Raw genomic sequence first — 144,179 nt, 5'->3', positions numbered from 1 at the left:
TTTGTTGGGTCGTTGTGCTCGCGGGTTTGAACAAGTGAGGTGTGGGGATGAGGTCCCCCATTTGTGGCCTCACCGGTTCATAGTTGTTAGAGTATTCGGGTAACTCCCACAATAGCTCTAGGTCAAAAGTGTTTCATGTGGAGCCGGAGGGCATGTCATGCTAGCATCGCCGACCACGTTAATAAGTTTACTAGGCATTATCTAAAAAAAAAATTGAAAAATATTTAAACCATTTCTCTAATAAAACTTTATCATAATTTTCATAAATCCTTAATTCAAAAAATCTCTTTCAAAAATCAATAAAATATATAAATCATATCTCAAGAAAACTAAAAATTCATCTTTTTATTAGATGCAAGTTCAAAATTCATAAAATTGTCTTTCTATTTCATTTAAAATACTTGAGCCATCTTTCTAATACAAACCAATCATAGTTTCCATAAATCCCAAATACCAAGAATCACTTTCACAAATCAATAACATACATAAATACATATACAAATTCAACTAGTACCATTATTTTTTTGATCAATCAAGGGCAAGAGACAAATATATTAATATTAAAGTAAAAATATATATTACATAAAATCAAACAAGTCTGAGAAAGTCGGCGAGACTAGAAGGTGAATCATAAAGAGGCAAGAGACGAAGGATGACAAAAATTGCAGTCTTATGATAAGGATGACACGAGATGGCGTCCAAAGTTGAAAAGATCAAGGAGATGGAGCCGTACAAGTGTCATTGGAACATTGGAGGAGGAGGAGGAAAGCAAACCGAAATATGCCATTAATTCTTCCAGGTATGTCACCCAATAATCCAATTATTCAATAAGTTTTTCTTCTTTTATTTTTTAACTCAAATAATTGCTCTACGATCCTCTTGGAAAGCCCTTGGTTTCCTAGGCATAATGATCTTGGTCTAAAAAAAATGATCTTTGAGTTTTAACCTAACAATAGATAACATCAAAAAGTTTTTTAGTTTGGATTAGATTGCCAAAGTCGTCAATGAGACATTGTCAAATACTTTTTAGTTGTATATTATGACAAGTGTGGTCATGAAATTTAAGAAATATTTGTTGTTTGCAAGATTTAATATTCTTGTGGAGGATTCTACTTTCATAGATTACCTTATCATCCAAGTTGGGTAACTGGGCACAACAAATTTAATTGGAAATTTATTTATTTATTTTCTATTGTTGTTTTGAAGTAACCCATGGTGATGGTGATTGCCCAAGCAACAAGAATATATGTCCTATTTGGAAAATAAAGAGGTAAAGTACCATTTGTTGATGATGGTTGTAACATCATGATGCAAGAGATTCTCTCTTTTCAAACCTACATTGACATAAAATTTGATTATATCATTTAAGAGGGAAAATATGAGTGGTCCCAAAATGTTAACTCCCAATAGATCATGCCCAAAAAGATATATTTTAGTTTTGAACTAGAATATGCTAAATTCGAATTTAAACCACCTAGTCAAATTTTCCTCCAAAACTATGGCCACAAATATTTAAAAAAATATTGTCCTTTTATTACAAATTTATTCCCCCTACAACATTAAACAAAAAAACCTTAGGAAAGTAAAATTAAACATGTTTTTGGTTTGATGAGGATAGCTCCTAGACCAAAGATTCTCCTATTTCATACACCCAAAGTAATTTCAAATGTTTCATGGGAGGAGCTCATGAATAGTTGAAGACCCTATACCTATTCAAAATCCATTACTCTTTCTTATCTGCTTGAATATTTTCCCCCACGTTTCTTTGTATTTTGATGTCTCTTCCATCTTTCATTCATCTTCTCTTTCTCCCTCTTTTCACATAATCAACTCCAACCAATGTGCACTACAAAATTCAAGAAAATGTTAATCATCAATTTCCTCTCCTTCATAAAAATAATTAAATTCATGCATTACCTTACCTCTTTCTCCGCTGCTACTGCAGCAATTTGTTCATCATATTTCTTTGTTGCAACATTATGTTCTCCTTTCTCCATGTCTTCTAAAGGTTAATTTTAAGATGCCAAATCTTTCTCCTTTACATTTAAATAAACTCTAGAAAAAACAACATGAGATTCATCTTTCCCATCGTGCAACAAATTATCAGTCATAAGATCTTCATTTTCACTAATCTCTTTATCAAACATGAAACCATCAAACAATTCAAATTATGTTTGATCATCTACTTCCTCACTTTCAACTATATATTCATCTTCTAATGAATTCATTGCTACAATATCCTCATCTAAGCCAATATTGATCAAGTAAATCATCTTCAACAAAATTCTCACAAAATCAGATTTTACCTCTTCTTTCTCCATTGAAACGTTCACTCTACTCATCTTGAATGCAACTTGTATTAGTAAATCATTATCTTCATCCTCATCCTCTTTCACTAACTATTTAACTTCACTAACCAAACAATTTCCATTGTTATTACATATCTTTCCTTCTTTCTTACTCAAGGGCTTCAACTTGTGACAAACTCCATCATTTGTCGAGGTATATGTGTTTGCATACCCATATTGTATTGCACACCTATCAAACTGTGATGGTGTTCCCAATAAAATGTGACAAACATCCATAAACATATAACACATAAAACTTCATCATGATTATCTCCAATATTAAATTTAACCAAACATTGTTCATTTACTAAAACTTTACGATCAAGTTTCAACCAAGTAATCTTATATGGATGTGGGTGTTTTTTCCTTTCCACTTGCATCTTATTTACCATTTCTTCTGAAATAATATTATCTGTACTTCCACCATCAATAATAAAATTGCATACTTTACCTTCACACTTGCATACTATTTTAAATAAAATTTTCCTTTAAGTTGATTCTTTTTCCTCATTCATCACGGCTCTTCTTGTAACAAGTTCTTCTCCACTTTCTACATCTTTTGAATGTGAATACTTAGAACTCCATCAACATGTGCAATTCGATCATTTCCTTCTAGTATTCTATTTATTTCCTTTTTTGGACACTTATAAGCTCCATGTCCTTCTTCTCCACATCTGAAACAAGTGATTTTGTAATTTTTTCTTCTAGATCCTCTACCAAATCTCCCGCTTCCTCTAAAATTTTGATCATAAGGATGGTTAGAATCATCATTTTTTTTTTTTTTTGCTTCTACTAGAGTTCTCATTATTCTAATTATTCTAGGATCTTTATCTTTATTTTTCTCTCCATATGATCTACCTCTTCCCATTTGTTTGCTTTAAAATTTCTTATTCTAATTTTCTTCAACTTTAATGCAAATTGATATGCATCTTCCATTGTGTAAATTTTGGTCAAGCTCATTTTTTTCTTGAATACTTGGTCTTAATCAATTTATATATCATGCTTCCTTATCCTTACCATCCCTATAATGTCATGTTCAAATTAAAACTATGAAATTATTTAGTGTACTCCTTCACATGTTTTCTTCTTTGTTTTCCACTTTGCATTTTCTATAACAAATAAAATTCATAATCTACTAGGATGAGTTGTCTTTTCATACTCTCTACCATCCTATACCACTTGGTGATCTTTTCTTTTCCTCTCCTACCTCTTTCTAACTATATTTCTTTCCATAAAATTCTTGCATGTCCTTTCAACTTTTTCTTTGAAAATATTTATTCGAGTCTTCAACTTCGTCAAATTTGAAGTATTCTTCCATTTCATTTATCTACTCCATGAGTTTTTTTGGGATTTAAATTCTAAAAAATGTTGGGACTTCAATCTCGGGTCTCTTTCCAATCTTTGAAACTGCAACCAACAATGGGTCATTTGTACCTGCTATTGCTACATTTTGTCCACCACTTGGTTGAATAGAAGTGTCATAAGATTCATCTTCACTCTTAGGTTGTCTTCTTTGCTCAATATCTCTGTGTAGATCTTCTTGGAATGTCTCTACTTGCCTTCTAAGGGATTTGAAATAACCACCATAGAAAACATCATTTGGGTTTCCACCTCCACCCCTACCTCTTAGGGTTCTTCCTAGAGGTATTTTTCTCACTACCCACAATTCACAATCCTGGTACAAATTGCCTCTCTTTGGTGGTATGTTCACACACTCAAGATTACCTGCCCTAAGTACCACTGGTGCAAAGGTATTTTATCCCTTCAAACCTCCATTAATATGAATCACAAAACAAAATTTAATTACAAATATGCAAGACAAAACATATAATTCTAAATTTAAAAGAAAAACATACGTTGATTACAATATATGAGCCTATTGGCTTCACATATAATGCATGTAAATATGATTACAAAGTCATCAACACCTGCAAAAAGAAGCTACAATAGAAAATACTATCCAAAATCTGATTACCCCTTCCTTGCTTGCTTCTTCACCTTCAGGAACCCTCAAATCTCTAAGTCTGGAAATGAAAGTATGGGGTTTGAAGTAGCTAAAACTCCACATGAGTTGCCTCCCACTGTGGTTTGGTAACCCCAAGCTAAAAATCATGCCTAAAACATGAGGGAAGCTTATTTCCTATTTATAAGTTGCATTAAATGACAATGGATACATTTCCAACTCCACCTCCAAACCTGCTACTAATATCCATCAACTAGGTCACCCACTCCACTCAATAGGACCCCCAAATTAGAAACTAATCAATAACACCTTCTCATCCATTTTGAATAAATATCATTAAGAGGGGAAAGATGAGTGATCCCGAAATGGTAACTCCCAAGAAATCACGACCCAAAAGGTATATTTTAGGTTTGAACTAGAATATGCTAAATTCAAATTTGAACCACCTAACTTGCCTCCAAAACTATAGCCTCAAATATTTATTAAAATATTGATCTTTTTCTAGAAATTTATTTCTCCAACAACATTAAATAACAAAACCTTATAAAATTAAAATTAAACATGTTTTTGGTTTGATGAGAATAGCTCCTAGTTTATGGATGCTCTTGCATCACACCACCACTAAGGTTGTGTAGGTGAGATGTAGGGGGAGTGCTCTTGAAGTTCATAGAGTTGTGATGGAGACCCCTTCTATGTAGGTTCAAGGTTGGGCTTTGAGGTTAGGATTTGGTAAGATATGTTGTCTTATGGATCTTTCCCATTCTTCCAAAAAAGGAGATTTGAGTGGAAGGATATTAACATCAAGAAATGATGGTGGTGCTTAATTGAAGAAATTCAAAATAATTTGGTTTCAAACCACCTTGACTTTGGACTGGTCACTTGTTGAGTATTACTTTTCCTTTTTCTAGCTATTTTTAATTATCAAGTAAATATTTTATTACGCTGAGAGGCGTGTTAGGCTCACAGACATATGTAAGATTCTCCATCAATAAAAATGAAAGGCATTTAAGTTGACATGCATTTGATCATCAACCAATTTGTCAATTAAAAAAAGCATTATCTATATTATTTCAATTCAATTTTTTCTTTAAAATAGGTTTTAGAATATTAATAATCAAAATATAATATAAATTTTTTAAAAATAATTGAAAAAAAACTTTAAATACTTTTTAAATGGAATATTTATTTTAAAATTTTAAAATCAGTTTTAATAATTTTAAAATAGAAAGATTTTTTTTTTAAAAAAGCATAACCTATATTATTTAAATTCAAATTTTGCTTTAAATTGGTTTTACAATATTATCATATTAAAAAAATTCTAACCAAAATATAATATAAAATTAAAAATAATAATTAAAAAAAACTTGCAATTTCATAAAGATTGTAAGTTTTCCTTACTAACTTATAAATTTATTCTAAGTCCAGTTAATTTGCAAATATTTATTTTATGAAAATTGCAAGTTTTCCTTATTAGCATTATTCTTAATTGGAAAAGAAGTTTCATAATTTGCAAGTTTTCCTTATTTATAATCTAAGTTTTCTTTATTAATATTACTGTTAAGTAGAAGAGAAGCTACGTAATTTGCAAGTGCATTTGTTCGTCAACCAATTTGTCAATTAAAAACAAGCATTATCTATATTATTTAAATTATTTTATTTAAATTCAAATTTTGCTTTAACATAGGTTTTTCAATATTAATAATCAAAATATAATATAAAATTTTAAAAAATAATTGAATAAAATTTATAATACTTTTTCAATTGAATATTTATTTAAAAATTAAAAAATTAGACTTTATAATTTTAAAATGGAAAGAATTAAAAAAAAACATTACCTATATTATTTAAATTCAAATTTTATTTTTAGATTTAGTTTATCATATTAAAAAAAATTACTAACCAAAATATAGTATAAAATTAAAAATAATAATTAAAAAAACTTGCAATTTCATAAAGATTGTAAGTTTTCCTTACTAACTAATCAATTTATACTAAGTCCAGTTAATTTTCAAGTATTTATTTTATGAAAATTGCAAGTTTTCCTTATTAGCATTATTCTTAATTAGAAGAGAAGTTTCATAATTTGCAAGTTTTCCTTATTTATTATGTAAGTTTTTTCTTATTAATATTACTCCTAACTAGAAGAGAAGTTGCATAATTTGCAAGTTTTCCTTATTTATATGATAAAAATATCTTTCCTAAAAATCAACTTAACTAAACTAAGTTTTTAAATTCATATTTAAAAAATACTTCTGATTATTTTAAAATGAAAAAACATTTATTCCTTTCTTTAAAATTATATATATTCGATAAAAGTGGATTTACCAGTAAATTTAATTATTATTTTAATTTTTACATGGTGTCTAGTTCAATGAGCACTGTAATGAAAGAGCCAGTAAGAAAATCTTCCAGTATTGCTCAAAAAAACTTAAGGCCTACCAACTCACTACAAGAAGCCTCAAGGGTATATTCAAAAACCCCCCACCCACATTACATAGAAAGCCCATTGAGTACAAAGGGGCTGCCATAAATGGAATACAAAAAGAAACCAATTGTAAATATTTAATATATAATCATCCCTTCAGCTGACTGTGAGGAAACACCGCAAAAATGCAATAGAAGATCATCTACCGGTGAAAAATATTAATAATTTAAATTACAATATTATATTATTTGAGTAAAATAGTAGAAAATTAAATTATTAAATTATTTTATATTGTTAATTTTACGTCGAGGTGTAACACTTTCTTATGTCAAAAAAAAAAGAAAAAAAAAAGGTAAAGAATGGATAGTTTTCAAGTTTTTAATTTTTTGATCTTTAAAATAAGTTTCTATTTAATTGCACATGTTAGATCACTGCTAAACTTGTTTATTTTAAAATACAACGTGAGGGTTTATTTCCTTAGGAAGAACAAAAAGAAAAAAAAAAGATAAAGATAAAGAGTGGATAGTTTCCAAGTTTCTAATTTTTTTAATTTTTAAAGATAAGTTTCTATTTAATTACACATGTTAGATCATTGCTAAATTTGTTTATTTTAAAATACAACATGAGGGTTTATTGCCTTGGAAAGAAGAGAAGGTTGGTAAAGTGGGGTGTGAGCTTGATTTAACAATAGAGGAAGACATATGCATGGTAAAGTTTTGACTCAGGATAACTTGAGAAGAAGGGGCTTCCAATTACCGAATAGATGCATCCTCTATAATTCGGAGGAGGAATCTATTAACCATCTCTTTATCCACTGCCCCTTTGCTAGACACTTGTGGACCGTTGCCCTTGATAAATGCGGCCTCCAATGGGTGTTCCATGAAGACATATACCAATTTATGAATGATTGGTCGTCACCTTCCCATCACCCCCTAGTTATTCAACTATGGAAGCAAATCCCTCCTCATATATGTTGGAGTGTTTAGAATGAAAGAAATAACAGAATATTCAGGGATGCTCAAACCTCCCTGAATAATATTTTTGATAGTTGTTTCAAGATGATCATGGACAATATCTTAGTGACTAGATGGAAAACCCCCTCCAACCCCCCTAACCCATTTGATTGGAGAATTGTTGAAAATTGGAAACTTCCCTCAGAGTTTAAGTTGTTTAAGAACACTAAAAAGATCAACAAAAAAAGGACCAAATGGAAGCCCCAAGTTCCTCATGGCACAAATTAAACTTTGTCGAGGCAGCTCACAATAACAGGAAAGTGGGAGGTGGTGTTATACGAGATCATCAGGGTGGTTTTATTGCTTCCTTTGAAGGAAGCCTAAGGAATCATACTGTCAATCAAGTTGAGGGAATGACCATTTTATGGGGAATGAAGTTTTCCACTGCCATGGGTATCAGACAACTTGAAATTGAAGGGGATTCAAAAATAATTATTGAGGTTGTGAAGGGTAGAACTGCAGCGGGTTGGAAGGTGGATGCGATTCTGAGTGATACTAGAATTCTTCTAGCTAATCTTGACAACTTCACTATCCACCACATTTATAGAGAAGGAAATGCGGCTGCTGACTCAATGGCTATTGTCGACATGCTGCAAGAGGGCTTACAGTGTTGTAGGAGCACCGAACCACTGCCAGTTATCACCAAGGAGATCTTGGAGAAAGAAAAGACTAAGTCTCAATATTGATCCCCCTCCCTCCGCTTTTCCCTTTAATCAATTGTTATCTGATGAGGATCATAAATTACCAAATTTTGATTTGAAGTCAGATCTCGCCAATGGTGGGACAGATATGCCACGTAGCGGCATATGGCCTAGTCATCATTCCCAAAATGATTTAAGTGGATTAATTAATAATTTAATCTACTTGTGGAGTATCGATCGAAAAAGGCAATATTTTTTTAATCATCCAGACTAATGGTATTGGAAGTGATGAAGGCAACAATTTGTCTCGGCTAAGCTACATTGGGTGGATTGATGGTTAGCATGAGCGGAATAGATCTTGACCTTGGGAGATTTTCTCAAACACTACTTGTCATAATCACGACAATTATTACACTAGTTTATATCGAAATTTGTTGGGTCTGCTTCTTGACTCTTCTTTGGCTATTGAGAGACTCTATTTTCTCCTTGGCATGCTTCTCATTACTACTACTAAGATGGAGGAAACGATAATGGGGGCGGTGACAGACTGAGACTTGAACTAGATAAAATAGATGATTTCAAAGCTAGACCGACGATTTGGTTTGTGTGCATGGAAGGAGGTATTGATAAGTTCATGGAGAGCATGAAAGGAAATGATGAGAGACTGTCTAAACAATTTGTGGCTTCCTGGGAGGAAAAAAGGGTCACTATGGGTGGCATTTCTTTTGAAGTGAATGAGGAGGTTATAGCTTAGGCGACGAGCCTTTCCATGGAAGGCCGAAAATGGAAAAAGTAGAGTCGTATCTTGGACACCACTAGTTTGAACCAATTTTTCCGCGAAGGTGAGAACCCTATGAAGCGAGCTGGAGGATTCAATTGCGAGGAGCTTCCATCACCATGGGATGAGGTGTGCTACATCATTATGAAATATTTCACTCTCAAAGGGCGGTATGGGGTTTTCTATTACTACCACCTCCCTTTTCTTAATCATCTTAGGAATAGGGACCTTATTTCTATTCCTTTTTATCTATTGCATTCTTTGGCTGCTAATGTGAGTGATGTTGCTGAGGATAAGAAGAAAAACAAGGATTATACAATTCTCCACAAAGGCCATATCCTTCTCTTGTATAACTTCCATTTTGCCCTTTTCCCTCCCCGCATGATTTTGGTTCAAAATGTGCTGAAAAACCAGTCCCTACCCAAGACTGCTACAAACCCTAAAAAAAAGCCTACTCTCCTTCTTGAGCCTGGCTCCTCCAACAATAAATTCAAGAAGCATGCTTGCCACTCGGAGGATTCAAAACCCTTTGAATCCAAGAAAGTGAGAATCCAAAAAATTGACTTTGATGTGGAGATCACTGATGAAGCCAACACTCCCCGTCGCTCTGTGAGACCGATGTCCAAGCCCCATGTGAAAAAGAGAAATCCTTTAAGGACCCCTCCTTATCCCATGATACAGGGAATACCAACCCCTCTGATAATGTGGCCCTGTCTCACTCTACCTCAGCCCCCCATTTTGATATCTCTACGCATGTCTCCAAGAGCCCTAAAAACCCTGGGATCCCAGATGATGATCCCAAGTCTCGGGCCAATTCCCCTTCCCCTACCCTCAGGTTTGAGAAAATGGTGGTTATTGAGGAAGCTAGCAGCATCAAGGAGGAAGCAGATGACAAGCTGCTGGATCTAGTGAATATAGTGGACGTGTTGAATGAACAAGTGTAGGAAATTGCCAGCAGAGCAAATGTTGCCAAAAAAAGACTGCAGGAGGTCACCAGATTCATGCTAAATGTCATGCACAGTTCTACGACCACTCTGTGTCTTTTGCAAGAAAATACCCAGAAAGGTAAAAAGAAAGAGGAAGAGGACTACAAAGACCTCTTCAAATTTCTCACTAAGGAATGGGCTAGGAGGCTCCTACCCAAGATGAGTCATGTCAAAAGGAAGTAGATCAGCTACTTGGTGGTTTTTTGAGTTTTTGAATGGCCATACTGGTTATAGTTATGGTTGTACTGCTTGCTCGATAATCTTGGACTTGTTTATCTTTAGCCCTGTGTGGCATATTTTATTGTTTCCTATGACTCTTTTAAACTCTATTAATATGGGTAGAAATTTTAAAATTTTTGATAGAGGAAAGTTTTAGGAGGCTGTGATTTTGTTTTTTCTCTGCTAACAGTTGCTCATCTGTTGTTAATGTGACTGTATCTGGGTCAGCCCCCTTGTTCTGGCTACTTTTAATATAAAAAGCAATAGAGGGAGAGTATCATTTTGTTTGTTTGTTTTTTATCATTTTCTTTTTATTTTCATGCATTATGGATGGGGATGAGACAAAGGGAGATAACATCCGAGAGGACCAAGATAGCTATGACTTCGATCAATGTATTTATATGAATACTCCTATTATCTTTTTTATTATAATTACAAGTTACGAGTTTGATGAAAATGAGTTAGATTCACCTTCTTATAAGTGATAGGAATATTGAGAAAAGAGAGTTTCTATCTTAGATCTTTTATTATCTTTCAAAATTATATTTCCAAATATTTTGCAAATGGAGTTTCCTAAAGAAAGAGGTAAATTTCATTTGATTTTAATTTGTGTTATATTTTATCCTTTGATTAAGGTTTTAGGTAAATGCAATGCAATATAGACAAGGATGAGTTTTATTGATTGAGTTATTCAATCACAATCTTTAATCAAGTCTTTGTCTATGTATAGTTGTAGAAAATATCACCTTCTTAGCCAAAACTATAACTCTTAATTAAGTTGTATTCTACACATGATAATGAAAAGATTGAGAAACTTGGATGGAAATTCTAATTTGTAGATGCAATTGGTAATATTGATTTTGTAGATAGAATTGATGATAATGTTGATTTTGTAAATGTAATTGATAATGATCACCTTCATCTTCAATCAACAAACATATCAACATCTAGACAACAAGGAATACAACTTTTTGCACAAGTAAAACATTAAAAAATGTAATATTTTTTGATAAATTTATGCTAAAATATGATTCAGTAGAATATTAATGCTCCTTCCATTGATAGAAGTTGTGGAGTCTACATTTGAAAATTATCCGATGGGTTTTTTTGGGCTAATTGTCATATGGGCTCTATGCAAAACTGATATTATATGTGTTGTGACTACATTTTGTATGTGGTTTTGGGCGGGGTGTATAAATTGATCCATTAGATACTAGAGGTTTATTTTATGAGCTGTGACCAGAGGTTTTCTTCCCATGGTTCTTTCCTCTGGTATGCTCTTTGAATCCTGTGTAAAAAATAAAAAAAATATTAATAAAAAAGTTTAGTGGAATAATCCACTTTTATTGAAAAAAAAAAATATTAATGCTCCTATTAAAAAATTTCATTGGTTCTTTAAAAAAAATTAAAATTACTTTAATTGGAAAACTATTATTTTCGTACCAATGCTAAAAAAATAATAAAGGCTTTTCAATCCTCAATTCCATGATGTTTTTAAATTTTAAAACTTAAAAGAAATTAAGATTATGTCAAAAGTTTTTCATATTTATAAATATCAATATAGTATCAAACTTGTTATTTTTAAAATATCTATTTGTTTCCTTTACATTCAATTTTCAATTCCATAATGTTTTTATAATTTAATTATTTAAAATAAATTAAGATTTTATCAAAATTATCTTTTTACATTTATAAATAAAATTATTATTTTGAAAAAATCAAATATTTGAAGCAATTAACAGAGGCACTCTTGGTAAAGATATCAATCAAGGTCTTATTAAGTTGATCCCAAAAGAGGGGGACAAAACACTCATTAGAAACTAGATGCCAATTACCCTACTTAATGTTTCTTATAAGATCCTAGCCAAGGTGGTTACTGCCAGGTTGGAGAAGATCCTCCCCAAAATCATTAGTCCCACCCAAACTGGCTTTGTAAAGGGAAGGTACATTCTAGAAAACCTTATCACTTGTTGGGAGTCATTGAGTTGGGCAAATAATACAAGACAAAATGGAGCTATGCTACTGATTGATTTTGAGAAGGCTTATGATAGGATTGAATGGGGATTTATTCTTTAGATGCTTGACAGTTTGGGTTTCCTAGGTTCCTTTTGCAGGCTAGTTCAAACTCTATTATGTGATGCTAATGCTATGGTGGAAGTGAATGGTCTGAGGTCATATAGCTTTCCTGTCTCTAGATCCATAAGACAAGGTTGCCCCTTAGCCTTGACCTTGTTTGTTATTGTTGTTGATAAGGGTCAAAGGGATCTCTCTTCCTAATAAGGAAGAAACAGTTAATGCTCATTTTGTTGATGACACTACAATTATGATGGCTCTAGAGGAAGGTAACATGGTGGCCTTGTTAGAAAACATTGATTTATTTTGTAAGGCTTTTGGTAGTAAAGTGGCCCTTCATAAATCTTGTCTTCTTGGCTGGGAACATACCCCCCATCATGGCTTTCTATATTGTTAATGAGGTGGGGTGGGCCTAACCAGATTGTCAAATATTTGGGTATCCCTTTCTCATTTGCCCCTAACTTGAAAGAGATGTGGGAATGGATAAGGAACACAATTTACAAGAAGCTTTCCAAATGGAATAGAAACTTTCTTTCATTGACTGGTAGGTTTCAAGTTTGTCAAAAAGTGCTCTCCTCATATAATATTTACTTTTCTTCTGCTTAGTTGTTTCGCAAATACCAATTCAGTCACCTTCAAAAGCAAAATAGAGTTTTTTTGTGGTCTGATGGAAAGGGCAATAAAAAACACCATGCAGTCAGGTGGGACCGATGTGTCCTAAAAAAGGATATTGGAGAGATGGGACTTAAGGATCTCAAGACTCAGGGGATAGCCCTGGCCTCAAAATGGATCTTTAGGGATATTTGTGGAGATGAGCCTTGGAAGATTTTGATTAGACAAAATATCTTGATGTTTGTTCCTAAGAGGGCTAAAAAATGGAAGGGCCTCCCTTTCTATTATTTGATTGCAGACAAATTTGAAATCTCCCCCTTTGGATTTGATGTATTCAAATCTCTATGGAAAGCTTGGGAGGTTGTGAAACATTACATCGAAAACAATGAGTGCTTCAAGAATAATAATTGTTTCTCGGCTAATAGATCCATTTGGTGGAATATTGTTCATAAGGATAAGCCTCTTGTTAAATTATAGGGTTGTTCGGTTTTAAAATGGCATAACAGTGGCATAAGGACTTTTGAGGATATCTTCCATAATGGCTCTTTGATCACATGGGAAGCTTTGGCTTGCAAATTCAAGGTTCCCTCCTCTCAATATATGACCTATGTTGTCCTAAAAGGTGCTCTCTCCCCCTTCACCTCACACTGTCTTGTTACCTTCTCCCTAGCCAGCCCTTCCTCCTTTTGTTGGCATGATAGCTCCCCACTTCCTTGAATCAAAGCTAAAAATGTTTATGATACTCTTAAAGACTCATTGTCCACCTTAATTCTATCTGGAGTTTGGATTGGAATAAGGAACATTGGGTCAAATCTCTTAACAAAAGATGGGCTGGCCCTGCTGAACCTAAAAAGATTTTTTTTGTTTGGAGGTTGTTGTTGTATAAACTCCCCTCCAAGGATGTTGATAGAAATTTGTACCAGTGTAAATCTTGCCGCTTACCAGAAACTGTCCAACATGTATTCTTTGACTGTTACTTTGCCAATGAAATCTAGAAAATGTTTCATTTTGATTTTGAGGCTAAGAGTATTGTCTATATTGATGTTATCCTTGGCTACATTAAATGCTGCAAGAAATTAGCTAAATCATTTTGGTCTTGTCTTTCTTTGGAAATTTTATGGTTGATATGGAAGTTTTGCAATGATAAGGTTTTTAATGGTACGAGTAGAAATATTACTGAGTCTCTGAGGAGACTCATTTTGCATCTTATTGCCATGCAAGTTTCTATTGTTACTAGGTTGGATGAAGAGAAATTTGATCAATGGCTGGAGGATGGTACTATTCTTGTTTTCATCAAGGAGATCTCTCATGGATTTTCATGGAATCGGGGTGACCACAAGAAGACCTCATTTGAGTAGGTCTTGATGAACTTCATGTTAGGCCCAATATGGAAAGCTAATGTACTGAGAGGGGAGGGGTGAATCAGTACTCCAAAAATTTTCTTCAATAATAACTTTACTATTATTCATAAACCGAATAGTGCAAAAACATAATATAAAGCTAAAACAAATAGATAACAATCATACATGATTCACTCCATAACACATATATTTTGGTTACGCAGAAACTCTTGGTTAGAGAGAAAAACTGTGGTAGGGATTGTTAGGGTTTCAAGTAGATCTGAAGCAAATATGAACTAACAATTATATGCAGATTTAAATACAAAAGATAAAGAAATAAAATAGGACACAGATAACACAAAGATTTAACGTGGTTCGCCCAAAATGGGTTACGTCCACCATACACAGCTATCCAATCTTTCTTATTATCCAGCAAAAATAGTACATCAACATTACAATGCCTTAAGCATCCCAACCGCTTATAACATGCGTTTTTAGGGCAAAAACAAAGTCAGCCTTTTTAGGGTTTAATTACAATGTCGGTTTTCATCAAAAAAATACCCAATTTTTTTTTCTGATAGCTTACCCTGTTAGGAGTAACAAGATCTGTTAGATCTACCTTGCTAAAGGATTTCACAACACTTCATCTAAATGCTGCACCTGGTTAGAGGCTTTACAATTTATAGACTTGATTAGAGTCTTTTACCCTGTTAAAGGTTTCTCTTACAACTTCACAATATTACAATAAAATCATTACAAATATTTGCAACTTTACATCTGGAATGTTATAGCAGATTCTATGTGCTCAGAATAAGATTACCTTGCTTATAGCATACCTTAGGAACCCATATAGTAAATCAGTAAACCCTTCTGTTTACTCTATTCTTTGACTGTTCTCTGAAAACCTTCTCGGTGACCTCTGTGTCTCTGTAACAGTCTTCTTACACTCATGCACACACCTTTTAACTCTTAACTCATGATGTATAAATAGATCTCTTATGACAGTGATCCTTTCATTGCTTCGATCTTACAAACACAATTTATTGAATGAATAACCATGCAAACTATTTCATTGGTTAGATGACCTCAAAATCATACACAATCTTTAAGTGCAATTTCCAATGTGATAACGGTTAGATGTGCCTCGATCTTGTAACACGTTTTCATATGCATGTCTAGGTTCAATGAATCTGGTAACATGTTTCACTCGGTGTATATCAACTCGGTGTGTCATCTTTGCTGCTCGGTAGACATGTAAAGATACTCTGTAGACAACTCGGTGTATACTACGTTCTGTGACTGCTTTCTTTTGTAACCGACTAGACTGTGCATACCGACTGAATATCTCGGTAATAGATAACCGACTAGAGTATATAGTATAACTTTGACATAAAACTAATGGCAATCTGATAAGTAGTAACACTTCATGCATCATCTTGAGGAGAGGCAAGTTAGAGAAGACCTGATCAAGTAAGAAGAGAAGATTCAACAATGGGTAGTACACCTGCACAAGGAGTAGATTTTGAATGGGTTGCTTGGATACCCCCCTTGGGAAAAAACAGTCATCCTTTGAGAGAGAGAGATTTATGCTAAGTTTGTGTTGGGTTTTTTTTTTGTCTGTGATGTATTTTTCTATCTATTTTGAAGGATACTGATGTAAAACTGTATGTATCTGTTATCTTTGTATTGTGATATGACTCTCATATACAACTGATATCGGACTAGCAAGTCCTCCATGTGCGTAATCATGTAAAAACTCTGCTATTTTGGCTCTCTTATACTTAATAGAAAAAAATCAAATATTTCCTTTTGAAGTTCTATAAAAAAAGTAATGAATGAGAATAAACATGTTTTTATATTTTCAATTTTATGATGTTTCTAAAATTTAATTACTTAATAAATTAAAATTATGTCAAAGTATCTCTTCATATTTATAAATATCAATATAGTAATAATTTTTATTTTTTTTAAATTTCTATTTATTGCCTTTACATTCAATTCTCAATTCCATAACATTTTTTATAATTTAATTCCTTAAAATAATTTAAGATTATAAACCAAATAAAACCTTAAACCTAAACCAAATTGACCTCTATCCCTAACATTAAAATAAAATAAACCTTAACCATAAACTAAATTGAACTCTATGAATAAATAAAAAATTAATGAATAAGAATAAAGATGTTTCTATATTTTCAATTTCATGATATTTCTCAAATTTAAGTACTTAAATAAAATTAAGATTATGTCAAATGTATTTTTTAATATTTATAAATATCAATATAGTAACAAAATTGTTATTTTTAAATATTTGTTATTTTCCTTTACATTCAATTCTCAATTCCATTATGTTTCTATAATTTAATTACTAAAAATAAATTAAGATTATATTAGATTTTTTTTTTTGCATAAATCATTATTTTGAAAAAATCTATAAAATATTTCTTCCTATTATATACATAATCTTTTATGAGTTCTTTGAAGGTGAATCAATATGATTAGCAAAGAAAGTGGGCAAACAAATCTATATCTTTCCATGAACAATAAAAACAATTCAACATAAGGCATGTGATGATGGTGAAATTTCTTGATCTTCACATATACATAATATAGTCCATCATTAAAAAAATGGATCATGAAAATTATACAAATATTAATTCATAAACTATCATGTAATTAAAAAAAAATATTTCAAATTTAATTAGGAGATAATTTTTTGAATTAATGTTTTGAATCACTCTATAAACTATAAAAAAGAAAGAAAAATAGACTAAGAGGCCCATTGAAATATTACCCTAAACCAAATTTAACCCAAATTCTAAACTAAATAAAACTAAACTCTAACAATAAAAAAAATCAAACCCTAACCCTAAAACAAATCAAATTTAACCCCAACCTTAATCCTAATCCTAATAAGATCAAATTAAATTCTAACGCAAAACCACTTTTAACCTTAATCCTATACCAAATTGAACCCTAACCCTGACACTAAACTAGATTGAATCCTAGGACTAAACCAAATGGAACCTAAAGCCAAATTCTATTCAAAATCAAATTCAAACTTAACCTATACCAAATTGAGTCCAAACCCTAAATCAAATTAAACCCAAATCTTTAGGCCATGGAGAATCCTATTAAAGCTATAGAAATTATCTCCTTGAAAACCAAATCAAACATTGAACAAAATTGAACCCTAATCTTAACCCTAAACCAAATTACACATTAAACTAGATTGAACCCTAACCTTAACACTCAATCAAATTGAACTTTAACCCTAAACCTTGAATTGAGCCTTATGCAAACCCTATTTTAATGATTTTTTAATAAAATATCAACCCTAATTAGTGTCTTATCAAGTGATCTCATTTCTAATTGATATGTCCTCATTACATATTTTTAAACTAATAGATTCTAATCCATCATAAATATGAAACCAAATTAAACCTTAACCCGAATACTAGACAAAATTGAACCTTAATACTAAACCAAATTGAAGCCTAACTCTAAACCCAAATCTAAATTGCACTCTTACACTTATAAAACCTTAGCACAAATTAAACATTAACCTTAAACCTAAATGAGCATTAAATTAAACTATAACACTAAACCCTATAGCCATCATCATCAAGTTTATCTACTCTAAGGTTTAGAGCATTTGACTTTCCAAAATATATTAATGTGTTGGATGAATAATTTTTAGAGTCATTGTTAGGTTCAATTAAGTAATATTAAATAAAAAGTACAACCATGTTATAAATGAAATGATAGAATATTTAATTTTGTATTTGATATGATTGAATCATGAATTAAGATTGATTAATTGTCATTATCAAATCTATAATAGAATTAGAATAGTGATAAGGAAAGAGCATAAAGCATAGTCATTAATGGATTACAACTGATTAATTACTCATTTGAAAACAATATTAGATTGTATTGCTAAGTTGTAGTTTTTGTTACATTCAATTTCTTGCATTATTGTTGCAAATATGAGTTTGTGTTGTTATTGATGTCAAACTTGTTGATCCAGATATGTAACTTGTTGATATCTTTGGTCCATATGTGATCAGGAGTAGAGCAATAATAGTGGAATAGTTCCTTGGTCATGCAAATGGTTGAAGATTGATTGCAATAACTTCAGATGGTATATCAAGTTAATATATATTTTTTGAAGCTTTGGAGATGATCTTAGTCGTTCGTAGTTGGAGTTGGTTAAGCATGACTATTCTGGTGAACAATATGTCAGAATTTGTTCATATTTTAGTTTGCATTATGGCACATATGTTTAATTAGTTCTTGTAATTGGAGTACGATGTTGGTGGATGCAAATGCATGATATAGATTTTAGATTCTCATTTGGTCTATAGTTGGAGTTATGTCGATATGAGTTAAAGTTTGTACAATGATAGAGTGACAATGTACACGAATGTGTTGCATTACTTTGCCTTCGGGTATTTTGGTGATGTGGTTTGATAATTTGAATTTGTTTTAATATTAGGTGATTCTATGTTGAGTTCTGCAAGTGTTTTTGGTAGTCTATGTAGTGCCCCTCTCTTTTGGCTTGTCAGAATTTAGATTTATGAGTTTGTTGTGTGTGGTTTCGACCTTCTTGGTGTTGGTCAATTTTGGTTTTGATGTGATGCTTGACTATGCTTCCTAGTTTTCTATTTAACTTTGACACCTTATGTTATATGAAATGTTAGAATAGTGATGTTTTGATCATGTGATGTTAGATGATGTATCTATGCTATGAGTGTTAGATGTTTATAGAAGGATTATTTATGTAATGTTAGAATTTGATCTTGATGCTCTTAGATGTATATCTATTTTGATCTTACATTGTATATTATCTCTGATGTGTTTGGGGTGAAGGGGAAAAGTGTCACACTGCTATTTAAGGGTAAGCTACGTTGCTTCCATTCCCTTTTCACGTTGTGATGATATATGTTATATGCACATGTTCGACGTTTGCTTATGCAGCTGCAAGTACAAAGCATCAACTCCACCTGAATCTTCAGGTCTGAGCGTGCTCATCAACCTAATGGTAAAGTGGAACTAGAGATATCAGTCGGACCCTAGACATTACCCCTTTTGTCAGGTAACCTTGAGGTTGTGGTTAGCCTTGTGTTGTCAATTTTACCCTCGTGTATAGTAGACCATAGTTTCTCTCTGTGTTAGTTAGTGTAAAATTAATCTCACAAATTAAATGGATTTTTAATACTTTTCTTTATTCACTTAAGTTAATAAAAGAAAAATAGTTCTAGAGTGGATTAAATTAATTGGTTTCACAAGAATTTATTCTATATTAAATAGAACTTTATATCTTGGATTATTTATTTTAATATTTATAGTGCATGTTTTAAATTAAATTACTTAATTAAACTGGTAATTGTACTCAAGAAATTAAGGTTTAAAAATATTTACATAACGTAATTATTTATGTTGACTCTCATTTAATAATTCTTTTTCAAAAAAAAAAAAGAATAAATAAATAAACTTTAACCCCACTCTCTTATAAATGTAATCATAATAATAATACAAAAAAATTCTTTATGGGCAATTATTTGTCAATGTGCATGTTGGGAGTTAGGAAAATGAAATTAATGATTTCTTTTTTGGGGATTCATGCATGTTGGGGAAGATGATATTTTGGGGGGGTTGTTCAGGAAGATCTTCCCGTGAGAAATGTTTTGGAATTTTTGGGGAAGAATTTGGTTTTGAAAATATGTCTAGTCATTTTTTTGAGATTTCTTTGGATGTAAATGGTTGGTGAAATTGTAGAGGCTTTGGGGTTTACTCTATAATTTTTATTTAGTGGAGAAATTGTCAAAGTTAGATTTGGTTTGGCTGGCTCTCTGTTTTGGATCAAGGATCTTCAAAAATTTGAGTCTTTTTCAGTCTCCTAGAAAAAAATTTGAGGTAGGGATTCTACCCACATCTTGCATGTTTAAATTTCTTTGCACTTTGTAGAAATAATAGAGGATTTGATTTATGATTGTTATTTTTGAAAAAAAATAGGTTAAATGGGATCCTTAAATTTTAAATGGGAATTGGATTTCTTTTGTTTCTAGTAAATTTGTTATTAGGGTTTTATGGTACGAGAAAACTTAAGAAAAAGGAAAATCTGTGTATTAATTTTATGTTCGTGGGAATTCAAAATAAAAAAGAGAATTTTGGGTTAAAGGGGGTTGATTTGAAAAGATCTATTTGTGCAATGACGCTGGTTTTGTTGTGTTGAATTTAATTTTCAATATAAAGTGGGGATTTGTATTTGTTTTAATATGACGAAATTTTAATTTTGATCCGTAATAGTTATATTTTATTTATTTAAACTAAAACGTACATATGCATCAAACTTCCAAAAAGAAAAACCACTCCCTCAAACCACCCCCAACCACCATCCAGTCCTACTATCTAATACCATGGTATTCAAAGATGTTTACTGCTCAGACCCTACCCCACCCCCACATGATCTGAAACCGAAATCAAAATTACATCTTGCCAAAAGCTGGTCATTAAGTTTATCGTTTAACATAAAATAAAGTTTTAAGTTTATCAACTAAAAAGAAAATATCTAGATAAAAAGATGTGCCCAGAGGTACCCTGATTCAGTGAGATCATCTTCTTCCCGCTGAGGTGTGTAAATCTCCAGTTCTTCCTTCTGCATCCTCGGCCACTGACCCTCGTGTAACTAGTCTCTCTGTCTCACCCCCGCTTCCACCCACCACTCCACCCACTACCTCCTGTTTTGCCAATTCCACTGATAATTTTTGCATAATCGGCCTCCTGTATCTCAACTCCTCTGCCACTCTCTCCCCACCCTCATGCCAAATTTCATCTTCAATATCCATAATCTGGATGAACATTGTCATCCCTTCCCATCCTCGCTTCACATCATCTTTAAAGCGGACTTTGGCTTCCTCATGGCGGCAAAGGAATTGAATTCATGAGTGCCTCACCTGTAGCTCCTCATTCTCCTTAGGGATTCCTTTAGCAAGGTTAAAACCCCATCCTGGCACAACCCATTCTAGCAGGGACTCCAAATTTAACAAGTACTCTTTTGGAATGATTTTCTTCAGCACTTTTCTCACCTCCTCACAGGTGTATCCCAACTCCACTCCCCACAACATGATAAGCGAGTAAATATCTACTCTGCATCTATATTGGTGGTCAATAACTGCTATCTCTTCGCCCAAAACTAGTTGAATTGTCTTCAGAAATAATGGATCTTTTTCCAAGAACATCTTCTCAAGATTCTTTAGGGGGATGAGTCCTCGAAAAGCTGGCATAAGTTTGGAATACTGCAAGGTTAAATTGGCTTCCATTTTGGTGCTCACTGAAGAATTGCAAAGAATTCTGATGTAATCTATCAAAAATTGGCTTCACCAACTTACTGACTCTTCTCATTAAATGTGCGGGCACTTCAAAATTAGTATTCAATGCAAAACACTCCACCATCACCATCATTTTAGAAAGCATTTCACAATAAATGCTCATTAACTCGACCTTACATAGAAGAAAAGTCGGTTGTTTGACATGGAATTTGAATTTTTTGACATACCAACTTGGCAAGTAGTCTTAACTCCATCTAACTATTTCTTTTTTGCAATCACGCCACCTTAATTCCCCTAGAGCGAGCTCACACGCACCATTCAACATCCCATCCGCAATGACATTCCTTCTCTTTTCACATGTGAGATGCAATAAATTTGGAGAGATTTCAACTTTTCACTTATATTGTGTACATATTTATTCAATTTCCAGCACAGTGTGTTGCCTTTGATCAAGGCCTGGACTAAAATTTGGGAGTCACCCTCCAAGTGTAACTTCATCACCTTCATATTTGTTGCCAGTTCAACTCCTAGTAAGGTCACTTGAGCCTCTGCCTCATTATTAGTGTCATCTCATAGACTTCTTGGACCTGTAAAGAGGATCTTCCCTTCATCATCACAAGCCACACATCCTGTGCTTGAAATCCTTGGATTGCCTTTTGAAGCCCCATCAAAACTTATTTTCACCCACCCCTTCTCTGGTTTTGACCATTTCACCATCTCCCCATCCAAAGGGGCATTTAAAGGATTAACCCTAGGGAACCGATGAATGGGTCTGAGATTGATAAGATGCCACCTGGCAAGAATAAAACTATCCATCAAACTATACGGATGTTTCACATAATTATGATTAACTGTTACTGAAGAGACAATTTCAGAAATAGCCCGCTCCACTCTCCCACACACTCTATCAATCCCTTCCCACTTATCTTGAAAGATTCTCCTATTTCTCTCTTTCCACAGTTCCCAAACCATAGTGGAAGGCGAGATTGTCCATACACTTGAAAGAACAAATTTTCTCTTCTCCGTGAACCAACTCTTTAGGAGATTAGTGATATTGTCTAGCAGGGGTATTGACCATCCTAATTTACTCAAAACAAACCTCCACACTCCCTGAGTGAAATCACAATTTAAAAGAAAGTGATATAATTATTCCTCATGTTCTTTGCACATGACACATTGAAAAGGCCCATTGAAACCCAGACGCAACATCCTATCTCCTCTCAAAATCCTCCTCTTCAAAACCAGATAGGTAAACACTCCCATGTTTGGTAGACACTTAGAACTCCAACATAGTTGGGAAGGTCAATTAAGTTGGAGGTCTGCATTCTCAATAATATTATAACCAATTTTAACTAAGCATTCACCTGATTTTGACCCACACCATTTGATGATATCTTTCTTCATGTTAAGAGCTAGGGGTACTCATCCAGAATATTTTTAAAACATCTCTTTTGTTGTGGGGATAATGGCAACTTGTCCATGTTTTTCCATTGCCAAACCTCAAATCAATTGGAGCGCTCTGCATGTACATAATCCTTGATTTTTGTGCCCCAAATGTCCTTAGTAACTTGTTTAATAATGTCAATATTCTGTCTCAAATATAAAGTTGGTCTGCCATCCCAAGAGTCTGTCCAAAACTTGGTTTTCTCTCCATGCCCAACTTGTCAAGTAATGTGTTATGTAATCAGTTTCCTACAGGATAATAAAAAATTCCAAATTGCTAAACCTCGAGGAGGTTCTCGAACAGTAAAAATCCTCTCAACATCTAACAAATCCAGATACTTATGTTTTAGGATCTAAACCCACTTATGATTTGTCTTTACATACATCTTCCATATAAGTTTCGCGCCCATTGCTTCATTTAGAAAACACCACTTCCTCAGCCTAGCCCCTCCCACCTGACGAAGTTGACATACTTTATCCCATGCAACCAAGGGAATTTAATCTCATTCTCCCTTCCCACTCCAACATTTTTTTCCTCATAAACCGGTTGATGCTTCTAGAAATCTTGTCTAGAATTTTAAAGCACATCATGGAGTAGATGGGCATCGCCGACAAGATTGATTTCAATAATAACAACATACCCACAGAGGTGAGCCATTTGCATTTCCATCCCTCTAACTTATTCACACAACTGTCAAATAATCTCTGCCACAAATGAGTCCTATTGGGCCCCCCGAACAAAGGTGTTCCCAAAAATCTCCCAAGGAGGGTGCCAGATTTAACACCCAATATCCTGATAATTTCTCTTTTCTTTCTAGAGTCAGTATTAAAAAAGAAAATATTGAATTCCTTCTAATTTACCTGTAGCTCGGATGCCTCACAGAAAATGTCAAGGGTTCTTTATATAGTTTGAGATTCTTTTAAAGAAGAGTCCCCAAACAGTATTGTATCATCTGCAAACTGTTGATGTGTAATAGGATCCACACCATTGGCTACCTGGACACCCTTCCATCTATCCTCATTTTTTATTTTCTAGATGTATCTTCCCAAAACTTCCGCCAAAATAATGAAGAGAAAATGAGAAAGAGGATCCCCTTATCTTAGACCCCTAGAAGCTTGGAAAAAACCTTGAGGACTTCCATTGACTAGCACTGATAACCATGGTCCATTTATGCATGCTTTCACCCAGTTTATCCATTGAGTTGAGAAACCAAACTTTTCCAGGACATAGAACAAGAAATCTCGATCTACCATATCATATTCTTTCCTAATATCTAATTTGATAAGCATTCATTCCACCTGTGCTTTCCTGATAGAATGAATAGCTTCATGGGCTATTATAATTCCTTCCATAATTGATCTTCCTAGTACAAAACCACTTTGCTCCTCCGATATTATATATTTGAGTAAGGGTTTCAATCGGTTCATTATAACTTTGGTGATCACCTTATAGATCACATTACACAAAGCAATGGGCCTAAAATCTCCAAAAGAGGAAGGCTTCTGCACTTTAGGGACTAAAGTAAGGAAATTGCAATTTTGTTCTTTTCCACCTTTAGATTTTCTCTCACTTCTTCCACCACCTACCATAATTCATCACCCACAACTTCCCATAATTATTGATAGAAGAGAGCATGGAAACCATCTAGTCCTGAAGCCTTGTCGCCCACCATCAAAAAAACAACCTATTTCACTTCATCCATTGAAACAGGTTTACACAAAAAATGATTCTGATTCTTTGAAATTAATTTCGGAATATTACTCAGAATAATTTCCTAGTGTCGAGAGTCTAAGTTATGGTTCTTTGATAGCATCTCAGTAAATAATTCCACCACTTCTTTGTTGATCTCCTCTAAGTCATACAAAACATCATTATCCATGTTCTTGATATTCGTCACCTTATTCCAATATCTCCTAATTTTAACTGAATTATGAAAGAACTTCATGTTCTTATCACCTTCCTTTAGCCAGCCTTTCCTTGATTTTTGCTTCCAATAAACTTCTTCCCTAGCCAATAGTTCATTAAGTCTTGTTTTTAGAAGCTTCTCCTTGTTGAAAGAATCCAAAGTCATACCATGATTCAAAATAGAGAACTCCAAGTCCTTAAGCTCCACTTCAACCTTGCTTCTATTGTCAAAGATGTTTCCAAACTTAACCTTATTTCATTCCTTTAATAAGCCTTTGAGATATTGTAGTTTTTTGAAGAATATAAAAGCCCATGCACTAGTTCTTGCAAGGGCCTCCTTCCATGTCAAAGAGATAAACTCTTTTAAAGATGCGTCACGAAACCACATTTTCTCAAACTTAAAAGGACATTGGATCAGAGCACAATCTAGATAGATGAGGAGCTCAATAGGAAAATGATCAGAGGCTACCAAGGGTAGAACTCCGACTTCAAACAAGAGGGGTTTAGAATCCCAATTACCCCCCAGGAATAATCTATCCAACTTTTTAGCAATATGTTCCCTGCTAGCCCTCCGATTTGACCAAGTATAAGACCCTTTGTTGGTCTTAATTTCTCAGAGGCCATTATCAGAAAAGAAGTTCTAGAAACACAATTGGGATGCAGTATTACCAACTCTACCACCTTTCTTATCTCCAGAATCCAAGATGGCATTAAATTCTTCCCCAAGCACAACTAGGTCCTGAGTGAAATTACTTAGAATAGTCAAAATTTGATTCCAAGTATCCAACTGTAATTTACCTCTCATAGGTCCATAAACGTTGATCAGAAAAAATCACAATTAATACCAAAAGAGTGGACCTTACACACTTGCCATGCATGCGAGTTAATGATTTCTTCAACCTTGATGAGATTGGGGTTCCAAATTATCCGCAACCCACCCGATGAACCCTCTGCACTTGAAAAAACTCCTTCCCAAAACCTCCCAACACCCAGCCAAACTGCCACATCTTCCCTACTAAGCTTAGTTTATTGAAAACAAACAATGTCGGGTTTCACCTGGTCAAGCCCTCACTTGATAAGATGATGCTTGTCAGGAGCATTATAGCCCCTGACATTCCAACTAAGGTTTTTCATTATCCTTCAGGGAGGGGGACTATCTTCCCTACTAATATTTTAGACCGACCTTTGGCATTCCCTGCCATCGCAATCTGGATTCTATTAGGTTTACGACCCCTAGATTTCTTTTCTCCAATAGCAGCTTTGTCAGTTTGAGAATCCGATTACAAAATAGTTCATCATTCTAACATGTCCTCTTCATCAAAATCACCCCAATCTTCCTCTTCCATCTCCCAAGGACTATCACCATCCTCTTCTCCCAACCTAGCCTCTGCACTAGTATTCAAGTTAACACATTTTCTTGAGCATGAAACTCCTCTCTCTCTAAGGGGCGAACCCTTTGGGAGCCCCTAATACTTGCATCTATTACATTCATAGTATCCTTCATCTTATTGAGCACTTCCTCCACTAGATGTGTGGCATCTAAGTGGGAAGATGGATAAGTCCCTCTAGATTTATCATCCAGGTTTGGTTCCTCTACTGGAGTCCCATTGTTCACCAAATCTGGCATTGAAGGATGCAAATTTTTTGCCTTCTGAGAATTTGACTATCCATCCTCTCATTTTAACTCAACAAAATGTTCCACTCTATCTTCCAATGGGTCCTTAATTTGCTTTCCTTTAGGGTTGATCAAACAAACCTCTTTCAAATGACCATCCTTGTTGTAGACCGAACATTTCTCCAAAAGATCCTCAACTTCAACCTACTGCACCCAGCTCCCCACATTTGTGTTGATCTCTATCCATGCCGATAGATGGAAATTGGGTTTCCATATAACACAAATCCTTGCATAAGAGCTAAAATCTTCCTTTGAAATGACTTCATTCGATTTAATATAAAGCCCTAATTTGTTCCCAATCATCTGAAAGACATCCTCATTCCCGTATTCCTTGGGGAGGATGTATAAACCTAGCTAGACTAGAACCTCCTCCACAGAGGCTTTGATAGGGTTAAAATTTGATTACCAGTCTCTTATTGAAACTCCTCTTCCTCCCAAGAAAAAGGGCCCATTTTGTAGGACCTAATTCTTGTCTTTGTTGTTTTATGTTATGACAAGAAAATAATATTTGGCATATTCTTAATCTCAACCTTGAAGGGCCACGTTTCCTCACACCACTTTTTAACATGACAAAATGCTGACCAATCTCCAAAACGTTTTAGGAAAAAACCTCTATCATTGAAAAAAGCCACTGAATCGCTCTAAATTTTGCTCTCCAGAAAGAATGACAGCTTGTGATTGTCATCTAGTGTGGGTTTAGACTTCTCAGACGAACCAAATCTTGGGATCTTCTTAGGTCTCCATTCTTTTTCCTGCGCCCTTTGCTAGTATGTCTTGGCACCGACCATAAAGGTATTGCGATCACCAAGGTTAGGACGATGGTCCCCTCTAGGTCTAGAAAAATCTCTTGTCCAACGGTCCACATTCCTAGCATCTGGCCCAAAACCTACATATCTATTCTATTCCTCCCATGCCCACTCTGGTTCCAACCATGTTCTGAAGCTTGGATTCATGAAAAATTTTGGTCTATCATTTTGTCTGAAACCCCTTAACTTCCTGGGATGCAGACCTAGTCTCCTTCGCGACGCCATTTCCCCACAATATGACGAAATTGGGTTAAAATAGTGCTCTGTGTATTTTTTTTTATCAGTCTATATTGTGTGTTTTGTTTAAAAAAAAATCCAAAAATTGTTCTCCAATATATACATATATATGTATGTATATGTATGTATATGTATATATATGTATATATACATATACATATGTATATATATATACACATAAATATATACATATATATGTATATATATACACAACTTATTGTACACACACACACACACACACATATATATATATTAAATATTGTATTGGATTATAGATATTCACTTTGTTGGTTATCCGTCTGAGATTTATCTGCGACTGTCTTTCTTTGAGGTCTATGGGAGCTACCCACAGCCATGGTTAGACCCACGAATGTGGAAGGGCTCTCCCCACAGTCATGGGGCTTCCCACGACTTTGGATAGCTTCCCCCACAGTGGTGGGAGCACCCATGACTGTGGGGGCTTACCCATAGTCATGGGTGTAACCCACGGCTCCCCATCTCCACTTGTTTCTTGCCACTCTTAAAATATGAGCCTTGACTGAGTATTTTGCGCACTGTGTAATTTGTCATTTGTTTCAAAAGTGACCTTAGTTAATTATTAAATTATATATATATATATATATATATATATATATATATATATATATATATATATATATATATATATATATATATATATATACAATTATGCACAAAAATATATTAGCAATGGATGTGTCCATATGTAATGTATTGGGTTTTTCTGAAAATATATTTATCTGAGACACAAACAGTTTTGGAAGTTAATATTAGAATAATTAATCTTTTATGTATAACCTCAACTCAATTTGTATTAATATGGATTTTCTTCTTTTATTTATATAATAATTAGGTTTTGAAGTAAAATTATTAGAGGAAGCTTGCATTCTTAAATGTAGAAATATTAGAATAATAGTTCTTGTGTTGTTTAGGTATTAATAGTAATGAGATGTGATTTAATGAATGAAGTAGTGATATTGGAAAATAATGTCTAATTCATTTCCTTGGTATTAATTGAGACTAGAGTCCTTGATTTTGAATGGCGAGGACTCATGTCATTTATGGAGTAATGTTGATGTGTCTTTGAATGCTATTGGGGTCAACCCGTTGTTCTAAATGAATCCTTCCATCCTAATATTGTGGGATTGTAATTCTTATCTGATTCGTCTAACCTTGTGGGTAATGTCTAGTTTAAGTGGTCCTTGTTTTGGTTCTAGAGGCCTTGAGAGGGAATGTTGTGGAATATTTATTGTACTTCCTTGTTTCTATTCTTGGATTAAAGTTCCAGACCGTACTTATATTGGACACTAGATGGTGATTTCTAGCCTACTCTAAGTCCTCCCCAGGTAATACTTTATTCTAGAAAGAGGGTCATGTGTTGCTATGATGTTTAAGTGTTTTCCTAGTTAGACTGTGGTTTTATCCAGTTTCCTAGGTGCATCAATGGGAGAGTGGCTTTCATTGGGGGTCGGGACCCTAAGTGGTCACCAAGGTAACTCAATGGAAGTTTGTGATAAAGTGATACCATAACTTAATGGGGCTGGGTAGTTAGTTCACATTAAATAAGATAATTTATGGATGCCTCTCTTACACTGGAACACTCGTTCAGGTTCGAGGTAAGATGAGAAGGCTTGGAAAGGTGCCCACCAATCTTGTCTCCGTGAAAGGTTGGTGTGGTCCACTAGAGTTGTATGGGGGTTGGGGGTCGGGAGAGGTTATTGGGGTAACCCAGGATGGGGGTCAAGACCTAATGAAGACCTACCACGATAAATCATGACAACCTAGTGATGACACTCTTCCCAGTTGCATACCTAGTGGTTACTTGATTGTTTCTCTGTGATTGATTGGGCCTCTAGAATATTGATTGTTGTTTTGGTGAGTACTTTATTCTATCTTGTGAGCTCCTTGTAATTGTGATCTTTGAGTTCTTGATCTTGTATGTGTTTTATTGTGAGTATATTCATGTGATCCTTGAATTGTTATTGTTCCATTTGCACCATCCTCTTGTCTTGGGTTTGACTGATGCCTCCTAGCATGAGGAGTGGACCTAATGGTACCACATGGTTGGGTAGAGTGCTATTCGCACTCATTTGGTTTTGGTACGAGTTGCATCGTGATCGAGATGGTTCGAGATGAAGACTGAAGATCTACCTTGCACTTCAGTTATTAAGCTTTTGACATCTTTGTAATAGAATATTGTATCCATAAGGATACCTTGTAATGTAATTTATGATCACTTGTATATTCATGGCTATGTAATTTGAATCATGCTCCTTGAGAAGGACAATGCAATATTATTTGTAATAGTTCTCATTCCTTCATTTACATTTGATTATGTTATTTAAGTTATGTCGTTCTAAGGCCTTGAGGACACTTGGATGATTATATGTTCTTTTCATCTTATCTTGTATCTTCTTGTAGCATTGTAATTTTTTCTTCCTTTAAAAAAAAACTTTATTCACCTTTTATTGGTTTATTTTGTTTTGTCTCGTGGGTCTCATAGTGGGGGCATTACACTTGGCATCTGAGCCCATGTTCAAACACTAGGATTCTCTGGGTGTACTTGGGTTCTCTTTGTTATTGATTGTTAGTCTTTTGCATGCAATTTTAATACTCATCCTAAGCTTGTGCATTGCATGTTGTTGTGTAGTGCAGAAGGATGCCGAGAGCACGAGGAAGAGGTCATGGTAGAGGTTGAGGTAGGGGACATGGCAGAGGGGAGAAAGTGATAATACCCCCACACAGAGTTCCCATGAGGATTCTGGTAATCAGGAACGTGAGCAGTCTGCGACAGCAGGAAATCAGTTGCAACTATTGCTAGAGTAGTGTCTTGACCGCTTGGGTCCCCGCCAGGAAAATGGGGCTCATGATAGGTCACCAGTGAGGCCGGTTAATGATATGTCAGAATGGTAAGCTACATTCATGAGAGACTTGATGAGGACTCAACCTCCTAAATTTCATTGTACCGGAATTGGTTTAGAGGCTGAAAACTAGCTGATTAATTAGGCCGATGTTTTTCTATGCATCCCTTCAGTACTAATACTAAGGCTAGATGTGCAATCATGGATTTGAGGGATTTCACATCTACCTGGTAGCAATTAGAAGAGAATAAGCTCTGCCTTAACATCAATACTATCTCTTGTGAGTTATTTGTGGAACATTTTCGAGCACAGTTCCTTTCAAATCATTGGAGGCAACACAGATTAGATGAGTTCCATGACTTGCACCAGTTATCCATGTCAATTGAGCAGTATGAGCGTCATTTTTATGAGCTCAAGAGATATGTTGGTATCAAAGATGATGAGACCATGTTAGTGTAGCATTTTATCAGTGGTGATGTGCGGGTTTTTGAACCTAAGACCATGGAGGTTGCAATTGACAAAGCTCATTTAGTTGACAAGAAACTTACTAGGGCTCATGAGACTCACCCAAGAGGGCAGACTGGTAATACATCCATAGGAGGAAAGGGTTCTAGAGCGATGCATACTCAGGGTGCAGGATCTTTCCATGGTCAGCAACAACATTAGTCAAAGCGTAAGAATTCCTATTATCAACAGAATGAGGGTGCTCAATCAGGAAAGAACAAGAATTAGAAGAGGAACAAATGTGACCGCATTGACCAGCCTTCTCATAGTACTCAGATGATAGCTAGTAGAAGTGGTCATTAGCAGTCAAGTGCACCTACTAGAGGTGGCGGTGGATATGACTGGGGTACAATATGTTTCTTTTGTGGATAGAAGGAGCACATTGCTAGGTATTTCCCTTAGAAGGGTACACAAGGATCCAATTTCAGACTAGCTACTTCTGAGTCTACAGTTGGGGATGCTGGTAGGAGCCATAGGATACATGCAGCAATGGAGAATCGCCAGGTAGAACATCAGAGAACTGTAGTGGAGACTTCAGGTGTGTTACACGGTAATTTTGTTTGTACTTTGTTTAATTCCAGAGAAACTGATTCTTTTATATCTTCTCTTGTTAAGCAATGTGGAATAGCGGCATTAGAGCAAGGTGTTAGGTGGAAAGTTGAGTTAGCCTCTAGGGTTAAGGTTATAGTAGAAACCTTGGTTCATGGATGTGAATTATAGATTGGTAAACTTCATACCTCTATGGACTTGCATATCATGCCTTTGGGTTCCTATGATATTGTTTTGGGCATGGATTGGTTGTCAGCTAATCAAGCAGTCATAGATTGCTGAAATAAAACAGTGAAGTATTTGGACCGTTCTGGAAATTTGGTGGAAGTGATTGGCATTCAGAGACTTGTTTCTCTATGCCTTATTTCAACTATGTAGATCAAACATTGTATGCATTAGGGATGCCAGTTATTTGTTGTGTTAGTGAATGACTTAGAGATGGATGAAAGTAGGGAGGTGTCACTCGATGACCATCCCTTATTGAGAGAGTTTGTAGATGTCTTTTTGAGTGAGATTTTGGGTATGCCTCCTAAGAGGGACATTGATTTTAGGATTGATTTAGTGCCTAGAGTTGAACCTATCTCACACACTCCATATCGTATGACAACTTAAGATCTTGAGGAACTCCGATTTCAATTGGAGGGTTTGTTGATGAAAGGGTTTATCTGACCTAGAGTCTCTCTTTGGGGAGCACTTGCTATATTTGTGAAGAAGAAGGATGGGTCTCTTCGCTTATGCATTGATTACCGACAACTAAATAGGTTGACAGTGAAGAATTGTTACCCATTGTCAAGGATTGATGACTTATTTGACCAGACTAAGGGGGTGAAGGTGTTTTCTAAGATTGATCTGAAGTCGGGGTACCATCAGTTGAGGATCATGGAGGTGGATATTTGTAAGACAGCTTTTCGCACTCGCTATGGCCATTAAGAGTTCACCATCGTGCCTTTTGGGTTGACTAATGCACCATCCATTTTCATGAGCCTTATGAATGGCGTATTTAGAACATATCTGGATATATTCATCCTCGTGTTTCTCAATGACATACTAATTTATTCCAAAACCATGGAGTAACATAAGGAGAATCTGAAATAGGTATTACAATGTCTGAGGGAGAATTGGTTGTATGCGAATATGGCTAAATGTGAATTCTTTAAGACGGAGATCAAGTACCTTGGGCACATCATTTTATGAGAGGGTATTGCAGTGGATCCCTCAAAGATCCAAGCTATTCTTGAGTGGCATGCACCTACAAACATATCTGAGGTTTGTAGCTTTATGGGTTTGGTAGGTTATTATCAGAGGTTTGTTTAGGTGTTCTCTAGGGCTGCTCATCCCATCACTTCCTTATAGAGAAAAGGGATGAAATTTGTATGGTCAGAGAAGTGTGAGGAAGCCTTTCATATTCTTAAGGAGAAGTTGACTAGTGCACCTATTTTGGCTATTGCCAATCCCTCTAGTGAATTCATGGTTTGCATAGATGCATCTTTGGAAGGGTTAGATGCAGCGTTGACACAGGATGAGAGAGTAATTGCTTATGAGTCCTGTAAGATCAAGAACCATGAGCTTAACTACCCTACACATGGGCTAGAGATGACAGCTGTAGTACACGCTTTGGTCTATTGGAGGCACTTTTTCTCGGGGCATCAGTTCGAGTTGCATACAAAACATTGCAGCTTGCAGTACATATTTACACAGTCGAACCTTAATGTTAGATAGAGGAGGTGGATGGAATTCCTATGTGAGTACAACTTTGAGGTTAAGTGTATTCAAGGAAAGGAGAATGTAGTTGTAGATGGTCTTAGTCTTTGACAACATGAGATTGCAGCAGTGACTCTAGAGGTGGATTTGAGAGGTCATATTATGGTAGCACTCCCTACAGACACTTGGTATTAGGAAGTTTGTTTTGAGGTAGAGTCTGGTAGATCTTTGGAAGGTAGATTCATAGGATATTCTTTAGATTTTGATGGTCTTTTGCGACATTTGGGATGTATCTATGTGCCTTCTTCCGAGGATCTTCGCACTTTGATTCTTTCTAAGTCACATCGGGCACCATATTGTACTCATCCTGGTGTCAAGAAAATGCATGCAGATCTTCAGCAGCTATATTTTTGGCTAGGTATGAAGAGGGATATAGAAGATTTCATGGCTCGGTGCTTAGAATGCCAGAGAGTGAAGGCAGAGCATCGACATTCGGTAGGACTTTTGCAACAACATCTTGTTCTAGTATGGAAATGGGACATTGTTTTTATGGATTTTATTGTGTTTTTGCCTAAGACCCCGCATCGTCATAATGCTATCATGGTTACCGTTGACAGGTTGACCAAAGTTGCACATTTCTCACATGTCTGATCTTCTCATAATGCAACGACGGTGGCTATAATTTTCATGGAGGATATTGTCAAACTTCATGGCATTCCTCTAAAGATCATTTTTTATAGAGATCCCATATTCACGTCGGCCCTATGGAAGTCTCTTCAACAAATACTAGGTACTCAATTGAATTTCAGTTCAGCCTATCATCTTGAGACTGACGGACAGACCGAGAGGGTCAACCAAGTGCTAGAGGACATGCTTCAAATGTACATTATGGACCAGCAGACTCGTTGGGAGGATTACCTATACTTGGTGGAATTCACTTATAACAATGGATATCACAGTTCCATCGGTATGGCTCCTTTTCAGGAGTTATATGGTTGTCCTTGTTGAACTCCCTTGATTTGGGACCAGTTAGAGGATAGGGTGCATTTGGGTCCAGATATTCTTAGGGATATGGAGCAACAGGTGGAGAGGATTAGAGAGCAATTAGCAACAACGCAAGATCAGTAGAAGAAGTAAGCCGACACACATAGAGTGGGTTGCCAATTTTTTGTTGGGGATTGAGTGTTCCTACGTGTGCGACTGTGGAATATTACAATCTATTATGAGAAGGGCTCTAAGATAGCACCACCCTTTATGGGTCCATTTGAGATTTTGGAGAGGATTGGTCCAGTTCCTTATCGGCTTGCTCTGTCGCCTAGTCTCTCGCGTATTCATGAAGTTTTCCATGTTTCAATTCTTCGCCAGTATCATCTTGATATTTCTCACATTTTTGATTGGACTGCTCCACAAGTTGAGAACGGGCAGCTCGCTCTCAAGCCTGTGGGCATTTTGGAGCACAGGAATTTGAGCAGGTCAGGGTCCAGTGGGATCCTAATGATGAGTGTCTCAGTAATTGGGAGGAGGATCCTCGTATGCGTGAGCTATATCCATATCTTTTTGTAGGCTTCCAGGAGTAAGCCTGATTCTAGGGGGGAGGATGTAGTGCCCCCTCTCTTTTGGCTTGTCATACTTTAGATTTATGAGTTTTCTGTGTGTGGTTTCAACCTTCTTGGTGTTGGTCGATTTTGGTTTTGATGCTTAACTATGCTTCTTGGATTTCTATGTGACTTTGACACCTTATGTTATATGGAATGTTATAGTAATGATTTTTTGATCATGTGATGTTAGCTGATGTATTTATGCTCTGAGTGTTAAATGTTTATAGATGGATTATTTATGTAATGTTAGAATTTGATCTTGATGCTCTTAGATGTATATCTATTTTGATCTTACATTGCATATTGTCATTGATGTGTTTGGGGTGAAGGGGAAAAGCATCGCACTGCTCTTTAAGGGCAAGCTACGTTGCTTCCATTCCCTTTTCACGTTGTGATGCTATATGTTATATGCACATGTTCGACGATTTCTTATGTAGCTGCAGGTACAAAGCATCGACTCCACCTGAATCTTCAAGTCTAAGCGTTCTCATCAACCCAATGGTAAAGTGGAACAAAAGATATTAGTCAGACCCTACACATTACCCCTTTTGTTAGGTAACCTTGAGGTTGTGGTTAGCCTTGTGTTGTCAATTTTACCCTTGTGTAGTGTTGTAGACCATATTTGCTCTCTCTATGTCAGTTAGTGCAAAAGTAACCTCGCAAATTAAATGGCTTTTTCATACTTTTGTTTATTCACTTAAGTTAATAAAAGGAAAATAGTTCTAGAGTGGATTAAATTAATTGGTTTCACAAGAATTAATTCTATATTAAATAGCACTTTATATCTTTGATTATTTATTTTAATGTTTATAGTGCATGTTTTAAATTAAATTACTTAATTAAACTGGCAATTGTACTCAAGAAATTAAGGTTTAAAAATATTTATATAACGTAATTATTTATGTTGACTCTCATTTAATAATTCTTTTTCTATTAAGAAAAAAGAATAAATAAATAAATTTTAACCCCACTCTCTTTTAAATGTAATTATAATAATAAAAAATATGAATTCTTTATGGGTAATTATTTGTTGCGTGTTGGGAGTTAGGAAAATGAAATTAACTATGTATTTTTGGGGGATTCTTGCATGCTGGGGAAGAGGATATTTTGTGGGGGGTTGTACAGAAAGCTCTTCCCGTGAGAAATGTTTTGGAGTTTTTGAGGAAGAATTTGGTTTTGAAAGTTTATCTAATTATTTTTTTGAGATTTCTTTGGATGTAAATGGTTGGTGAAATTGTAGAGGCTTTGGGGTTTATTCTGCAATTTTTATTCGGTGGAGAAATTGTCAAAGTTGGATTTGGTTTGGCTGGCTCTTTGTTTTGGATCAAGGATCTTCATAAATTTGAGACTTTTTCATTCTCCTTCGAGAAAACATTTTGAGGTAGGGATTCTACCCACGTCTTGCATGTTTAAATTTCTTTGCAATTTGTAGAATTAATAGAGGATTTGATTTCTAATTGTTTTTTATTAATTTTTTTGGGTTAACTAGGATCCTTAAATTTTAAATGGGGATTGGATTTCTTCTGTTTCTCATAATTTTTTTATTGGGTTTTTTATGGTATGGGAAAACTTAAGAAAAAGGAAAATCTGTGTCTTAATTTTATGTTCCTAGGAATTCAAAAAAAAAAAAGAGAAAATTTTGGGTTAAAGGGGGTTGATTTGAAAAGATCTATTTGTGCAATGACATTGATTCTCTTGTGTTGAATTTGATTTTCAATTTAAAGTGGGTTTTGTATTTGTTTCAATATGGAGAAATTGGGTTAAAATAGTGCTCATGTATTTTTTTTTATCAGCCTATACTGTGTGTTTTGTTTTAAAAAAAATCTAGAAATTGTTCTCGTATATATATATATATACAATATCGTATTGGATTATGCATACTTACTTTGTTGGTTATTCGTCTGAGATTTCTCTGTGACTGTCTTTCTTTGAGGTCTGTGGGAGCTACCCACAGTCGTATATATATATATATCGTATTGGATTATGCATACTTACTTTGTTGGTTATTCGTCTGAGATTTCTCTGCGGCTATCTTTCTTTGAGGTCTGTGGGAGCTACCCACAGTCGTGGGGCTTTCCACAACTGTGGGTAGCTTCCCCCATAGCTGTGGGGCTTCCCAAGATTGTGGGGGCTTACCCACATCCGTGGGTGTAACGCACAACTCCCCACCTCCACTTGTTTCTTGCCACTATTAAAATATGAGCTTCAACTGAGTATTTTGCACACTGTATAATTTATCATTTGTTTCAGCAGTGATGTTAGTTAATGATTAAATTTTACACACACACACACACACATATATATATGCACATAAATATATTAGCAATGGATGTGTCCACATGTAATTAAATTAGTTTTTCAGAAAACATATTTATCTGAGACACAAACAGTTTTGGAAGTTAATATTGGAATTAATATTCTATGTATAACCTCAACTTAATTTGTATTAATATGGATGTTCTTCTTTTATCTATATAATAAACAAGTTTTGAAGTAAAATTATTAGAGGAAGCTTGCATTCTTAAATGTGGAAATATTAGAATAATAGTTCTTGTGTTGTTTTGGTATTAATGGTAATGAGATGTGATTTAATGAATGAAGTAGTGATATTGGAAAATAATGTCTAATTCATTTCCTTGGTATTAATTGAGATTGGAGTCCTTAATTTTGAATGGAAAGGAGTCATGTCATTTATGGAGTAATGATGATGTGCCTTTGAATGATATTGGGGTCAACCTATTGTTCTAAATCAATCCTTCCATCCTAATATTGTGGGATCGTAATTCTTCTCTGATTCATCTAACCTTGTGGGTAAAGTCCAATTTAAGTGGTCCTTGTTTTGGTTCCAAAGGCCTTGGGAGGGAATGTTGTCGAATATTTATTGTATTGCCTTGTTTTCTATTCTTGGATTCAAGTTCCAATTTGTATTTATATTGGAAGCTAGATGGTGATTCCTAGCCTAGTCTAAGTCCCCCCATGTAATACTTTATTTTGTTAAGAGGGTCATGCCTTGATATGGTGTTTAAGTGCTTTCCATCTTGTGTTTTCCTGGTTGGACTTTGGTTTTGTCCAGTTTCCTAGGTGCATGCATGGGAGAGTGGCTTTCATTGGGGGTCGGGACCCTAAGTGGTCACCAAGGTAACTCAATGGAAGTTTGTAATCAAGTGATAACATAACTTAATGAATTAGGGATGGGTAGTTAGTTCACATTAAATAAGATAATTTATGGATGCCTCTCTTACACTCAAACACTCATTCAAGTTCAGGGTAAGATGAGAAGGCCTGGAATGGCATCCACCAATCTTGTCTCCATGAAAGGTTGGTGTGGTCCACTAGAGTTGTAATGGGGTCAGGGTCAGGAGAGGTTACAAGGGTAACCCAGGATGGGGGCCAGGACCTAGTGAAGACCTACCAAGGTAACTCATGCCAACTTAGTGATGACACTCTTCCCAGTTGCATATCTAGTGGTTACTTGGTTGTTTCACAGTGATTACTTGGGCCTCTAAAATATTGATTCTTGTTTTGGTGAGTACTTTATTATGTCTTGTGAGTTCTTGATCTTGTATGTGTTTTATTGTGAGTATATTCATGTGAGCCTTGAATTGTTCTCGTTCCACTTGCACCTTCCTCTTGTCTTGGGTCTGACTGATACCTCCTAGTATGGGGGGTCGACCTGATGGTACCACATGGTTGGGTGGAGTGTTATTCGCACCCATTGGGTTTTGGTACGAGTTGCATCATGATCGAGATGGTTCGAGATGAAGACTGAAGATCTACCTTGCACTCCAGTTATTGAGCTTTTGACATCTTTGTAATAGAAGATTGTATCCATAAGGATACCTTGTAATGTAATTTATGATCATTTGTATATTCATGGCTATGTAATTTGAATCATGCTCCTTGAGCAGGACAATGCAATATTATTTGTAATAGTTCTCAATCCTTCATTTACATTTGGTCATGTTATTTAAGTTATGTTGTTGTAACACCTTGAGGATACTTGGATGATTATATGTTCTTTACATCTTATCTTGTAACTTCTTGTAGTGTTGTAAATATTTCTTCCTTTAAAAAAAAAAATTATTCGCATTTTATTGGTTTATATTGTTTTGTCCTCTGGGCCTCGTAGCGGGGGCATTACAGGACCTACATTATAATTTAAGTAAGTTGAGTTGATGTGCCTTAACTATTTTATCATTTGGTGTTGACCTATGATGTCTTGGTCCATGCAGTAGAGTACAAAATTATAAGTTTTTCTGGAATAATTTAGAAGGTGTGTTGACATGGTGTGTTGTCTCACATGTTTCATTTTTCCTTCCACATTTTCATGAAGATTGTTTTTGGGTCAATGATTTTGATCTTACATGTTACATTTGATCAGGGTGACCTAATTAATGATTATTTTGGTTGTGAATGGTATAAAAGATGAAATAATTTTGGAGATGTATTATGAGTGGTGTGTGTTGTGTGAAATGTATGTAAATTTGTGCAAAGGTTCACAAGTACAATAGAGTAGTAATGAAGGAAGTTTCAGATGTGTTTTAAGTGAGAACTGTAATCATCATATCAGTGGATGTGGTTGCCTATAGTTCAATATATTAATGTTTCTATTTGAAATATAATGTATCTTTCCCTAAAGAAGTGATCTTCAGAGTTCGCAAGTCCTTTTTGTATCTTGTCCTAAGGTTGTGTGCCTCAATCTTGCAAGTCCACATTAGGGGTAGTGATCTCCTTGGACTTGAGCCTAAAACATTGTAACCTATTTTCCATATTGTGGGTTAGTTCTCACTATTATTTTTTTGTCATTAGGTTTTCCATGTAAAATATTTATGTTCATGTGTAATTTCTATTGTGTTTTTCAGTTATTTACTTCTGCACATGTGGTAAATAGAATGAATAATAATTTATTTGTTAAATTGATTAAGTTTTTAACATATGTTGATTCATCCAATCTCTCAACATCTAGAATTGTACAACATGTATATCTATCTTTTAAATAAGGCTTCAATGTCTCATCAATTGATTAACACAATATGATCCTTATATCTATTTTAATTGTTTTAAATAGTAAATCTTGGCAGTTGTTTATATTTATGAATACTATTTTTTTTTTTTAAATTGATATCTCTCGGCCTATTTTGAATGTTTTATTATTAGTGTTTGGTGATTTCCCTTTGTTGTTTGTTTTCTTGAGATTTATTATCTTATCTTGCTTCTTGTACAAGAGTTTGATCCCTTTCAAAATCTCATTTTACCTTAATTATAAACAATGCTAATCCATTCATAATCATGAATTATCCAAACCCTTTCTCCCATTTTTCAAATTTCAGCACTCCATTTTCCAATTCAATAATGAACATCCTAGAGTTTACATTTTTAGTTTTAGATCATTAAAATTAGAATTCATATAATTTTAATTTCATTAAAACCAATCACTCACAATTACAATCTATTAAATGACTTCTTTTAATTTTTTTATGAACATGGAACTCAAGGTTTCATCTCTAAAATTTATTTTAAATTTCCTACATTCAAATATTAGAATTTCATATATATTTCAAAATCATTCCAAGAATCCAAATTCTTATAAATCAATTTTTATAATAAATTCTAAAATTTCTATTTTTCAGTTCTAATACTTCAATTGCATATAATCATAAATTTTCACATATAATTTACATGGTTAAAATTTGAAAACTAATTCTAGATTATTTTATTATTAAATTAAAAAAAATTCTAAAACCTTTAATGCATATGAATCCAACATATTCAAAAATTTCTAACTTAAAATTATTAGGAGTCTCAAGCAAAACTTTGTGAGTGTATATGCATAAAAGTAATGCACTTTAAGTGACTTATATCTTTTATAAAAGATCACTTTTCAAAAGTTTTCAAATGGGAAAATTAAAATTTTAAAAATAATAAATTAATTGTTAACTAAAACAATTATTTCTATCTGAGAATGGACAGCCTCATTTTTCAAATCTAAGGTTGATATCATCTCTAAGCCCATGCAACAACGTCCACCACCGTTGATCGTTTTATTACGATTTTTTATCTGCTTGCGTTTATGCCTTGCACTTCCCGTTTTGATGAAACCGGATCAGGGTCATCCGGGCTTGCCTCTACATGCTCCTCTGATGGCGGGGGAACTCAAACTGCTATATATGCATGTCCCAGAAACGGATTTGAGTCCAATTGGCTGGCTCAACAACTGGTATTTGTAGCAGAATATTTAAATCATTTTTTTGGCCGCCCGAGGAGAATTACGTCATTGTTTAGTGAGACTCTTTGAATTTTACTATTTATGCTGATTTCGTAGTAAAATATATTTTTATTTATTACCACTTGCATGTGGTACGTCAACACTGTCGACGTCTATTCACCACTATTCATTTAATCTAACGTTGGGAAGCAAACAAAACGCAAACAAATACATTTGTCCTTTGACTGATTCACACGGCACAAAAGTTAACAACAGAAAAATGTGGATGTGCTAAAAAGGAATAGCTTAAAAATGAAGGATATATGTTATTTCTTTTTAAAGTTTAGTTTTCTGTTTAAAATTAGTGCTTTGGTTTTCTTTAATTTAAAAAATAAAATTTATTTAAAATCAAAATTAGTTATGAGTAATAAATTAGGATTAAGATAAAGATTAAAGGTGAAAATAATTAAAACTTATTTATAATTATAATTAATTATAACTAAGAAATTGTCATAGTTATTATAAATATAATTATATATTATTAATTAAATTATGATTTAAATTATAATTAATTTGAGTATATTTAATTAATTTAAGTAAAATTTAATTTTCTATCGTCATTAGTTGAAGTTTCATTTAACAATTCAATGTTCTCATTATGATGTATTATAAATTCAATTTAGAATTTTACATTTACATTACATAATTATGCCAAGAGGCATCTACAATGACATCAAAATGTCCGTAAACAAAAATGCATTTTTGAAACAATTTGACATGCAAATGACGGGTAAATGCATGAAATATAGAGAAAAGCTAACTTTGTTTATACCTGAAAGACAGATATAGAGAATAACATACATGAGGAAATCACAGACACAAAGAGCTTGAGCTAACCCTAATAGTTACCAAAATAAATAGTCAAAGAAAACTTCAGAATGTCACGGTACATCCATTATGATGACTGAAAAATTGGTTCCTAAAACAACACAGATGAGAGCCAAGATATAAAATAGACTATCCATTATGAAGCCCAAAACCTGGCTTTCTAAAACTACGCAGAGGAGAGCTAAGGCACGAGACGTCTAGACACATAACATTGAATAGTCAAAAACAAATAGAAGGAGATGAGATAACCCTAGCAATAACTGAAAAACAGATAAAGGAGTATAACAGACATGATACAAAGAAAGCATAGACATAGAGCTTAACCTAACCCTAATAGCCAACAAAACAAATAATTCAAGAAATCAGTAGAATGTTAAGATATAAAACAACAATTTTACACATACTTAGCACAGTTCCCGTTAGGCACCACAACAATGTTAAGGGAGACCTTGCAGAGAGTTAAAGTGGTTGGACGACTTTCATATGATATTGGGAATGGAATCATAGTTATATTTAACGATTAGAACAACAATGAAAGTGGTTCCAACAAAGGCAAGAACCACTATCTTTTCAAAAAATAACATAGATGATAAGAGATGCAATTTATACTTTCTTTGTCTTCTCTCACATTCTATTGTGGGAATAAAAATCATAGACATTAACATACACAGTTCAACAATATCTCAGCCATATAATTTAGACGTGAATAAGTTTTCTCATCCCAACCATATTATAAATAGTATAATTGAAGAACAAATTGATAATTTGAAAAGAAAAACAAAATCAACTGCTTAGATGACTTTCTTTACCTTGAATCAAATTTCTCTCCACATGTTTCACGTTTGTGTCCACTAAATTTTGCCACAACCTGCACAAATAAAATACAAAAATAGTCTTTATTAGGAAGTCCGAAACAAGTCTTCCTACAAAGATCAGAAAAAAAAAAAACTATAATTACTTTGTTATTTTACACCAACTTTTTTGCGAGATGTCTCCTTCAAACTGTGCTACAAGGCTTGCATGCAATTAAATAAATAAATGTGGAAGCAAAGACGAGACACGTGAGCTGCATGCAAAGTGTATAAGCATTCTCAAAGCATGTAAGTTGGAATATTTAGTAAGAAACATTAAATTTTGGGCAAGAAATTTCATTGAACAATGAACTAATTGGTTTATATGACATGCTAAAAATTAAATACCTTATATGATGGGCAATATGAGCCGACCACGTCATCAGAGTACAGACCAAACTCTCAACAATGATAACTTTCTTGTGTTTCTCTAGGTTAGAAAATGTATGTTCTTTATTTATGATTTATTATAATTTTTTCAAAAAAATAATTATAGTCAATAAGATATTAAGCTTCTTTTATTTCCGTAGATCAATGAGATATGAAGAATTCTTTACCCCTATTTATTGATAATTTGAGCGCATGTTGAATGATTAAATCTAAATGACAATTAGCTAAGATATATATAAAATATTGATAGATGAATTTTTATATCTTTTTATTAATAATTTGATTGTATATATAATGATAAATCTAAGTGGCAATTAACTAAGATATGTATGTAATATTGATTTATTGTTGTGATTCAATGCTACTTTCAAATTTTTAGAATTTTTTTATATAAATTATGATGGGTGTAACCATTGCAACTTCTTTCAGTTCAAGTGTTAGTATAATTATTTACATACACAATGGTAAGGAATGTAAGCTCTATAGAAATAAAAATGTGATAATTATTATAATTGTATGCACATAATGGTGTATTAGATACCAAAAAGTATACGAAGATTAATTTACCTACATTTATACCTACCACAATGAACAAAACAAAGGTCTTAATATTCTTAAAAGTACTACAATTGTCAAACTTTTGGAGCAAGTAAATATACATCTAAATATAAGAATCACTATGTAGAACTCGTCATATGTGTTGGAAAAAGCAATATATCTCGATGTTGATCAACTAAATATTTCTAATTTTAATCAAGTGTAATAGATATATATACTACGTTTGAGGCTTTTTAAAAGTTGTACAATGTTTTAATTCCTTATATATTTCATTCTTAAAGTGGCCGAATATGAGTTTTTCACTGGATTTTTCAGTCTCAACAAAACTGGACACTCAAAGCTATTTTTTGAAAAAATTAAGTACAATGACCAGAGAAATAGAATATAGAATATATTTAATCAATACATCCCTATTTCTCTTTCCCTACCCCTCTCTATCTCTCTATATCTCCCTCTATCTCTCTATATCTCGCTCTATCTCTCCAAGTCTCTCTACCCATATCTCTCTTTAACTCTATATCCCTATCTTTTTTCCTATCTATCTCTCTATATTGCCTCTCTCTCTCTCTCTCTCTCTCTCTCTCTCTCTCTCTCTCTCCATATCCATATTTTCCCGATTCTCTTTCTATATCTTTATCTCTTTGCATATCCCTCTATATGGATCTCTATAATGTCCCCACTCTCTTTCTTTCCATATATCTCTATCTCTCCCTCTCTTTTTTTATCTCTATCTATCTCTCCCTCTTTATTTCTCCATCTCTCCATCCATATTTCTCCATCTCTCCATGTCTATGTTTGTCTATCACTTTGTCTATCTCTCTATCTCCCTCTACCCCTCTCTATATTTCCTTCTATCTCTATCTATCTATCACTCTATCTCACCATCTATATCTCTATCTTTTCATCTCTCTCTTTCTCTTTGTCTTTCTATCTCTTCCTATCTATCTCCCTATCTCTCTATCTGTATCTCTCCCTCTACCCCTCTCTATCTCTCTATCTATCTCTCTCCCTCTATCTTCCTCTCTCCCCCTATATCTCTAAACATGTGTCAGGTTCTCTCTATCCATCCATCTCTCTCTCTCTCTCTCTCTCTCTCTCTCTAAATAGCCTTGACCTCATGTACTACACAAGTATATACAAAAAATATTTTTTTCCTAATTGACCTTCCACACCTCATCGGTGTACTCATTGCACACTAAGGTGCAATTGCTAGTTATTATTTTTACCTCACATGTCTTTCATCCAAAAAAGTTAAAATAATAATAGAGCGCAGCAGCAGCGGAAGAAGGGAGGGTTTAAACATAGCTCTCTTTCACACAAGAACTACTTTCAGGGTAATGACAATACCGATAATGACATGTTCAGGATTTTCAGAAGCACGCCATTCGTCCAGCCGGCGAACAAATTAGGGGCAAGTAGACAGGGTTTTCAACGATGTTCATTCACAGAGAAGATGGTCCCCAATCGTGAAGATCAGTTTGCAGGAGCAAATGGACTAAATTACAAAAGCATTTTTGCAAGGCGATAGTATAGCCTGCTAAACCTTTTTTTATTAACCCTCACTTCACATTTGATAGAATCAGTCGCAGGGATCAGAATCACAAAGACATATTTTCAAGGGTTTAGCTCATTTGAGGTAGGGGAACCTTCAAATCGTGGGAATCTATCAGATCTTAGACAAGAATCGATCCAAAAAGTTAAATATAGCAATAGGCGGGAAAACCAAATCAAGGATAATTTCAAACAAAATCAAAGGGATAACGGGAATCGAGACAAGGAAATCAAGGTATCTCATCGTGTGCAGCCAGCCTTTGATATTTGTTACGGCACTCCCCCGGGCTCCCCTGTTCATATTAAAAATAATGGAGAAGTAGGCAACATTCCAGTCAAGGGTGACCTAAGGAGTAAGGAAGATTTTAGAGCTCCCCTCAAACCAAAACAACTTAAATTTGTTTGGCAAAAAAAGCAGATCCATGGGGAGAAACGACAGGTTCACATGGTGGCTTCACAGAAAGAGGAGACGGTTTCAATTACCCTGCCAGAATATTTTCTTGATTCACACATTGCGTACCTTCGCCAAACAGCTCTAATAGGTAAGTTTGTGAATGCTTCTCTCTCTCAGGAAGAAACTACAAGATGGGCAAAAGACAGTTGGTTCGGTTTAAAGGAAATTTTCTTTATTGACTCTGCCTCAATTTTTTTTATAGCACTTTTTGAGTCAAATCAATTTAGAGATAGAGTCCATAAGTTTAAAGGTTGGTTCTGTAAGGGCGTTGGTTTGTCTACCATGCACTGGAGGCCAAATCTTCCCATGTTGGCTTGCTTTCCCATCATTGCCATTGGAATACAGAGATCCTGAAATTGTTGAAATTATGGCAAATCAGTTGGGTATATTTGTTAGACATGATCTTTTGCCCTTTGAGAATCCTCACCGTGAGGTCAGAGTATGTGTTTTGAAGGAAGTATCTAAGCCCATTCCAAAGTCTCTAATTTTGAAATCGAAATGGGGCACTTGGACTCAACAGATTCTGATTTAGGAAGAAAGTATAGTTCACAAGTTTCAGCATCAGCTTGGTCACTTCACTTCTCATTGCCAGATGCAAGACACAAAGCAATTATTAGTCTGTAAGGATTATATTTTAGACCCTCATAGGTGTTCAACATGGCTTCAGAAAGTAGAGAAAAGTAATAATAATTTGCTATTGAATTGCCCAATTCATAGGGAACTTTCATTGACCAAGGTCTACAATTCCTACTATTATCTTGGAGTTATATCTGAATGCTTCAACATGTTCCATAAATTTTTTTGGGGCCTTCAGTATATCCTCTCTTGGGTATACCCAACTATGGTAATTAAGAATTCAGTCTATACAAGGTACATAACTTGTTCAGCAGCGGACACTAGTTTGGAGAGCAGAGAAAAATTAGTGCATGATCTCATTTTTCATGATAATCCATTTGATGGCTTGATTGGCAATACCTTGGGCAAAGGTCAAAAGGTACCGGAAGAAAAAACCAAAAAAATATCAAACAATTTACTTAACTCTCTTGCTATTACAATGATACAAGAAATGGTAGTTGAAGAAGGGGTCATCATGACTGAAGAAGAGTGTCCATTGAATAGTGGTGTGTGTTTATGCGCTTCAGTCCATGGGAAGTTGGTTTCACATAATACTATTGATGATCATAATTTCTGTCTTGCACAAGACCTGTTACGAGAAATTTCTCCTCCAACTTAACAGGAGGTAGTAATAGAAGAGAGGGATATTTTAAATTTGGAGGAATAAAATTTTGACTATCTTTCAGACACTGTTTTATTGCAACAAGATTCCTCAAATTTGCTAAAAAAGCAATCACAGTTAATTACAAGTAAGGGTGATCATGAGCTTGATGAAGAGATTTTTATTCAGCAAATTAACCATGAGGGGGGACTGCTACCACCAGAGCAGCATCCAGATTTGAGTGTCCCTTCTTGTAACTTGAATATGCAAAATTTTGAAAATTTAATGTCATTAGAAGAAGATGTGAAGGACCTGAAGCAAACACATTTGTTGGTAGATTCCTTTGACTATTCGCAGACTTTGTCAATTGAACAAACACCATTATCCAAGGTAGAAATGAAAACACCAAAACCAAGGGGTAGAAAGCCCAAAACTGCCAAGATTAAAGAGGAAATAGAAGTCGGGATTCAATCCACATTAGATGGTAAGCTCACCATCTCTAAGAGATCCATAAGGAGAACCGGTTCTCCTTGTCAGAAATGAAGATAGCCTCTTGGAATGTCAAAGGCTTAAATGCCTCTGACAAAAGATATAGAATCAAACAATATGTTGATTCTATAAAGGCAGATATATTTATAATTCAAGAATCCAAGCTGTCAAATGAAATGTATGCGAAAAAAATGTGTAAATGGACATCATGGAAGTCAGTTCACATGTAAGGTATTCGGGCGTCAGGAGGGTTCCTCACTCTCTGGGATCCTAGGACAGTTCAGTGTCAGCTTATTGGACAGGATCACAACTGGCAACTTCTGAAAATGGTGAAGTTTGATTTATCATTCATGCTTTTAAATGTTTATGGCTCATCTACCATCACGGACAAGAGGAATTTGTGGTCAAAACTGACACAAATTATTCAACAAGATGAGGATCAAAGAATCATAATTGGTGGGGATTTCAATGCAATTCTATCACATGCTGATAAGAAGGGAGGTATATGCCCTCATCCATGGATTATTCAAGATTTTTTGAATTTTGTAACAAACAATCATCTGATTGATATTATTCCACAAAATGGCTCATTTACATGGACAAATAGGAGAGTCGGTTTTTTGCAAATTGCTGAGAGGCTCAACAGATTCTTTATCCCCCAGAATTAGAAGCTTCTTCAAGTTACATTTCATTCTGAAATTCTGCCTGTGGCTGAATCAGATCATTTCCCACTACTTCTTAATGTTGAATGGGTTGCTTCTTCTCAGGCTCGTACATTTGGATCCTCATTTAAGTTTGAGAGCATGTGGTTCAGACATCCCCAATTTTATGCGTTATTGAAACAATGGTGGATATCAACTCCATTTTGTAGAGGAACTAAAAATGTTCCAATTTTCAAAGAAACTGAAATTCATCAAAATGCAAGTTAAGGAATGGAATGAGAAGGTATTTAAAAACATTTTTGAGCAAAAAGAAGAGATTAGCAAATCACTCGTTGAGATTAACTAGCATATCATTGATCACGGATTGGATGCAACCGCTTATGATAAGCAGAAAATGCTACAAGGGGAGTGGGAAGAGCTTTACAAATGGGAAGAAGTGTATTGGAGATAGAAGTCAAGAGAGTTGTGGTTAAGAGAAGGTGACAAAAATACAAAAAAAATTCATGCATCAACAAAACAAAAGAGAGCAGCCACAACCATATCTTCAATTAGAAATTTTGATATTGGATGCTTGATTAATGATGAGAAAGGTATTCAAAATGACGGGATTAGATTCTTCGAGAAATTGTTAGCCCCCCCACTCCACAATCACAAGTGGATAACTCAACCGACCAACTACTTAGCTGCATCCCAAGATTAATATCAGATGATGACAACAAGATCTTACTTGCACCTTTCACTCTTGAAGAGTTTCGTAAAGTGGTCTTTTCGTTTCCCCTGGACAAAGCTCCAGGGCCAGATGGATTCACAACTTTATTTTTCCAAAAATGTTGGGAAGTGTTTTGTACAGACCTCTTAGCAGCTATCGAGGAATCAAGAAGAAATGGGTCAATGCTCAAGAGCTTCAATACAACAAATATTGCCCTCATCCCAAAGGTGTCAGTTCCTAATACATTTGCAGATTTCAGACCTATATCTCTTTGCAATACGGTGTATAAGATTATAACCAAAGCAATTTATTTAAGATTACAACATCTCGTTCTACGAATTATATCTCAAGAACAAGGTGGCTTTGTACCGGGAAGAGAAACAATGGAGGGGGCTCTGGTGGCTCATGAAGCTCTTCATTCCATCCACTCTAATCAGCAATCTAATTTTGTTGTTAAACTGGACATGATGAAGGCATATGATAGGGTGTGCTGGGATTTTTTATTCAAAGTTCTATCTAAATTTGGATTTGCACATAAAGTGTGCAAATGGATTAAAGCTTGTGTTTCAGGAGTGTGGTTCTCAGTCCTCATTAATGGTCATCTGGCAGGGTTCTTCTCATCAACTCAAAGAGTAAGACAGGGGGACCCCTTTCACCAATCCTATTTATCATCATGGCTGATGCATTCAATAGAAGCATTATCAGAGATTATGAGATGGGGCTATAGCAAGGGGCGCACATTTCAGGTACCTCCATATCGGTAACCCGCTCATTTTTTTGCAGATGAAACACTCTTGTTTGGTAAATCCTCTGTCAAAGAAGCTAAACAAATAAAAAAATCTTTGGAAGTGTACACCTCAGTTTCAACACAAAAGATTAATGCTAGCAAGTCAAAAATTTATATCTTTAATACTAATGAAATCATATCTAACAAGATAGTAAAGATTTTGGGTTTCACGGTTGAACAACTGCCTTCTACGTATCTTGGGATTCCATTCTTTGTGGGAGCAAACAAAACTACATATTGGTCTGTTGTGGTGGATATAATTAAGGCCAAGATTTCAGCATGGAAGGTCGGATGGTTGTCGTTATTAGGGAAAATTTTGCTCATTAAGTCAGTCCTATCAGCAATACCAAATTATTACATGTCGGTTCTTAAAGCACTGGTAGCAATTATTCAGCAAATACAGAAACTCGTCAGAGAATTCCTTTGGAATAGCAATATGACGGAAACAAAAAAGATTCCCCTCATTTCATTGAAAAATATGGCTTAGGATAAATCTCATGGGGGAATTGGTTTGCACAATCTTGCACACAAAAACAAAGCTTTTGGGGGGGAACTTGTCTGGCACATGTATACCAAATCAGGATCCAAATGGTGTCAAATAATGCAGGGAAAATATTTGGATGATAGCAATCCTTCTCACATCATGACTATACTTGACCCTCCTAAGGGGTCAACAATATGGAACTTCATGATTAATTCCAGAGACTTGGTCACGAAGTTTATATATTAGGAAGTGAATAATGGATATAGTGTCAAATTTTGGATAGACTCTTGGAATGCCTACCCCCCACTTTCTTTGACAGATCAATATGAAGAAGTAATGAACATTTCCATTAATTCTTGGGGTCCTAATTTGTTGGACTATGTCATGGCTGTGGAAATTCATTCAGGAAAAGTCATATGGAGAGACCCATCATTACTTCCTCTCACTCAACAACAAATCTCTCTTCTCACCACTATATTCCAGCAGCGTATGGTGTTCTTATCTAGGTATGATGATAAATTAATACGGGTGCCTTCCAAGAATGGTGAGTATTCGGTTAAAGAAGGTTACAGAGCACTCCAGCATATTGAAAATGAGAGTAGAAAGAGCAGAGCATATCTTTTTTGTTGGAATTTTGTTGTCCTTCCAAAAGCAGGATGTTTTGCTTTGTTAGCTCTAAGAAATAAAATCCTAACTAGTGACAAACTTATGAAGCTAGGAATTGCAGATCCCTTTAATTGTGTCTTATGTGGAGAAGAAGTTGAAACCGTGGATCATCTGTTGCTTAACTGCAAATTCTCGCACGCATGTTGGGTATTTGTCCTGAACAAACTCAATGTGTCCTTCCCCCTACCAAATAAGATATGGGATCTGTTTGAATCTTGGCCCTTGTTGTTCTCTACATCCTCACTGGCTTCTTTGTGGCATTGTATTCCATCATCAGTTGTATGGGCTATTTGGTGGGAGCGGAATAAGAGAATTCACAAAAGAGAAATCTGCCATATTGATCGAGTCATTGAACAACTGGAACTTTCAATCTTGAAAACTGTTAACTCCAACTTATCCAACATTAAATGTAATCATTATTTTTCACATTGGGACAACCTGATGGTCAAAGAATGGAAAAACATTCATATCCCACTTGGTCAGGTACCAAATTGGCAATCTATTCATACTAAAGACAGATCTATTATTAAATGGCACCCACCTTTTTGAGAGTTTGCTAAAATTAATTTTGATGGTTCCTCAAGAGGCAATCCCGGTGCTTCAGGAATCGATGTTTGTATCAGGGACTGGTTAGGCAATATGTTGGCAATCAAGTCAGCTCCCATCAACCCGGGATCAAATAATATGGCTGAAGCTCATGCATTATTACAAGGTCTAACTTTGGCAAAGAAAGGAGGTTTTACACAAGTTCATATTGAAGGGGACTCCCTAATAATAATTAATGCATGCATCACTAAGGCTGTTTTCAATTGGCATCTTAAATACATAATGAAACAGGTATGGCATCTACTGCAATCATTCCAGGACATCTGCATCACACATACGCTTAGAGAAGGTAATAGGGTGGCTGATTTGCTATCAAATTACGGTTGTGATGGGAAATTTATTGAATCGTTTTCTATAGATCAGACCTCCTTCTTGATTACTAGACTTCGGGAGCTTATTGATGATGAATTAGTATAACACATTTCAAATTCCAGATCTTATGCAATTGATATCAATCATTTCGCATTTGGGTGATGGAGTTGTCCCTACATATCTTACTTGTGCTCTGCTCATGGTTGTAATGATTGTTCGATGCACCAACGTGTTAGGTGATGGTGGCTCGATTTTCTTGGTTATTATTGAATACTTATCTATGAAAGTTTGTATTATGCTAGCCGGTTTTATTATGAGAACTTTGATGTTAGCCTTTGTTCTTAGGATTTCAATTTGACATATCTGTGTACACGGACGAGAAATCAGAGTTTTCTTCACTAGTTCTTTCTCTGAGGAGTCCCCTGAACTAGTTTCTATTAATAATAAAATATAAGTGCTTCGTTACTTTTTTATTTAAATAAAAAAATAATAGAATTAATTATATTTAATTTTTTTCACACATTTAATGTAGTTTATAAATATTTAAAAGAATAAAAAAGTTAACATTTTTTTTTATGGAGGTTCAGACCTGCAAGCACAACAACCCAGCAAGGGCATGAAGCCCGCGAGCCACCAACCCATCGAGGACCTTCACAGAGCAGTTAAAATTATTTATATTCTTTAGCTTTTAAAGTTTTTTTGATTAGTAAAAGACCATATTTAATTTATTAATACTAAAAAGAGAGATTACATAGATATCAAAAAAAATTATGCTTGAATCTACTATTTGTGCAAACAAAATCACCCATCCCTCAAAACATGAACACCAGTACAAACCATCAACACCATATATAGCTATTATAAAAGCAACATAAACTACTACATGGCTGATACTATAAGATTCTACTACATATATTAAACTAGCATCATAAATTATGAACATTGAATGCAACCAAAAAATGCTTCACACACATCGCTCATGGCTCAAGTCCTTCCCCCTTGGCATCTCACTACCACTCCAATAATCTTCCTTATGGAAGCCATGTTTTTGTTTTTCTTTCCTTGGCTGCTCTCCACTTGTCCACGGTCACACAAATACTCTTTAATGAGCATCAAACCACCTTGAGATTTCACCCTTGTAGTACCCCTCCCTTTATCAGACTGTTTCGATACTTTTTCACCATGGTTGACTTTTCAGTGGTTTTTTGTGGATAAACTATGTCGTGATGCTTTTATTAAGATACCATGCTATTATGGACAATGCTTTGATGTGTGATTCAGTGAATTTTGATCATGCATTATTTTCTAATGAATGATTAGATGTTAATTCTATTATGTGTTATTGGTCATGGGCTAACACATTTACCTTTTTATATGAGTTGCATTATGTATCCATCTTCATGTTTGTGTAGAGTTTGTATGGGGTGAGAGGAAATGATTTTTTGTCACTCACTTCCATGCGACACAAAACGTCATGATTCTCCTTCACCGATGTGTTTACCATGTTTGTATATATATGTATGTGTGGTTCGGTGATGCAAGATTTCCAAGTACAAGGTATTGACTTCACTTGGCTCCACAGGTCTGAGAGTACCTAATTAACCCGATGGAAGTGGAGGAGATAGTCTTAAGGCCCTAGATAGCACCCCTAGCCTTGCTCGATAGTGGGCATTGTCAGTCTTTTGTTAGCCTTTCCTATGTTGGTATGTGAGTCAAGTCTTTATTTTGTTAAAATGAGTTTGTGTGTTATGCATTTCGTGACTTTATTAATTTTCTTCTAGTGTTATTTAATGTGAAACTAATTATTAATACCTTATGGTTATTAATAATTAATGTATATTGCTTTTATAAATTAAACTAAGGATAAATTAATATGGGCACTTTTTTATGATTAAATAAATAAATCAAGCATTCTAGGTTGATTATTTAAATTAATTATTTTAGTATATATCATATAGTAGATTTATATTGTGTCTTGTTTATTTGAGAAAAAATATTTCAACTTTTAAAAATTGAAATATCTAAATGACTTTTATTTGTGTGTGAAGAAATTTGATTTTTTTAAAATTAAAAATATGAATGTTATTAATTGAAAGAAAGAAATTCAATTTTAATTTTCATGAGGAAAATAATTTTGCCCTAAAAGATATTTTGGGTAAAATACTTTATATTTGGGGATTTTTCCAAAATAGGGAGTTCTTTTCATTTTGGGAAATTTTCTCTCTGTTGTTGAATGTGGATTTTTGATGGAGGTGTTGAAGAAATTTTTGAAGGGGTTTTAGTTTGGTGAAAATTTTGGAAAGACTCTTCAATTTTGTTTCAGGAAGGCATATAAGGTTGGTTTTTAAATCTCTGTTTTTGAATGTTAGTGTTGTTTAAGAAATCTCTGTGATTTTTTTTGTGTTATGTTTAGTAGAGAAAATCTATTGAAAAATCATGTAGGAAAGAAGTAAGTGGTTGTAGTTTATTTTGGAAATGTAAATTCTCTGTTTAGTTTGTTTTAATTTCTCCATGAGAGGCTCAGAAATGTAGAGCAATAAAATCTGGGTTGAGAATTTGAATTTTTTTAAAAAATTAGTGCTCATGTTGTGAATGGAAAAATGGGGAAATTTGAATCTTCTATGGTTGCAGATAAAATATAATTTACCAAAAGAAATTGTTTATTCTGTTGTTTTTATACAACTTTGTTTTGCTCCATTTTATTGGATTTTCAGTTAATAATGCAGTAGAGAGAGTACTATATTTTGTTATCTATTAAATGGAGGAGTTGTTTTTTTGTAAATTCTTTCTGTTGTTTGTTTTGGGGCATTTGATTTTTGCCCGTATGCATACCACAACGTGGGAGCCATATGAGAACCCACAAATGTGGGTGTCGTGGGCATTCCACAATGTGGGAGCCCATATGGGAACCCACGACTGTGGGTGTTGTGGCCATTCCACAACGTGGCAGCCCATATGGAAACCCATAGTTGTGGGTGTCGTGGCACTCCCATGGCGTGGGAACCCATGACTGTGGGTGTTGTGGGCACACCTAGAGCATGGGCCCCACAAACCACACCCTCCCTTGCCCTTTCGGGGGGCCCACCAAAGATAATAATTAATTTAAGTTTTTTTTTTAATATATATATATTGTTGTTTTAGAATTTTAAATTGATGTTAGTGAATATGGATTGGAGGATTATATTGTTTTTGTAAACTATTGAAGAAATTGATTTAAATCGAAATTTAGAAATTATAGTGAAACTTGGTCAAATATGAACTTGATGAAAAATCAAAATCTATATTCAAATGTAAATAATGGTTTGGGCTTCATATATGTTTTGGTTTCTTAATCAGGTCATCGTGCAAGTTAGTTTGTTATATGTTGATTTGTCCTTTTCATGTTTCTTTCCCTTTTGTGGTCTTGTCTCCTGAGTATACCGAAGTATATTATATTACATCTACTTGGTTAAACCTAGATGGTAGGGTTTGTATAACCAAGTGCATTTATTCACTTGTGTTTGAACTCCTGTGTATGGTTGGGTTTTTATGATTTTGCCTTAGAGTTCTTTTGGGATTTTGTAGTGTCATAAGGAAGAGTGGCTTCTAAGTGGGGATCGAGCCCAAAGAGGCTGACAGGATAAACCCCTCAGAAGTTGGATAATTAAATGATAACGTAATAATGTATTAGGGGGTTTGGGTAGCTTAAATATTAATTAAGATCAATTGTACCCCACTCATGGTTGAGTACTTGTACAGACTCAGGTGGGAAGGCCTGGAATGGCAAAACCAACCACCTTGTCCTCACCAAAAATTTATTGGGTCCGCATAAGACTTGGATGGGGCCAGGGGTTTGAGGGAGGCTACCAAGATAACCCAACATGGGGGTCGGGGCCTATGGAGACCTTCCAGGATAACCATTCCAAGATATGTGATGACACTCTTCCCTTATGTTCACTGATGTGTAGACTTGTTGATGTCACCTGGAGTTTATTGTGGAGTCATGTTTGTATGTATGTTTATGTAGTTACCCGATGTAATGTTTAGACCATGTGTGCATTCTTTGTGGTTTGCTAGAGGGTCTTACTGCTATCTCCTAGCACGGTGGGGTGGTTCTTTTTGAGCCACATGGTCGGGTGGTAGTGCCACTTTCCATCGGGTGTTCGTTCCTTTCATGCGAGGGTTGACTTTGCAAGTGTTCTAGTTATTCTCAAGGATTTGATCATCTCATGTACTAGTTGGATCCTCTTTGTTCTTCTTGAATCATTCTTGTAGTTCTTGGACCTTATGTGGTCGGATTTATCATTTGTTATGTATGCCTTCATGGCAAGATGTAATTTTGATGTAATCATTAAGTACTCTTATGAGACTTGGTTTTTTAAGTGCAATGTAATATTATGAAAACCTCGTAATGTATATGCAATGTATTATGATGAGTATTAGATGGTAGGATTTATATCTTTAATTAGAAACATTCATGTAATGTAAATGAATGTATTATTATGAATGTTGCATAGAAATGTTTATGTTACCAAGTGCAAAAGTATGAATCAATCATTGTTTACTTTAATTAAGTGCCTATTTGTTAAATATATCTTAAGTGGATTATTGACCTTAAGCAATGATTAGTTTAATTAAGCAATCCACGTTGGGAAACCCTTTAGGAGTTGTAGTTTAAGTCTTTCGTTTATGAAATTAAATGAAATCTTTCATCTTAATGCTATTGTATGTTCTTTATCTTTTAAAGAAATTATTTCCACTCTTTTTCTAGTGTGTTTAGTATGATCCTTTAGGGTTTCTTGGTGGAGAATTACAATTGATATCAGAGCCCAAGTTTCAACACAGGGTACTATGGTTTCATATGATCCCATCTAACTAGACCAATTTCTAAGACTTAGTGCATGTGTCTTGTTAGTATCCTTACTAGAGATCTAAACTTGTATTCATGTGGTGTTGTTGTAAGGATTATGCCTGGTAAGGGTAAAGGTCGCGGTCATGGTCGCGATCATGGTTAAGGTAGAGGTAGAGGACATGGTTGTAGGGCTAACCGTCAAAATCCTTCACCTCAGGATACTCATGAGAGTGTTGAGGCAGAGTAGCATCAGTCAGTTCACCTGAGTGAGCAGAGGGATGTGAGTCAGCATAGTGAGAAGCCTAGTGTTCAGCAGGTTCCTGAGAGGGAAGAGTTGCGTTCGATGTTTCAAGAGGTCCTGGCTCGATTAGGCCCTAGACCAGAGGTTGAGCAGTAGGATAATATGTAGTTTGGGGAATCTCACCAGTTTGAGCATGTGGATAGAGATAGGGAAAGGTCCCCTCAGAGGAGAGAGAATGTAGTTGATCAAGAGGTTGTAGCTGTTGGTCACATGAGGGATTTGTTGAGATCCCGTCCTTCTACATTTGATGGTTCAGGTAGTGGACTAGAGGCCAAGACTAGGCTTATTGATTTGGACCAGTGTTTTGCCATGCATATGTATGGCAGCAACACCAAAGTGAGATGCGCCATCATGCATCTCAGAGATTTTTCTTCTACTTGGTGGAGACTTGAGGAGCGGAAGATTAATATGGACATACGTTCAGCTTTGTGGGAGTTATTTCAGGAGAGGTCCAGGGCTTGTTTCCTTTCAGTTCAATGGAGGTAGTGTCGTGCAGACAAGTTCCACGAGCTACGCCAAATGGGGATGACTATAGAGCAATCTGAACACAAATTTTAATGAGCTCAAGCAGTATGCTAGTATAGGGAACGATGAGGCTATGTTGGTGCAACACTTTATGAGGGGCCTAAATGACTGTGTTAGTGGAGGAGTTTGGGTGTTTGAGATGACATCTATAGAGTTAGCCATAGCGAAATCTTGACTAGTGGAGTAGAATTTATCCCATGCACTTGGTGGACAGACTGGGGTTCAGATTGGTAGTGCACCATCCAGTGGATCTAGGGCTAGAGGTGGTCAATCTCAGGCTATTGTACCTTTTAGGAATTTTCAGGTACCTGCCAAGGGTGGTCAGCAATAGCAACAACGTCAGAAGTTCCAACCTAGGAAGAAGCATTTTCAAGGTCATCATGGGGGTAATCCTTAGTTCAGGAAGGACAAGAACTGGCATCGAGCTAGGCAGAGTTTTTCAGGTCTTTCCTTGCAGAGTGTTTCTAAGGCCCCTAGTAGGGGTAGTTTTCAGTAGTCCAGTGGGCCAGTTAGAGGTAGAGGGCTTGGAAGAGGAGCATGTTTTTCCTGTGGTCAGTATGGTCACATAGTTGCACATTGTCCTTAGAGATCACATCGGACAACTAGCCAGAGACCTTCAGCTTCAGAGCCTCCTGTTGGGGATGAAGACTGATCTCACAGAGTATTTGCAGTGGTTGATAACCGCCAGACAGAGCATTAGGGCATTGTTATTGAGACCACAGGTGTCTTGGGTGGTATATCTATTTCAATACTATTTAATCTGGGTGCTTCTGATTCCTTTTTAGCTTCTTCTCTTGTGGAGCGGTGTGGGCTCATGTATGCTAGACACGCGGATAGGTGGCAAGTAGATTTGGCTACTGGTTCTCATGTGTATGTATATTCCTTTATTCTGAGGTGTGAGTTGGACCTAGGACCCTTTGCTACCATATTTGACCTTCAAGTCATTCCTTTGGAGTCTTATTGAGTTGTGTTGGGGATGGATTGGTTAGCATCACACGGTGCTAGTGTGGATTGTCGTCAGAAGACAGTAGAGTGTTTGGATGACCATGGTAGGAAAGTGGAGATAGTTGGGTTTCATAGACTGATATCCCTTTGTATGATCTCCGCTATGGATCTTAAGAGGTGTATGCATTAGGGATGCCATCTTTTTGCAGTTTTTCTTGAGGACTTGGATGAGGAGAAAAGTCAGAAAGTCACTTTTGATAGTCACCCCCTTCTTCGAGAGTATGCCGATGTGTTCCCTAGTGACATTCCTGGTATGCCTCTGAAGTGAGATATAGACTTCTGTATTGACTTAGCTCCTGGAGCGGAACCCTTTTTCAAGAGCATCGTATCAGATGACCACTCAGGAGTTGAGTGTGCTGAAGTTGTAGATTAAGGAATTTTTGGACAAGGGGTTCATCCGTCCTAGTGTTTATCCTTGGGGTGCACCAGTTATCTTTGTAAAGAAGTATGGTTCCCTTCGATTATGCATTGACTACTAAAAGTTGAATAAGGTGATCATCAGGAATCGATATCCATTGCCTTATATAGATGATCTCTTCGATCAAGTTAAGGGAACCAAGGTATTGTCTAAGATCGATCTAAAATTTGGGTATCATTAGATGCGTATCCATGATGCAGACATTTATAGGATGACCTTTCATACCCATTATGGTTGCTATGAGTTCACAGTGGTGCCATTTGGGTTGACGAATGAACCTTTAATGTTCATGAGCCTCATGAATGGGGTTTTATGCACCTATCTTGATCGGTTTGTCCTTGATTTCTTGGATGATATTTTGATTTACTCTATAACTGTGGAGGAGTGTGAGGACCATTTGAGGCAGGTCTTGCAGTGTTTGATGGAGAATCAACTTTATGCCAACCTCGCTAATTGTGATTTCTTCCAATCTGAGGTGAAATATCTTGGTCATGTGGTTTCGGGAGAAGGTGTATCCGTAGATCCTTCTAAGATCCAAGCCACTGTATATTGGCCAGTGCTGACTAATGTTTCTGAGGTTCAGAGTTTTATGGGCCTGGCCGGATACTACCATCATTTTGTTCAAATTTTTTCTGAGATATCTCACCCAAATACTTCTCTTCATAGGAAATGGAAGAAATTTGTTTGGTCAGAGCAATGTGTGGCAACCTTTTGTACTCTGAAGGAACTCCTTGTTAGTGTGCCGATTTTGGCAATTCCTGATCCATCCATAGACTTCATGGTTTGTACAGATGCCTCTCTAGAAGGCATAGGAGCAGTGCTTATGTAGGACGGTCGTGTTGTAGCCCATGAGTCTTGCAAACTCAAGGACCACGAGCTAAACTATCCTATTCATGACTTAGAGTTGGTATCTATAGTTCATGCTTTAGTTAAGTGGCAACATTTTCTATTAGGGCGTCAGTTTGAGCTGCACAATGATCACCGTATCTTGCAGTATATTTTTACTCGGCTAAACTTGAATGCTTGACAACAAAGATGAATGGAATTCCTCTGTGAATATGATTTTGAGGTTCAATATATTCAAAGGAAATAGAATGTATTTGCGGATGCTTTGAGTCAGAGATGGCATTAGGTTTCAACATTGTCCCTTGTGGTAGATTTGAGAGAGAGAATCCTTGGGATTCTTTCACAGGAAACCTGGTATCAGGGGGTTAGAGTCATGACCGAGACTGGAAGGCCATTAGAGGGTAGATATTCTGGGTATATCCTTGAGGAAGATGGTCTTATTCGACATATTGGGTGGATCTATGTACCTCCATTGGATGGACTTTGTACTTTGATCATGACTGAGGTCCATCGTGCACCTTACTCGGCACATCCTGGTGTCAAGAAGATGCACACAAATCTAAGACAGATATATCATTGGGCTAGCATGAAACGTGACATTGTGGATTTTGTGTCAAAGTGTTTGGAGTGTCAGCGGGTTAAGGTTTAGCATCAGCATCCTGTAGGGATTTTACAACCTAATTTGATATCGGATTGGAAATGGGACATCATTTCCATGGACTTCATAGTAGGGTTGTTGGTTTATTCATGTTGTCACAATGCCATCATGGTCATTATTGATAGATTGACAAAAGTTGCTCATTTTTTCCTATTCGATCTTCTTATATAGCAGCAGTGGTGGCATGAGTTTGCATGGAGGATGTGGTGAGACCACATGGGATTCCTAGGCAGATAATCTCAGATAGGGATCTTGTCTTTACTTCAGCATTGTGGACCTCACTTCAGCATGAATTAGGGACCCAACTAAACTTTAGTTTAGCTTATAACCCAGAGAACAATGGTCAAACAAAGTGCGTGAATCAGGTTTTGGAGGACATGCTTCACATGTATGTTATGGACTAGCAATCGCATTGGGAGGACTATCTTTATCTTGTGGAAATTGCTTATAACAATGGATATCATAGCTCCATAGGTATGTCTCCCTTCCATGAATTGTACGGTCGTCCTTGCCATACTCCTTTGAGTTGGGATTGGTTAGAGGATAGGGTGCGTATAGGTCTGGATATGCTTTGAGAGATGGAGTAGCAGGTTGAGCGGATTTGTGAGCATTTGGTAGTAGCGTAGGATAGGCAAAATAAGTATGATGATGCTCATAGAGTGGATCATCAGTTTTCTGTTGGAGACTAAGTATTCTTGAGAGTGCATCCTCAAAAAAGTCTGATCCATTATGGAAAGGGTTCTAAGTTGGCACCTCTCTTTGTTGGCCCTTTTGAGATCCTTGAGAGGATACGACCTGTTGCCTACCATCTTGCTTTGCCACCGAGCATATCCCGCATTGATGATGTCTTTCATGTTTCTATTATTAGACCATATCATTTTGATGTGACCCATGTTCTTGATTGGAATGCATTGCAGGTCAAGGATGAGCAACTTTCCATGGAGCTCATGTGCATTCTTCAGCATTAGGGTTTGACCCTCATGGGGCATACCATCAACCAGGTAAGGGTCCTATGGGACCCAAATGATGAGAACTCAACTATGTGGGAGGATTTGGCGAAGATGAGAGAACTTCATCCATTTCTATTTTAGGCTTCCAGGAGTAAGCCTAGTTTTGGGGGGAGGATGTAGTACCCCTCCTTTTATTAGACTGTTTCGATACTCTTTTTGACCATGGTTGACTTTTCTGTGGTTTTTTGTGGATACACTATGCAGTGATGCTTTTATTAAGATATTATGCTATTATGGACTATGCTTTGATGTGTTATTCATTGAATGTTGATTATGCATTATATCCGTATGAATGATTAGATGTTAATTATATTATGTGTTATTGACCATGGACTAACACAATTACCTTTTTGTATGAGTTGCATTATGTATCCATCTTCATGTTTGTGTGGAGTTTGTATTAGGTGCGAGGAGATGATTTTCCATCACTCACTTCCCATGAGACACGAAACATCACGATTCTCCTTCATCGGTGTGTTTACCGTGTTTGTATATATATGTGTGTATGTGTGGTTTGGTGATGCAGGAATTGTAGGTACAAGATATTGACTTCACCTGGTTTCACAGGTCTGAGCATACCTAATTAACCCGATGGAAGTGGAGGAGATAGTCTTAAGGCTCTAGATATCATCCCTAGCCTTGCTCGATAGTGAGCATTGTCAGTCTTTTGTCAGTCTTTTGTCAACCTTTCCTATGTTGGTATGGGAGTCAAGTCTTTATTTTGTTAAAACGAGTTGTGTGTTATGCGTTTTGTGACTTTATTAATTTTCTTCTAGTGTTATTTAATGTGAAATTAATTATTAATTCCTTACATGGTTATTAATAATTAATGTATATTGTTTTTATAAATTAAATTAAGGATAAATTAATATGGGCACTTTTTTATGGTTAAATAAATAAATCAAGCATTCAAGGTTGATTATTTAAATTAATTGTTTTAGTATATATCATATAGTAGATTTATATTGTTTCTTGTTTATTTGAGAAAAGTGTTTCAACTTTTAAAAATTAAAATATCTAAATGACTTTTATTTGTGTGTGAGGAAATTTGGTTTTTCAAAAATTAAAAATATGAATGTTATTAATTGAAAGAATGAAATTCAATTTTAATTTTCATAAGGAAAAGAATTTTGCCCTAAAAGATATTTTGGGTAAAATCCTTTATATTTAGGGATTTTTCCAAAATAGGGAGTTCTTTTCCTTTTGGGAAATTTTCTCTCTATTGTTGAATGTGGATTTTGCTGGAGGTGTTGAAGAAATTTTTGAAGGGGTTTTAGTTTGGTGAAAAGCTTGGAAAAACTCTTTAATTTTGTTTCAGGAAGGCATATAAGGTTGGTTTTTGAATCTCTGTTTTTGAATGTTAGTGTTGTTTAAGAAATCTCTGTGATTTTTTTTGTGTGCTATGTTTAGTAGAGAAAATCTACTCGAGAATCTTGTAGGAAAGAAATAAATGGTTGTAGTTTATTTTGGAAATGTAAATTCTCCGTTTAGTTTGTTTTAATTTGTCCATGAGAGTCTCATAAATGTAGAGCAATAAAATCTGGGTTGGGAAATTGAAATTTAAAAAAAATTAGTGCTCATGCTGTGAATGGAAAAATTGGAAAATTTGTATCTGCTATGGTTGCAGATAAAATATAATTTACCAGAAGAAATTGTTTATTCTGTTGTTTTTATATAGCTTTGTTTTGCTCCATTTTATTGGATTTTCTGTTAATAAAGCAGTAGAGAGAGTATTATATTTTGTTATCTATTAAATGTAGGAGTTTTTTTTGTTTTTTTAAATTCTTTCTGTTGTTCTTATTTTATTTTTTGTTTTTTTTTGTTTTTTTTGGGGCATTTGATTTTTCCTCGTAAGCATACCACAACGTGGGAGCCATATGGGAACCCACGACTATGGGTGTCATGGCACTCCCACAATGTGGGAACCCACAGTTGTGGGTGTCGTGGGCACACCCATAGCGTGGGCCCCGCAGACCACGCCCTCCCTTGCCCTTTCGGGGGCCCACCAAAGATAATAATTAATTATTATTTTTTTAAATGTTCATATATATATATATATATATGACTAAATTTATCTATTGTTGTTTTAGAATTTTAAATTGATGTTAGTGAATCTGGAATGGAGTATTATATTATTTTTAGAAATTATTGAAGAAATTGATTTAAGTCAAAATTTAAAAATTATAGTGAAACTTGGTCAAATATGAACTTGATGGAAAAAAAATCTACATTCGAATGTAAATAATGGTTTGGGCTTCATATATGTTTTGGTTTCTTAATCAAGTCATCATGCAAGTTAATTGGTTATATGTTGATTTGTCCTTTTCATGTTTCTTTCCCTTTTGTGGTCTTGTCTCGTGAGTAGACCGAATTGTGTTATATTACCTCCAGTTGGTTAAACCTAGATGGTAGGGTTTTTATGACCAAGTGCATTTATTTAGTTGTGTTTGAACTCCTGTGTATGGTTGGTTTTTTTATGTTTTTTCCTTGGAGTTTTTTTGGGATTTTGTAGTCATAAGGAAGAGTGGCTTCTGAGTGGGGGTCGGGCCCAAAGAGGCTGATAGGATAAACCCCTTGGAAGTTAGATAATTAAGTGATAAGATAATAATGTATTAGGGGGTTTAGGTAGCTTAAACATTAATTAAGGGGTATGTGCACAAATATGGTGGTCAAAAAAGTGGACACCACCCAAAAAAAATATGAAAAATCAAGCAGCGCGTACACGGTTCTAAAATTTGAAATCACCCCGTACGCACTTAGGTCTGTTGTTCTCGAGCCTAAAAAAGATAGAGCGTACACACTGTCTTTAGGAAAGTGAGTGCGTATGCACTGCTTTTAGGAAAGTTTGCGCGTATGTGCTCATAAGCCCTAAAGAACCGCGTATGCGGTACCTGTCAAAAGAAGTTTTTTAAAAAAAATCTGGGTCTTATTTTCCCATGACCACAACGTTTTTTCCTCCATTTCCTCCACGAAACCACGAACGGGATGCCTCATTTCTCCTCCAGACGCTATGGATCAAGGTTAGTTTTTCTTAATTTTTGTTTTTCTTTCCCGTTTATTCAATTTGTTTTACGTTTTGAATTTAATTTCATTTATTTTGATTAGGTTTTTTAATTTTTTGTTTCAAAAACCAGATTCTGATAATCCACTACAAGAACAAAAAAATGCAACTCTTGAAAACCCCGAAGAAAACCCACAAGATACACCTCCAGTTCCTCCTTTTGACCGTACACTTGAAACACAAGAGCAATTGATTAATTAGTTAGGGCAAAACACGTCTAAAATAAATAGATTGATTAATAAATTGAAAACATATAAGCTTGAGCATCATAAATCCCTCTCCACTAGCCTAAAAACATTAGCTAGTGGAACCACAACCGTTTCCACACAAATTACAAAATGGGGAAACTTTAGGGATAGGTGTCGTCAATACTATGCTGATGGGTTATCATACAAGGGAGTGAAAAACAAAAATATTAACAAACAACAAATATGTGCCCTTTTTGTTGATCCTAAAACTAGTGAGTTGTTACCTCTTAATGCAAAGAGGTTTCTCATACATTGGTGTACCAATGTGCAGATCAAGAATCGTTTTTGGCAGAGGTGGTGGATGGTCTTTGATGATCCACCTTGTAATAATTATGAGGTGCCATTGTATTTTTTGAGAAAAGTATATTGTAAGTTTGTCCTCAATGTGTGGCCAAAGTATTTTGACATGAGAGAGTTCCATGGTAGAGGTGGCAGCTCTGCCCAAGATAGACCTAGAGCCCGTAGGCGACTTGCCCCGGAGAGTCGTCGCCCCCTAGCACCCAAACCCAAGGTGCATCAGGTTGTCCCAGTAGAGCTGAAAGAGTCGATGAAGCTACAGACTCTATAGGTGGCCACAACATTGACTAGTGCCATCGTCCAGCATGGGAAGTCATTAGCACACCCTCTTGTACTGGATGATGAGCCACTAGTTGCTCCAAGTGGCGACAGAGAGCCCATTCAGCATCTGTGTGTCAGTTGCTCGGGAAAATCCTCAGGACGGATGACGAGGCTGTTGCAAATGGATTCACATCTCATTCATGTATGATTTGTGGGAGTAGATGTCAGGCCCGCACGACCGAGGATGTGGCACTAACAGAGGAGTGTGGCGTTGACAGAGGAGTTGTTGCATATGTTGTTTTCCCATCAGCGACAGACATAGGTGTGTTGATTTGAATTCATAGAATTTTATTTATTAGTCACTTTAAATTTGTAATTACATAAATTATTTTTCATTTATACATTAATTTAAATTAAGACAAATAATATGGATTTCAGGTTGCAGTAGCAGTATCCCATACTCCTCCCGCAATTACTACAGCTGCAACTTCGATGCCTGAGGTATAAATTTTGTAACATGTTAAAATATAATAATACACTTTGAAATAAAAAAAATTACAAGATATACTAACTATCTTTAATGGTTGGTTCAATTTTTGGTTTGTAGGTGTTGACAGGGGACCAAATGTCCCAGATTCATGACATCACACTCTCAGCGATTGATTTTGGCCTACAAGGCTATACAGTATCATATTTTGTACAACCATTTTTATGTATTTTTTTTATGGAATATGCAAGTCATTTCATTTTTAAAAAAATTTAAAAAGTTTAATATATTATATGTACTAATATCTCATGTTAATTTATTTTTTAGGGTACCCCGCTATGTCTAGGCCTTGTCCTAAGCAAAAGAATTTCTCAAAGACGCCAAAACATGGGAAGAAGGTAATTGAACATATTTTTAGTTGTAAAATTGTTTAAAAATGTTAAAATCAAGTCTTAGTTGGGGTTTGTAGATTGATTAGTGTTTTTTGTCTATTTTACATGTACAACAACCATTGAGCAATGTGGATTTGTTGAATGCATATGATTCACCCGTGGATCGAGAGAGGGTGGAGGTATGCATCTCTACTTTATTTTCTTGAAATCATGATTATATGCACGTGTACATGTGAACTTGCGATAAATTATAATCTTATAATTTTTTCATACATATCCATAGCTGCTTCATCAATAGCGAGCCCTCCTCTGTGCACTGGAGAAGCATCTCAAGATCTGGTACACTTTTGTTTGATATATTACATTAATTGTTTTTAACCTACAATACTTATCATTATATTTATTGTATTTAATATTTGATCATTTTTTGTAGAGGTAATAGCCATTGTTTCTTCATCGATAGTGAGCCATCCTCCGTCCATTGGAGAAGCATCTCAGGCACCAACACGTCATTGTTCTCTATATTATAGCTTTTAAGTGTTTTTGATGTATTTATGTTAGTACATTGTATTGATTGTACATTTAATCTACAATAGCCCCCTTCACAGTTTGGCCATAATGTGGATCCTTTTAAGTTTGTCTTCAAGAAAACTCCCAAAAGTGACAAGGTGAAGAGAGCAAAGACATTAGCTCCAAGATCAGTCGATGAGGTAATCTACATTTTAATTGCAAAGGAATTATAGTTAAATGTATAGTTATGTTGTTAATTGTGAAATATTTTCTAAAAAAGAATTCTAACTTGGCTTTTGAATCGTGGTTTTGCAGCCATCTACAGAGTTGTGTACTGCATCGAAGAGGCTCGCTTTTGATGATCCACCACAAGTTTAGGAACATATAGTGTTAGTTGTGGTCATAGAATGACCAATACATGTAGATATATTCTACATTTTTATTGTATATCGATTTGGACATGGCATATGCCACATTTTTGTAATACTTGTATTGACTTGGTAGACATATATATAAATGTTGATATTTGATCCAATAAATGTGTATTGAGTTCATTATTGTGTATTCATTGTATTTCCTATGTAATCAACAATATGAATATAAACAACAAAAATCTATGATATAAAGCATTGCAATCGTGGAATATCATTTGATAAAATTTCTAAAATGTCGAATTAACCCTACAAACACCTTGTATTCAGTTCATTATTGTGTATTCGTTGTATTTGGTGGCTTCCCTTTTATAAATTTAAATGAATATTTGCCTATGTAATCAACAATATGAATATAAACAACAAAAATCGACAATATGAATATAAACAACAATATGTGTGTGGTCTGAGAGCACCCTCATGCTTGCAATGGTCAAATTTTGGTTCTCATGTTAACAAACCGATGTCATGAGTGCATCTGAGTGGGCAGGTTTACGCTAGGAATTCTCCTCTCATGCATCCCAAAGTGTCGGAACATTGAGAGTCATACCCTACCCGCGCAATCTCTCAAGTGCCTTGAGTCCAAAAAAATGTCAAACTTTGACGGACTGATTCTTCCAATCGAGGATACATATGATTGATCCGTTTGAACCTGTGGGGTCACGTGAGGCTCCTCTACAATGGCCTATCTCTATTTTTGATGACTCAAAGCCATTTTCAATTGGTAGCATTTTTCACCTGCTACAAAAATCGTCAATTGTCTGCAATGCAAAGTTGCGAGATAGGCTAGAATTGATTCGGTTCGTCGTGTGCACAAACCGATCTCACGAGCATGTCCGGGTGGGAAATTTTATGCTAGGCATGCTCCTCTCGTGTATCCCAAAGCACTGGAACGTCGAGAATCATACCCTACCGATGCGATCTCTCAAGTGCCCTTAGTCCAAAAAATTGTCAAACTTTGACGGACTATTTCTGCCAATCCAGACCACATATGATCAATCAGTTTGAATCTATGAGGTCACGTGAGGCTCCTCTACAATGGCCTATCTTAGTTTTTGATGAATCAGAGCTATTTTCAATTGGTAGCATTTTTTTGCCTATTGTAAAAACCATCAGTTGCATGCAATGCAAAGTTGCAAGATAGCCTAGATAGGCTAGAATTGATTCGGTTCATTGTGTGCAAAAACCGACATCCTGAGCACGTTTGGGTGGGCAATTTTATTCTAGGAATTCTCCTCTCATGCATCCCAAAGAGTTGGAACGTCGAGTCATACCCTATTGGCGCGATCTCTCTAGTGCCCTGAGTCCAAAAAAATATCAAACTTTGACTGACTGTTTCTTCCAATCCAGGACACATACGATCAATCTGTTTGAACCCGTGGGGTCTTGTGAGGCTCCTCTACAATGGCCTATCTCAGTTTTTGATGACTTGAAGCCATTTTTAATAAGTAGCATTTTTTTGCCTGCTGCAAAAACTATCAGTTGCATGCAATGTAAAGTTGTAAGATAGGCTAGAATTGATTTGGTTCATCATGTGAACAAACCGACATCATGATCCTATCTGGGTGGGTAGGTTTACATTAGGCATTCTCTTCTCATGCATCCCAAAGCATCGGAATGTCGAGAGTCATACCCTACCGGTGCGATCTCTTAAGTGCCCTAAGTCCAAAAAATTGTCAAACTTTGATGGACTATTTCTTCCAATCTAGGACACATATGATCAATCTATTTGAACCTGTGGGGTCGCATGAGGCTCCTCTACAATGGCCTATCTCATCTTTTGATGAATCAAAGCCATTTTCAATTGGTAGCATTTTTTGCCTGCTGCAAAAACTGTCAGTTGCATGCAATGCAAAGTTGCAAGATAGGCTAGATAGGCTAGAATTGATTTGGTTCATCATGTGCACAAACCGACATCATGAGCACATCTGGGTGGGAATTTTTACGCTAGGCATTCTCCTCTCATGCATTCCAAAGTTTCATAACGTCGAGAGTCATACCCTAACAACACAATCTCTCAAGTGCCCTGAGTCCAAAAAAATGTCAAACTTTGACGGACTGTTTCTTCCAATCTAGAATACATATGATCGATCTGTTTGAACCTGTGGGGTTGCATGAGGCTCCTCTACAATTTCCTATCTCGGTTTTTGATGACTCAAAGCCATTTTCAATTGGTAGCATTTTTTCACCTGCTGCAAAAATTGTCAATTACATGCAATGCAAAGTTGCAAGATAGGCTAGAATTGATTCGGTTCATCATGTACACAAATCAACATCATGAGCATGTCTGGGTGGGTAGGTTTATGTTAGGCATGCTCCTTTGATCCATCCCAAAGCATTGGAACATCGAGAGTTATACCCTACCAGCGCGATCTCTCACAGTCGTAAATCCAAAAAATTGTCAAACTTTGACGGATTGTTTCTTCCAATCGAGGACACATATGATTGATCTATTTGAACCTATGGGGTCATGTGAGGCTCCTCTACAATGGCCTATCTCAGTTTTTAACAACTCGGAGCCATTTTCAATTGGTAGTATTTTTTGCCTGCTGCAAAAATCATCAGTTGCATGAAATGCAAAGTTACAAGATAGGCTAGAATTGATTCGGTTCATCGTGTGCACAAACCGACGTCACGAGCATGTGCAGGTTGGAAATTTTACACTAGGTATGCTCCTCTCGTGCATCCCAAAGCGTCGAAACGTTGAGAGTCATACCCTACTGGCGCAATCTCTCAAGTGCCCTGAGTCCAAAAAATTATCAAACTTTGATGGACTGTTTCTTCCAATCCAGGACACATATGATTGATCCGTTTGAACTTGTGAGGTCACATGAGGCTTCTCTACAATAGCCTATCTCGGTTTTTGACGAATCAGAGCTATTTTCAATTGGTAGCATTTTTTTCACCTACTACAAAAATCGTTAGTTGCATGCAATGCAAAGTTGTAAGATAGGCTAGAATTGATTCGGTTCCTCGTGTGCACAAACCTACGTCACAAGCGTGTTCGGGTGGGCATGTTTAGGAATACTCCTCCCATTATTCTTATGCCATGTAATTTCTTCATATGTTGCCTTTGTCTTTCCTTTTTAGCCTCTCATTGTTCCATCATTCCTCGCTTGTTTTTTCCCATGGTTGATATCGGTTATCTTAAATAGAATCATATCACATATATATGTAAACAAAAGTTCATAAACAAACAAATAACCATAAATATGCACCTTATCATTATTTTTTTGAAAAAAAACTATTAAACAATCATAATAATATTAAAAAAACTAATAAGAACAACAATTCAATCATTTGAAATCATGCAAAAACAAAAAATTCACTTTCTTCTATGTATAAAATAATGATAGAAGTGCAGACACAGTTGCAGTGGGGCCTTCAACGACCTCAAAAATTTATTTTGAGCTCGTTGAGGCTCTTGGGCAAATAAAACTATGTCTAAGTACCCTGGATGTGGTATATTAATAACCATGTGCACACTGTTAGTCCCTAAAATGTTGGAAAGCCCAAAGGTGTTTTTTTTCACCCCGTACGCACTTAGAGCTCATAATTAGCGTGTACGCACTCCTACGCCTTAAAAATGTTATGGCAGGGTAGTGAACTAATAGACTCAGTACCCCGTACGTGCTATTTGTATGTGAAGGAATAGGGAGGGAGAGAGGGAGAGGGAGAGGGAGAGGGATGGAGAGAGAGAGAGAGAGAGAGAGAGAGAGAGAGAGAGAGAGGGTATGGAGAAAGGGAGAAGGGGAGAGAGGGATAGAGAGGTAGAGGGAGGGGGAGAGAGAGAGAGATAGATAGATAGAGAGAGAGAGAGAGAGAGAGAGAGAGAGAGAGAGAGAGGATTCCCAAAGATACTTAGAGGGGGGGTGAATCAGTATCTTGCCGGTTAGCAGATTTTTGAAACTTATTAAACAAATTGCATTCCAAAACAATGTACTGATAAACCATAAATAATGCAGTAAATAAGATCAATAACCACAACATAGAAAGCACACCATAACACAATATTTTTAACGAGGAAACCCGGTGTGGGAAAAACCTCGGTGGGATTTGTGACCCACAATATTCACTCACTGGCCAATAAATGAATATTACATACAATAGGGACCTACACATGTAGGAAGGCCAACTGCCTAAAGCTCACTGCTTAATTACAAAAGGGAAGTCTCACTGACTTACAAAAATGGATTGTGCAAATCCAATATCATGTATTGCTTCGATTCAACATCTGCTATGCCAGGTTCAATACCAGTTTAAGCTCATACAACTTCCATAAACCTTATTCTAGAATCTGCCTTGTTGTTCGCATCTACCTATTACATTCCATATGTTTCTTACATAAATGATCTATAAGATCTCATACTTATATGAGTCCTATTACAATTGGCCTTGTCGGCTTACAAAAAGATTTTACAATTAAATACAAAATAAAATCTTGTAGGCTAGGGTGTCGGTAATCATCTTTGTCGGTGTCGGTATAGATGTCGGTGCCTGTGTCAGTACCTGTCGGTGCCATAGGATTGTAAGGTTTCCATCAATGACAATAAGTTCAATCACCTATAATTTCTCATTGGAGTGTGCATTTTCCAACAATCTCCCCATTTGGCATTGATGGCAACACTCATGAGAAAAAGTCAAAATTGTATCCAAAAATGTGTGCTCCAAAACTGTGTCTTACCAAAACTATGTGCTCCAAAATTGTGTGCTCCCCCTAAGCAGATGATGTCTTATGTCAATCATTTTTCTCATTCTACTACTCCCCCTTTGGCATCAATGACAAAGGTTGTCAATTAATGTCAATTGAGTGTAGTTCTTGTCAAGATCCCTGTAACCGGTGGGTTACAATCTGATATAGATCCGCTAATGCAAAGTTCAAGTTGTTAGTGAACCTCTCACTATCCTTCAATGTTGCTTCTGTCCTTTGGATGGTACTGGTGAGTATTTGTATTTTCTCTTCCGGTGTCTTAAGTCCAAGAACAAGAGCCTCTGATATCTCTTTTCTCAAAGAGATGAGGATATCTAGTTTCAGACCAATTCTGCATTTGAGTTCCTTAGCCTTGTGTTTTATACTTTCCCTTTTCTTCTCCAATTTCTCAAGTTTCTCCTCAAATCCTGCTATCCCTTGTTCTATAACTGATATGGGTTCTGATGAACCAATGAGATTGTCAGCTATATCATTTATTTCTTTTTGTGCTATGCTGATTTCCTTGTCAATATCCACTATCAGAAGATCAGTCTTACAGGTGTCTTTGTACAGTTCCTTAAATTCCGTTAAAGTTTTGTTTAGTGCCTGTGGAAGGGTGTCAATTGTCAATGTGTTCCATGCACTTCTTTATTGTCTCTTTAAAGAATTTTTCTTTTTCCTTGTTCATTTTCTCACTGAATGTCACCTCATTAATCTGATCAACTGTCAAAAGATTGCCAGTGATATACTTAGACAATGTGTCTATTTGACTCAAAGAATCTTTATTTTCCACATTGCACTTAGGTGCAATCAATTTCAAAATTGTTATGGTGTCATCAATAGCCTTATATGCCTGTACATTACACTCTGTGATTTTCTTGATGGAATCCAGTAAAACCTCTATTACATTTGTCGGTTTGAATTCTATTAAGGAGGAACCAGAAGATTGTCCAACTACCCTAACAACCTACAATTCGCCGGTGTGAGTAAACTCTTTGCTTATGTTGACCTCTAGTAGGTCATTTTGAGTCTGCATTTCTACTAGAAAAGGTTTGGGTTTCTTAGCTATTGTCGGTGGCTCTGTCTCTGTCTGAACCTTTTCCTCTTCATGTTTCTCATAATGTACCTCTGTTGGTTTCTCTGTGCTTTTCATTGCTGGTTTCTCTAATTGTATCTCAGTGTTTTCTATCAGTTTTTCTGTAGGTACCTCTGAACTGTCTACTACCGGTATCTCAACAGATTTATCAGTAGCTGGTTGCTCAGTAGGTTTTTCAGTTTGTACATTAGTGGTATCTGTCTTTCCAGTATCCAGGGGATCAATTGATAGTTCAGTGTGTGTTTCAATCCCAATCTCAATGTTTCCAACTGTATCCTCAACATTTGTCTCAACTGCAATGTTTTCTGCCGGTGGCTCAGTTGCCACATCTCTCTTCTCAGTTGTTTCCTTATCAACCACAGTGTTGACTTCTTGTGTGTCAATATTCATGGTATACAACACCTCTGAATCGGGATTAGGATCCTCATGTGTAGTTTCCATACTCTCCAGATTATCTGTTACCGGTGGTGTATCAACAGTTTGTGCCGATGGAGTATCGGAAGGAAGTGGGGCAAGTTATCTGTTACTTTTATGCTCAGAGGACCACCTTTTTTGCCTTTACCTTTATCTTTTTCATTTTCCTTTTGATAGACTTTGAAAGTCTTTGGTCATTTAAGTTCTTCTTGCTTTTCCTTCTCTACAAAGAAGATATCCCATTTGTCCAATGTCTCTTCAGTGATCTCATTTACTCTGCCAACCATTAATGCTACATGTCGGTGACTAGTGGAAAATACAGTTCTGTTTGCTTCACTTACCAGTTCATCAATCTCTTCTGCTGATCTTACTGGGTGAACTGCAAGTAATTTCTCTACCTTAATCTTCTTATCAAGTTCCATAATTGCTAACCTTTTTGCATCTAACCTTCTGTACAAGTCACTAGGTAGATCATCTACAACTTCTATCAAAAATTTCTTATAAATGTCTAAGTGTAGAATAACACTGTTTTCTATGCTTTCCTTTTCTTCATTAGTAAAAGTGTTATACAACTTGCTAACATTTGACAAGTTACCATCTTTAGTTATTTCATTCAAAAGGTTGTCTAAGGGAGGGACAACTTGTTTCACCTTTTTCTTCCTGGGTGTTAATTTCTTTGTCGGAGGCCTTACTGCCTATTGTTTATGTCTTGTTCTTTTAGGTGTAGGAGTGAGTACCGGTGAAGGTTTTCTTTTTCTTACTACCCTTTTAAATTCAGCAGGTATTTCATTGTCAGAGGAGGTACCAACCGGTGAAAGATGTGTTTCCGGTTGTAATCCTTCCAAGTCGCTCTCCTTAATACCAGTCATATTCAATATATCTTCCTTGATTTCTTTTGCCTAACTGGTTGCCTTTCTGATTGTTTGTTCCATTTTCTTTATTCATTTCTATGATTGAACTTTGCTTTCAATGGTTTTTGCATTTCCAAATACTTCTTCTGTTGGTTCTTTAGGGGCTTCTAGAAGGGCTTTTGCATAAGTTTCTATTATGTTTTCATCTACCTCATAACCCATCTCTGTAACCCAAACTGTCCTCAGAACCACTACCTCCATCCAAATTTCATCCTTCTTTATAACAAAACATATCTCATTTTGATATTTATCAACTATGGATTGAGATAGTCTTTCCCTAATTTTCATTCTAGCCTTTAGTGCCTGAAAGTGTTCAATTATGTTCTTCTCCCTATCATCTCCCATGTTATTAAGAATATCCAAAAGTTGTTTTCCTACCAGAATGTCAAATCCAAAATCCTTTCTACCAATACCGGGAGCTTCCTTGGTGATATACAACAATAGACATACAAGTAGGTTACCAAATCTGAATGTGTCTTTCTTGTCACCCTTAAGTTTCTTCAGATTGTCTATTAGCTCATCTTTTAACCATTCGCATATGTCAATCTTTGCATTACTGTTTACTAAGTCATAAGCACTATTGATACATAAACTAGAAACAAAGTTTAATCTGTTGGCATGTGTAGCTTTGTATCCAAGAATCATGCTAATTAATCTTACATTGATATCCTTTACATCATTAACTCTTAGGGATCTCTTGTCAAAGATTGCACCGGTTAGGGTCATTACAGTGTTGTTTGGAACCTTTTTAGTCTTGTTAGGCCTGCTACCGATGGAAGGTAAGCCTGTCACTGCCCTAACTGCTTCTTTTGTTATCTTATGAATGGAATCTATCCAAAAGAACTCCCCATGAACTCTGCTCAATACAATCCTTATAACTTCTTTGGGAAAATCAGGAATGCTAAGTATCTCCACAAAACCTAGGGTTTCAACTTTCTTGTGTTCCGGTTTTACATTACCATTTTCATCACATATTATTGTCCTATACATATTCATAATCTCATCAGCACCTAGTTCTTCAATATGACAATGTATGTAAATTCTAGGATCCTCAACATAAGCAACTCCTTTGGGTATTTTAGAAAATTCTCCTAGGGTATCATCCTTCTTCGCTACTTCGGCAATGATTTTAAATACGGGCCTAGGGCATTTAATCACTTCAATTACTGTAGGGTTTGCAATGAATTTAGGTGTAGAGGAGGAAGCCATTGTATAAATACCTTAATCTGCCTTTAGGTTTGAATGCTTGAATGATTTGCTTCACTTCTCGCTGTGGATGCCTTTACTTGGGTTTTTTGCGCTCTAAGGAATTTTGAATGCTCGGTGAGTGAAAAAGAATGAAAAATACATGCTTTATAATGACATTTCCTTCAACTACCACATTAAATGCCTGTCGGTTAAGTGAATCTTAACACATTTGCGGGTAAAGAAGTAATTCAACTTCTCACCATCAACTGAGGGTAAACTAGCATGTTTTTCAATTTGGTGGCATACCCACAAGGGATTTCTTTTCAGTTAGATGAAGAATCTCCTATCAGTGGAGTGATACTTTGTTCTACTAGTGAAGGAATAGCTTCATTAACATTCTAATCTGACTTTCTAATCCATTGTTTTGAAAATTCTTGCTTTACTTCTTCAACCTTCTCTTTACCTTTCAAACTGGGTCCTTTGTTATTTGCCGATGATGCCTTACTTCTGCAAAATTTTGCAATATGTCCAATCTTGTTACAAGCATAACAAGTCACATTTATTTTCTGAATAGTTTTTCCATATCTTATGTTGGTATGTGTTATGCATTGATTAGATAAGTGTCCAAGTCTTCCACAAACATAACATCTTACATTCATTCTACAGTTTTCTGATTTATGACCAATTTTGTTGCATTTAGAACATTGACCGGTGGGTGCATTGGTGTTCTGATAGTTTCTAGATCTATATTGATTTTCTCTATGACCATACTTGTCACAGTTAAAGCATTTCCCATTAAATTTGTAGGCATTAGATTATCTTGTCAGTTTATTGTGATCATGATTGTTTGCAGTACGAGAGCTTTCACCAACTTCAAAGCTGAGACCATTAGTATCTCCATTAGGTTTATGATTTTTCAGCATGTCATCAAGTTCTTATGAACTTTTCTTGAATTTCTTCTTGTGTTTATTTGCAGTAGCCAACTCATTTTCTAAGAAATCTTTCTGTCTCATCAGTTCAATTTTATCATGCTCCAAGTGAATCATATTTGTCTTCAACATATCTTTTTCATGACTGAGTGTCAGATTTTCATTTCCAACATCATTGATTCTCCTAGTCAAGTCATATTCATTCTTCTTTCGGTGTTCAATGTCTTTACAAAACCTCATAGTCATATTTTGCATCTCATTCCTCAAGGTCATGTTTCTTGCTTCATCTTGCTTACAAGATCATTAAGAGTTTCTTTTTCATCATCATCACTCTGTATCTTCTCACGAAGTTCTCTTCTTTTGTTCCTAGCAATAGTGAGATTTTCTTGAAGTCCTTGAATGATTTTCTGTGCAGCCTTCAGATCATCTTCAAGTTTCATATTTTCAACTTTTCTACATCATAATATGCAAGAGTTGTTTCCAGTTGCTTTCTTAGGTTTTCCATCTGTACCGGTGTCAGAATCTTCCTCAAGCTGTTAGGATTTTGAAAATAGAGAACTTGGCTCTAATACCAATTGTTAGGATTCCCAAATATACTGAGAGGGCGGGTGAATCAGTATCTTGCTGGTTAACAGATTTTCCAAACTTATTAAACAAATTGCATTCCAAAACAGTGTACCGGTAAACCATAAATAATGCAGTAAATAAGATCAATAACCACAACATAGAAAGCACACCATAACACAATATTTTTAATGAGGAAACCCGGTGTGGGAAAAACCTCGGTGGGATTTGTGACCCACAATATTCACTCACTGGCCAATAAATGAATATTACTTACAATAGGAGCCTGCACATGCAGGAAGGCCAACTGCTTAAAGCTCACTGCTTAATGACAAAAGGGAATTCTCATTGGCTTACAAAAATGGATTATGCGAATCCAATATCATGTACTACTTTGGTTCAACATCTGCTATGCCAGGTTCAGTATCAGTTTAAGCTCGTACAACTTCCATAAACCTTATTCCAAAATCTGCCTTGTTATTCGCATGTTCGCATCTGCCTATTACATTCCATATGTTTCTTACATAAATGATCTATAAGATCTCATACTTATATGAGTCCTATTACAATTCACCTTGTCGGCTTACAAAAAGATTTTATAATTAAATACAAAATAAAATCCTGTTGGCTGGGGTGTTGGTAATCATCTTTGTCAGTGTCGGTGCCTGTGTCAGTGCCTATTAGTGCCATAGGATTGTAAGGTTTCCATCAATGACAATACCTTCAATAACCTACAATTTCTCATTGGAGTGTGCATTTGCCAACAGAGAGAGACAGAGAGAGACAGAGAGATAGAGAGAGGGAGAGAGAGGGAGAGAGAGAAAGAGAGAGTGAGAGGTAGAGAAAGAGAGAAAGAGAGGCACCTTGTACGCGCTTGAGAGGGGGAGACAGGGAGACAATACACATACATACACACGTGTATATATATACTTAATATATTATATATTATATAAAATATATTATATATTATTATATACATATATATATTATATAATATATGTATGTACACATATTATATATACAATATCATATTTTACACATTCCCAAATTTTTTTAAAAAGTAGCGCGTATGCTCTGTTTATAGTAAAGATAGAGCATACGTGCTTCTTACACCATAAGTACCCCGTACGCGCTTTTTATACCATAGGTACCCCGTATGCGCTTTTGACTGTCTAGGCTTGGAAATAGGCTTGGATGACAAAGCTACGGTTTGGAAGCTGGATTTCCCTCCATTTCTCTCCTTTTTGTGGTGTTTTATTTTATTAACTTGGTTTCTCGACTTTGTCATCATCAAGTTTACACTTCATCAAGTGGGTATTTCTAAAATTGCCACCATATTTTCACCCATCTTCTAAGCTTTCTAACCATATATTTTTTTAAAATTTGAACAACAATAACATATTATTATTGAATTTCTTTTACCAGTGTCTCCATAGTTCTCACAGACATACGTGTACCATTTTTTTAATAACTTTTGATCTACTTATCCAAATTTTAAAAAACTTTATATATTATTGTAGTGTACTTGATTCTTTAGAATTTTTTTAAAAATGTATTTTTTGATTTTTTAAGTGCAAGTTATGCTTCACGCACGAACATATACCTAATTTGCAGGATGTGTTCGATTGAAAAAATCTTAAAAAAATAACTCAACAAAAAATTACAAAAAAATACGCATCTTCTAGTGCTCACTCTTAACTATTTTTCTGCCAAAGGATTTGTCAAAATACTAAATCTATATATGACTTTTTTGATGCGCACGTCAAACACTATGTTATGTTTTTCAGAAAAAATCAGGGTCTATTTTTCGTGCGTGAAGGATTTGGGCCCCTTAATCTTATCCAATTTTGAAAAAGTTTAGTAGTTTGGAAACTAGATTCAGAGTACTACAATATTTGTTCTTGATTATCTTCATATCTTGAGTGGATGACTTTCAAATTTTGCCTCCAAGTTCAAGTTCACCTGATTTCAGAAAAAAAGTGTCCACTTATACCCCCCTTTTTTACCACCATCTTTGTGCACATACCCTAAGATTAATTGTACCCCGCTCATGGTTGAGTGCTCGTACAGACTTAGGATACAATGGGAAGGCTTGGAATGGAAAAACCAACCATCTTGTCCTCATGAAAGGTTTGTTGGGTCTGCATAAGACTTGGATGGGGTTGGGGGTTCGGGAGAGGCTACCAAGATAACCTAGGATGGGGGTCGAGGCCTATGGAGGCCTGCTAGGATAACCATTCCAAGCTATGTGATGACACTCTTCCCTTATGTTCACTTATGTGTAGACTTGTTGATGTCACTTGGAGTTTTATTGTGGAGTCAGGTTTGTATGTGTATGTTTATGTAGTTACCCAATGTAATGTTTAGACCATGTGTGCATTCTTTGTTGTTTGCTAGAGGGTCTTGTTGCTATCTCCTAGCACAGTGGGGTGGTTCTTTTTGAGCCACATGGTCGAGTGGTAGTGCCACTTTCCATCGGGTGTTCATTCCTTTCATAGGAGGGTTGGATTCGCAGGTGTTCCAATTGTTCTCGAGGATTTGATCATCTCATGTACCAATTGGATCCTCTTTGTTCTTCTTGGATCATTCTTGTAGTTCTTGGACCTTGTGCGATCGGATGTATTATTTATTATGTATGCCTTCATGGCAAGATGTAATTTTGATGTATTCATTATGTACTCTTATGAGACTTGGTGTTTTAAGTGCAATGTAGTATTATGAAAACCTCGAAATGTATATGCATTGTATTATGATGAGTATTAGATGGTAGGATTTATATCTTTAATTAAAAAAATTGATGTAATGTAAATGAATTTATTATTATGAATGTAGCATAGAAATGTTTATGTTATCAAGTGCAAAAGTATGAATCAATCATTGTTTACTTTAATTAAGTTCCTAATTGTTTAATATATCTTATGTGGATTGTTGACCTTAAGTAATGATTGGTTTAATTAAGTAATCCACGTTGGGAAACCTTTTAGGAGTTGTAGTTTAAGTCTTCCGTTTAGGAAACCTTTATGGTCTTTATGTTTAAAAAAAAAAATATTTCCACTCTTTTTCTAGTGTTTTTAGTATGATCCTTTAGGGTTTCTTGGCGAGGCATTACGATCCTTCTCTACTCCCTCTTGTTGTTTGCTCACCAAACTACAAAAGGTCTCAATGATGGGATAAATTCAACATCTTGAATCCACTCTCTACTCTTGGTGATGAATCCTTCGCCCGATCACGCCATGGCCATCAAGGTTTCTCATAACTCCATCATTCTGAAGAAATTTTTTTTTTTTATTTTAGTTAATTATTCTAGTATCTAATGTCTTAAATTAAAATGTGTAAAATTAATTATGTAAAATTAGAACATTATAATTCAAATTAAGTTTTGTTGGTGTAAATAAATATTCATTTTGGATATTATTACACTTACTTAAGTTAACTTAGGATAATGCATCTCTTCGTAGTTTGGATTTGAGACACTTAGGGAAGTGTGCACATAGGGTTAGAGCTTGTAGGAGAAATTCCACCTTTTGTGGTCTTATTTTGTTGTTACACTCCACATTCGGTGGGTCATCCACCTCTTGTGGAATATTATATTATTTCTCCTACCTACCCCTAGTATTTCTTACCTACCCTTGTTTCTCATTGAGCCACATGTCATATTTGTGTGCTCATACATCCATATGGCCTTGCCTATATAAGCAGGCCTATATTCATTGTATGTAACATCGATTGAGAATCCAGTTGATCATTTGCATATTGATGAGAATACAGTTTGTTCTTGTCATTCTACTTTATTTTCTCTTATTTGTGCTTTCTATTGCCTCTTGATCTTGGCAAAATCTCACATGGTATCAGAGCCATTAGAGTGCCATTGGTATGCCAATTGAGAGAAAATTGGGGTTTGCATTTTGGAGCTTTCTATTGCAGGTTATTATTGGAGCTTGTTGGGTCAGATCTGAGGTCATCATTGGATTGAGGAGGTTCGAGAAAGTAAGAATCGCCTTTTATTTCGTCCAAATCCGACATCTGAGGCCAAATCTAGAGCCATTTGAAGATGGAGGGTGGTGACTTGTCTCGGCAGCGATCTGCAATTTTGGAGCATTTTTGGTCAAATCTGTCATCGCCATTGCGCTCAGAAGGCCCAAAAACCCCAAGATCAACTGTCAATTCGTCGAAATCGGCCTCCATTACCCCGAGTTGAAAAAATCTCCCCTCTTAGCCCGCCGTACGGACTTGTAGGTACAAGTCTGAAAATATTTTTTTTAATTTTTTCCATTTTTTTTAATTTTCAAAAATTAAAAATCAAAAAAATTAAATATTAGGGTGGGGGGGCATTTTTTTCTTTGTTTTATTTTTAAATCGCAAAAAAAGAAAAAAAAAATTGGGGGGTGCGCTGCGTGCCGCAGGTACTACGGGTACACCGCAGTGTACCTGCAGCCCCGCAATCACTGCAGGTAACTACAGGCACTGTGGCCCCGCAGTGTACCTGCGGGTAACCGCAGGCACTGCGGCCCCACAGTCACTGTGGGTAACCGCAGGCTCTGCGGCCCCGCAGTGTACCTGCGGGTGTCCACAGGCACTGCGGGCCCCTCCCCGCATGGGGGGGGGGTACTTTTTTTTTTTTTTAAATTTAATAAATCAAAAAAAAAAAAAATTTCTTGTTTAAAATAAGTTTTTTTTAATAATTAAAAAATAAACTTTTTTTAAGAAGTTTTTTTTCTTTAATAAATTATTATTAAAGTTTTTTTTAATATCATTTTTTTTGAAAAAAAAAAATGACTATTGCCTTTTTTTGCATTTTTTTTCTTTATTTTTTAATAGAGTTTTTTCATAGGCATAATAATTGTTTTTATTTAGATTTTTAAAATCTTCTAAAAACACAAACATCATTTAATAAGTCAAATTGGGAACACTTTTTTTCTTGTCACTTCACACATGTCTTGCAGTGCTTCCAACCGACAGTCAAGAGGGGGGGTTGATTTGCTCCTTTATATCTCTTGACCACATCCCAATCAGAGGCGTCTTTTTCTGCAGTATTCTACAGGGCTTCTTGGTGGCATCATCTTCATGTTTCCATATTTGCACTATCATGTTGTATGCTCTTGCATGAGCAATGTTGTACTCGCACTATCATAAAGTGCCACACCTCTTTGTATCTTGTCATTGTTGACATACTTGATGTAATCCTCTTGTATACATAGATTAGGAATATCTTGTGAGACTTGGTGCATGGCTCCAGTTGAGACTTAGATTGTACACATTTGTGCATGGCTCCCATGAGACTTGGATTGTACTGATAGTTCTGCTATTTCTGAGTATCCAGATGATGCTCACATCAGGTTGTCTCCATGCCTGATCTTCTTTTTGTTGCAGCGAGTGATTCATCGTCATCGACTTGGTACCTGGTTTTGTCACACTTTGACATTATTGGTGCAACATTGGCTCTCTTTCTTCCTTATGGGGAGGTATTTTGGTCATCATCATTGGACCATCTTTGCAGGAGATTCGACATTGAGGGGGGGCTTCATGGTCTCTTCTTCTCTCTTATGGGGGGGACATAGTTTGTTCTTCTCATTCATTATTGAGAGCATTGTGTGCTTTCATCATCTCTCTTTTGGGGGAGGGTTTTTTTCCATTAGGTTTTTCTCTCTTTCCCCGCTTTATGTGAGATTGCATTTGCATTTGTACATGGGTACCTAACATGGCCTCGTAGTCGGGACCCATCTTGCATTGCTTAGTTGCATTGTTGACTTGAGTCTTCATTCCCCTAAGTTGCACTTAAGGGGGGGTGTTGGTGTAAATAAATATTCATTTTGGATATTATTACACTTACTTAAGTTAACTTAGGATAATGCATCTCTTCGTAGTTTGGATTTGAGACACTTAGGGAAGTGGGCACATAGGGATAGAGCTTGTAGGAGAAATTCCACCTTTTGTGGTCTTATTTTGTTGTTACACTCCACATTCGGTGGGTCATCCACCTCTTGTGGAATATTATATTATTTCTCCTACCTACCCCTAGTATTTCTTACCTACCCTTGTTTCTCATTGAGCCACATGTCATATTTGTGTGCTCATACATCCATATGGCCTTGCCTATATAAGCAGGCCTATATTCATTGTATGTAACATCGATTGAGAATCCAGTTGATCATTTGCATATTGATGAGAATACAGTTTGTTCTTGTCATTCTATTTTATTTTCTCTTATTTGTGCTTTCCATTGCCTCTTGATCTTGGCAAAATCTCACAAGTTTGAATTTATTATTTATAAAAAATAAATATTGATTATTTTTAATAAAATATAACCAAAATTAAACTCATAAATAACAGGTATGAAAATTTAAAAGTAAGTTATTTTTTGAGGGTGGGCGAGATTTCGCAGAGTAGGGTTCGCCTATGAAGTTCTTCTTGGGGCAAGGATGCCCTTGATGATCCCCTTCCTCCTTCAGATCCCTATGGTTTACAAGGCGAACATGTTCCTCAATGGGTTTTTCAAAATGGGAAGTGGGTAGATGTGCTAGCGCTAGAGCAGCAGGAATGGCATCACAGAGATAATGGCTAGCCGAAATCATATTATTTCAAGGGTTTTTTTCATCCACAGAATAGGAGGGCTGGTATGCATAAACCAAGAGGTTTCTAGGATTTATCTTCGAGAAACAGAAGAAATAGGGTTGGTTTAGGGAATGGGTGGTCTGAAAATAACCCTAAAAAGGAGGGTTTAGGTAAGATGACGGTTGGAAAATCCTCAGGGAATCTACGACCATCAATGACAGATGATATGAATCTTGATAAGGGCAAGTCATTGGGTAAGGATAATTCTATGGGTAAGGTATGGTTGCCTATTCCCTATATCTATGCGGTTGAAGCTCCATTGGACAAGAAGGCTAGGGATTTGCATTGTTTGGTTGTTTTCATTCAGGTTTGGGTAGATAATATTTTGCTTTCAAAGCTACATCGTAAGATTCATGAATTATGGTATGGTACGCTTTATTTTCAAGTTCTCTCTTCAAGTTCTTTCATTGTTATCTTTGATTCTGAGGATGCTAAAATGAAGGCCCTAGAAAAGCCATTTTTTTGTTTGGTCGTAATTTGGTTTTTGTGGAATGCTGGAAACCTCTTTTCTTGACTTCTCAGGATATTGTTAAAACTATTCCTACTTGGTTTTCGCTTCCTGATCTCCTATATGAATTTTTTGATCCTGATATTTTGCAAAGAATAGGGGATTCTTTTGGGAAGTTTATGCATTCGCATTCTTTATTTGAGGATGGGGTTTTTAGGGTTAAGATCTGTGTGTTACTCAATTCGTCTTTTGTGGTTCCTTGCAATTGTAATTTGAAGTCTATTGATGGGATTTGGAGGTAGAGCATTGTTCGTGATTCTGATTGATTTTTAAAATCTTTTGTGGTTTTGGATTCTCAATTATTTGTTACCCTAAAAGGTTTATCATTTGGTAATAAGGAGGTTCAACCTTCAAAACCTGCTAACAAAGGTGTGATAAATCTTGAATCTTTTGTATGTCATGAAAATTAGTTGCATCTTGATTCCCATCTTGTTTTGCCTTCTATGTTGAAGGGTACTAAAGGGGTTTCTGTTAAGGAGAAATTTGTCCCTAATGGGGATGTTCTGTGAAAAACCAAAGATCTGGTTGGATCGGGTTCTTATTTAGGGCTTCCCAATGAGGGGGTACCTGTTATGAGTGCTTCTATGCCTATTCAAGAGCTTGGGGATGGATTGCCTCAGGGGAGTCTGATCTTATGGCTCAAGGGATTGAATCGGCTTTTGTTGTTCCAGATGAGAGTTTAATTTCTCAAGTCCAGAAGCTTGTATTTGAAAAATAATATCACTCTGAATCAAGATGTTACTGATAGGGTGGTTAATGTGATTGATCGGGATCTTGTAAATTTAAATACTTTCTTGTTTATCCCTCCGACCCGCAATCCTTTTGAAATTCTCTCTCTGGATAAAGTTGTGGGTTGTGAGCATGTTTTGTGTGAGGATAATAAGGTAGGGTTTGATCCTATGATTAATAAGCCTTTAATACAAACTCCTTTATCTCCTTCTTCACCAATACTATCTCCTGCTAAGAAGGGTAGGAAGCCAAAGGTGTTTTACACTCAGTTGGAAGTAGATGCTGGAATTCAGACTACTTTGTTGAGTCTGGGTTTTGGTTCTGGGAAGAGGAAAAAGAAGTTTAGTCCTCCTTTTACTAGGTCTATTTCTACCAAACAAAGTCTTCAGGCAACTTTTGTGGTGAGTGAGGATGGTCAAGATAATTCTCTTAAGAAAAGGGGAGATAATGCCTCCCCTCGAGGACAATGAAGGTCATTTCTTGGAATGCCCCTAACAAGAGACACTTGATTAAGTCCCAATTGGACTTAATGAAGTGTGATGTTCTTATGATGCAAGAAACTAAATTGAGTGTGCAAGGTGCTAACTTTTTGTTTTCTAAATGGAATTCTTGGAAATTTTGTGTTTCCCCCTCTGTGAGGGCTTCAGGGGGTTTAGATTTCCTCTAGAATGATGTTACTACTGAATTATCTTTGGTTGTTTATGCTCCTTACTAGATGTTGGCTTTGGTGAAAAGCAAGGTTTCTAATGTTAAATTTTGGTTGTTCAATATTTATGGTCCTATGAGTATTTCGAGGAAAAGAGATCTTTGGGATTCTTTAACCTTTATCTCCTCCCCTCTTTGGGGACAATTTGTGGTCTTTCAAGGGGATTTTAATGATATTGCTTGTGAGGGTGATAAAATTGGGGGCATTTTACCTAATAAACATATTGTGGTTGATTTTAATTCTTTTATTTAGAAAAACTGTTTATTGGATTGTAAAACTTTAAATGGTCCTTTTACTTGGATGAACATGAGGAAGGATTTTTCACAGATTGTAGAAAGACTCGACCATTTCCTAATTTCTGAAAATTGGATATCTTCGGATGTGGATGTTGTTGCTATGGTTTTGCCTAATTTAGGCTCTGATCATTTTGCAATTATGTTATCTATTTTAGATGATAGGGCTCTTGGGAAAGCCTCGTTTAAGTTTGAACCTATGTGGTTTAGGGATCCCTCTTTTCTGATGCTTTTGGAATCTTGGTGGGCTCCGGCTCCTTTTATTTCTGGAACTAGAATGTTTCGGTTTGTCAAAAAACTCTCTTTTATTAAGGAAAAGATAAAGTCCTGGAATGTCTTACATTTCAAAAATATCATTGTTGATAAATCTAGAATCCATAATGAGCTTGAAGCCTTAAACAATGTGGTTAAGTATTGGGATGGATTCTGCTGCCTTTGCAAAACATAAACTTTTGAATTCCCAGCTTGAGGAAGTCCTTTCCCAAGAAGAAATCTATTGGCAACATAAGTCTAGGGACTTGTGGCTTATGGAGGGGGATAGAAACACTAAATTTTTTCATTCTTCCACCAAAATGAAGAGACGGAGGAGTAGGATCTCTTGTATTCAGGACTCATTTGGGGTCTTCTTAACTAAGGAAAAGGATATCCCCATTGAAGCCATCAGGTTCTTTAAATCCTTGTTGACTACATAATCTTCTTCTTTTGATGATAGTTTTGCTTTGGCCATCCCACAACTTATTTCTGAGGAGGATAATAAAATGCTTATGGCCCCTTTTTCAAATCAAGAGGTGAAAGAGGTTGTTTTTTCTATGGCACCTGAGAAGGCCCTGGGTCTTGATGGTTTTACTGCTTTGTTCTTCCAAAAGTGTTGGTCTTTTCTTGGGGATGAGATTCTTCCTGTCTTGGAGGAAGCCAGGTGTAAAAGGTCTATTTTGAAAGAGATGAATACTACTTTTATTGCCACCATCCCTAAGATAGAGAATCCTAAGTCTTTTGTTGATTTTCGCCCAATTGCTTTATGTAACGCATTGTATAAAATAATTACTAAGGCAATCTCTGTATTTCGGGTGAGCAGGGTGGATTTGTTCCTGGTAGGGAAATTGCAGAAGGGGCCATTGTGGCACATGAGGTTCTATATTCTATCTCCAACCTTTCTATTATGCAATAATTCTTAAATTAGATATGATGAAAGCTTATGATAGGGTTAGTTGGGTGAGGTGGATTAATGAATGTATTTCTACTGCTAGATTTTTGTGATTTTGAATGGTTCCCCTTGTGGCTTTTTTGCCTCATCAAGAGGCCTTAGGCAAGGAGATCCTTTGTCTCCTTTCATGTTTATCATTTTAGTTGAAGCCTTAAGCAGATCTATCTTGGCTGCTAGGGAGGCTGGTCATTAGAAGGGTATTAGTATTCCAAATATGGAAGATAGGCACTCACATTGTCTTTTTGTTGATGATACTTTATTTTTTGGTCATGCTACTATGGTTGAGACAAAAGTTATTAGTAAGATCATCATAGATTACTCAGTTTTTTCTGGCCAAAAGGTGAATAGTGCTAAATCTAAGATCTTTTTTCTTAATGTTTCTCCCTTGGTACAATCGAGGCTTGTTAAGTTTTGGAAGTTTAATGTTGGTCACTTCCCTTGCAAGTACTTAGGGATACCTTTTTATACTGGTTCTAAGAAGCACAACTTTTGAGAGAGAATCTCCTCTTCCATATCATCAAGGATTCTTTCTTGGAGTCACAAGTGGCTTACTTTCCCTGGTAAGATAGTGCTCATCAAGGCTGTTTTGAATGTGGTTCCTATTTATTTGATGTCGGTCTTAAAGGCTCCGAAAAAATAAGTTGTTAATTTGCAATCAGTTTTGAGGTCATTCATGTGGAATGATAATGTGAGTGGTAGGGCTAAAATACCTTTGCTGGCTTGGGATAAGGTTTATTCTCTGAAGGATCAGGGAGGTGCTAGTATTAGAGATTTAGGTAAGCAAAATTTGGCTTTAGGGGCTAAGTTAGTGTGGAAGTTATATAAAGAACCTTCTTCCAAGTGGGCTTCAATTTTGTTTGCAAAATATTTAGGGAATAGCCAAAGGTTCTGCAATTTGGAATTTTATGTCTGAATGTAGGTCTATTATCCTACCTGGTTTATCTTGGCTTGTGCATAATGGTAGGAAAGCCAAGTTTTGGGAGGAAATATGGAATGGTTTTTCTGCTCTGACTAGTATTAGAGATTGGGTGACCCTCATGTCTCAATTAAAGTCTTCTTGGGGAATTTTTGTGGCAGATTACTTTTATTTGGATGTCTCTGGTCTTGTGTCAGTTGCTAGATGGAAATCAATAGATTCTTTCCCTATTGGGCAAGAGATTAAGTCTTCTTATGTTGATGAGTTAAATAAGCGCCAAATTGTCTTTTCCGATTGTGATGATGAGTTAATTTGGGTCCATTCTAAGTTTGAGGAGTATTCGGTTAAAGATGGGTATAAGTTTTTATCTGCTAACTATAGGGGGGAAGTGTAGCTCTCTAGACTTTTTTGGCATATTGCCTATCTTCCAAAGGCAGGTGCTTTTGCATGGTTGGTTGTCAGGATAGAGTCCTCACTGGTATGAGATTAGATAGACTTGAGATCACTGTTGTGTTTCCTTGTGTATTGTGTGGTTGTTCCTTGGAATCGGCTGATCACCTTTTTCTACTTTGTCCTTTTGCTTCAGAGTGTTGGTACTGGCTTTTTGGTAAATTGAATTGGTCTGCAGCATTATGTGGGGATTTACAGTCTCAGTTTAGGAGTTGGCCTTCTTTGTGCTCGTCTTCTTTTTATGCTTGTCTATGGGACATTGCTCCTTCTATTTTGATTTGGAATATTTGGCTGGAGAGGAATAATATAATTTTTAGGAAAAAGTTTTCCTCCCTGTCGGATGTGATCTCTGAATCTGCTTTGGCTTTTATTTATAAGGTCTGGGTTTTCGGTGTTCTTTTACCTCTTGGGATAGCTGGATTATGAGGCATTGGTCAGCCTTGCATTTACTCCCTTCTCAAGGTGCTATTTCTAGGAATATGGCTTCTAAAATCAATAGAAAGGAGGTGACTTGGTTATCACCTCCTAGGACCAAGTTTAAGCTAAATTTTGATGGTGCTTCACATGACAACCCAACATTGGGGTGGTGATTATTGATGATGGTTCCAAAATTATTAGAGCAAGGTGTCAGTGTATCCCGGATGGAACTAATAATGTTCTAGAATTTCAAGCACTCTTTGTTGGTCTAGATGTGCTAATTTCATTGAATTTTAAAGATGTTGTGATTGAAGGAGATTCAATGGTGGTCTTTTATGCTGTTTCTAATCGTGTTTGTAATTCATGGCATTTACAATATTGGTTGGATAAAATTTTGTTACAACTTAAGTTCTTTAATTCATATTCTATTTCTCATTGTTATAGGGAAGCAAATTCCATTGCATATTTTTTGGCTAATAAGGCTTTAGATGAGAATATTCAAATGTTGGAGGATATAGATGTGTGTTGTCTGCCTCCCTTGCCTGTGAAATCTTAGCACTTTCCTGGGGATTTTATTTGAATTTTTAGGGTCATCTTCTTTAGCTTTGCCTCGACCTCACACTTTTCTTGGAATTATTAATATGTATGCATTTTTGGTGGGATGGAGTACGGGGCCTGTTTTGGGCTCTCTACTTGATGACATTAGATTGCATCCTTGTTCATAATTGCAAGGAATGTGTTGGCCGGTTCTTAGCTTTTGAGTTGATGTGTTGATTGGGGTGGCATCTTGGTCGAGGTGATTTTCTCTTTTTATTTTATGATAACTCCTGTTCTGCTATGCCTCACACGAGTTTTTTGTTTTAAGGCATTGATTAATGATTTCTTCTTTGAGGAGTGGCGGCATGTGTGCATTTGTTGGTACGGGGATTGTATTATGGCTCGTGTGGCTTTATGATTTTGCACTAGTATCTATCAGGCTTGTGTGATATTATGGTTGCTTGTGCGATAAGGTTATCAATTAATGATGCTTCTTTTTTCTTTATATATGCTCACTGGCCCTATGCATTGTGTATTGTTTGTCCCTTACGGTTTTTTCTAGATTTTCTTGATGGATGTTTATGTTATTGGTTACAAAATCTCGTTGCCTATTAAGAATTGTGATTTTTAGGATACTCATGCCTTTGATGATGAGAAGCTTGGTAGGTTGTTTAAATTTTATTCTTCGAAGTTTTCTATTGCTATTCGTAAGGTGGTGGGCAGACGGTGGTTGGTGAAAAATGCTAATGTTTTCCTTGCTGAAGTGGCTTCTCGTTTTGTTATTGTTTGTATGGATATGCTCATGGATGCTTCTTTGGTTTGGGCATTATTGGATGCATACTTCATCCCTCTTTTTATTCTGCTTCTGATTTGGATAATGCTCTGTCTTCTTATCGTTTTGAATTTGGTCATTTTCCTTATGGTGGCTTTTTATCTCAGCATCAACTATTATCTAATGGCTGACATTGTGAATAAATTTCACTATTGAGAGATGGTTTGGTTTCCGATATCTAAGATGACATGATGTTTTCTCTTGTAGCCTTCTTGGATCATGTTTCACAGGTTACCTTGGTTGCGGTTGTAAATGTTTTTTCAGGTTTACACTTTCTTCTTGAATCTATGAATGCAGTTATGTCTCTCTCGAGCATGGTGGAACCTCTGCAGGTGGTTGCTCTGGATGATCAAGTTTTGATTGCTTCTCAGTTTGAGGTGATATCGCCTCCTCCAGATGAGGTTCCAAGCATTTGGTTTCTTCATTCTTGATGCTTGCTTGCTCCGCTTTCTCTTGTGCTCTTTGGCAAGCGTTTTTGTAATTGGCACACAAATTTTGGATGGGTTGGGTTATCATTTTGGTATCGGTGTTGGCTTATAAGCCTTTTTTGGGATGGGTTGGGCTGGTTTAGAGATCTTGTTTGCTCCATCAATAGGAATAATAACTATAGTTAAAGTCTCAACCCGAAGTTTGGACATTCACTTTGTGAAGTTACTATCTCCATAATTGAAGTTCATTTGATTGTCAACCCAGGGATGCATTACTTGAAATGGGTCTACACTATATATGCACTAAGTCCATGCGATAGCTATCTTGCATTACTGCAACAACTAAAATCTATTTGGGAAAAGCAAGCAAGAATTAAAATAACTGAATGGCTATAGGAAAACTCTGCATTAACATAAACTTCACTTAAAGAAATGCTAACTAAGCCCAAAGCTATCAAACAGGAATTACTCTATTTGCTTTGGTTGTAGGAACAGTCAATGGATCTGTTTCCATTGGTTGCAGGAACAGTCAATGCCAGGAAGTCTACTGCAGCAGAAAAATAAAACTAAATTTAACAAAGGCACAAGATCACTCACCAAGTGGGCCCCCTTGAATGAGTGTATCCAGGTTTCCAAAATAACTCTAAGTGCTCAAAATAACATAACTTTATTCATTATTTCTCAAAAGTCGATCATCATTCAGAATGAAAGAAAACTCAAACACTTTGCAACTTTATTTCTAAATCTTCTGCTCTTTTCCCCTCCCTTTCTTTCTAACCTCAGAGAAGAGACAGAGACACTTATTTAAAAGAAAACAACAACTTCCTACAATTAAGATCACGCCGATGAGAAGAGGTGGATAACATTTATGAAGGAGAACAGTCGGAATTAAGCCACTAAAACGTGGATCTACACCAAACTACAACCAAGAATATAGCGTGGCGGTATTAGAAGATTGATGCCCACTAAAGTTAGACATAAATGAGTCTTGCGCACCCTGCTACTCCTCTGTCGTTCCTCACGCTCATTATCCTCTTCGTTGATTTGAACTTTTAGTCGTACCCTTGAATATCTCAAATTGCCTTCTCAAAGTGACAGGACAACCTTCTCCACAACATCTCATTTATTCTTGCAATTAAAAAGAGAGAATATACAAGCATATACCTATCTATTTTAATTAATCATAACACTTATTCATTTCACACATGATATCGCCTATGACAATCCGTATGGCAACAAGAACAAATCACATGGTTGCAGGAATAACTAGCAGAGACAAAACATGATTTAATGGGTTTAGTTAACATCTGAAATGCATATAGTCAAATATTAATACATCATTACCATCCCATTATACAAATTAAAACGTGACAAAAAAATATGAGTTCTAGGAATAAAAGGAGCTAATATCTTAGCTCATCAGATCTCATTTCTCCTTTTCGATGTAATTGTTCATGCTATCTTCCCAATTGAGGGTTTTTATAAGCAAGACCAGAGGTTTTCTTTGTCTGGTTCTTTCCTACCGGTGCTCTTTGAACCAAGGATGTAAAAATTTATAATTAACTAAATTAGTGGTTCTCCACTTTTTTTAAAAAAAAAAAATTAAACAGACTTCTTATAATTTCAAATTAATTTGAAGAGTTTAAATAAACAATCATATTATTTTTAAAATTAATTAAATTTATCTTGATTAATTAATTCAAATAGCATTTATTTCCCAGTTTGAATTATAGAATTCACACACTTCAGAAACGAAATCTAATTCACTTTTTCCAATACGTAATCTTATAAAAAATACACCTCAACACACTTTGAAGTCTAACTACACTACTATCATTCTTTGAACAAATATTATAAAAATAGCAAAGAAATTCAAATTGATATTAATAATTATTGAAACTTTTTCATTCAAAAAATGTGAATTACTAATATATAAGCAATCGACATTATTTTAGAGAAACTCAAAATTATATTCCTTAAGCAAAATTTTTTAAAATCGATAGTTGAAACGTTAAAAATAAATTAAAAAAATGGATAGATATAAAATTACATTCCTGAAATTCATATGAAACTAACTTTTACATCAGAAAATATAGAAATAAAAACAAACTGGTAGATAACAACGCCTAAAAAAAATCCCAATCACCCAATTTACTCCATACATGGAGAAAATATATGCAAAGAGTTCCAACCTTGGCCATCTGTTTCCTTTTTCTTCATATTAAAAAAAACTAATAAAAAATACTTCCAAAAAGATTGAGAATTGAAGTTTAGAGCTAAGAGGAGCATTTTACAGGCCGAAAGAATGCTCGCAATGGTTGTGGAATTCAATATTAATGATGTCCGCACTACTATTTTTTGGGGGTTTGTGTACTAACGTGGACAGGGGATTCAGTGCTGGCATTGATGTTGATAGATAACTAAAAATTCATATGCCCTGGCCCCTTACTCTCCTCAACATCTCTCACACAACTATTCTTCATAACTGCATTGCACCTAGAATTCACTTTGACTTTTTAAATCATTCAAGGCTCTATTCATTAAAGTTTTTACTATTACATTACAATCGTATTATTGTTGGCAAATATTAATGTTCATAATTTTTTAATATGATTTAAATTACATATATATATTGAATTCATGATTACAATACATTAGATATCTATAGATTGTCTTATAAGAATATGATACTCTTTTTCTTTGAAAAATTGTAGGTCCACTCTATTTTGCATTCCTCGTGTCAAACATGACCATTTGGTGCCTTTAGCATCCCTATATCTAACTTACATTTACCCATATACTTTACAATACAAAGGAATGGACAATGATGTCTTGACCATCTAAACATGTTTGGTCCAACACAAATTGGATGACCATTGGCCTCTTTAATTTGTGCTAAGAAATAAAATAAAAATTTGTGTTTGGTCCCACTTACTCTCAGATGTCAAGAAAAAGAACAATGAACCCATGCACATGTTTATGGTTGAGTTCAATAAATTTATGAATGAGGTTACTACAGATATTAGTCATACTACACCAAATAATATTTGTACCTTATCCATGAATGCTCATTATATAGAGATGATTTGTGAGCCAAAGAGATTGCCTCCTAATGATCTAAGTATTGCTCAAGGATTTCCAACAAGAATTAAAGATCATATGACTCAAGTAAAAAAGATTAGGAACTAGTAAAAGAAATCCTTATCCAATCTTTCTAAGATAATGATATCATGAATCTATCAAAGGTGTTCACAAGGTCAACATTTTAAAGAGAGCTCAAGATGCATTATCGATTGATATGTGATCACAAAATAATCCCACTTAAGGCGTTCAAATAATCCCCTACATTCATTTTAGATCATATCCTCAATTTGAAGAGAACATGCTACTTCCTCAATTACCTTGGTATTAATGTGATAGGCGATATCATGTGTGAAATGAACAAGTGTTATGATTAATTAAAATAGATATGTATATGCTTGTATATTCTCTCTTTTTAATTGCAGGAATAAATGAGATGATGCGGAGAAGGTTGTCCTGTCACGTCGAGAAGGCAGTTTGAGATATTCAAGGGGGCGACTAAAAGTTCAAATCAACAAAGAGGATAATGAGCGCGAGGAACGACAGAGGAGTAGCAGGGTGCGCAAGATTCATTTATGTCTGAATATTTTTTCAACCCCCTAGAATTATTGTTATTAGTATTAAGTTTTAGCATCACTTTTGACTTTGTAATCCCAAAGATATGAATCAATCAACCTCAAAAATCCTCCCAACAAATTTGTGTCTAAGAATTAAAAAAAATGAGATATAATATTATTTTAATTTATCATGTTCATATCTAAGCTTAAAGGTACAAGGAGTGAGTAAATAATTTTTTATTTAATAGAACATTGTTGTATCCTTGTGAATGTGTATCTATAATTTCATCAAGATATCTTAAGTTGTATTTCCTTTCAAAAATCTAGTGAAAATTCATAAGGTAACCCCCCATGAGTCTAATAGAGCTCAAATTGCAAGAGACTAGTAGCCTTGATTAGGGAAGCACTTTCTTAGGGAACTTTGTAAATCTCCAAGAGAATATTGATACAAGGTGCTACCCTAAAAAGGGGATCTACAAGTTCAACACAATCAACGTTGAAGCAAGATTATTCTCCATAACACCTCATTTCTATATCCATAATGAATCACTACACATGGTGATTCTATGAGAATACTATAATTAGCTTAGGATATAAAAACATTGAACACCATAAAAGGTAATATGGAAAGCCCACTTACTCTCAAATGTCAAGAAAAAGAACAATGAACGAGCAAAAATCCTCTGCCGTGCGAGAAGAAATCCTATGTCGTACGAGTAACTGATTTATCATTTTTTTGGTTCAATGAAAATTATCATATGGTCAGGTGAGAATACTCGTACGAGTTACTGTTTTGTCGTATGAAAAACAGAGAGTTTTTGTTTAGGATTTTGCTTGAAATAAGGCTTGTGGAAGGTCAATATATATGAAATATAACATTTAAGTATAAGTGATATTTCCTCTTCTCTTCTCTCTTTCTTATACTTTAAGTTATATTCCATATATATTGTTAGGATGTTTGAGAGGCGTTTCAGACCTCTAGGAGTTATAATGCAAAATATAGTTTTTGGAGGATCCTCCAAATTTCAGACTTAGTCAAATTTCAGGGCATTTCAGCATTAGGAGTGAAAAATTTGTAACCAAGATTTGAAATTAGGCTTGTGTAAGCTTACCAAGAGATTTGATATTTCACTAACTTTTTCTTCTTGCAAGTTTCTAACAATTTCTTGCAAGTTGGAGGATTTAGATTAGGATTTGTTGAAAAACAAATTACTTTTCAGGGTTTTTCTTGAATTAAATTTTGATGATATTGATGCTAACCCTGAATCGTCTTCTATTTGCCTAATATTTTCACAGCCTAACCAGTTTCTTGCAGGACGCTTGCCAAAGAATTTATCAATCAAACACACGCTTGTTGAAGAATGAAAACAACATGACTACTAATACATTGTTTTTGCAGGTTGTCTAAAGAGAATCAACCAAACATCGTGTATTCTTTAAATTCATTTTTTTTAGGCACCTAACTTGCTATCTGGTTAATGAACAAATCTGTCTTTTGTGTTTTCAGAAAAATCTAAGAGGTAGGAGAGTATGCTCTTGTCTTTTATAGACAATCAGAAAGCTAGACCCTTGAAGCTTTTTTCTAAGTTTTGAGATTTGTGTACCTTTAGTGGGCCTATCACAGTGGGAAAAAATAATCACCCTGTGAGAACGACCCAAGTGAGTACAACTAGACCTGAGCATTCCATCTCACTATAATAAATAGGCCTCTGGTGATTAAAGTCTCAGAGGATGGGATTATTTGAGTTTTCTCTTTGAGATCTCTCATATCAAGCATTTTGTAGGGCCTCGCGATCTCAATCACATTTACGTGACTACATCTTGTTTTGGTACCTTGTTGGGCTATAGGTCTCAATCATGCTTGCATGACTTCAAGGGGTAATTTCAAACGGAATTCCTGACTAAGAACTATAAGATTAGAAGCTACCCGATTCACCTCCGAAAGGTTGAAATCTTTGTGCAAGAGAGATAGTAACTCTCCCAAGACACTTGCCATATCGTGCCCCCATTAGCATTTGGAGTCGGCTAATACGACGTTGAGAGTCCATTGCGTGAGACTCAGCGGCCGTATTCTGATTAGCTATTGGGTGTGTACCTAAGTCAACAAGCAAAGGTTTTCTTCTCTAAGCCAACTTCCATAGGGTTTGCATGTTGTGATTGGAGTTACTATTCATACTGTGTGTTTTCTGTGTTTTCATCCCTCAAACTAAAACTGGAATACTAAAACTGGAGAAAACAAATTAACAAAATCAATGATCAAAACTCTGTCTGTGTCACAAACTAGTCTATCCTCATAAAAAATCAGTCCATGTCAGAATTGTTCATACTCAGTTGTCATAATCAGCCATTGAAAAAACTCAGAATTTTTGTCTATGCTCTGTGAACAGTCGTACGAGTCTAGTAAATTATCGTCCTGCACCATATCCTGTGTCGTACGAGTCTACTATTTGTCATCTAAGCTCAATCCTCTATCGTACGAAACCCAACAGTCTGTCATCTGAAGCTGAATCCTATATCGTACGAAACAAAACTGCACTGAATCTTTTGTCGTTCTGGATATACCCATCCGTCGTACGGTACTAGGCAGCAACTTGTACGAAACAAAACTGTTGTCGTCCTAGAACTATTATACTGTCATCCGGTCTTGGAAATCCTGTTGTACGAATCTCTGATTTTGTCAGTATAGAACAGTCAAACCTGCCCAGACCAATCTACAACGAGCATAAAACTAGTCATCATCCCCTTGAGCATAAACAACCTTGATAGTGTACCCCTGCCGCTGCGTTGCATGATTTTGTCGATCATCTTTAAGCTAGTCCAAACAACATCTTATCAAACCTAAGTTAACTTAGATGATGTCTTACACAGGATAGATCATTCCTGAAACCAGACCAGATATTAGTTACTTCACTCAATCACTACGTTAAACGAACTACTAGCTACAATTTGATCTTGACTTCTACAATACATCTATCTCTTAGTCCTATCGGTTGCAAATGCCTGTTCAAACCAGAAGCTCTTCTAAAAATTTTTTTGACAAAAGTAAGAATCTCATGGATACCTTAGCTCCAATTCCCATGGCTACCTTTGCTCAAATATTTCAAGATATCAAGAAAGAAATATATGACATGGAAATCCAACAAAATAAATCAATGACTCCATTTGAAAAACAAATGCATCGTATCAAGAATGAGAAACTTCAAGGAATGCTAAAAAAATTATATGATTTGACAATCAAATACCAACAAATAATTGACAATCAAAGACGAAATCTCAAACAAGCTCACAAGACACCTTCACCAAGACATAAAGACGTTTCCTCCAAATATTTCCTAGATAGACAGTTTACACCTTTGGGGCAATCTATTGAGTTGGCTTTGGAAGAGCTTCTTAAGAACAATCTTATCATATTACCCAAAAAGACCACATGGGGATGGGAATTTTTGAGTAAATATTGTGCATATCATAGACAAAATGAACATAAGACTTCGCATTGCATAGAATTGTTAGGCCCAATATGGAAAGTTGATGTACTGAGAGGGGAGGGGTGAATCAATACTCCAAAACTTTTCTTGAATAATAACTTTACTGTTATGCATAAACAAAATAGTGCAGTAACATAAAATAAAGTTAAAACAAATAGATAACAATCATACATGATTCACTCCATAACACATATATTTTGGTTACGCAGAAACTCTTGGTTAGAGAGAAAAACTGCGGTGGGGATGGCAACCACAACTTCACTACTGCAATAATAAAGAGTGCTCAGTTAGAGCTACATTTTAGCTATTTCTGATAGCTTACCCTGTTAGGAGTAACAAGATCTATTAGATCTACCTTGCTAAAGGATTTTACAACATTTATTTTGAATGCTACACCTGGTTAGAGGCTTTACAATTTATAGACTTGATTAGAGTCTTTTACCCTATTAAAGGTTTCTCTTACAACTTCACAATATTACAATAAAATCATTACAAATGTCTGCAACTTTACATCTGAAATGTTATAGCACACTCTATGTGCTCAAAATAGATTACCTTGCTTATAGCATACCTCGGTAACCCATATAGTAACTCGGTAAACCCTTCTGTTTACTCTGTTCTTCGACTATTCTCTGAAAACTTTCTCAATGACCTCTGTGTCTCTGTAACAATCTTCTTACATGCATTCATACAACCTTAACTCATACTATATAAATAGATCTCTTAAGACGATGATCTACTTCATTGCTTCGATCTTACAAACAAGATTCCTCGAATGAATAACTAAACAAAATATTTCATTGGTTAGATTGATCTTAAAATCATACACAATCTTCTAGTGCAATTTCCAATGTAATAACAGTTAGATGTGCCTCGATCTTGTAACACATTTTCATATGCATGTCCAGGTTCAATGTATCTAGTAACATGTTTCATTCGGTGTATATCAACTTGGTGTGTCATCTTTGCTGCTCGGTAGACATAAAAAGATACTCGGTAGACAGCTCGGTGTGTACTGCGTTCTGTGACTGCTTTCTTCTGTAACCGACTAGACTGTGCATACTGACTTCTCTGTATATACCAACTGCATGATTCGGCAGTGTTAACCGACTAGAGTATATAGTATGACTTTGAATATAAAAACTAATGGCAACTTGATAAGTAGTAACAATCTCCCCTTTTGACATTAGTTGAGATGTTTGACAAAAACTACTTTCAAAGTCATAACTCAAAAATCTATATACTTTGCAAAATGACTATACTTGACAGTATATACAATAGTCAATGAAATAGTATATTCAGATATACTCCCCTTATCATTATACTATACATAACTCTGATTTTGCATGCTCGGTTATGTGCTTGTGTGTTCTCCTTACTCTGCATACTCTGCTCGGTATACTCCCCCTATATACAATACTCTGAATACTATATCAAAACTGTATCACCAAAACTGTATCACTCCCCAAATATATTATATTACTCCCCTTATATAGTATCACTCCCCCTTTTTGAAAAACATCAAAAACTTAATTTCCATCCAGGGGTGGTAACTGATCAAAAATTGATTTATACTTTTTCCGGGCGTCAGTGAGAGCGACAGAGAGTGCATCCTTTACACTTTCCATTAAAGAATTTTGTGCTTGAATATCAGCCAATAGGGATATTAAGCCATCAAGAGTGCTTCCCTCTTGTGTAGTAGATAGGTGTGTATCTCAGTTAATCTATTCTTGAACTGATGAGAGATGAGGAAGGAATAATGTCTGGAGTGTCATTATATCCATCCTGATCTTATGTTCTTCATTTCTGAGTTCCAATTGTTGAGCCATGAGCTGTTGAAGCTTTGTATAAAAATTCTGAACTAAATTGGGCTCTAGAGTCAACTTATTTGAGAGATCGGTGATCTCTTTCTCAATTGCATCAGTTTTATTCTTGGTATCTTTAATGAATATAGAAAATGTACAAAGTTTCTGAAATAAATAAAGAATATGCTTGAGTTGAGGGGACAACTCAGTAATGAATTTGACAAGCTTGACTTTCCCAATAGCTAGAGATTTATGTACCTCTTCTATCATTTTTGCAGTAAGCTCCTTGTCTTTTAGCTTGCTCAAATACTCAGATGCATCAACTCCAGATGTTTCTATTTGATTAAGGAGTTCATCCAGTTGAATGTAGATGGCTGCATCGGTTGACACTGTAGCTGAAGGTAGCATATCTGATAGCAGTGTCTTCACCTTCTGAAGTACTTTATTCTTCTTTTGTATGGCCATCTGTTTTTCTTGTTCGGCCTTTGCTTTGCATAGTTCACCAAAATCAATGAGTGCTTGCCCCTTTAATTTTGATATATCCACATTGGGCAACACTATTGGTTTAGATAAATCAACTTTGAAGCTATGCTTTTTCACCTTCTTCTCTTTACCTTTGGTTGGTTGGACCAAGACAATAGCTTGAGAGGTTTGCTGACCCTCGGTAGGTTGCTCGGTAAATGCAACACTTTGGTCGGTTCCTGTAGCCGCTGTGGTGTCTTTTGGTGTCTCGGTACTAGGTGTCTCAGCTACAACATTTTCAGTGTTTGAAGGTGCTTGAGAGGTCTATTCTTGAGTTGTACCTTTTGCTGTTGTAGATTTGTGACCTTCGGTGCCTTGTGTTGTATCCTGAGGGGCTTCGATAGAGACAAGTTGCTTGACTGGCGGGTAAGGTTGAACTTGTTCTAAAATGGATTCACTAGATACAAGTTTTGCATATGTAGTGCCTTCTATCATTTCTTGCTCCTGTTCCTCTACATCCATGACATCTTCATCAATTTGAATAGTGTCAGCCGGGTCTTGCTTGGTAGCATCAGGAGCTTGCTCGGTGACATCAGGATGGTGCTCGGTGACATCAACGATTTCAACTGTAGATTGTTCATCGACATCCTTGATTTTTAAGATTTCCCGCCACTTTGCTTTTGTCTCCTTTGCTACGTCAATGTATAGCCCATTCATCAGTTTTAAGGCTCTCTGTTTGACAAGAAATTTTGAATTGTAGGTTGTCAAATGTTCCTTTATTTCTACTACAGACATATCAAGAAATAGATGGACTAGACTTCTTTCTCTAATTTGTTTCTCTGAGTCCATTGCATATTTCCACCTATTATCAATATGCAAGTAAAGTTCATTTGGAAGTGACTTTACTAGTTCTAATGGAGCTAGCCGAGACTTTAGAAGTGTGCATATGACAACTTCTTCAATTTGTCTCTTCTCATCATTATTTCTAGTCTCATACTTGACATATCTAAATCCTCCAAATCCACCATATTATTTTAGATTAGTGCAGAAGTTTGCAACACTATGTATATTTACCTTCTTGCTCTTGACAATCTGGAATTTGTTTGCATCCTCAGATTCTATATCACTAGACTCTTTTCCCAGAATGAGTCTCCGAGTAGATTTCTTGTAGGTCTTTGTTACCTTGGGAACAGTAACACTCTTTTGTTTATTACTTGGTGATGCTCTAGATGCTCTTGTGTTAGGTCTCTTTGTTGGAGGTGATGTCGGTAGGGCCTTTGAAGTGTCCAGTTTCTTTCTTTTCAATACTTTACCCTTAGGCAATTTGGTGCTCAGTGTTATAGCTGCCTCTTGAGCTTCAGATTCCTCTTCGGTGATGGCAAGAGTGCCTTTGACAGGTGTAGAGGAAGAGTCTTCTCTAAATTTCTCAGATAATGCCTTAATCATCTTTGTAGCCTTTCTTGTAGCTTTGGGTACTACAATACTCATTTTTACCTTTTCCTTTACTTCTTCATAAGTTCCATATTTCAGCTCGATAGCATGCCTTGGTAATGAAAGAAATGCATCAATTTGTTTTTGTGTGATATCAAAGTCAATCTCGTAACCCATAGGTGGCAAAGATTGAGTCCTTGGTTCCACAACATTCATATAACAGTAATCGGTGTCTACCTCAAAGCATATATCATCTTTATATTTCTGTACCAGTTGGGGTGGAATCCGGTACCTGTTGTGCATTTTCTCTTGAAATTTGCTAAAGTAATCATCCATTATATCATTGAAATTATCACCTAGCTTCTTGATAAAGTCATTAATTTGATGGGTGATTGGTCGGTGTAGCTCCCAAACTACTTTACCGACTGATGGAAAGAATTTCTCAAAGTAGAAAAACATGCATACAAGAAGTGAACCAAAATTTAGTGTATTTGCCGAGTTGTTCTTCTTCAGCTTCCTTATTGTCTTCAGGTTCTCAAACAGGTTCTTCAGTAACACTTCACATAAGTCAACTTTCATTCCCTTTTTCACAATTTTATAAGCTAAGTCAACTGTGGCATAGGGTACACTGTTTTCCCTTGCTGATTGGAAGAAACAGTAACCAATTACTCTAATGGCAAACTTAAGTTTTGCATCAGTGACATTGTTCAATTTCAGTCCTCTGTAATCAGATTCTACTCCGGTTAAACTGATTAATTGCTTATGTGATATCATCTTCTAAGCTCATGCATGATCATAGATAGGATAACCAGTGATCACATGAATGATTTCCTTGGTGATTTTGAATGGTTGCTCTTCTAGCCACATGAAATCATCATGAACTCTACTCAAAACAAACTTAATCCATTGGGGCTTGAACACACGAGGATAGGTTAGGGCTTCAGTCAATCCTTTTGATTTTGATGTGTTCATACTTGTTGTTTAATACACCATCGGTACATAGTTCATCATAGGTGTCTCTTATCTCAACATGACCAAGTTCCTCAACACGGCTTTTGGTGAAGAATCTCACATCTTTAACTAACAAGACTCGATCCGGGATGAGTGAAAAGGCAGTTTTGTCATCCAGTTCAGAGGCGACTTTAGGAGTCAAAGAATATTTCAGTGAGGGCTTCTCTACATTCTTGACAACTATGGGATCTTGGATCTTGGGTGCCATTTGTAAATTTCAGATAAAACTAGCAAACTATCCTTAGGGTTTGACGGTTTACAAAAGGCAGACGCTTCACACTCAGTAGATAATAACAATTTGATAAGATCGGTAAACTAGCTTAACAGTGTGATGAGATTGATGTAAATACCTTGGATTTGCTTTGAATGAGGTTTTGATCACCTTGATTTGCTCTGCTCTGCTCTCTTGAAAACTTGGTGAATGAAAATGACCGCGAAAATACTTTTAAGTACACAAAATACCTTTTCGGGCTCCGTGTGGGTTAGGTCAAAAATATTAAATGCACTCGGTTCACCTTTAACCGATTTACTCCTTTTTTTTCATTTTAACCGAGTAACCAAATTTCCTTCATTATCGACTTGACAGGCTTCTTGTATTCACCGACTTGACAGGCTTCCTGTAAAGTACTTTTGATAGAATTTCAAACTTACTAATGCATCTTGACTATGCAGATTTTGAATTTAGTACATAATAGAATAGGAATTGTTATGATTTTAACCTTTAGAGAATGCAGTCCCTTCATACCTTTTCTAGTTAATTTGGAATAGGTGCACCTAACTCGGTAGGTAAGGTGCTTTCTTCATTTGACATGATTTCCTTATTTTTCCAAATCATCTTTAATTTTTCTTTTATTTCCTCAATGTCTTTTCTAGGTTTATCTCTGCAATCTCCAGCCAAGTGTCCAACTTTGTGACAATGAAAACATGCCATACCAGGATTTCTCCATGATCTTCGGTTGTTCATTCCAAACCTTATAAAACAGTTGGCACTAATATGTCCATATCTTCCACAACATTCGCACCATATCCTTGTATTGTAATCCCATGGTACTGCTGCATATTGTCGGTAAGGATCTATGTAAGTTCGGTAACTTCTAGTGTTTGCTCGGTGTGCAGACCACATGTAGTTCTTTTGCTTAATCCAACACTTCTCGTTACTATGTCCATATCTATTGTAGTTTCTACAAAACCCTTTGAAGTTTTCCTTCTGATAGTTGTTAACAGACTTTGTCCTACATTGATTAGATGTGTGACCATATTTATTGCAATTGTAACAATAACCATTGGACTTAGTGATATTCGGTTGCTTACCTTTTCTGATCTGGCATATGTTGGCAGTATGACCTTGATTTCCACAGTAGTAGCAAATAGGCTTCTTTCTTTTGATGTTAATCCTATTTCCAGCTTGCTTTGATGATTCTCCTATCTCGGTAGTATGAATTCCTTTCTCGATAGAGTCTTTTCCTTTGTAACCGAGTCCTGCATCTCTGTTGGGTCTTCTTGTATTTAGTTTCTCATCCAACATCTTTGATGCTTCATAACTCTTCTTCAATGTTTCTTTGGATTTCTTCTCTGTTTCAAGTTCATCGATCAACCTTGATACTTCAACTCTCAATGCTTGGTTCTCATCATTCTTCAAAATTGCTTCATGATGTGCATAACCTAGTTGATCTGATAGGTTTTGTTGAATTCCAGTCAACCTTGTGATTTCATCATTCTTATCAGATACTAAGACTTCAAATTGTTGTTTCTCTCTTTGTCGATCTCTTGCTTTATCCTCAGCTGTCCTCAATGCATCTAGATTTTTAGTCATCTGTGTATTGAAATGTTCATGTTCTCTTTTCATTGCTTTTAGTTGATTAGCCAATGCTTTGTTCTTTTCTTTCAATACTCCAATCATTTCTTCAGTCTCTTCAGATATACTATTCTCAGATGATGTCTCAATTTGTTCCACTAACTCTTGAAAATCCTGCAAGTCATCAGATAATCTTCTTCTTACTTTCAAAGATGTTTGCATTGGCCTTTGCATGTCTGCAATCACTTGATTAGCATGATCCAACTCTTCTTGCAGATACACAATCCTCCGAGATTGTTTATAGCCTTCCATTGATAAGATCTTTCTCTTTAGGTAGTTAAACCCTTTTCCAAGATATTCGCTCTGATACCAATTGTTAGGCCCAATATGGAAAGCTAATGTACTGAGAGGGGAGGGGTGAATCAGTACTCCAAAACTTTTCTTGAGTAATAACTTTACTGTTATGCATAAACAAAATAGTGCAATAACATAAAATAAAGTTAAAACAAATAGATAACAATCATACATGATTCACTCCATAACACATATATTTTGGTTACGCAGAAACTCTTGGTTAGAGACAAAAACTGCGGTGGGGATGGCACCCACAACTTCACTACTGCAATAATAAAGAGTGCTCGGTTAGAGCTACATTTTAGCTATTTCTGATAGCTTACCCTATTAGGAGTAACAAGATCTTTTAGATCTACCTTGCTAAATGATTTTACAACATTTATTTTGAATGTTGCACCTGGTTAGAGGCTTTACAATTTATAGAATTGATTAGAGTCTTTTACCCTGTTAAAGGTTTCTCTTACAACTTCACAATATTACAATAAAATCATTACAAATATCTGCAACTTTATATCTGAAATGTTATAGAAGATTCTATGTACTTAGAATAGATTACCTTGCTTATAGCATACCTCGGTAACCCATATAGTAACTCGGTAAACCCTTTTGTTTACTCTATTCTTCGACTGTTCTCTGAAAACTTTCTCAGTGACCTCTGTGTCTCTGTAACAATATTCTTACATGCATTCATACAACCTTAACTCATGATGTATAAATAGATCTCTTAAGATGGTGATCTACTTCATTGCTTCAATCTTACAAACAAGATTCCTCCGATGAATAACTAGACAAAATATTTCATTGGTTAGATTGATCTTAAAATCATACACAATCTTCTAGTGCAATTTCCAATGTAATAACAGTTAGATGTGCCTCGATCTTGTAACACGTTTTCATATGCATGTCCAGGTTCAATGTATCTGGTAACATGTTTCACTCGATGTATATCAATTCGGTGTGTCATCTTTGCTACTCGGTAGACATAAAAAGATACTTGGTAGACAGCTCGGTGTGTACTGCGTTCTGTGACTTCTTTCTTCTGTAACCGACTAGACTATGCATACCGACTTCTCTGTGTATACCGACTGCATGATTCGGTAGTGTTAACCAAGTAGTGTATATAGTATGACTTTGAATATAAAAACTAATGGCAACTTGATAAGTAGTAACAAGAATTAAAACATAAGATTCAAGATCTCATTGATAATGGTGTCATTAAAATTGAAGATCCTAATGACTCACCTAAAGAAAAAGAAGGAACTATTTCTAAGCATGATCAAAATCATGAACCTATGTCTAGCAAGGCTCCATATTTAGCCTCCATCCCTTCCATGATGCCTTCATCTCCTAAGACTTCTCAACAACAATCCATACCATCTCCTTCAAACAATGAAACTTCTCATGTTGACCTTCAAGGGATATCTCCTATGGAAATCCAAGTTAATGCTACAAGTTCCTCTAAAGATTTAAAAATCATAAATCCTATGCCATCATGCACTCCAATTCCAAACGTACCCACTCTAGAGAGTCCCACTCAAAATGCTTCCCCATCATGCCAAAATATGAAGACCTTCCAAGAATCCCCTAGGCCTATGCAAAATCATATCCCTTCCTTAGAAGTGACTCCATGTCAAGAGGATAATCTGAAAAATGAAGAAACAAGTCCTATCATAAATCAAGATCAAGACACCAAAAATCTCCAATCCCATCCAATGATTGAAAAAGATCCTATTTCCCTAGAATCCCATGATGATCCCCTTATACCTTTTCATTTCTTCCAAGATGACCCCCTTCCATCTCAAGAACAAAGCATCCTTCCAAATCCCATTCCTAATCCACTTCCTAAGCATGATCATGATGCCTCTTACACCTTTTCAAACAATCCTATTCAAAATGAAGAGTCAAACACCCTATCCAATGGTCCTCTTCCATGTCAAGATCAAAGTATCCCTTCATCTCCTTGTCATAATCCTTCATATTCACCTCAAGGATCCATCATGCCTATAAATACCTCTCATGATCCTATCATTCCCTACATTCTCTACATTCCACTTCCATCTCATAATGGACTCATGCCTTCTTTCCAAAGCAAAGTGTATCCTACATGTCAAAATATTTATAAAGGAAAAGGGGTAGATCTCCACAAGTAAGAACCCCTCCATATTAAATAAAATGTTAAAGGTCATGGCCTTAGGGAAATTTCTCAAGATGTTGGTATCTCTCATAAATCCTACATTTCTCCAGTTAAATCCAAATATATGCTTTCTCCATCATCACTTCCATCCATTCTAGGTCCCTATATCCCTCCATCCCTTATGCATGATCAACAAAGGCACACATCTTCGAGTACCTTCCATCCATCTAAAAGACCTCCATATCATTCCTATCTATCCATGCATCTACCTCCAAGAAATTTGGATGCCAAGCATAAAAGTTATAAGTTATGTAATCCACATGTATTCAAGGATCAACATGTCCCATCTAATCGACATGTCAAAACAAACCAAAATATGATCCAAAAAGAAAAAGAAAAATACAAAACACCACAAAGGCCCACAAAGAAAGAAGAAAAGTCAAAATTTATATGGGTTCCTAAGGCATTTGTACAAGCAATGCGCTCTAAGGAACTATAAAAGCATGAAAAATCAAAAACCATGTGGATCCTGTTGTCCTCATTTTTGTTTCCAAAAATGAAGGACCACTACGATGGAATTTTTATGAAAAATGAAAATTATTACTCTATGGCATGCTTCTCGAGGCAAAATTTTGACTAATCCTTGGACTAGCTTAATCCTCAGTCCATTCTCGAACTACGTTTCAAATTTCGTCCAATTCTGGGTTCGTTTGCCATGCCTTTCCTTCAATTTCGGGTTTTAAAACCCAGACTGCAGGTGGAGAATTTTCTTCAAAATGCAAGTTTTAATGATATTCATTGTTGTGGTCTTTGTAGGGGAATTTTTGATCACTTGTGCATTTTTTATTTCAAATATGTCACTTGTAATTTATTTTAAGTTTCCCATTTAATGTTTTTATCTTTTTGTTGTTTTTTGGTCATTTTTAGTTAAAATAGGGGTTTTTTAGCTCAACTGCAAGTAAACTTGCAGTTTGTCCAAAAAACCCCTACTTTAATGGGTTTTACATGTAATAGGGATTTTAAATCCCCATTACATGTGTGCAAGTGTTTAATACTTGTTGTAGGGATTTTATTTCCCCCTTACAAGTATTTTTAAACTTGCAGTTTGTCTTTTAAAACCCGATTTTAACATAAAGTTCATTTTTGACAATTTTTAAACTTGTCATTTGTCTAAAAAAACCCGATTTTGGCTTAATGAGTGAAAAAGTGAGATTTTAAACTTGTTGTTTTATATCCAAAACCCGATTTTAAGCATGAAAGAGGGAAAAGTGCAAATCGAACTTGTCATTTTGTATCCAAAACCCGATTTGCTTCCTTTTGAAGAAAACGAACTTGTCATTTGTTTTTCAAAACCCGAAATGCAAGAAGGAAGCGATTTTGGACTTTTTCAAAGCGAAATTCGTGGATGAATCGTTGGATGAAGGAGGCGTTTTGGGTTTGCATCCTATCTTCTTGCATTTTTAGACATCTATCATGCCATTCCAAGGACAAATTCGCTGGTTTTTACCCTAAAAACAGCAACCACGTTTTTTCCTAACGTGAATCATTAATGCCACGTTTTGAGGGGTTGAATCTTTAAAATTTCGCACACTCCTAGATCGTTTTGATCTTTCTTCCTAAGGCGTGGAGGGTAAGAGCAGGTTCGCACCATTTAATGGTGCATTGAATGTGTAATGTGTAATGAATGCCACGTTTTTCACAAAAACGTGACTCTCTTGGCTGCGTTTTAAATCCTTTGGCATTGATACCTCTTCAAACACCTTTGGTATTATTGCTTTAGCAAATACCTTGATCGTTTTGCTGCAACAAACTTGAAATGAACACTTTCATTGGCATTTTACTCTTGCAAGTTTAAGATTGCTACCATTTTTGGGGGCATTTTCACAAAAACGTGATAAGGGTTTAAAAGTTCAGTTTTGCTTCTTCATCTCAAGAAGTATTGCATTGTTGGAGAAGCATTTTGATTTTCCAATCAAGGTATGTTCTTCCTTTCTTCTCTTCTTTTTATTTTCTTGTTTTCTTTTTTTTTGTTATTAATTGCATTCTTCACATGTGTTGTTCTTCCCTTAAAATTGGTTTTCATGAAACAAATCTTCCCTTTGAAATGCAATTGTTAAATTGCATTATTCTTCTCAAAATTCCATCTTAGCTAGTATTCGGGATTTTTAATCTCGATTACAAGTTCGCTGGAAATTCTTGTTCTTCCCTTACGGTTGAGAAATTTAATCATTTTTGGTTAAATTTCCAAGCTTGAAAAATGTGAAATACCCCTCTCTTGCAAATTCGGGTTTTAAAAACCGGATTACATGTTAAAAAGATCTTCCCATTTTCATGAAAATGACTATCCCGGATATTCCCATTTCCATCCATTCACGTTCCCCATATCCGTACTTTCCATTTCCATCATTTCCCGCAAGTCAAAATCCCATTTTTCATCCGTTTCTCCATTTTTGAATTTACAAGTATACTTGTATTCGGGTTTTAAAATCCCGATTGCATGTATGTACTTTCCAACTTGTATACTTGCGAAAATTCCCCTAAGATCCGAAATTGGTCAAAGTCAAGATTTTCCCATTTCTACATGTCTTCTCTCTTCTTCTCACAAAATCGTGAAATTCAGAGATCGAAGTTTTACCCATTTGAAAAAAGAAAGAATGATATTTGCAGCTGATTATGATGTGGCCTTAACCCTTTTAAGTCTTCATCACAGCATTCCAGGTTCGCAATCAATGTCAGATTTGCCGGCATCGCCAACTCCAAAGAAAATGAAATACAAATATGATAAATACCAGAATGAGGTTACACCTTCCCAGGTCTCCTCGCCATTGGATCGCATCAGGGACACAGAAATAGGGCATGTTGATATGGCAGAATTCATTCATAGGGTAGAAGATCCACAGGATAACAACTTGCAGCGGCTGTTGGACAGCCATATCCATCATGCGTCTTCTTTCCCAGTGGCTGCCCTAGAACCTGAATTTGTTCTTGCATGCGCCCATCATTTTGACAAAGAGTCAAGAGTCATAAAAAATGATGATGGTGAAGCCATAATTCGTCTTGATGCGGATACAATCGAGAAGGTCTTCAAAATACCTCCTGCACCTGTTTACATGGAAATCACCAAAGAAAGTGCAGCAGAGTATTATGTGAAAAGAGAAAAAGATTGCAAGCGCCACATCAATAGGTGGATTCATGAGCCACGTCCTTCCTTCTCAAGATGGGCAAAGTTGTACCGTTGTGATTTCAAGTGGGAGATAGGAGACACCATCACTCTTCTTAGCAGAATGTTAGGCCTTGAGCACTCTAATGTCTTTGAGCCATGGATGTATCAATTCATCATGTTCATACGGCAGTCGCATCACATTTCATGGGGTGAAATCATCAGCGATGCTTTGTGCGAACAACTTGCAGCGGTTCCTACCACTATGACCTTCTTTATGAATTCTTATTTGGTATATTTAGCAGCATCACTTAGACACTTTCCAGGTCTTTCTACCAAGGGTGATCGCTCTCTCATACCAGTTTGGGAATATTATGACCAGCTGCCTTTGAAACCTAGCAGACTACATTTTAGAAGAGTCCAAGACGCATTCTTTGGATATTTTATGTGTCAGTTTGACATGGATCTCAGAAATAAGCGATTATCAGATGAGGCATGGGTCAAGGTATCTGAGTATGGGTGCTTATTCCTGCAATTTCCCACCTTCACCTACATGAGGATTGGGTGCTATGATGGACAACCATACGTGCTACCAAGATACCCGACCGATAGGATAATTCTTATGGAGTTGGGTAGACAGATTATGGCTGTTCATACTCTTCAGTCTGCTAGACACAAGGTTGGAATGGGGATCTCCAGCACAAATCCGTTGAAAATTGGTCGATACTCCCTTGTCACATCTGTGAAGGCTAAGGCCATGGAGGTTGAATTGCAGGAAATCAAGCTTAAGAGGTTCAAACCTAGAGCTGATTTTGATTATAGAGGTATGAAGGAAAAGATCAAAAAATCCTTTGTACATGTTCATCGCATTGAAGACATCTGGGCAGATCTCCGCACAAAAGCTGAAGTCCTGAAGATGGATTACTGCAGGCTCACTGTTGAGCAAATTGTTGACTTGAACTTGGCAGATATCCCACAAGGGATGATTGATGATGGGCGTATACTTGATCCTGAATACACTTCACGGAGGGTTGAGGAAGCTCCACTTCCTTTGATCCAATGGTCACATAAAGAGTGCGTCTCCATTCTTGACAGATTTCAGCCTATCTTGGCCAACACTAACGCATGGTTGAAAAGCAATGCTGTTAGACTTATCAAAATCAAGGTTGGTAAAGAAGATGATTCTACAGGGCCTCTTGGACGAAAGTCTGAGATTCAGATTGATAATAAGGAGGGTGCTTCATCTTCAAGCACAAGGATCAAGTTACGAGTTAGTCGTGCAGTAGTGCTTCCTCCTGAGGAGACAACTACTCGTGGGAAGGAGAAATCACGGTTCCATGTTCGGGTGATCGATCTGGATAATCCAGAAGAGGGGCAGCAATCTAATGATGCGCCTAAGTCTCCAGTTTCAGACACGCCTCATGAGGTCATTCCTCCAGTTTCTATTGAGACGCCTCTTTCTCCTCCTGATTTGCTCATTGATGAGTCTCCTCAGAACGCAGTTCCCATTTCAGCATACGGGCCTTCTCCTGAGCAACAACGAAAAAGTGTGTTGGAAGTTCCTGAAGATAATCCCACTTGCATTCAGTTATCAGAAATTGATACTTCCACTTCTGGTTTTGAAGAATTCATGAGGCAATCTTCATGTCCGTTGGTAACTGAGCAAAACATAGGCGCTATTCAAACAGATATTCCTCCCAGGGTGACCACAGTGATTCAAACAGAAACTGCTTCTCCTTTGCCTACAGCTGTTACAGGAAGTGAGTTGATGACTTTGCCTCCATGGCTTAGTTCTTTCACCCCGAAAAGAAAGAAGCAAGAGATCTCACCTGATGCCTTCGACTACCAGCAACTCAAACAGTCTAGATCCAAAGTTGCTAAGAAGGCGAAGACTATTTCCAGGGTAACTGTTGATAGCAACAAGATGAAAGTAGCTGAAATTGTGGAACCTATTGCAGATAAACCACTTGATGAAATGTCAGCTGCTGATTATAAGGTTACAAGGGTAGAATTGGGCAAGCAAACACATGAAGTCATTAAACATGATGCTCAGTTTTCTGTTGCTTCACTAGTGCAAAGGTGTGACGATCTTCTTGCAAAGAAAGACAAGCTAGAAGAAGAAAACCGACAGCTCATGGCAGCCATCAATAAAATCACAAAACCTGTTGCTGAAGGGAGTAACTCCATAGGTTCTTCCGGTTCCCAAGAATCGATTCGTGGAGTAGAAAGGGCTGCTCAAAAAGTACAAGCACTGGATTCCTGGATTGATCACCTTCATGATCAATGCATGCAAGTGATAAAAGACATTTTTCAAATAATGTCTAAGCTGGAAACCATTGAGGAGAAATTGGATCAGACTTCTAACACTTTCAAAAAGAATCTGGAAAGTGTTGAGAAAAGTCTGGCAATCTGGCGTACCATGCCCCAACAACAGCTGAGTATTTTGCAGGAGCACACCATCATCTCTTCCAGGGTCATGTACTTGGAATTTGAGGAACTCATGGAAAACAAAACCCTTGTTCTTAAGTCCCTCATCGAAGAGATCAGTGATGCAAGGAGATTCCGGAATGAAGTTTATCAAGGTATTGTCTCACATTGTGAAAGGGCCTCTTGCAATATAGTAAGTCAGGATGGAGAGCTAATTCCAGAAGAAGAAGTTCTTGCGGACTTACAGATGAGGATTCATGGTGAATGGAGGAGTGAACAATTCTCGGCAGTTTCAATTCAAGCATTGATGAAACACCAAGCCTTTTTGCATGAGATCCAGTCCATCCTGGATAGAGACAATTCCGCGCTCCTCCGCTGTCACGACACTATTGTGAAGACTATGGTAGTTGCTAAGAACACTCATGAACCGAATCCCGAGGAACTACAAGCGAGCATCCGGAAATTTCAAGGATTCATGTCTTCACAAAAGGCAACCTAAGTGTTTTTCAACACTTAGTTGAATTTTCTCTCTTTCGTAATCTTTAGTTGTAATTTCGTTTTGACAAGTTACATGTAAAAGTAATTTTTGTAAAATACAAGTTACACATTACTTGTACTTTTGTAATTACATGTAAGGCAACTACAAGTTATGTCCGATTAGGACTGTAGTTGGAATAAGTCTTGGTTAGTTAGAGTGACTCTTAGTTAATTAATGAAGTCTCAGTTATTTATTGAAGGAGTCTTGGTGGTTGAGAGAATCTCTCAAGTTAGTTAGGATCCTCCCACCTTTTTCTCAAGGCTCCTCTTCTATAAATACTTGAGAGGTCCATTGTAAATATATCTTTTGGAAAGCAAGCAAAAACTCTGCCAAATTTACAGCAAGAAGTCTTTGAGCTTATGCATGTGGATTGAAAGTTTTTGAAGAATAATAAAGAAGGATTACTCAAGTTTTGAGTCTTTGAGCTACATGTTTGGGTTTGAATCTTTTATTTCTTCTATGCAAAGTGTTTCTAAAGGAGCTTAGTCCAATCTGATTTGAAGTCTTTGAGCTGCAAGTAGAGAAGATTAATTAAAATAGGAAAATCTCTAGAAGGAGCAGCAAGTCTTTGAGCTTGCGTCTATTCTTGAGGAAAAATTACTGTTTGATAAGAAATAGCAGCAAGTCTTTGAGCTTGCATTAGTTCTTGTCTTTGTGTTAAAAGAATAAATTATTCCAGTCTTTGAGCTGTTGTTGTTTATTCATTGTAAAATTTAGTATAGAAAAGGGTAGATAGGACTTCCAATAGTCAAGTCTTTGAGCTTGATATTGTTGTCCCGTCCCGAAGGAAGTGACGGAAGTCTTTGTGCTTTCAGGAAACTTCATTTCCTTTCTCTTATTTCACTTGAAAGTGGTTACTGCTGTTATTCAATCGCTATCCTTTTCTGTGAAGAGAAAAGGATATTGTCTTTCTTGAAAAAAGAAGAAAGATTGTTGTCCCATCCCATTTTATTTTCCAAGTTGTAGTTAGATAGGGGGAGCCTTCCCTTAATTAGGAGAGTTTTTACTCGTGTGCTGTGGTTGAAACCACAATTTTGTATATTTCCCCTAAGTGTACAAAATTTTCAACCAACAGATCCCTAAGCGGGTACTTGAAGCACAACAGTCTAAAGAAAAATCAAAATGGGCATCCAAAATTGTTGTTCCTCCATCCAAACCTTCCGGGTCTATTCCTCCATCACCTCCTTCATCCATTTTGGGTTCTTATGCCCCAAAATTGGTAACCTTTCCTCCATCCAAATCTCAAAATCAAAGATTCACTTCTCTTCCATATGTCCACCATCCCTCAAGGTGTGTGCCAATGCTGGTCTTTCCAACATTTCCATCTCGCCATACACAATTCTTTAAACATCCCATCCATTATCCAATACCTCTTTTTCACCCTTTCATCCCTCTTATCCAATCCTTTGCATAAATCCTTGCCCTAGTTTCATTTCATTACCCTGCCAACATCTTTGAGCATACCTTCATAGCCATGGTCTATTGCAACTCATATTCTAAGGGTACCATCCAAAGCAGCGAGATGTTGGGGTCCTTCTTCCATCCCCTATCATGCCTCCATTATCTTCCAAAAAAAATTAAAAAAAAATTGATGAAAAAGTGAAAGAAAAAAAAATCAGAAAAAAAAGTAAAGAGAAATAAATTCGTCCATGTGTGAAAACCACTTCTTGTGGTGCCTTGGGCAAGTACCATGATGAAAACCTGGCAAACAGGTGTCATGTGTAATCCATTATCCTTTTGCACTTTACACTGGGGGCAAGTCCCATCCATGTACATCCATCTATTATCCTTCATCCTTCATTATCCCTCATTCTCTCTATCTACCTTCATATCCCTTTTCCACCTTTGATCTTGACAAGGTTAAGGATCCTTACAGGCTTCATGTGTCCTATCTATTACACTTGATCCAAACCCTTTAGTTCCTATCCATTGCTTGCTTACATCCTTCATTACCACCTTTGATCTTGATTATCCTATTTGTCCCCTATCCAGATCTATCCCTTGATCTTGATCAACAATATGGATAAAATGCAAAAAACATGCTTTCCACAAACCTCTTGACATGACCACTTCTTTGGACCATATGGCTTTGTTGCACTATATCCTTGCTTTACATCACTAAAATCCTTGCTTTACATCACTAAAATCCTTGGTTTACATTGCTATATCTGGACCCTGTGCTTGGATTAACGTTGTGAGATAGTCCTTTAAAGCGTCCACCATCATTCGCTTATCCATTCATGTACTCAAAAATCCCTTTTGCCTTGCTAGACACTAGGGGAAAACATTAAAAATTCTAAAAATCAGAAAATGTCCTGAACAAACTCCTAAAAAGTCATAAATGTCCTGAATAAACTCCTAAAAGAAATCGTAAAATGTTCAAAAAAAATCCCAAAAATCATAAAATGTCCTGAACAAACTCCTAAAAAAAATCGTAAAATGTCCTAAAAAAAATCCTAAAAATCATAAAATGTCCTGAAAAAACTCCTGAAAATCATAAAATGTCCTGAACAAAATCCTAAAAATAAAAAAGTAAATAAAAACTGAAAAATCGAAGCAAGAAAAGTATAGACTATCCTTCAAACTAAATCAACATCAGAAAAACTCTCAAAGTCTACAATCAAACTTATCGCATGTCTTGTTAATCAATCTATAAAACTCTATCAAACATCAACATGTCTTATACAAGGAAGGGACACTCGAAACCAGACATGTCAGTCTTATACGGGGTACTTAGTCTTTGAAACCAGACATTCCTATCAATGATCACACAAATCAAAATAAGGACATAGATCAGTATGGTTGTTGGATTTTGTCCAAGTTAGTCTTATCTCTTGTACTAACGTGCTGCATCTTTGCTTTCGCTTATACATATCTTTTAGTCACTATCGTGACATCCTGGTTCTTTTGGAACCCTCATGGCTTGAAACTAATCAATGTCCTAGTCCTAGGTTAATCAACAGAGCACATTACATGTCCTAAGCAGTATCAACCAAGTCATCTTTCCGTCAGTGATACCCAGTCATCCACTCAGAGTCAGCCACCTGTCTCCTGACTATTGAAGAGTTTTATCACTGAGTACACAAGCAAAACAAAATAGAAAACAATCACTAAATAGTTTGAGCTATGCTTGAAATTTTCTTTGTGTGCTATCTTTTATATTGGTTTTTGATTATTATCCCTCTGAGTAACTCGAGGAAGTCTATCTTGACTAAGAGGAGCAAGGATTGGGGGCATAATATTTTCTTTGTTTTCTTCTTGTAGGAATGATCCCAATGATCTGGAAACATCGAAATTAGCTGGGTGTCTATGATAAGAGCCTTTACATCAAGGTTAAATCGCCTCACATACCTCAACTCTACTTATTTGAATGCTATAAGGAGGTTCCCATCATTTCTTTGTCTGTTTTGAGGGAATTTCTTTATTGTGCAATCCAGGTCCCTGCGAAATCTGTCCAAGGATATGAACTAAAAAAGGGTCATTGCGGACAAGATAATTAATATTGCACATGAAAAGCAAGAAACTCTAATCTGTCTGTTATAATTGTAAAATGCTCAATGATGAAAATTAAGCTTTTCACAATCCAGTGACTAGGTTTAGGTTGCATTTTGCATCTCATCTTGCATTTCATTCTGCACCTCATGAATTTAGAGTGATTTCGATATGGTAACACTAATTTCTTTATCTTCTGAATGAGGGTTGGAAGCTTCATCATTTCTCAACTAAGTGGTCTCTTTTTCATCATCGTTTCTTTGATTGAGTACTTGTGTTTTGAGATGTTAGCTGCATACATAAGCATCTTATATAGATTCATACATTTTACTATCACTCATTTGCATTCATCTTATTGCATAGAAAAATGAAAAATTTGCATTACTCATTACTCATTCACATTCATTTATTTGCATATGAAAAGAAAGAAAAATAGGCATTCATGATCATTTGCATTACATACATTTATGCCAAATAAAAAATGCATACATATAGAATAAAGCATATAGAACAACATCTCATAATCAATCAACACAAGTACGATGAAATCAAATCAAGAACTCGTAAATCGGCTATCCTGAGTCCATTTTCAGGATTGAAATTGAAATATGACATCAATTCTCTCATAAAAATTTCACGATGTTGACCACTTAGTGCTTTCATCAAAAGCTTATTCTTTCTTCAATTGCGCTCAATTTCAATGCTGAATCTCAATTTAATCAACTTTGCACTCAATTTCTTATCAATCAACGCAAAATTTTCAAAAATTCCTCTGAATCAATTTGTGCTCAAAACAACTTATCATCGCTAAAGCAATTGCCTATAATTGCAACCCTCGCTATCTTTCGATTTCTCTCCTGAAGGGGCATACTTGTGACCTTATGACCTCACATCTTCAAATGTCGAGAAAATTTTCAAATCTTCATCAAAAGTCAAGCAAAAAATCTTTTTCAACGAAAGAAAATCAATCAAATTCTTATCGCTAGGGGCATCTCAACTTCATCGCTTTATATCAAGTTGAGATTTCTCGACCATTTGAATCGAATCAATCACTAGGGGCATATTAATTTCATCGCTTCATATCAAGCTAATATTTGTCTTCATCTAAATCAATCTCTTAACGTTAATCAGTTTCATCGCTTTTCATCAAGCTAATTATTCGTTTAAACTCAATCAAGGGTTTAAAGAGTTTCTTTGATCACACTCAATCTAAGCAAGTGTTCAGTATTCATTGCTTTGGATCAAGCTGGACAGTTTATCTTCGCTCATCGTATCTTGATCAATCAAGTTCAAGATTGATTTTTATCATCACTCACTGTGTCTAAATCAATCAAGCTCTAGATCAGTAAGATCCGCTTCTTGATCAATCAAGTTCAAGTTTGGTATCTTTTGTTTTCTATTGTTCCTAAGTTCAATCAAGTTCAGGATCGGTATCACTTTAATCAGACTTCATTCAGCTTCGTCACTTTGAATCAAGCTAAACACCTCGCTTTCATCTAGTTCATGATCAATCAAGTTCAGAACTGGTATCTCCTAGACATCAAATTTTCTTTGAACCAACGCGCTGCTCGCACATTAATTAGAAGAGGGGAAAATGTAATACCCTAAAAATGGTCATCTAAACCATGAGCCCCTAATTTTGACAACATCACCAAGGTCCTAACCAAAAGCAATTAAATCAATCTTGAGCACACATTTAATTCTAAAATCATCAAATGCAACATGGCAAATTAATCAAACAATATTAATTAAATATTTATTTAATTAATTGATCATTCCAAATAAATCATTTTTAAACAATTATCTTATTTATTTGATTAAATATCCTAGCATATTTAATTAAATAAATCAATTTGCCATCAAATCTTCAAAAAAGGAATTAATTGACCAAAAAAGAATTAAAAATTTGAGAAAAGAAATTAATTGGAGATAATCTTGAAAAACAAATTAAAAATTGATAAATAATCTCAAAGAAAGCAATTAAAACAATTAAATCTTAAAATTGAATGAAATAGAGAATAAATTAGTTTTTTTCTTGATTTTATCTTAATTTTAGTTCAATTTCCTTTAAAATTGAGAAAAGCATCCAATCACATCAATTCACCTGGATTGTGCTTCCTCTTGGAAAATCTTGACCACTCATCATCATTTGATCTCAGCCGTTGGTTTCTTTCTAAATTTTCTATAAATTTAGGCCTTCATCTCTCATTAAAAAGATCTTGGAGAATATATTGTTATTATGTTATTTTTGCTCTAGGTTCATTGAGAATTTGCATTGAAATATTGCATATTAAATATTCATATATTGCTTTAATCATGTTAGATTAATCTTGCATCCATTTAGCTTAATATCATGCTCATATAGATTAAAATCCTTTGTCTTGGTGTTGTCTAGTCACTGGATTGCTTATACAAATCTGAGAGCAATCTTATACTCGCATCTTTTAGAAGGCAATGGGTTGATTTGTTATGGTTTTCATATTCATGCTTATATCTGACTAACCATGCATGTAATGACTTAATTGAAGTGTTGTGTATTGTAGATACAAATACAGGTCCATCCCAAACAACCATAATTGACATCCTCAATGGAAATAAAATTATTGAAAACCAACAACCCTCCAAATAGTTTCATCACCCTCAAAAGTAAATGCTCATGATAGAAAGATTAACTATTGTATATATCCAAGAAGAATCATTAATCACACACACTCTAATTTGATTCTCAAAAAATTATTCTAAGATGTGACTAAAGACATAAAAAGGACTTAATAATTTTATTGATACAACCTTTTATCACATCATTTTGACATGCAAAATTGGTAACCTATATCTCAAACTCTTAATATAAGAGGGCCAACTATGCTCAAGTACTTTTTCTTATTTGTGTTGATGTGTTACCTACCTACCATTGAAAAACACTCTTACATCCCTTACAAAGTTATCCAATTTTGAGTCCAATTTTAGTAGTTTATCCATATTTATACTAAATAAAATTGGATTGTCCTTTCCATATTAGAGTAGTGATTTTATATGTATAACATAAGTAATATTTTGGCATTCCAAGGATTTGTATGCATTCAAAGACTTGCATCTCTTCATATTTTATTACAATGCGACACCAAGCTTATTATAGTACGCTAACACATCATTTGACAAAAATGCCACCTCATAAGTACTAGCAATGTTACCAAGGGAACTTGGGTTTTACTTTACATTTCTATAAATTACCTTCATTTGTGATGCCCTTCATATCCATGTGTTTAAAATTAATGCTAAGGAAGAATCATGTTGATTATTTTGGTTAAAATATTTAACCAAATTACTATAAAGTCCCTAGTAATTTTGAACTTAATTCAAGAAAATATAATCCTTTTACCAAAGAGACTACTCACCATGTCTATAGGTTACTTTTATGCTTTAACGTTTTTTCGGGTTTAGACTCTTGAGCCATTTTGAGTTTCTCTTTAGGTTGCTTATTATTTAAATCAATGTGTTTTTATCTTTCTCTAATATATTTATGAGGAAGAATATATTTACATAGATGATTCATTCATGAGTGGGATATGTGTCATCTTATATTTCATCTTGTTATATTCATAGCAACTTAACATGCTCAAGTTGAAGTCTAGCATAGTTTACATATTTTTTTCTTATTTGTTTTCTCACTTAATTGGTCATTATTAACAACCAAGTGGCATGTGGGGTGTTTGTATCTCCCAATATATTAACTATAGAATTCCCACTTAGTTCATGAAAAAATTGAATTACTTGACTTTTTTGGTATTCAAAACCAGGGTCCAAATGGCCAATGTTTCATATCTTGAGCAAACCTTTAACCAAAGAAAGTTTTAGCTTATTTCTTCCCTCAAAAACATTATAATCAACATTATATATTCTATTGATGTCTAAGGATATCATTTTTTATTATAAAAATAACAAAACAAGGGTGTTGACCCTATATAAAGGTAGGTCAAACATGCCACTTACAACTAGTCAAGAACATACCACTAACAACAAAGGCCCAAATAGATCACTTACAACACTCTAGAAGTGTGAGCATGAAAATGTGAGTAAAATAAAATGATTGAAATACAAATAACAATCTAAACTACACAATTTATCAAGTTTACACTCATGATTAGGACACCAAAGAGGAAACCAAATAATCATATGACAAAATCAATAAAGCACAAACTCAAGTCTCCTTCAATTTGATTGTCCTTCGATTTGAATGTGTGCTCAATTTTATGCATCCATGGGTGCTAAAAAATTTCTCATTGATGGTCGTTATGAGATGCAAATTAAGTTAAATGATGGATGCAATATGCAAATGAGAGTGATTAAACTAACATTATGACTCTCCTATGCAAATGAGCATGGATAATTGTTTAGGAAAAATGACGGATTAAATAGAAATGAATGGAGGGGATAGGCTTATTGAAAATATGTCACTTGTCCCCCTTGAGGACAAGTGGAAATGCAAGAGGTGACACATGTCCTCTTCGAGGGCAAGTTTCATTTCACATGATGACAAGTGGAATAAGAGCCACATGTCCATTTGGGAGAGCAACACCCAAATATTTGATTGTTTTCCAATTTTATTAAATAAGGAATGTGCACAATGTTTAGATAGGGTTGGTTAGAAACCAAGGTTAGTTAGTGGGTTAAGATGAATTAGAAGGGAGTTAGAGTTAGGATCCATGTCCTCCAAATGGAATTATTTGAATTATTTAATTCTAATAGAAAGGCTAGGAAAAAAGGGGGTGACATGAATAAAATAAAATAAATAATGTATTTATTTTATTTAATAGAAGAAAAGGGTGGGAGGAATTGATTAATAAAATGCTCAATAAGAGACATTATTTAATTAATTGGAAGGTATCCTAATTAATTCAATTAACTTAACCAAAAGACTAAACATTAAGCGATTAAATATTGCAATTATTTGATCAATAATGCGAAAAAAGGCAATTAAATTTGATTAATCAAATTTAAAGGTCTACATTTTAACCCTCTTTGCAGTGGCGCTAGAATAGTGTCAGTGTAAAGAAAAACAAGATGCAAATGACTCAAGGAAAATGGGGTGACAAAATTCCCCAAATGAAGGGAAACACAGATGGCCAAGTAGAGCTTACAACATAGGCAGAGTTAGTAATGCCCTCTTGAGAGGGTGCACAGTAATGAAGGGACTGAGCAACATCTCAAAAGAGACATTGCCTTAGAGAGAAGTATGGGAGATGATGCAACTAGGGGAGAAGTTGACACTCAAAAAAGAGTTTGTAGGAAGAAATGGTGAAAAAAATGGTCTTGAAGGGATCAAGACGGTAAAATTAGGGCTTTAGAAGGCCCTATGTTAGAAAATTAAAAAAATTACTATTCACTTTTACTGCGCACGAGAGAGAAAATGAGATATTCTTGAGCCCTTTATAGAAATCTAGAGATTTCTTATACCTAGATGAGATGGCAGTGAGGTAGGCACTGAGGCACCATGTGGATATCGTAGCAATTGTCTGATGGACCTGGCGACTAGACCACTAGGTGAGACCGAAAAAATTGATCCTCACATTTAATTTTTGGTGCATTTACTATGTTTGATATGCATAAAAAAATGTTCTCATAGTTTTTGTTTCCTAGGAATGCATGCTAGAGCAGTGAGAACACATTCCTTCAGTGCACATGACTGGGCATAGGTTCGGGTAGAAGAAGTAGATAGTTAGAAGGGGTTGTAGGAATGCTATCCTGAAAACATGGGATCACACATAAAGATTGTAGGAATGTGCTCTTACAACTCAAGGAATTGTGGGGATGCATACTCACGAGACTAGAAAGGGACATGTGAGAAGACATTGCAGGAATGCAATATCATTGATGGGGGATGGGTGAAATAAGCGATGGTGGTACAATTGATAAACAACTATGGGATCATGTAGATAAATGGCAAGAATGCCACCAAGGAATGAAAATAGAAAGAATGCCACCAAAAGTGGTGGGAATTCCACTTGGAGTTGAAGGGGAGGGCTTTAGAAGAATAGTTAGTAAGGTAAAGAAATGACTGACATGTCTTGTGGGTTTGATGAAGTGGAGTATGGATATGTTGGTTAGCTGGGAGAGGAGGTTGGTGGTGTTGCACGTCCTGAAGTAGTTTGTGGATGTAGATTTGGCGAGGACTAATGTTATTGGAATCAGATACCTTGCTAGGATGCCCCACATCAGGGTAGACATGGCCTTGGTTACTGCACTGGTGGAGCGATGGAGAAGTGACATGACTACCTTCCACCTACCAATTGAATAGATCACAATGAAAAACAAGGACATATATAGGATTATGAGGCTACCTATTCATAGTGTACACATTATTGCAAAGAGGATGTACATTAGAAAGATACTATGTAGACATTGGTGGGAACTGATGTGGCACTACACCTTGGTCAGATTTCTCTCCATCAGGCATTGGCACAGGCATCTTCTATTGATTAGTTGTTACATTTTTCCTGATAGGGGAGATTGATTAGTGGTACTAGGGACAATTCAAGTAGAGATTGAGGTAGTGGATGCAGGTCATCGCATGGCTTAAGGGTCATTGGTGCTTGCCGAGTTATATAGGTAGCTACACGACATTTGTTACCACAAAGGCCATAGTTTTGGATACATCACATTGCTACAGGTGTGGGACTAAGAGCACATTGTAGTCACATGACCAACAAGTAGGACAAATAGGAGGGTCGAGTAGCCCATGGTATATAGTTGGCATGATGGGCTACACTATGAGGAGGTGGATGATGTCAATCACTTGAGAGTGATATTTGAATGGATAGATGCATGCAACATTATATGGTGACCTTATATGGGCATTGACAGGCTGGGAAGAGGATGCACAACATATCATTTATGTCATCACTTTGGTTTAAATCATTGGCATATGGGAGTACATAATAGAGCGATATAGGTTCGATAGGGTCAGACGACAGTTCAACTTTATATAGGATGTTCCCGAGCCTGAGCATGATTTTGATACATTACTAGAGAGTAGCAAATTTTGGCCCATTGTTGAATAGGGAGGGACTCATAGCAGAGTGTACCCGATTGGCATCGACAACATGGGACCCAAGAGTAGGGAAGGTAGACCTAGGAGTCACATATGCATATACAACATGGTGGACATTGGTGATACCGTGGTCAATGGGTAGGGCAGGATTAAAATTGCTAGCTGTGAGATAGATGGAGGCACAAGACATAGGGGTGAGAGTGGACACATACGCTCCCACCTAGAGGGAAGCAATAGTAGTGCAGATAGCTTAGGGAGTGATGACAACATCGGCTAGGAGGGCACCATAGAGTATGGGCAGGGATATAGGAGGAGCTATAGGAGAAGATGGGGGAGGAGGATAGGATTCTCCTAAAGCTATGGAGATTGATGAGGGTGCATAGGAAATGACATAGGTAGCAGGTATAGGGACATAGATACCCAAGACAAGGGAGAGACAAAGGAGGCAAAGGGGAGAGGAAAGGGATCTGTAGAGCCAATAGATCCAACTGCATGGATCCAGTATCTATAAGAGGCACTGTAGATAAGAGAAGAGGATGAGATATGTTATGGCTCAAATAGATCAGCTCAAATAGGTGTGAGATCAGCTCACTTAGGATATGATATAACTGCAGGGAGATAGGGACAACCTCTAGTAAGAGAGAGATACAACATTGGCAGTCGGGGACACCATGGAACATGCATGATAGAGAACTAAGGAGAGGGCCTCCCATTACCAATGGGAGAGGGTGGGGTGAGGAGGTCACTAGGAGGAGGAGAGGGGGCCCTAGCTATGGTGGTAGATGTTGAGAATGGGTGTTTCAAACTCATTGGTTGAAATCTCGAGTAGATGGAACTTGATCTCTAAAATCAGCAATTTGGTGTGGATAAATTTTGTGTTATTGATCATCTTTGAAGGGAACTGAATAACCTTCATGTTATATACCTACTCAAGAAGCAGTATGCAGAGTGTTGTGAGGTAGCAGGGAAAGGAAGCTCAGTTCTTCCCGTGTAACCTCGCAGTGTGACTTAGGCACAACAAATAGGGTCACGAGATAACTAGAAGAAGGAGACTTGGTCTCACTCCTGCCACCCCATAGGACTCTAAGGACCTGATAAGAGGACTTGTAGGGTAATATTAGATAGACAACTTTGTCTTCCCTGCCACCCCATAAGGGTCATCTTGAGAATGCAGGTGTAGTGTAGGGTGAAGAGCGAGGGCGAAGGGACAACTCCTCCTGCAATCCCACATGATGAACATCAATCAGATGATGATTTTGTGGGCTAATGTGGAAGTGAGGAGACGTGTTTTCCCCACCACCCTACAAGTAGTCTGAGGGTTCCCATGATATATTATGGGCTAACTAGGGAAGCATGAGACATGCTCACCCTGCCATCCCACAACGATGTCCAAGTAATCTCAGTGACAAGTCAAGCTAAAAGTGATAGAGGTGAGGACCACAACTAAATGTGAAACAACTTGCTAAGTTGTAAATAGTTGATTGGCAGAAAATAGAATGACTCAGAGGAAGTGATGGAGACAACATGGCATGTTATTGACAATATGAGGAAGTTCGACAGTTAGAGATGTGGTAATCGAATCGAACTATTTCTTGATAAAGACATATAAGCTCTGGAAAATGGTTGAAGAAGTTGTTGATCGTGTTGGATGATAGGTTGATGAAATATTGATTCTTGTCATGTAGAAAGGTTGAAGCATCGACTTGTAATTTTGTAATGTTGAATTGTAAAGCCGATGGTGAACATAGTCTTCTAAACTGTTGTTGCTTGAACAAAGACAGATCAAAGCATGGAAATCTGTAACTTGTATGTAAATAGTTTTTTACTATAATACAAGAGATTTCTTTGGTGTGTGGATTTTTCACCCATAAGGGTTTTCCCACATGAATTCTAGTGTACTTCTCTATGATTGTGTTTTTCATGTTGCTTTGTTTATCTTGAATTGCGTATCTTAAGTTGTTGTAATTCGAATTGAAATTCACATCTATTTTTCTCCTCTAAGAAATTAACATTAGGAAGGTGTATTCCGTACTCTTCTTTCCTCAGAGTAGAGAGATAGCTCAATGAGATTAGAGATCTATCCCATGAGGCCAACTGGTATAGAGTGAGGTATGAAGCAACAATCATAACAACATAGACAAAGTTATAGGTGGCACACCATTGGGCTAAATGGATGACCTCTACCCATAGTGGAGGATGTAGAAGAGGCATAGGGGGGTCGATTTGTAGCATGGGGGGATCCAACTACAACATCCACTCACAAAAAAGTGAACATTTAACAAGGTCATCCATGGGACCACCACAAGGGCCACAAGGACAAGGACAAAGACAGGGGACAAATTAGAGCCCGACTGAGCTAACCCTAGAGAAAGAAATTATGTATACATGATGAGATGCAAATTATTATCATTTTATTTATGCACCATACATAGGTTAAATGATTCATTGATTGTATTGATTCTTTGGACTTGATACGATGATTCAAAATTAGTGATATTCTCCATTTTGTGATACATTATGGTTCTTTGATGTACCTTATTCTTAGATATATTGATGTATCATATGATATACTTCAGACATTAGATGGACCGTACATATGTTTTTTTGATACATTGACATATATATATGATGGGGATTTTAGCAGCATATTATGTGTATGTGTACCTTTTTGTGTTCATGATGTATGTATTCAAGCAATGACTATATGGATTATGATGTATGTATGGATACATGCTACGTGTTGGAATAGCATGATTATGATGTCTATATGATTGCTTGAGATGACTATATACATAATTATTCAAATGATTATGCCTATATGCGATGCATTAACCTAATTGTGATGTAGGATGAGGTGCTTTATATGATGGGATGTTATGACCTATGTTATATGCATTGCTAGACATGTGATGTAGGATCTGATATGCTTTTACACTAATTTTTATGATGTACAAGTATGATTATAGATGTATGTATGCATAATGGTTATGAATGGATGCTATGATTTATGACTATACAGACATATGCAAAATGATGATGACGTACTGACAAATGTGTTTGATGTAGGATAATGCATGGATACCTACATGTTGCAATGCTAATATGTGATGATATGTGTATGCAAAGATCATGTGCTAATTTAGTTGTGAGGAAAGACCAAACCAATGTAGATACAATGAAGATACAATGCAGATGGGATGCAAGTGCACAATATGCAGGACTATCATGAATGTAAATGCAATAGGGATCGCTTGTCAAGGGCACTACCCACTTGGGAGACACGAGAACATGTGCACATTCCAAACCAAGATTAATTAAGGAAAAGAATTAGATGAATGCAATGCAACAAATGATATGCATGAGATGATCATGGAGCACGACACCCATGAAAATGTGTTGCCATGCATCAAGCACTTATTTTGATTTAGCATTGTACATGAGGCACCAGGGTATAAGGAACCAAGGTGATTTCACAACTAATGTATAAAAATGATGCAACTAACAATCACACAAGGTTAGTATAGCATCTTTTGCCAAAAGGATAACTGACAGACAAGATTTGATGTTTCTTGAGTTGAGAAAGGATGTATCTTGTGCAGACTGATGATTGCACATTAACAAAAGATACCTAAGATGATGAAGATGACAAAGGTGCTCCAAGACAATAGTTGAAGGATTGATTGATGAGACATGATCTTGATGACACACGATTGATTGACACAAAAGGATGACGCTCACTGACATGTATGTATAGGTGATGCAAATGTACAAGGAACATGACAACCATTAAGCACACCAAGGACACCCAAGGTGAGACCAACATATATACTTGAAGGATTGACACCAAGACAAACTATGTACATGTGACAACCACATAGATACCCTCATGGAACGTTCAAGCATGGTAAGAACAATGTAGGTGATGAATAGAAGAAATGAAGTGAGAGACAAGGATGCAAGCATAGAGTGGGAGCGAACAAAGATGGATAGCTACATGATACCAGGAACAAAAGGAGAACAAGGACTTAAGGGATAATGGAACTGCCCCTTTTACAAATGGTGTTTATTTCTAGTTTTTCACCAAATGTACTTGTCCAAGGCACCACATGAAGTGGTCTTCACCATAGGATGAATTATTTCTCTTTATTATTTTTTATATTGTCAATTTTTTATTTATTTTTCAAATTCTTGCTTTTTTAATTTTTTTTGTTTTTTGATTTTTTTGTATTTTTTTCTTTTTTTTTTGTATTTTTTGCTTTTTGAAAAGTGGGGCACCTTGACATAGACTAGGCATATAATATTTTCATGTGAAAGATGTTGAAGGGATCATGAAGAGGTTCCCCCTCTGGAGTAAACAATTGATAGGCCCCTAAACCATATTTAGTTATAGCCACATATGGACCAATCCAGTTTGGCTCAAATTTTCCTTTTGTTTCCTGATCCTACTAATTTCTAGGATTCTCTCATAGGACTAGATCACCCATCTCAAAATCATAGGGATGAACTTTCTTTTGATATTTCTTCTTGAGCTGAGTCTGATATATGTGCAGTTGATCATAAACCCATTGACATCACTCATCAAGAAGATCCAGTTGTGCAAGCCTTGCCACTTGGTAATATTCATTAGAGATGAGGTCTTTTAGGGATATCCATAAGGATGGAAATTCCACCTTAATTGGTAAGACACATTAAACACCATAAACAAGGGAGTACAGGGTGGCAGCGATTGGGGTTTTTATGTTGGTACAGTAAGCCCAAAGAGTAGGATTAAGGTGAAGGTGCTAGTCATGACTATTTTCATTAACAACCTTTTTGAGGATGCACAATAAGGTTTTTTTTCCCTTGGCTTGGCCATCACCTTGTGGGTAGTATGGAGTGGACCAACAATGTTGAATATGAAATGTGGAACATAGGTCACACATTTTTTAGTTATTGAAAGGGGTACCATTATCAGTAATGATGGTTGATGGGACTCCATAGCAGTAGATAATATGATAGAGGATGAACTTTATAACTTGGAAACAAGTGCTGAGAGTGAGAGGGATGGCTTCAACCCACTTGGTAAAGTATTCGGTAGCAACAATAATAAATTTGTGGCCATAAAATGAGGAGCTATGTATCTTACCAACAAGGTCAAGGCCCCATGTAGAAAAAGGCCAAGGTGCAACAATGGGTTGCAAATCTTGTGTTGGAACATTGATCAAATCTTTATGCTGTTGTAAAGGCATGCACTTTTTAACAAACTTACAAAAATCATGTTCCATAGTGGGCCAGTAGTATGCCACTCTCAAGAGCTATTTGGCTAAGATGTATCCACTCATATGAGCACCACATGACCTGACATGCACTTCCTTTATCACAAGATTATTTTCACTGGCATCTAAATATCTACTGTAGACATCATGATAGCCCCAATTATGTAGATTGTATCCTATAATTATAAAGCAGGAAAAACAACATATGATATTTTGGCATTCGTTTCGAGATAGGTTAGGTGGAAGGGTACCATCTTTGAGGTATATATAAATTTCATGGTACTTGGATGATTGGGGACCAATAATGTTTAACTTTTATCCATTTGGAGGAATTTATTATGTGTTTCATTAATGTTTTGTCATTGATGCCAACACTAGTTGTTTGGATGCTTTACCGGCACCCTTCTGGTCCCGGTAGGTTGAGTGGTTTTTGGTTAGTTTGGATCCGGCATGATCCAGTAGGCTCCAGTATGATTTGGTTATGGAATTGGATTATTCATTATACTCATGTTCATATTCAGTAAGTTGGTTTTGGTTTGGTGATCAGATGCTATCCTATTTGCTTAGAAGCCTGGTTTTTGGTTCCAACGAGGGTTTCACCGACAGAGCTTTTTATGAAGATCTTTGATGAATTGAATAAGTGGTGTTGGTTTAGCTTTTGGTATGGTTTCTAGATGTTGTTGGTGATCATGTTTGAGACTTGGTGGATGGAGATCATTGTTGTAGCGTATGGACCTATATTGGCTCCCGGTTGGTCTAGGTTATGGACCGGTTTAATGAAGCATGTAGATTGGACCTCTCGATGCATTTTCGAGATGTCTTATGTGTTGGATATTATTTTTTTGGTCTAAGGCTGACATGTTTTGTAATAATGTAATTGGTTTATTGTCTGGTGGTCGACTTGATTGTTTATGGTCAAGGGTTTGTATATATAATGTAAGATCTCATTGTAGATCAATAGGATAGTGATAATGTTCATAGCCAAGGGATGTAATGTGTGAATAATGTAATATCATTCAAGCAGAGTATTTGGTCGATCATTGGAGATCAAATTGGGTTTATGTAAGAGGATTTAATCCTTTGGTATTAAGCTTAACTGAAACTGTACTCGGGCATAGGAGATGCTATCTTTTATAGTTCAACACTGCTCTGGATTGTAGTCTGGATTTCTATGTACTTAGTGAGACTCCTTTTGTGATGAGTAGTGTGCTCTAGGTTGTTGGCCTTCCTGCAAGTGTAGGCCCCTCAATTGTAACTCACATACTTACTGCAAAAGTATTATCTGACTGTGGGTAGGCTTCCCACCATGGTTTTTCACTTTATCGAGTTTTCCACGTATAAATCTTGGTGTCATGTGGATGGTATTTATTCTATGATTATTATTTATGCTTAATTTGTTTAACCTCTATTCTGATATTAATGTTTTGGGTTTCGGTATTAAAGTTTAATTGATAATAGTTCCGGTAATCTATGACAATTGATTCACCCCCCCTCAATTGTCTTTCGGTTATTTGAACTGTCTAACAATTGCTATCAAAGCTTTGGCCCTCTCTGCACAAAGATTAATCACTTGAGGAAGATCTTATGGCGACTAACAATTCAAGTTCATCCAGTTTATCTGGAGCTATCTTTCGGAGAGATATTCCTAGGCTTGATGGAACAGATTACACAGTATGGAAGATTCAGATGGAGACTCATCTGAGATGTCTTGGCAAGGAGATTTTGGAGATCACACAGAATGGTGTCATACCTTATAATCTGGCATCTGGCAATCCTCCAATGACAAACTTGGATAAGGAGCTTCAGAATGATTGTAGAGCAAGAGAAGCTCTCTTGTGTGCACTTTTTAATCAACAAATAATGAGATTAACTGACAAATCATCTAGAAAGGCTATATGGGATACGTTGGAGACTCTTAATGAAGGTGACCTTGTTGGTTCCCCCAACCATAGATTGGAAATCAAAAGGAACTTGCCAAATTCCTCACTGATCCAATCAATTTTGGCTAATGAACAGGAATGATCAAAGACCAAATTCCTCTGTACTTCAGGCTCCACTAGGCCTAGGCGGGTATACCTTGAACTCCAAAGCACAAAGATACTTCTTTATAGTGAATTTAAACTTAATGCATAAGCTATTTACAGGCTTGGCAAACTGAACTGCAACTTTTTTATATTGTGTGCTTTTAATTTATTAAATATGAAAAACAAAGTTTATTTGATTATAAATGAATATTTGTAAGAGAATGTTGCTGGAACTTTAAGTATTATGAAAGAACAATACTGATAAGAATAAGAAGTATGTTTCCCTGATGAAGACCTTATTCACACTAGAATTACTCACAAATACTAACAATAGACCAACGCCTTTTCTGACAATTAATGTGTTACTTAGTGGACAAATATTTTAATCAACTTTGGAGACAGTTTGAAAAACTCACAATATGTGGGTATCATTGCAACGGTTTCATTACGTGTTGCAAGAAAAATAAAAACAATTATGTATCATATACAACAACATGTGATGGAACACTACAACAAATCTAAATTAGACTTATCCAAAGGACTTGATTCATCAACACAATGTAACAGAGAATGATTTCAAGGTAAAACAACGGATCTTATATATTAGTTTTCTAATAAAAATATGTACAAATTTGCAAACTCACAAGTACTTCATGATGTTGTTGTTTGCACAAAATATAACTTTTCATTCCTATAGACTTTCCTTAACACAATAATAGTAGTCCCAACAGACAATGTGAAAAATCGTAACCCCCTCTACATACAAAATGACTCCTTATACATATGTGAGTCAAAAGACACAAATGAAAGGACACACCCTTTCATCAATATAAACTAAAAGCTGACAAAAACCTAACTAATAACTCCCTAACTACTATGACATCCAAACACATTACAAAACATATTACAATGACATAAATTAACTTTTACCATCCAGCCTCTTACCACACTTCTGAATATGCCAAAAATATCCTTCATCTTTGTAGGTACAAGCATTGAAGATGATATCTCTGACTGTCACTTCCAATGTAACAAAAATCTCCAGTTGTTCCCCTGTTTCAATCATGTCCAAGGTATCCGCATGGGCGATGTTAAGGGATACACTAAGTAGTGATCTACAATCAGAAATCCATTGGCCTTTATCCTTTATCATCCCTGTATCATCCACAACATTTGGGAATCCATGTTGGATAATCCCCTAACACTCCTCTTATTCAATTTTTAATTCAGTTGTAAATTTCTCATGAGCATCAATCAATTTATTAACCTTGTTGACCACTTTGTCACTCTATGTTTTATCTTGCAATAACACATTTAATCTATCATAAATTCTCTGGTGTGATACAGTATTATCCATCTTTTTCTGATAAATAGTCCAAAAATTCCTCTAATACTTTCCGAAAATTCTCATATCTTTTAGTGATCAACACACATGTTGCATCTGCTCTGACAGTTTGCACATGTTTCTTTAACTTATTGTACTCATGTAATAATTCATCATACCTCTTTTGTATATTTGACCCATCTGTAATCTGTGGCACTGGATGACCACATCTCTTCAATAATTCTTCATACAAAGCTTTTTATTTTTCCTTTTCTGCTATTTCCCTCTTCATCTGAGCTTTGTTCAACTTTGAAAGATCTATCCCCATCTCTGTTGTGACCATGGGATCTATTTCTCCAACTTTTAATTTCATCATATGGCCAAAGGCCTTGTCAACATCTATAATCTTTGGCCTCTTATTCAGGGGATAGAGGGCCCATAAAAGCATAGCCTCATCATCTAGATCATATCTTGATCCAATAAAAATATCATTAACACCCTGAATGTCTAACTTAAAAAATTTCTTATCTAAATGCAACAAGCTTTCAAAAATAAAAGATCCATTAAGGTCCCAGCCTGGAAAAAGAATGATTCCTACCTCTATGAGAAGTTGTCTTCCCCTTTGAGGGTTCATGTTCTCTAACTCGGAATTAATCTCTTCCTTCAGCTTCCTCAACATTTCTGCCTCATTCTCTGGTGTCACATCTGGCATTGCCTCTCTCAATTTCATTCCTTTAAAATGATACAAAAAGGAATTAAACTCCTTCGACTTAACAAATTCGTCAACTGATACAAAAGATGTATTCTCTTCTAGCCTAGCATTTGAATCTACATTCAATGCTACTACAATTTTTTCTTGAGCATCTGGTTCATCTTCTTTTTCTGGTACTTGAAGCTTAGAAACTATTTCATTCTCTCCAGAATCACTTTCCACATCCTGTTCTTCTTCTCTTTCCAAATCCCCAAGTCTTTGCTTCCTTTCTTCCAATCTTCTTTCCAAGTCAACAACAACATTTGCAAGTTCTTCTAACTCTTTGTTCTTGCACAGGTCCTCATAGTCATCATACGGATGGAGATAATCTCCCAGGTTTTATCCTTTTTTGTTCATGTGGATGTAACCTTCTGGGTCATAGTTCTTCATTGGCATGTGCATATACAAATTGAATTCATCCACTAGCTTCTTATTTATGGCTTCATAAGCTCTGGTAGAGACTATTATGAAATCTTCAAACTGAAGAGTCCCAAGTAAGAAGGCGTGCTTGTGGGCACCCCCAAAGTGTTGTGCATTAGAGACACTCAATTGTCTCACAATCTCCAAGTAAGCATTTTGATCTGGCACAGGCTTTGGTAGCATGTAGGGAGCACCTTTGAATCCGAAAACCCTAACAAATGTGAAATCTCTGCAAGTATACCAAACTCCCTAATTATGGTTGAATCTCGTATCCTTGTATTCATGTTGCCTAAGAAATCTTTTAATCACTTCTTAGAATCCTTCACACGACACATTATAGACCCTGAACAATGGTTTAACAAAAAATTCATCAAATCTTACATAGTGAGATTTATCGTACCTTGAATCCCACAGTGACACCCACAACTGTACAGGCTGATCTTATCCATCCTTGCCCTGAGGATTTACCCTTAAGACATTTGGCCATAGTCCTTTTAATCCTCCATAGAACAAAACAATATGCATCAATAGTGAATAATGATTGAAGGACTTGTTAGGGTTATTCTAAAGATTTAGAAAACCCTCATGCAGTTTGTCAACCATATAGATTTCATAATCAAACTTTCTTGTTCCGTGCCTTTGAATGTCTATTGCAAGAACCAATGGCCCCATCCATGATACATCTGGAGCTTCCATTCCTTCCACCTATCCACAAGCCATATATGTGTATTGTAAATACTGTCTAAAAATATTTACATTGTAGGGTGGACCATCTTCATCAGTTAGCTTCCCTTTCTCTGCCATGTGGATGGATAAGTTCCATCCTTGAGAGGTTGTGTCCATAGTTTTGTATTCTTCTTCCAATTTCTCAAATGATAGAGGCACCTCTGCTTCATAACTCAGATCAAACACTTCATAGATTGTGGTCGTATTGAAGCAAATAAATGCATCGCCATTGGGAAATTGGATGAATCTCTTCGTAGCATTGTAGTTCTTAACCAAGGTTTTTAACAATTCAATATTTACAAATATATTCAGAACTACGAGCTTACCCAGACCGATAATCCATGGATTAGATATTAGCATCATCTTCTATCTTCATGAGTAATGTTAGAGGAATAATTCATGCCCCCTAACCCTAGATCAAACATCACCAATTTCCTTATAATCATCCTCTAGTTGATCATGGATAAGCAAATTAACCTTAGACCTTCGGGACTTGGCTCCTAGTGAGTTCATCTGGTTGATTATGTCCTGATTGAACTTCCACTTTTGCACACTTTCTCCACCTTTAGATTTCTTCGAGGCACTATCAAAAACTTCAATAACCTTCCTCTTGCCTTTAGAACTAGAACCCTCCATATTTGAATTTTTCAAGGCTTCTAAAATTCAATTCTCTACAGTTCAATTTCACTTCAATCTTTCTGTTCGCTTCAATCTTTTATTAAAATTCCTTTTACAAACTCCCATATGTAGATTCGATACATTAGAAGCATTGACTCAATTGAAATCCCGCTATGATATGCTTCGTCCAAACACAAACCTACCCATTCTCTGCATTTAAATCATTTGGCGCCACCTGTATGGTACACTTTTCTAATTTTTACATGCAATGATGACGAGGCTTTCTGTCTTTCTGATTGGCATAGGTTTCCCTAATCAATCCATCAGGCTTCGGCATAGCCATTTTTCTTTCATTCCACTGAACCTAACATATCCCAATGAATCCTCCTTATTCATCATGTTGCAAAGCTTATCAGGTGTCGGGACAACCTATCTTATGTTTCTCCAATGACCCGATGAGATCGGGCTCCAGCTTGTCTATCTTTACGTTATTATGGTCTATCGGCCTATGTTCCCCCGATGAGGTCTCCTTCTTAGCAACTACCTCAGCTTTCACATCGACATAGCAGAAAATGTCTTCTTTTGATTAGCCGATATTATCCCGATGACTTCACCTTGTTACTTTCCTAGTCACTTCTATCGATGTAGGCTATCCCGATGAAACCTCATTTCCATCAGCCATGATATCCATTCTATCGGGTATCGGGGTAGCTATTTTTTACACTTTCCAATATCCTGATGACTTCAAAGTATCCACTCTACATTCTCCTTCATAGGTGTAAGTTATATCGATAGCCTTATTGGATATCATCATAACACTTTTCTCATGCCTCTGATAGTGAATGTCATGCCGATCAACCCTCCATTATGAACTTATTTTTAGTTCTCCTTCGGAGTGGTTGGTGTGGGTTACATCGATAGATACTTCCATTGTTTTGACTAAGTGGTCTTGTTAGGGTAACTTCTGCCAATAACTCAAATTTGAAAATTATGCAAATTAAGCTCCTCTTAATGAATGTTGATGCTTCCAATCTTCCATGGAGACTTCATATGTGCTAATAAAATGTCAGATTCCATCACATAGGCCTAATCTCTGTCATGTGCAAAAATGCTCTTATAAGGATCCCAATACTGTCATAATGAAACCTCTTCATGTAGTTCCCACTCAGTGCCAACCCTTAACATGCCCAAGTGATACTTGTCCATTTAGGAAACAAGTCACAGTTGGATTTTTCTGATGTTGCAACATAGCTCCTGCATATACAACCCAATAGTAAATACTCTTATGATAGAAATATACATAGAATGGCTCTTTCTGGAGATGTATGTTCCTCTTAGGGACATAGCAAGATCTTACCCATGTCTGGAAAGTAGACCAATAAAAACAAATGAACAAAAATAAAAAATAAAGGCTACACTACTAAAGTACAAAGATACTCCCTGCTCCTTAAGAGAAGAAATGCTTGAGATGTTGTGCATGGACTGGAAATTCCTGAATTTCACCATCAGTGTTTTGCAAAAAGTGTGAATTTTCTCCTCCTTTATCCATGATGATGTATGGTCCTAGCCAGAGTGCTTCAAACTTTCCATGCTTGCCCTTGTCCTGGTCCTTTGCATTCCACTTGAACACCCGCTCTCCTTTTTAAAAAGTTAAATGTCACAAGTTTTCTTATCATGCAATGCCTTTACCATTTTCTGCCTCTATATATTTTGTTCCTGAGTCTCTCTTTTGTACTCATCCAATTCAGCCAACTGGACTAGCCTATTTTCCATGAAATTAACTTCTTCTAGATATTTCTCTAAAGAAAGTTTATACACTGGGATCAGGTTGTTCAGAGGCAACCTTGCTTCTTTTCCATAAACAAGATGATAAGGAGAAAACCCTATGGACTTCTTGATTGTTACCCTATCTGCCCACACTACCAAATTCAACTTTGAGTTCCATGCCCTTTTGTTGTCACCTAACATCCTTTTAATGATCTTCAACATATTTTTGTTACTGATTCTGCTTGTCCATTCCCTTCGGGATGATAAGGTGATGAATATGATAGATTGATTCCATAACTTTCACAAAAGTCAACAAATTCTTTGGATCTAAAACACATCCCATTATCTACAACAATCTTGTGGGGTACCCCAAATCTTGTCAAAATATTCTCCAAAAGAAACTTTGTCACTACCTTACTTGTAGCCTGCTTTGTAGGAATTACCTCTACCCATTTGGTAAAGTAGTTAGTGGCTACCAAAATCCATGTGTACCCTCCACTGGATTTATTTGCAATTTCACTTATCCACTAGATTTATTCGCAATTTCACTTATGAAATCAATACCCCACATTTGAAACGATTCTTCAGTTTGCATGGGTGTAAGTGGAAGAGCTCCATTATATTTAAGCTTTCCTAAAAAAATTTAGCGAGCCTCACATTTTCTAATATAAGTATGACAATCCTTAAAGACTTGTGGCCAATAGTAACCAACATTAAGTATTTTATGGGTAGTAGTCTTTGTTGAAAAATGACCCCCACATACACCTTCATGCAATTCCTTTAAAACAGATTGTGCTTGATGAACATCCAAACAGAATAAAAGGATACCATCCCTTTTTTTCCAATATAAATCACCCTTAAGCAACACATACCTAGATGCTTGAAGCTTAAGTGTTCTTTTTTTACTATCATTTAAATCCTCCGGACACTTCATGTGTTTTAAATAATAGATAACATTCTTATACCAAGGACACATTTCAATGCTTATTTGAGCCTCCTCCAACTCTACCTAATTTATCTATGCTGCCTCCAAATTTGATTCTGCCATCAGTTTAGCCAACCTTGACCTCTTTCCAATTTAGAAATCTGGATGTCAATGTTGAACTCCTGGATTTGATTGATCCATCTACATCTTCTCCTACTAGTTTGAGTCTACCTAAAAATATCCTTGACTACTACATTAGGAACATAGGAAATGACATTATCTCCCACTGAATAGGGTCTAAAATATTTTACAGCCTTTACTAGGGCATATGCTTGCTTCTCATTTATATAATAATTTAACTCAGAAGCTTGTAGTGTTTTGCTAAAAAACACCACTAGTTGTTCATGACCTTCATTATTCTTTTGTAACATAACCGCAACAATAGTATGAAATAAAGAAAAAGAAAATACTTGAAAAGGTTTAGAGAAATTAGGAGATTTAAGTACAGGTGCTTCCTTGATGGCCCTATTAATGTTCACCAAAGCCTCAATTGCTTCATTAGTCCATTTTATCTCTGCACCCCTTTTCAACTTCTTTGCAATAGGTTTTACAATTTTAGAAAAAATTGACACAAACCTTCTCACAAAATTAATTTGTCCAAAGAATGATTGAATGGCTTTGACTGTTTTAGGAATCTGAATTTTATCAATGGCTGCAATTCTCTTAGGGTCAATCCTTACTCCATCTTTAGATACAATATGACCCAACAATTTACCTTCAGTGACTCCAAAGTGACACTTTTTTGGATTTAGAGAAATACCATATTATAGTGCTCTGATGAAAATCTTTTCTAGATCATTACAGTGGTCTTCTTCTTTCTTGGAGTATGTTGTCATATCATCCTGGTATATGGCTAGAATGTAATCAATGAGGCCTTCAAAGGTTACATACATGGCCCTTTGAAAAGTAGCTCTCGTATTGGTAAGTCCAAACAACATCCTGGCATACACATATGTGCACCATGGTGTAGTGAAAGTTGTTTTGTATTTTTCTAATTCCTTGACCTTCACTTGATTGTAACCAGAGAACCCATCCATCATAGAGAGTAGCTCATTCCCTGTTACTTTCTGCAGCAAATCTTCCATGTTAGGTAGAGCATAATTATCTTTTAAAGATGATATATTTAATTTTCTAAAGTCTACACACAATCTGATATCACCATTCTTCTTCCTAACAGTCACCAAGTTTGATACCCATGTGGAGTGCCTTATAGGCTCTATAATCCCTGCATTCCTCATCTTCATCAACTCTTCTTTCATTTTGGGAGCCAATGTGGGATTTATAGGCCTTTGCTTTTGCCTAAATGGTTCTGCATCTGGCTTTAGTGGGATTTCATGCTGGAACAAATCCTCTCTGTATGCCTTAAGGTCATCATATGACCAAGAGAAAACATGTTTGTATTTTCTTAACAGATTGATCAATGCAGTTCTGATTTTTGGTGTAAGCTTCTTCTCAATGTAGACCTCTCTAGGATTTTTTTCACTTCCCAAGTTTATTTTCTTCACTTCTTCACAACTTCCAGTGTTGGGCTTAAGATTTGCCATATCCTTATTGTCAAACATCCTCTGTAGTTCCACCAACCCTTTTGGAATCTTATTTGTTTTAAGTTGTAGAATGGTTTTTCCAAACAGAGACTCCTTACCATTAACCTCTTCCACATATGCATTCCAATCCATGTTTTGGCCCTCATACTTATCTTCACAAAATAAGAACTTTAGAAGATCCCTGTCATCATCAAATATATGTCAGTTCTTTATGTTATCTGGCACTGCAGGTCTAGTTTTTATTTCAACTTGGGTAATGTCATCAAAAGAAATATTGTTATGTTTAACTACAAGGTTAGCCATAAAATTGGCTAAATTATTGTTAGATATTTCAGTCCATGTTATAGAAAATGCATTAAAAAGTTCAATAGAGTCCCATACCTCATTTTTGTAACTTCGAAGCCTTACATTTTCAGTAGCAAACTTTTCCCTTACTTGAGATACAACTAACTCTGAATCACCATAAACAGTTAGTAGTTTGATACCATGTTTATTTGCTATTCTAAGACCTAACAAGAGTGCCTCATACTTAGCAACATTGTTTGTAAATTCAAAGGCTAACAAGAAAGAACATTCGAATGATTTCCCATTAGGAGAAATAAAAACCACACCAGCTCCATTTCCTTCTTTACTGCATGCACCATCAAAGTACATTTTCCAAATTTTATCCTCATTTGCCTTAATAGTGTCTTCAAACTTATTAGTCTTGCATCGAATGGGTTTAGAAATACTTACCTGAAAGTTATCCAAATCTATTTGGAGATAACATGTTTCATTTGGATTAACTTCTTTTATCAGGTAGGATGATCTCGGCTCTCTATCAATCCTTACATCTATTCCTTTTACTGGGATGGTTGCATATGACAAATCTAACTGAACGTATCCTCCTACCAAATTTGACCATTGCCTTGATAGTAACATCCCATAATTGGCAGGCAATTGAACAACTATGATGTATGTCTTATATGACCCATCTGGGCATTTTGGAAATCGAAGCTCCGCATCCTTCATGATTCCAACAACTGGGACTGATCTATTATCCATAGCATAAAATTTCCCATAGGGAGTATCTACATGCGTCCCAAGTTCCTTCATGACATCTTCTAGCATTATATTCACGGTTGCACCTGAATCTATCATACAATTCTTAACTATTTTATTGTTAATCAACAAAGTCAGATAAAAGGGATCAACCTGGGTAAGATTCTTGGTGATAGAAGTTCCCAAATAGACAAGAGGTGGATCTTCAACTTTTGGCTTATGATCCTCTTTATTAACTTCACCAACGTTAGAAAAAATCTTGATTGTTTCATTTTTGTAATCAGGGAATTTCATCACTTCAAGCAAGGGCAGAGATACTTTCACTTGCAATAAAGCCTGAGACATAAATGATCCACAATTTAAAATTGGCTTACTAATCTGCTTCCTTTCAATTGTCTTTGTCAATTTAGGAGGTTCTATTTGTTTGACATTTTTTTTTGTACCTTGCTTTTCGTTCTCGGTGATGGTGTCTTTGTTTCCACTAGCTTTAGGAACCTTTGCAAATATCCTGGATGGCTTACCTTGATCTGGGTTCACTATTTTGTTCCTTAGCTGATAATTGATTTTTGCCTGTGCTACTACTGCAACAGTATAAGCTTTCTTTTCTTCATCTATTAGGTTTCTCGAGGAATGCACTGGCTCTTCATCATGGAACAATCTCCTCAAGGCTGGGGTATCTTCATCATCACCATCAGTGAAAAATTGTTGCACGTTGTACTACTGGCTCTCTGTCCTCCATTGTACATCTGATGATTGCTCCTCCTCGGATGAATCCTCATCCCAACCCCAAAATGAATATGATGAAAGTACATTCACTATGGATTCATACTCATCCTCATGATTCTTTTCTTCTACTAAACCTTGAGAAATCATACATTGTTCTGCAACATGGGGTAGATTGCAGGATATTCCTCCACAAAATTGTTTGCTTTTTTCAATGGATCTGGAGTTTCCTTGTTTATATCGGGCTTCACTGGCTTATCGTCTCTCCAGTTTGTGGTGTATGGCATGTTGTAAAATCTTGGCCTATTGTAATTCATTGGCTTATTGCTTCTATATGGCGGTGGCTTCTCATTGTGGTTTTGCTTACTCTTCATATATTCCAGCATGTCCATGATTTGGCTAAGCTCATCCTTCTTTGTAGCTATGGGACTATATATTTTTCCATCATCTCTCTTGCCAATTCTCCCAGCATCTTTTCTTTTATTTTCAATGGTAGTGGCCATCTTAAATGCTTGTTGCAAGGTGGTAGGCCTATGAGATAAAATCTCATAGTGAGTCTTGCTATCAAAAGCACTCAAATAAAAGTCAATCAAAAATGAATCGACAAGTCTAATATCCCTTGGTATTCTATTAAGCACTTTATTAAACCTTTTATTAAATTCAGAGACTAATTCATTTTGATTTTTCTTTATGCTTGTAAACTCATGATATGCAAATGAAGTATCATTATGGTCTCCAAATTCTTCCAAGAATTGTGTCACAAACTCTTGCCAGCTACCAATGCACCTGTCAGGAAGATTTTTGTACCATTCACCTATATCCTCTATTAGAGACTGAACAAACCATTTCATATAAACATCTTCATAAGGGACTTCAAGTTCTTCAATGGTATTTTTTACATTTATTACATGTTGTTCTGCAGAATCAGTTCCATTGCCTGTGAACTTAGGGATGGCTGACCTTAAATCACTTGAAATCTGATTTCGATATACAACTATCTCACTGAAATCCAACTATTTATACCTTTCAGTGGTCATAGGTGGTCTGCAACCATAGTTGTTATTTTGATAGTTTCCATTTCCTCTATTGTTACCGTTGTTTCCATTGTTGCCTCCACCACCATTTTGATTATTGTTATTTCCATTTCCATTCTTTCCATTACCATTATTTCCATTTTTACCATTGTTACCTCTATTATTACTTACATTGTGGCTCCTATTACTATTATTCCAGTTACCAGTATTTCCCCCATTGCTAGTTCTTCTTTTACTATTGTGATTATTGCATTGTTTGTCATTATACTAGTTTTATTTTCATTGTAGGGTATATTTTTCCATTTATCCTTTTTTTCACAATTACTATCCAAAACATTAGACAATGGATTATCAAAGATCCTAAATGGTTGTTCCATGTTTCTCATGTGAGGGGGACTATACCTAGGGGTTGCTGGTCTATTTCCCTCACCTCTTCCTTTCTCTTCTTCAAACCCGTTTGACTTAGGGCTTTGAATGGTATATCTTTTTAATCCAAGCTTTTGCAATACCCAGTCTAGTTGTCTCTTAAGAGCCTTTGCCATTTTGGATTTATCTCCATTTAAGTTAGCCATTTTAAGTATGACTGCATCCCACTACCTTTCCTCCTATTCCTCAGCATTTAGGGTTTCATCATGGTTGTCCTTATTATCTTCTGCATTTATGGTATAGAAAGGATTTTCCTCCATATTTTCATGATTTATAACCAGATGAAGAGCAATCCTCTCTACTAGGGAACTTCTTATAAGACTCAAATACCATACTTGTTATTGATTTCTTTTCTTTGTATCTCTTCTTTGGACTCAACTGAAAAAGATTATCTTATCCCTTGTGTAGAAACCTTCTCCCCTGCATTAATCTTATTGATAAATTCCTAAGGGTTTCTCTTACTTTCTCAAAATACCATTTATTATTCATGTATTAGATGTAGAGTCACCACCTCCTAAGAGGAACAATATTTTTTACTAATCTTCTGGGCTCCTTCCTTCGGTAGAGTCTGAAACAAACCACCAAAGATTCTGAACACTTCCTATGACAACTCCCTAGCAGAGTCACCAATCTATTGGTTCCCAAAACCACAGATTGGAAATCAAAAGGAACTTGCCAAATTCCTCACTGATCTAATCAATTCTGGCCAACGAACAAGAATGGTCAAAGACCAAATTCCTCTGCACTTCAGGCTCCACTAGACCTAGGCGGGTAAAACTTGAACTCCAAAGCACAAAGACACTTCTTTATAGTGAATTTAAACTTAATACATAAGCTATTTATAGGATTGGCAAACTGACCTGCAACTTTTCTATATTGTGTGCTTTTAATTCCTTAAATATGAAAAACAGATTGTATTTGATTATAACTGAATATTTGTAAGAGAATGCTCTTGGAACTTTAAGTAATTATGAAAGAACAATACTAATGAGAATAAGAAGTATGTTTCCCTGATGAGGACCTTATGCACACTAGAATTACTCACAAATACTAACAATAGACCAGCGCCTTATCTGACAATTAATGTATTACTTAGTGGAAAAATATTTTAATCAACTTTGGAGATAGTTTGAAAAACTCACAATATGTAACACTATCACTGCAATGGTTTCATTATGTGTTGCAAGAAAAAAAAAAAAAACAATTATGTATCCTATACAACAACATGTGATGACACACTACAACAAATCTAAATTATATTTATCTAAAGGACTTGATTCATCAACATAATGTAACAGAGAATGATCTGAAGGTAAAACATCAGATCTTATATATTAGTTTTGGAATAAAAATATGTACAAAGCTACAAACTCACAGGTACTTCATGATGTTCTTGCTTGCGCAAAAAAAAACTTTTCATTCCTATAGACTTTCCTTAACACAATACTAGTAGTCCCAATAGAAAATGTTAAAAATTGTAACCCCCTCTACAAACAAAATGACTCCTTATACATATGTGATTCAAAAGACACAAATGAATGGACACACCCTTTCATCAGTATAAACTAAAAACTGACAAAAAACTAACTAATAACTGTCTAACTGCTATGACAACCAGAGACATTACAAAACATATTACAATGACACAAATTAACTTTTCCCATCCATCCTCTGACCGCACTTCTGAATATGTCGAAGAATATGTCAAAGATATCCTTCATCTTTGTAGGTGCAAGCGTTAACGATGATATCTCTGACTGCCACTTCCAATGTAACAAAATTCTGCAGTTGTTCTCCTATTTTAGTCATGTCCAAGGTATCTGCATGGGCGATATTCAGGGTTGCACTGAGTACTGATCTACAATAAGAAATCCATTGGCCTTTATCCTCTATCATCCCTGTATAATCCACAATATTTGGGAATCCATATTGGATAATCCCCTAACACTCCTCATATTCAATTTTTAAATTCTGTTGTAAATTTCTAATGAGCATCAATCAATTTCTTGACCTTGCTGACCACTTTGTCACTCTGTATTTTATCTTGCAATAACACATTTAATCTATCATAAATTCTCTGGTGTGATACAATATTATCCATATTTTTTTGATAAATAGTCCAGAATTCTTCTAATACTTTCTAGAAATTCTCATATCCTTTAGTGATCAACACGCAGGTTGCATCCGCTCTGACAGTT

General features: G+C 35.9%; 1 protein-coding gene across 1 annotated transcript; it reads left to right on the top strand.

Annotated features, from left to right (window-relative positions):
* The first annotated feature begins 7,943 nt into the window (after nucleotides 1-7,943).
* Nucleotides 7,944-8,435, top strand: LOC131857456 (uncharacterized). Its single transcript, XM_059210062.1, has one exon. It carries the CDS (start codon nucleotides 7,944-7,946, stop codon nucleotides 8,433-8,435), a length of 492 nt encoding a protein of 163 aa, XP_059066045.1.
* The last annotated feature ends 135,744 nt before the right edge of the window (nucleotides 8,436-144,179 follow it).

This window comes from Cryptomeria japonica, chromosome 1, assembly GCF_030272615.1.
Source record: "Cryptomeria japonica chromosome 1, Sugi_1.0, whole genome shotgun sequence".
In the NCBI taxonomy this organism is placed as follows: Eukaryota; Viridiplantae; Streptophyta; class Pinopsida; order Cupressales; family Cupressaceae; genus Cryptomeria; species Cryptomeria japonica.
The sequence above is the reverse complement of the archived record's forward strand: the minus strand, read 5'-3'. Positions and strand labels throughout refer to the sequence as shown.

Excerpts from the sequence above, each read along its gene's own strand:
- LOC131857456 (XM_059210062.1), top strand. The coding sequence starts at position 7,944 with ATGGAAGCCCCAAGTTCCTCATGGCACAAATTAAACTTTGTCGAGGCA.